Source organism: Ceratotherium simum, chromosome 12, assembly GCF_057802395.1.
Source record: "Ceratotherium simum simum isolate JZ-2026a chromosome 12, ASM5780239v1, whole genome shotgun sequence".
Taxonomy (NCBI): domain Eukaryota; kingdom Metazoa; phylum Chordata; class Mammalia; order Perissodactyla; family Rhinocerotidae; genus Ceratotherium; species Ceratotherium simum.
The window spans coordinates 3,579,956-3,713,104 of NC_141911.1; the positions used below are offsets into that span (position 1 = coordinate 3,579,956).

Below are 133,149 nucleotides of genomic sequence, written 5' to 3' on the forward strand. Positions count from 1 at the left end.
ACATAAACTGGATATTCTTACACTTAACTTTAAACATGGAGACAACAGTTTGTCATCTCAAGCAAGCTGAGGTTACTGGGCAGACAATGCAGTGCCTCTGTTACCATCTCAGGCAGGTTGAGGTTGCTTAGAGTGAGGAGATGTGAAACCAGGCACGGACTCTGGAGCTTCAGGTGCTGGGGTGATCCTACTGTAGCCAGGAAAGGTGCCCTGGGTTGTGATTTAGGGTCACTATGGCAGCAGAGGACTCTAGGTCCATCCCTTCAGATGGGACTGTGCAACCTCATGTCCCCTACATTCAACCCTTTCATAATCTTTCAATCATACGTCCTGTTTCAGGCAAAATTCTACGGCACACACCCAGCATGCTTCTCTAACTGATTGGATTCATCCAATTTATTTAATTCCTGCCTTCTGTGTCTGGCTACTGGCCACAGTCCCAAGACAGTTCTAATAACATTCTAAAGATGGAAACTCTTACTCTTGTGTTGTTCAGGAGCGTGGGCGTGGCAGTCAGGCTAGACCTGGATTTGACTAAGTTCCAGCTCTACACTTGGGAGCTGGTGCCCTTGGCTAAACCTCAGTTTATTCCCCTGCAATAAAGGCAGCAATCTCCATCTGAAGGGGCTGCTGCAAAGATTAATATGTGCAATTTAGATGGCAGCTTTATGTAAATAGTAGTTATTTTCTCTACTATTTTTTCTCTACTATTTTCTCTACTCTCATTTTCCCAAGCCTTGACTTCGTGTCACTCATTTGTTTTTGGCGTGTTGACTAGTTTTTGCTGCTTCTGTGATGAACATGATCACCTCTTTTAGGTCTTTCCCTGGCTCTCACAGTTCTCTTTCATCTCAATCTGTTGGTTTATCTGTTGCGGCATGAGAATCAGGTTTTCTTTGATTTCCTTGGGAATGTGAAGCAGTTATGAACTGAACTTTTGAAATATGAAAGAAGATTCTCTTCTTTTCTTAAGAGAATCTTCCAATATACTCTTATCCTCTATCTTTTTCCTGCTATGCTTTTTTTCTTATTTTTTCCTGTAGAAGTTCTGCATATCCTTTGTGCTGCTTTCCGTTCTATTTACGCACCTCTGAATGGGAACCATTCTATCCTCACTTGCTATTTGTTGCAAAATAGTGTGGGTAGATCTGCTTTGACACCCTTCCCCATTTATCTGGGCATCCCTTGATAACCTCCACCCATGGTGGATGCCTGAGTGCTGATACCTTTGCTTGTTCAGCCTCTGAGTTACCTGAAGAGGGTGTGGTAGAAACGAAACTGGGTTCATGGGCAGCCTTCCTCTGCAAGCTTTGTTTCTGAGTCTCTCTACCTTGGACCACCTCTAAAGAGGTGGGGCATGGATTGTTTCCTGGGTTTTTGGTTTATTCCTCCATTTTGGGAAGAGATGGCTACTTTGTGGAGAAAGGTGGGCCTTTGTTTTCTGAGTCAGCATGCATATTTCTCCCAGGTCATATCTGGTCCACAGCTGCTAAGTGGGGTTGCCTCCCAGCCTCACACCTCCCAGTCAAGGAAGCCTGGTCAGATAAAACAATGCCATTGTGTGGCCATCGGCATTCTCCCCAGGCCTGCTCCCACTTCAATCAAGCCAGTGTGGACTGTGGGTGGGGCTGGCAAAGTCAGAATCCAAATGGGTATCCCTTGTTCTCCCTGCTGCGCTCTCTCCCCCTGCCCCCCAGGGCCCTGATGCCCCTCCAGGCTGGAGGCTGGGGGCAGGGGACCTGTCAGACCCTTGGAATCTCCTCTCACAACTATGCCCCTAAAGGAGGCTCATGACTTGGCTGCCTGAGTTCTCTTTGCATTTGGTTTTGTCTTTATTCTAGGAGCTTTTTATTCTTGAAAAACTACCTGGAAAGATAGTTTTCGTAAATGTAATATAATACCACCATCTTTTTTAGAAATACTCTGGGAAAAATTGCAAGAGAGCAAAATGTATTTTAATTTTTCCCCATTTTTTTGTTCCCATGCCTCGTCTCCCAGCCAGCCTTTTGAGGTACATTCTCCCCCTGACCTCATCTAAATCCTACTGCAGGGCCCATTCAGACTGTCCCACCCCTGTACTAAAACTTGAGTCTTAAATGCTGTTAGCTCAGGGCCCTGCTTTGCTCTGGACTTCTGGATTCAGGATGATCAAGAGCTTACATTTCAGCACCTTGCAGGGAACAGGATTGAAGCCCTGGTCTTCTGGATTATACTAGCCCATCCGAAGGGCTGTCTGAGGGCAAGAATTTCAAGTCCTATTTAAGGTGGGTGCTGAGTTATTTCTGGATGTAGCAAAGTAGTGTAATTTGATGGCCTACAAATCGCCATGCTAGCGGCTACCCCGCCCTGTCCCCACAAGGCTAGTACCCCTTGGTGAGTGACCTCTTGGTGTGAGCTAGACCTTTTTGCAGGTTGCATCAAAGAGGGCCTATGACAGGCAGTGATGGGCAAAGGGTGAGGAAATACTTGGTGCCCCGAAACGTCCTTCTTCCTCATTCCTCTGTTACGTCCCTAGGGAAGGGAACAACGTACCGGAAAATATAGGAGCCGCTCGAAAGTGTTCGCTGAACTTAACTTATCGGGGAAGACTGTGCTCTTAGGACAAAAAAGTCAAGAGCATGCCCCTCCGCGTCTCTGCGATGCCTCCCCCGGGCCGCGCGGCGGCGCTGTGGCTCCGCCGATGCCCGGCTCGTTGTCGCGCGCAAGGGCGCGCAGGCCTCTGGGGACCCTCCGGGCGGCGGCGGTGGCGACGCGCGGGGCGGCCGCGGTGAGTGCGGAGGGCCTGGGGCGAGTTCCCCGCTGCGGCGGGCCTCGCGCCCTGCGGCCTCTGGCTCCCGGCTGGGGAGGGCCGACCGCGCCCGCCGAGCAGGCCCGAGGCGCCGAGCCCGGGGAGAGCGAGCGCGGAGGGGGGCTGGGCTCCCCGTGCCGGGAGCGCTCTAGCGGCCCAGGGGCCCCTTCCCTCGCCCGCCGCCGCCTCGCTGGGGCCCTGCGCACGTCCCTTGCCCGCCTCGGATCCTGGCTCCTCTCCCGGCAGAGAGGTCGGGCCCGGGGTCGGCTCTGAGCCCGGCCGTGGCGTCTGCTCCCCAGGCTCTCCCACTGTCACCCTGGCCCTGCTCTGCTTGGACGGCGTCTTCCTCTCCGCGGCCGAGAATGACTTTGTGCAGCGCATCCAGGAGGAGCTGGACCGCTTCCTGCTGCAGAAGCAGCTGTCAAAGTGAGCGGGGGTGAGGGAGGAGGAGGGGTGGCCGCCTGGGCCGCTCTGCTGCTGGGAGGGCAGGGTTCCCCCAAGCCGCCTGTGCCCCCTTCCCCGGGCGTTCGCGGCTGGTTGTGACCTTGGCCTTGAGGTTGAATAATCTGCTCTCTGGCCTCTCCCAGCTGCATCTTTCCCATGTAATTCTGAGCATCACCCCGAGACTGAAGGGACCCAGCGCAGGAGTAGGGATGGGACCAGTAGCTCCCTGTGATCACCTCTATGCTCAGCTCCTTTGCAGTTGGTCTGAGACCCAAGGGGGCAGAGGGAGCCTAGTGTTAAGCCACCTTTAAACTGGGAGTGGACATGGTGGGTGTCAGACCCCAGGGGCTGCACCTGGAGCCCCTGCTCAGCACTCCTTCCCGTCCCTTCCTAGGGTACTTCTTTTTCCCCCGCTCTCCAGTCGCCTCCGGTACCTGATCCATAGGACGGCAGAGAATTTTGATCTTTTGAGCAGCTTCTCTGTTGGGGAGGGCTGGAGGAGGAGAACGGTCATCTGTCACCTGGACATCAGGTGTGTATCCTACCGCCTTGGAGGGCCCTCAGCAGTTCCTTGTGGGTGGTGGGGTGAGCTTGTTGGGAACCAGGGCTGGGAGCCCCCAGGCTGCTGCCTCTATCCCCAGGTTCAGAGCTGCCTTTTGCTTCAGCAGTGGAGTAGATGTGCATTGTTCATGGAATTTGTTTAGCAAATTCAACTGTACACATTGGACCAAAAGAGAGAGAGAGAGAGACAGATTAAGCAGTGAGGATGTCAGCCCAACATTCCTCTCCATGAGCTCGTGCCCAGAGAGGCCATGGGCTGTGAGAAGCACATCTGAGCCTTCACGCCTCTGTTTCCATGTGCATCTCACAGGACCTTATCATAATGACTGTGATCCTAGTCTTTGAAGTTAGATACTTTTCTAATAACATAGTTACTTAATGCAAGTACTTACCGCACCTGGTACATAACCGAAGATTCACCTATCTCTAAGTCGGTTTATAGCACTGGAGGGAGAGCTGGCTGCTTTGGGCTTGTTCAGAGATGGTATTCTGAAGGCTAAGATGCCTTCCTAAGGTATTCTCAGGGGTCATTTGGGCTCTGGTTTTTGCCCGATGCTGACTTGAGAGTCACGTGCCTGAATGGCAGTAGCTCCAGGAAACCATTTCCTTGGGGCCCAAACACCGCTCTGATCACCTGCTCCTGCCCCAGGTCACCCAGTTCAGATGGACTCTCTGGCCCCTGCCGCCCTCCTGCCTCCCACCCTGGCAAGTACCGAGGTCCTCGGCCCACCTCAAACAAGGGAGCGGCTGCTGGTCCCCAAGGGTCGCGGGCCGGCCGGTGGCATCGTGGACGAAAGCCAGACCAGGCTTTGTATGTACCCCGGATACTGCGGAGGCAAGAAGAGTGGGCACCACCCCCGACCCCAGGGTTCAAGGCAGATGCTGCAGCTGGCGGGCTTCCGGAGGAGCCTGGAGATGTTGGTGTTGGGGACCCCAACTCTGATCAGGAACTCCCTGTGTTGATGACTCAGGCAACAGAGGACCTAAAGGGCCCAGGCCAACGTTGTGAGAATGAGCAGCTGCTGGACCCAGCTGGCACTGAGCCCCCAGGGCCTGAGAGCCACTCAGGGACAGGAGACAGGTTGGAGACGGCCACACAGCTCAGGTCCAGTCTGCAGCTGGACTTGGAAGAGGGGAATGGGAGTGAGCTGGAGAAGAGCCTGGCGGCAGAGGAGGAGGAGGAGGAGGAAGAGGAAGAGGAGGGGCCTGGCAGCTGCTCTGAGGACGATTGTAGTGATCTCCTGCAGGAGGTGATGAGGCTCTTAAGGACGGAAAAGGGAGGGCGGAAGTGAGGTGGGTGTAGTCCTGGGTGGATGGGGACCCAGGGTTACAGTGTCGAGGGGCGGGGGATGTGCTGGTGGAGCAGGGCTGGGTGTTGGGTGATAGAGATCCCTTAGGGGATGTGGTGGACGAGCACGGGGACCTTGCCCAAAGGAGTTAGGACCGACACAGTAGAGAGGAGGAGGCTCAGGACGTGGGGTCAGAGGTGCAGATCTCAGTCCCAGCTCAACCATGTAGGAGATGGTTGACTGTGGGCCAGTCATTTTTTGTTTTTTTTGGTGAGGAAGATCAGCCCTGGGCTAACATCTGCCAATCCTCCTCTTTTTGCTGAGGAAGACTGGCCCTGGGCTAACATCCATGCCTATCTTTCTCCACTTTATATGGGACGCCGCCACAGCATGGCTTGCCAAGCGGTGCGTTGGTGTGCACCCGGGATCCGAACCAGCGATCCCCGGGCTGCTGCAGTGGAGTGCATGCACTTAACCACTTGTGCCACCGGGCTGGCCCCCGTGGGCAAGTGATTTTGCTTTTCTAAGTCTCAGTTTCCTCATCTGAAAAGCAGATAATGATACATGCTTCACAAGGTAACACAGATGGGATGTGGAATTGCTTTGTAAGGGACTACAGATGTTGGTCATGAGAATTATTTTTCTGCCTGAAGCATTGTCTTACAAATCTCATTTCCTTGGAACTGTGGGCCTGCCCCTGAGACTGGCTGTGGTGTTCGGTTGGGAGGGCAGGCATCCTTTATTGCTATTTTATAGATGAAAGATGGAGACCAGAAAGACTTGCTTAATACCACATCATTAACAAGGGAAGGAGGGTCCTGAATTTGCCCAGCTCTGTCTCTTACTGACTGTGCAACTTTGGGCAGAATTACTTAACTCTGATTTACAGTGTCCCCATCTGTAAAGCAGGTATATGGAGTATAGTTTTCAGGATTCTATGAAACATAATGTGTGTAAGTGCCAGTCACCAATGAGGACTCCATAAAAGTAAGTTAGCTCTGCTACAACTCACGCTTCTCCATCTTCTAGCCCACCCTGCCATCATGCTGCCTCTCCCAGACTCCTGCCAGGTGCGGCTCTATGGGAGGCCACCTTTGGTGATCTTGCCCTGCTGACTGTGGAGGGAGCGGCTGCAGGCCTCTCAGTGTGGTTTTGAAAGCAGTTGTTTGGAGCCCTGTGTGTCAGAGTTCCCCTCGCTAAAGGTCTGATCCCTCCCAGATAATGGACAACCTGACCGAGAAGGAGATTCAGGTAGAGAAGATCCACGTGGACACGTCCTCCTTTGTAGGGGAGCTGCCTGGAGAGAAGGACTTTGCCCACGTGGTGGAGATCTACGACTTTGAGCCAGCACTCAAGACTGAGGACCTGCTGGCAGCATTTTCCGAGTTCCAGTGAGTGCCGGCGAGGCTTTAGTGGGCAGGGGTGGTGGGGTGCTGGCCTCTAGAGAGGAGCTAGGACATCCCTTTGTTGTTGGGGACGCTTGCCTGCCCGCCCCCAGTGCCCAGCGATCTAGAAAGAAAGGCAGAAAGCGGACGCGGTTGCTCTCGGCTCCCTACTCCTGGGCACTTCAGCCTGCTGGCCATGACTGTGCAAAACAGGAGGGCTGACTTTTTGGTTGTAGACACATTCCAGGGGCCTGAGACCTGGTCCTCCCGGGACATGGCAGCAGCCTCTGTCCTCCCCCTGCCCCCCTTCACACCCACATGCCTACCACCACCTGGTGGGGCCCTCCATCAGGATGCGGGATGCAGGCAGCCCACCGCTTCTCCTTGCCCCATGTCCCAGCCACCCAGGTAGTCAGTCAGCTGAGGGCCATCTCCATGTAGGAACTGTTTCTGGAGTAAACTGGGCGTTGAGCGCTCTGGGGCAGAGATGGGAGCCAACGGGATATATTGAGAGAAAAGACTTCTGTTTCTCCAAATTCCTTGGCTCCAACTCTAGTCTTTTCTCCTTTTTTCATTGTCTTTTTTTTTTAAATGTTCATTTTCCTTTTTCCAATCCCCCTTTTCTTTTCCTGGTTAGGCTTTTAAAAAATCCCTTCCTTTGTAGCTTGCTTTGCTGACTGCTTCCTACACAGCCTTCCTTTGCCCTCCCTGAGCCTGAGCTGGAGGGAAGCTGAAGGGACAGCTTGGTGGGGTATGAGGGGCTCTTCTGCTCTCAACCTCTTGGAAGTGTGGCCAAACTGGGGCCACTGATGCCTTCCTCAGCCAGCGTGGGCTGTGCGCGCAGAGGAGCTGTCCTCTCATGCACCCCAGACTCGGTGGTGCTTTCCTGAGCAGGAGGAAAAAAGTTGATCAGGAGCGGTGACACTTGACATTCTTATTTTAGCTCCTATCTCTCGTCCCCACCACATAAACCTTTTGTCTCCAGCCTCGGACCCATGCCCTTGGCCTGGCTGTGACAGTGCCTGGGAGGAGCCTTCTTCACCCTTGGCATTGTGATCTATGAGCTCCTTGAGTTGTGGCTTTGTCAGTTCTAGGAATCAGGGACCCACTTGATCAACAGGGGTCACATTTGCCTTTCTGAAGCTAACCCTGTGGTCTGCAGAGCAAGTGTGTGCAAACACTTGTCTCCTTCCCAGAGGAGATAGGAACTTGTCTGGGGCTCGCAGTGTTTGAGGATTGGAGGTGGGAGGGGACTTCCTTTTGCAGAAAGAGTTTAGCCCATTAGCTTTCATAATAACTGTCTCCTCTTCCGGCACAGAGAGAAGGGGTTCAGGATTCAGTGGGTGGATGACACGCATGCGCTCGGCGTCTTTCCCTGCCTGGCCTCAGGTAACGTGGCTTCACGGTGGGCTTGTCCCTTTCTCTGACTGTCTTTGAGAAGGGAAGGAGCCTTGGTCCCCCTGGGTGGGGGGTCACCCATGTCCAGGGTGCAGGCTAACCTGAGCAAGTGGACTGCGGCCGCTCCCAGCCCCGAATCCAGAAGTCCAGCAGGCAGAGCAGGCTCTGGGCTGGGAAGCTTACGGCCTTTCCTCCTCGTGTGAGTGCCTTCAGTTCAGAGGTTTCAGATTCAGGTAACACTGAGGACATGTCACAGGCCAAGCCCTAGGTACTTCCACATGTTAAATGAAAGCTTATGAAAGTGCTGTCTCTATGGGTCAAAGCATTTAAATACTGGCACTTTTGTATGGTTCAAGCAGATACATTCTTACTTAGTTTTCATTACAGCCTCAAGAAGTCAGTCAGGTTACTTCTGTTTTTACAGATGGGGAGACCGAAGTTCTCAGAATACCAGTGGTCTGTTCAAGGTTATGAAGCCTCTCAGTGTCAAAGCTGGGGACGCCAGCCAGCCTCCTGACTCTTAACTCTAGTGCTCCTTTTCTCGCTCGGCCACTTTCCCAAGCTGTCCCTGCCACACCACTGCTCACTTTGGGTGTATTTATAAAGAGTAACCCTCTCCTGGGCTGGGCTTCTCAGAACCAGAGGGTTCTGAATACTGGAGCTGGGAGAGCCCATAGGTGGTGGGGGCCCAGTCCTCAGGAGAGCCTGAGGATTCAGGGAAGTGGGTGTGTTTAGGGAACAGAGCTACCAGGGCACAGTGGGGGCTCCAACCCCAGAGGGAGCCAGCTGAAAAGGAGGCAGAAGGGAAGGCCAAGAGGCCACCTCTTGTGATGGAAAGAATGAGCACTGGGCTAGGCATGGCTGTAGCTGCCTTCTGAACTCTGCCAAGCTGTGTGGCCTGAGCAGGTCATGTTCCTAGCCTCAGTTTCCTCATCTATAAAACGGTGGCTTGGGCCTAAAGCCCCTCCCAGCTCTGACATGCTGCATCTCTAAGTAGCCCAAATACCCCATGGCCCAGTATAACTCGGGCAGCAAGGGCACGTGCTGCAGGAGGGTCTTGAGTGGGGGAAGGGTACAGTTTGTTTTAAGCTCCTGGGCTTTAGAAGGCAGGAGCCTGCCTCTCCTGATGTCAGAATCACAGCCTCACTGCTGCAGCTCCTGAGCAGCCCAAGGCGGAGCGTGGAAGCTGGCCTCTGCACAGCCTTTCCTTCTGAGAGCACAGGTGGCCCTGGTGCAGGTCTACGGGGCTCTGGGGACAAGGCGAGCAGATGGTTGGCATCTCTTGCCCAGCCAGAGGTGTCAGGGCAGCCCTGTCCCTGAGCTGTGAAGGGTGCATGAAGCGGCTGTGTCAGTTTTGGGTGCTGTATGTGTTCCTGGGCCCTGAGGGGGCCTTCCCAGGAGGAGGAGAGCATGGCTCCAGATCTGTTTTCTTTCTGTAGCTGCTGAAGCCCTGACCAAGGATTTCTCAGCGCTCAAGATCCGGCCCCTCACACAGGGAAGCAAGCAGTCAAAGCTGAAAGCCTTGCAGAGGCCAAGTAAGGGAGCCAGTTGTGGCTGGGGGGTGGGGAAGGCTGTGAGTGTGCAGGTGGATGGGGTGGGCTTCCCTCTGATTCATCCCTCTTCTCCAGCTCTCTGCTCTAGGACCCCTGGGCAACAGTGGCCAGTGGGGTGCTCCTCCTATGCCCTGGGGGCCTGGGGTGCCCAGGGAAGGAGGGCCCCGTCAGGGAGAGCTGTCTGGCAGCTGCTCTCTTCCAGGCTTGCCCTCCTGTTCACACCTCTGCTGGGTGTTGCACAGGGAAAAGCTTGGTCTTTTCTGTAGGGCTGTGGAAACCATATTTTGCAGTGGAGTAAAAAGAGCTTGGGTTGGGTTAGCCCTGGGTGTGAGCAAGTCACCTAATGTCTGTGAGTTGGTTTCTTTCTCTGTCACATAAGCGGCTCGTGCAGAGTAGACTGGAGGAGTGAGTAAAAAGCCTGGCAGACCTGCCTGGAGTGGCGAGGGGCACGCTGAAGCTGCCCATAAATGACGGCTCCCGCCTTTGCTCTTCTGCCGGAATGCGTGACGGGGGCTTTTAGAGGCCAGTTTTCTGTGGCTGCAAAGCAGTAGCTGGCAAAACTGGCCTGGAAGAGGCCTGCTGAGGCCATCCAGGCTCTTGTGGATCATGTGGCCTTGGTCCCAGACTTCTTGAGGACAATGGAAAGCTTGTCTGTGAGCACAAGAGCTCCAGGTGTTCCACCCTGACTTGATTTCCCTTTCAAAGGGCCCTACACAGCAGGAGGTGGACAGGATTAACCCCTGTTCCCACCCCCACAAAGGGAGAAACTAGGAGGGCGCAGAGAGATGGCAGGATTGGTTCAGGACCCCACAGGGGCCTGGGGCTCTAGGTAGGCCCCTTTACCCTAGCATCTGGCCACACTGGGCACAGAGGTTGGCTCAGACTGCCTCTCAGCCTGCTGTGTTGCTGGGAGGAGAGGTGGCCATAGCCTTGAATTCAAGTCCCCACCCCATGAGGCTTTCCTTTCAGAGCTCCTGCATCTGGCAAAGGAGAGACCACAGACAAACACAGCCGTGGCCCGGAGGCTGGTGGCCCGGGCCCTGGGGCTCCAACACAGAAAGAGAGAGAGGCCTGCAGTCGAGTCTTCTACCTCCTTGAGGCCCTGAGAGGCCCGCGAGCCTGATCGGCACCCTCAGGACTAAGCCGGTGCCCCAACACCACAAGCCTTTACAGACACCAGAACAGCCCTGTGCTGTTGTTGGAGCGTCACTGTGGGGCATGGTGGGCTTTAGTTTGGTCTAGTTCTAGAAGTCAAGAAAAAATAAAAACTTAAAAGTTGTTTTAATGTGATTGTTTCAAAGTGTGATCGTCTGCTGCCGGACACTAGGGGGTGCTGTTCGTCTCGCATGTTGGATCTGGGGCTGGGGAAGAAATTGGTCACTCTAGGAGGCTGGCCTGGAGGATCCTGGCTGGGCCTCGAGGGCATTTTTGCACAGAGCCTGCCCAGTTGGGGGGTAGGCTGCACCTGTTGTGTGCCACCTGCCCAGTCTGCCCTGGTCCCCGTGTTACCTGTCGGTGAGGGTACAGAAGAGCTCCTTGCAGAAGTGAACATGAACAAGCTGGGGGGGACTCTGAAATGGCTGCTAAGTCCGCCTCCCTCACAGGCTCGGGTGCAAGGGCGTCTCGGGCGACAAGGTCCCAGCGCACTCATTTTTCTGGTTTGTGTGCGGTCAGTGCCGAGGTGGTCCTACCTGGCACTTGGAGGACGTTGTGGACCTCTCTGATGTGCTGGGCCCTAGCATGCTCTTGACACAAGTAGGAGCCCCTGTGTCTCGTGAGAGCAGCTGGCTCGGCCGCCCACCCTCGCTGCGCTGGGACGGGCTCTGAGCTGATGCCCTTGCTCTTCATCGCCACCCTTCCCCTGGAGCCCAGCCTGGCACTGCCCTTTTGGGAAGCCCTGAGGGTTTAAATCTAGACATCCCATCCAGTCCTAACAAAACCACTGCACCCCTGACAAATTCAGTAAAAAACAAGAGTTCTAGAAAGGTTGTGACTTGTGTTTTTGTCAGTTGTGATCTCCTTAGGCTGCTGCTCTCAGGGCAGGAGTCGCTCGTTTGTGGAGTATACTGAAGGAAGCCGGAGCCCACCTCTGCAGGAGTGACCCTGTGAGCATGTAAAGCTCCCTGACTGCCAACTGAACGGGAACCTGCCACTCGCAGGTGTAGAGGCCCAAATGAAACACAGGTGCGTGTCATCAACATTTTATTCAAAGTTTCAAGTATGTGTAAGTGTCCATGATGACACGTGGCATTCGGTGAGGGTCCTCATCACAGGACCTGGGTTGCAGCACCTCTGAATCAGTATCCACAGAATTGGAACAAAGATGAGTCACTTACACAGGTGGGTTGGGTTTTCTTTTGAGTTATACTTTCAAGGGCCCAGATGCCCAATATTAAATGCTACTAAATTACTTTGTGTTTCAATGTCTGTGAAAATATAATAACGATATCTTAAAAATAAGAGGACGCGGGGGAGAAGCACCAACTCTGAGCTCACCACTCAGAAAGTACGAGGCAGCATTGTTTATGCATGTGAATGGAAGAGGCAGTTTGTTTAGTTGGAAGAGAGGTCTAGATACTCAGGTTGGCTGGAGATGACCTAAGGGAGGAGAAATGGGATTCCGCCTGGCCTTGGGTTATGCTCACATTGCGTAACTTGAGACGAAAATGGCCCGGTGTTGTCTGTGGTGAGCTGAGCGGGGAGGTGTCAGACTCGGGGTGGAGTGTGGTTTGGATGGGACAAGCTGATGGCAACCTGTGCGCCTGGGTCCCAGACAAGTTGGCTGTTGGCGCTGCTCAGGCCTCTGGATGAGCCCCACCTCAAAGGCCTTCCCAGGCTCCAACCTCTGGAACACCCATTCCTCCTGAGTTTGGACACGCTGCAGGGGTCGAGATGGGGCAGGGACTGGGCTGGGCGGGGGGGCGGGGGGTGGCCATAGGTCTACAGTTGTTGGGGAAGATGTGCTGTGGCCCGAAGGCACAAGGTGACCACGAACGCTGCTTTACCGCGAGGAGAGCTGGTTATTTATGAGTCCACTGAAGTGTTCAAACTTTTTTTCCGTCTCTTCACTGAAGGAACCACCTGAGGGGTTGGCATCAGGGAGATAGAGTTTGGCAAACCAAATGCTCCCCCCTCACCCAGGCTGGAGTGGTTGGCCTCAGGGACCCTGGAGCCCCCACCCTCCCCCAGGTGGCAGGCAGGGGCCACCTCTATGTGACGCCACCAGGGCAGCAACTAGGTGCTGGTTGTCTCTGGGGCCAGGCACATGCCGGCTGTTCTGTCCCGGCTGGGCGAGTAATACAGTGTGTTTAGTCTTTGCCTTCACCAAGAGTGAGGGCCACTGCTCTTCGTGCAGAAGACAGCGCTCTGCTTCCCCATGTCCCCAGGCTGTGCGATGCAGGGAGAAGTTTCTTGACTGGCGACCAGAAGCCAATCAAGCTTGCTTCTAGTTCTCGACAGAGGACAATGATACACAGAGCCCACAAATTGCTGATGCCCACGTTTTTGAGGTCACATGCATAATGAGGGGGTGGGTTCAGCTCCAGCTCTTAAATAGCTTTGGGGTCTACACTGGGCCGGCTGGTTCTGTACCGCCCCCTGTCTTTGGCCAGAGCTGGCTGTGAAAACCCTGTCTCCATCCAGGCGTCGTGTGTCTAGGGTGTCCTTCCTGCATGTGGAAATGTGGGGCTGGCCCCATTCCCTGAGCTCTTTACCCAAATGAGGAAGCTGCTCTGCTTCCTTGAGAAAGTAGGGCAGCTCTTGCCTGTCTCCTGCAGGGGGGACCTGGCAGGCCTGAGGCGCAGCCCTGAGGGTGCGGTGCTCCCCCAGGAGTGCCAGGGACCTTACCTATGTGGCAGTTGTACATCCAGATGCGGTGGCCGTCGTAGCGGGCCCTGCACTTCATGATGTTGTTGGTGAAGTCAGACTCCGCCACCTCGTAGTAGGGGTTAATGACAACCTGCAGGAGAGCAGGTCAGAGGGGGCTGCTGAGTCCCTCCCTGGCCACCCTCCACCCCAGGCCCCGGGCCTGCTGAGACCAGCCATGCCCCCAGAGCAGGTGACCTCACGTGCTGGGTGACCTCATGAAAGGGAGCATGGCAGGGGCTGTGCTCCAAGAGCAGCCGGGGCAGGACAGCCAGAGATAAGGTCAGGGAGGCAGAGAGGGGCAGGGCCCGGAGGAGTGAGATGCCCATGCACCTGTCTGTCTGTCTCAGTGTAATTTTCACACACAGACCCCTACCGAGAGCAGGCCTTCAAAAGGGGTTACCCTCTCCTGGCTGCCCTGGGAGGCTTGAGCTTGGCAGAGAGGCAGGAGTTGGGGCCTGGGGAGGCCACAGAGCAGGCTGATGACGGGAACTAGAAGGGAGCTGGGGAGTGGGACATGCTGAGTGGGGTGGGGACAAGGACCAGGTGGTGTGGGAAGTGGGAGGAGGGCTGCCTTGGACATTGGAGATGATGCTGCTCCCGGCAGTGTGACTAGACACATCCCTTCCGCTCTCCGGGTCTTGGCGTTGCTCTGGGCCAGCCCCAAGCCCTTCCTGCTGTGCCAGTCCAGGGCCGGGGCCTTGGGGGAGAGTGGGCCCCCCCCGCACCCCCTTCCTCTGCATCACCCCAGCTAAGGGGGCGTAGCCCAAGGGAGCAGGAATAGGAAGGACGGCCTGTGAGCCAGCGGACAGAAGAGGGCGATTTGCGGTGAGGAACCCAGAAGAAAAGAGAAAGGGCAGGGAGGGGGAGGAGGAGGAGACAAAAGCTGCACCTGGGGCTCTGGGCGAAGGTAAGGAGGAGGCAAGTGCAGCCCCTCCCTCAGGGCTCCCCCTGGGGGAGCTGCAGCCCTGTGGTTAGAGGGGGTGCAGAGCTGCCCCAGGGCAGTGGTGATGGGGGAGGGGCAGCTGCCAGGTAGGGGCCCTCAGGACCTCTCCCTCCAGAAGGGCCTGGACGTGACCCTTCAGCAGGCTGGCTGGGCCTCCCAAAGACACCTGGTAGGAGACAGGCCAGCACGAGCTTCAGCCCTGCATCCTGGCCCAGTGCGGGCAGTTCAGGCGCCCTAGACTCTGTCCCACTGTGACCCTGTCTCTTCAGCTAAGGTGGGTAAATGTCCCACTCTGGGGGGGAGGGTCTTACTTTTCTTTGATTTCTACCCAACAACCTTAGCTGTCCCCTCCCCCCACCCATGCTGCACAGTGTTCAAGCAAACCACACACTGAGGCCCACGCGGCTCCCTGTGCCCAGCCGGGTGTCCCTGTGGTGAGGGCAGCACGGGCTCTCAGAGCCAGCTGGGGGCAGGGGTGGGGGCTGAAATATATGGTCTCCACAGTCCCATCTCACTCAGATTCTACGGTTCTAAATCCCCTGAGGATCTGTGGGAAGTGGCTTTAGTTTCTTAGGAAAAAGATCTGCTGTGAATCCAGGAAACGGTGAGAAGGAGGATAAAGCAAGGTCACCAGGAACCTATAACCAGTGAGCCCTCCTCCAGACTGTGCGCACAGGCCCTTCTCCTCCTCCTCGCCCAGCTCCCTCCACCCTGGGCAGCATGACTGATGGCTGCACTTGGGTAACGGGGGAATGGAGAGGGCAGGGAATCCAGGCCAGGGCTCTCACACGTCTATCCCAAGGGAAATATTCTTTTCCATTAATCAGAGGTAGTAACATGCCCCTAATGAGTTAATTTGCTAATTGTATAGTTTAGGAGTCGAGAACACAGAACATAGAGTTGATGTGAGCTGGGTTTGCGTGGCCGTAAAATGAGGTAATGGTGTGCCCTTCACTGGGGGATTACATGAGACCACGCATTTAAATAGATGGCATTTGTCAGAATACATGATGATACACATTCATCCAGCAAAGTGATAGCAAATCTCAGACATAAACCATCCTGCACAGCATACATGCACAGAGACACAGATATTCACTTTTTAAAATAAAGAGCACTCTGCTCTGGTTGGGCCTCTCCAAGTCTGCGGCTCTGGGCTTGTGGGTGGAAAAGTGCTTGGCTGTCTGATTTCCAGCCTCTGGAATTGCCCAGGGACATTTTCAAAGGCCCCTCTGTGGTCAGTTCTCTGCAGGTGTTGGTTCTTCCCAGAACCGTCTACAGGGTGGGGACCACGGGCCAGGCCCTCAGCTGGCTGAAGGTCCCCTTGGGAAAGCTTTCAAGGCAGAATGACACATTTCTGGTCACCCACTTTGCACCCCATGGGGCAAGCTTGAAAGCAAGATGGGTGGAGATGTGGGAAAAATGAGAGGGCAAAACGAAGGCTGGGCAGGCAGGAGTGCACCTGTGCACCAGGAGGGGAAGCACTGGGAATGTGGTGCCCTGTCTCCTCCACCAGTCGGGGCCCTGCCTGGAGCCTGCAGCTGTTTGGAGGAAGTGTGAGAATTGTCCCCCTGCAGATCCTCTTTTATGAGGCAAATTTTTTTGGGAGAGGCAAGTCACAAACACCTGTGGCTCTTTATGAGATTGCTTTCAGCCTTGACAGCACAGACCAGGGCAGGGTGAGGGCCCTGGGGGAAATCGGGGTGGCGGTGAGAGCACGGCTCCAGAGGACACAACGGGGTCAGTTGCCTCTGTGGAACAAATCCCTGGCCTGAGGACAGGATCTGGCCTGCAGCTGCATTCTGATTTGTCAGCTCCAGTGTTACCTGAACTGCGTGTGCATGTCTCCGGAGGTCCGCAGTTCCCCGCAGGCCTGCAGGCCTCATAGACTCAGGTCACTGGACTGACCTCAAGGGCCTCTGGGTGTGGGACTCCCACACTTCAGACAGCCTGGCCTCCATGCATGAGTTTGTGTTGGGGCACCAACAGGAAGGAGGCTGCTCCCCTCTTGCAGGGGCCTGGAAGCCTCCCCACACTGCTCACCTGGAACAGGTAGTCTCCAGGAGGCACATCAGTGATGTCGACCCACTGGCAGTCAATGTCGTGGCGGTACACGTCCCAGCAGCCCATGGTGATGCCCTGCTCGCCGAAGTTGGCACACTCGTAACTCTTCTGGATGTCTGCAGGCAGGGGCAGAGGGAAGACCAGTCACCATGCATCCATGGCCCCATGGCCCGAAGCGCCTTCCTCTGCCCCCTCTACCACCTTCCCCTCAAAGGGCCCCGAGCAGACCCCACCCTCAGCGTCTCTCTTCCTTCCCCCGAGCCCCCCACCTCTGCTTCATCTGGGCCCGGCATCCCATCCCCACTGTGTGGACTTCTGATCCGCTCTTGTTTCAGTGGAATCCCTCACTCAATTCCCTACCCACATCCCATCCCTCTCTTCAGGCCCGGCCAGGGTCCCCCTCCTCCACGAAACCTTCCTTGACCACTCTGGCCCACCCTGGGCTTTCCGAGGAATCGTTAGCCTGGGAATGAAGCACGTGCATATCTGGGAAAGGTCCGGTGTCTATTGTTTAGCTTAATGTGGGGTCATCTTGTCTCCCTCTGGAGAATTAGTACTTGGCTGTGGGCTCGAGTCTGGTTTGTCTCTCTGACCCTTACTGGGTCAAAACCTATTTGCTGTGTGATTTTGTGGCATGTCAGTGGCAGGCCACGTCAGTGACTAACACACCTTTATTGTGAGGCTACCATGTCTAGGCACTACTCTAAGCCCAGGGTATACCGAGAAGAATCAACGGGTCTCCCCTTGAAGGGCCCCAGTCAGGTCAGGATGGCAGGGCGCCCACAGGTGATCACAGGGCAGATGTGGTGGCCTACCAGCGGTGGCAGCAGAGTGCTCTCTGCCTGGGGAAGTGGAGAGAGTCTGGGGACCTCCAAGGGGGTTGTTAGAGCCAGGACTGGAAGGGTCAGAGCCTGTGTGGCAGGGGCACTTGGCATTGGGACACAGGGAGAGAGGTTGTGGCAGCCAGAGTGGGAGGGGACTGTGTGTCAGGTCCAAGGTTTTGGGTCTTACCCAGGAGCCATGTGGACCCACCAGCGCCATAAGCATAACTCTGGGGGACCCAGGTGCCTCTATAGCCAGGCCTTGGCCACACCCTCAGCCCCAAGCTGTAGCCATGGGGGGCCCAGTAGAGAAAGGTCATGTAGAGAGTCAGCAGTGGCCGGGTGACAGAGTCCAGAGTCAGACCTGGGCTGTGGGCCGGGTGAGCACAGCCGTGGGAGCATTTGAGTTCCTCTGAAGCTCCCCACGTTACCTCCTTCACATTCCGTGTCCTCCAAGCAGAAGCTGGCTTTGTGGCCCTCTGCCACCTTGGTACCATTGAGGTTCAGCAGGTCATAGTGGGTGAACACTTCCATGCTGTGGTAGTGCCTGGAGTGGGAGAGAGGGCCTGGAAGTCAGGTTCTGGAGCAACCGCCGCCTGCAAGCAGCTGCCTGGCTGGCGACTTGCCTCTGGGAACACCATGAGCTGCGGGGTCCAAGGGGTGGCCCGCGGGAGAGGAATGGGCAACAGGGCAAAAGGAGAGGGAGGGTGGAAGCCGAAGCCGGTAACGGTGGTGCTTCCGCGAGTGGGCTCCGGAGCGGGGCTGCCCCTCAGGTCTCTCACCAGCCGCGTGGGACTAGTGATGAACGTAAGGCATGGGCTGTGGTGGGAGGTAGTGACATCAGTGGATGGGCACAAGGCCTGAATACAATAAACGCAATAAATTAAGATATTTTCCATAAGTGCTTTTAATAACCCTCCTGAGCCCTAAAGTGGCTCTCACAGCCCATTCCTATTGGGTGTACTTTCTGCAGACTAATGAAAGTCACTGTGTGATGTCTTTTGAAAACTTTTTAATACGGGAGGGAAGGAGGGAGAACTGAAAGGGGGAGGGTGTATGGAGAGGCGGGAAGAACAGGCACCAATGAGCCAGGCCTGTGTCCTGAGAGGACCCTGGTGCCCAGGGACGGACAGTAGGGAGGCGGGCCCAGGGCCCAAGGGCTTTGGCCCACCTCAGCAGCCTGGAGCCTTGAGCTGTGCTCCTTGCATTGAGCAAAGAAAAAAGGAGGGAGAAAGACAGCTCTGGAGCCCCCGTGGGAAGGAGGAGAGAGCGCTCTGGGAGAGGACAGCAGGCGCACCCCGGGGGCTCTGGAAGGGAGCAGATGAGGGAGAGCAGTGCTACAGGCTGCTCTTGCTCAGCTGTTTACATAACAGTGTCTCCTCTCTTCACTTGGGAGGAATTGAGAACAGATGCAGATTCTTGGAAAGTGATGTATTTGGTTCAGAATAAACCAGGAGGGACATGGTTGCCGTGTGTTGGCATGGGGCCTTCCTGCAGCCCTCGGCTGGCCTGGCCCATCCTAAGCTGCAACATGCGTCTCACAAGCGCCTGCAACTATTCAAACACGCTGGTCTGTCATGACAGGGACATCTGGAAAATGGGGACACGGAACAAGGCACCAAGGCGCGGGGAGCAGCATCACTTGTTTTGATTACCGGTGACCTGAGTCTCCTCCTCAGGAAAGAGGGAAAAACAACACGACCCACTCTCAGGGGAACTCAGGGACCGAATAGGAGAAGCTGCAGCAATACCTAACACGGGGCTGGTAACAGAGGAGTACTCGGTACCTGTCAGCTCTCTCATTATTACTATGACTCCCAGGAGTAACAGGAGTGGTATTTTGATTACTCCACCACCGCCACCGTTCCTACTGTCATTCGCGGCTGACAATAGCTTCCTCGCCTCCCAAGCCTCGTGCGGTTGGCCTCAGGCTCGTCCGCTGGAACATGGGCAGCAGAGGACAGATGGGAAGAGGAAATTACAAGGTAGGTTTTCTGAGAGGAAATTAGAGGCTCTTTTCCCCTTCCTCCTGTTTGCTTACACTAAAAATATTATCAGAAGTTCCTAAGTTGGGCTTTTCCCAGGTCACTCATGTTTCTGAGTAAAGCGATGTGGAGCCAGAGGCCCAATGAGAACATTCACAAGGACGCATTCTGTGGCAGATGAAGTGATGACTTTGAAAGAGTCTATTTTGGTTTCTTGAAGGAGCAAGATGAGACATGAGGTCTGACTCATTGCCTAAAACATGTCTGCATCTCTCAGAGAGGGACTTATGGTACCATGTTTACCGGCTGGAAAGACTGAAGAGAAATAGGTTTATGTTCTGTTGTCTAAACAAAATTCAGACAGATCCACAGATGGGCTGTTGTAAGGCTGACCTTCTCCCGCTCCCCCGCTTCCTGCAGACTTGACTTAAGAGTCTTCCCTGCTCTCCAGTTTTTCCCCTTAGAAGACGGGCAGGGAAACAGCTGGTTTGGAGCCTCCCAACTCTGGCTAGCCGCGGTCCTGCAGCCTCTCTGCTCTACCTCTCGGGCACATGTGGACGTCACTCCCGGGGCCATGTCTCTGTCCCAGCTGGCGGGCTGTGGAGCCCAGCGGCACCCCCTTCCACCACCCACACACGCAACCAAGGAAATATAGAATGGGGCCGCCGGGAAGGTGGAAGGGTGCACGTCCTGGCCATGAAGGTATCCTTCCTCTTTTCAGGCTGAGGTGTCCTGACCTTTGGAAGTCTAAGAGGGGGCCTGATCCATGAGGTAGAGATGGGAGAACTCCTACGTGAAAAGAAATTCCAGAATGCCAAGGGGAGAGAGAATAGCCTGACACTTGATGGAGGTCATTGCAACGAAGGAAGGACGCCTTCCCCCATAAGATGCCTGAGCTCAGCATTCTGAGACACGGTCCTCGTCGAGGAAGGAAGCACCAGACGCCTACTCGGATGACAAACACAGCCAGTCTGGAGAAAGACGAGAGGTTTGGGTACATTCTTTGTTATCCTAGGTTATTGGGGGCCCAAAAACAACTTCCAATCAGAGAATCAGTGCACATTGTAGAGATGTTTTCACTCCTCCTCCCTTCCGACACCAGCCACATGTCCCCCGGTGCCTCCAGAATGGACAGTCCTGGCCGGTGCTCAGCTGTGTTGGGACAATGCTCCTGTCCCCATTTCAGAGAACACAGAGGGTGTGTTACAGTCTCAGGAGGTGCTGCCACAATGGCAGGGGCCCTTCTGCTTGCTCCACCCTGCCTTCCCCATGCCTTCCCCACATGCTAGGCAGTCTCCCACCCAGAATAACGCCCCACAGATGTAATGAGGACTAAAGTTGACTCACAGAGGCTACATCATATCTGTGGGGCACTGACCCAACATGGGGGCTGCTCTGCACATGGGGGAGGTAGGACAGCATGAATGAAAGTCTCCCCTTGGTAGCAGTGCCATCCCTGACTCGGAGGGCTGGCACCTGTGCGGGATGGACATCCATGGAGACAGACAGCCAGCGCCTCTCCCTCTCCCAGAGCCTCTCCCGGGTCTTCCCTGAGGTGGGAGGGCCGGCCCCCGGGCCACAGCAGAGGCTGAGAACCAGCAGGGGCAGAGCTGCCTTGTGCCCTGGTGTGCCTCTGTGCCCAGCATTGTCGGGCCCGTGTCGAAGCTCCGACATAAGGGGCCAGTGAGGCAGGTATAGCCCCCCTCCCTGGGGCGTAAGAAGCAGGGGGCCTCATCCAGGTCAGCAACCAGGGCACAACGCATATGAGAGCGAACGACTCCGGCACTTTCCTCTGTCTGGTTGGTGAGGAAGCTCCTAAGGGGTCGAGCTTTGTGTTTCATCTTAGGGCTTTCCAAGAACACAGCTGTTCCTCAGTGTAGCATCAATCAAATTGGGAGTGATCATTTTCCCCATTCACATGACTTTGAGCCGGGGTTCCCAACTTTGGTTCCAGAGATGGGTTTTAGCGTGTCTGTAAATCTGTGAAATAGGATGTTAACTCTTCTAGAAATAATTTTTTTGAGTGGAGGAAGGGCCAGCTTTCATCAGACTCCCAAAGGAACCCAACAGAGGTTTGGGGCTAGGGGTCCTGTTGAAAGGTCCTCCCACAGAGCCTGGAGAAGTCCCCGGGGCTCTGGAGGCCAGAGGGCCCCTCTTATGTTCCCTGGGATGTTACAGTCATAGGTTCTCAGTTATGGACAAGGAGGGGGAGGCCTGAAGGGACCTATGCTTAGCGAGCACGTTCTTTTCCACCCATCCCTCCCAAACCATTCATCGGAGCATCTGTAAGCAAAGAAGTAAAATAGACCATAGGAAAAGCAGAGTCCCTGGGGCTCCAGATCAGAAGAAACACTTCCATGATGTCGCCATGTGTATTCTTATGGGAGGCCATTCCTTGGAGAGCAAAGGTATGTCACACGGGGACTCCCACCACGTGATGTCCCCCATATGCGGCCAGAGATGCGATTCCCTTCTACCTACAAAGTAAGCCCCAGCCCTGCAGCATCAGGGCTTCCACCCAGTGCTCGCTAAAGGAAACCAGGCACCAGTGTGGTCAGGACTTGAAGTTTACTCTTTGACTTTCACCCTGCAGAAGACTTAGATGCTTCTTTATAAAGACTAAAAATTCTTTGGCTAATTATGACTTTCAGAACATACCGATAATAATGATAAAGGAAAATCAGTGCCCCTAAATTCTATCATAGTCCTTTCTTTTGACACGGGTTGAACAACACTGTCCTAAAACTGATTTGAAGGTCTCTAGGCCATAGGTTGTGACATGAAGAAGCAGCCAAAGACAGATTTCTGAGGACGACTCGGTGAAGGTAACAGAAAGTGCACACTTTGGAGTTAGACAGGCCCCAGTCAGGACCCCTGTTCCACCACGTCTTGTGTTATCTTGGGCATATCACAGGAGCACCGAGCCTCTGTTTCCTTGCCTATGAAATGAGGTTCCACAAGCCTGGCACTTAGGGGCATCCAAACATGGTAGTTCTGGTGCCCCTAACAGTGATCACCACACTTTAGGGCTGGAAGGACGCCTAGAGATCCACCAGACTGGGGCTTTGCAGGCTTCGATGTGCACACAGTCACCTGGTGATCCTGTTAAAATGCAGACTCCCACTCGAAGGCCTGCCACGGCCTGGGATGCAGCACTGGTGGCAGATACTGCCAGCCCACAAGCCTCACTTTGAGAAGCAGGGACCTAGTGCAAAAGCTTTGTTGTGTAGATGGGGTTCTGAGCAGAGAGAAAGGCACTCACTGGGCCAGAGGCTGTGGACTCAGGAGAATTGCTGCTGTGTTGAACGGCAGGGGCCTCCCTCCCTTCCTTTTCACAAGTGTGTTCCCTCCGCCTGCCCGGCTCAGGTTGGAGCAGGAAAATGTGAACAAGCAAGGACAGCGGGTTCTGGATTAGAGTAAGAATTAAGGCAGGGCCGGCCCCGTGGCTTAGCCGTTAAGTGTGCGCACTCTGCTACTGGCGGCCCGGGTTCGGATCCTGGGCGCGCACCGACGCACCACTTCTCCGGCCATGCTGAGGCCGCATCCCACATACAGCAACTAGAAGGATGTGCAGCTATGACACACAACTATCTACTGGGAAAAAAAGGAGGAGGATTGGCAATAGATGTCAGCTCAGGGCCGGTCTTCCTCAGCAAAAAGAGGAGGATTAGCATGGATGTTAGCTCAGGGCCGACCTTCCTCACAAAAAAAAAAAAAAAAAAGAATTAAGGCAAAGGAAAAAAAGGAAAGGCTGAGAGAGGAACGGAATGGGTGCTGTTGGCTCCAGCTAGGGCTGGCTCTAGGGTTTCCTTCTGTTCTTGTCTGGGATTTATAGCACTGGGATCAGATCCATAGACTGAAGGCTGGAAGGGACATTTCAGGTCCTGGGTGATGTGGTCCAGCTGGCCCAACATCATGCTGCTTGTTAGAGGCACAGCTGGGTTGGAAGACCAGGTCTCATAACTCCTGGGCCTAGAACTCTTGTCTCCACACCCACTGTCTTCCTAGAGATATTTAAAATATATACCAGTGTTTAAATATATTTCTAAATGAACTCGGAGTCCAACAATTGCAGAACCCCTAAGCACCCTGCAGAACACAAACTTGCTGTGGACACACTTGAAAACCATTGACTAAAGGTGAATGGAGGGGCATTGGGTACTCAAAACAAAGTTTGTTTCCTAACCTTAGGGGTGTTGGAGACAAGAACAGGTGGAGACAAGGTGAGGTGGACCAGGGCAACCAGAGTGGAGAACAGCCTCAGTAAATGTGGAAGACCAGTGTGGCAGACCCAACTCCCTCCAACTCAGGAAAAGCCTGCACCCTGGACCGTGTGGCCTCTGGCTCTCTCTAGGCACCCTGTGATTCTGAATCCCATCTGGGCCCTGCAGGATGTCAGGCCAGGGCAGCTTTGTGGCGATGGAAGGGCAGGCTTACCTGTGGCAGTCATGCCAGATCCATGCATGGCGGCCGTTCTTGGGTCGGAAGTCGGACTGGCCGTTGTTGTGGATCTGGGAGGAGAAGCGCAGAAGCCGCCGGTAGCCCGTGGTGGGGTTGGTCTGGGCTGCCGAGGCCGAGAGGCAGTTCTCCTCCATGGCGCACTGGAGCATGAACATGGGCCGGTCCTCCAGGTAGGTGCTCTGCTGGACAATCTCCGCATTGAGGACCAGGTCAGGGGCAGCTGGGGAGGGCAGACACGGTGTTGGAACAAGACAAGAGACCCCCCACCCCTTCCCAAGTATTCTGATTCCTGAGGTGGGACACACCGCAGCCCTGCCTAGCACCACCTTCTGGAACTGGCTCATGGTCTCCCCCTCAAGGCCACCTTCCTTGAGGAATGCTACCCCAAATTCCTCTTTCCCCTCTCTGAGAGTCCTCCTGGACACTTCTGCAGTTATCAGTGCAGAGGGGCCAAAAGGTGGACACTTGTTCAATCCGGGTAACAGGTACCTGCGAGTTCGTGAAATTATTGTCTCTACCTTTGAGTGGCTTGAGATTTTCCATAAAAATAAAGCAAACAATAACAACGAAGTTGTGCTACCCAGAGAGAGAATGCTCTTAATACCTTGGTCTGATTCTTCTGGGAATGATACAAATATATTTTCCAACATGTGTAGTATTATATGTAGATTTATAGTCTGCTATTACTGTTTCCTTTAAAACATTCATTTCATGGCTACATAATATTTAGTTCATAACCCTATCCCACATTTTTAGATACATTGGTTGCTTGGAACATTTCACAGTTAAAGATAAAGCTGTGACAAACATCCTGTAGTAATTCTGTATGTATAATTTAATTATTTCTTTAGGCTGTATCTCTGTAAGTGAAATTGCTGGGGGGAAGGGTTGCACATTCCCAAGTCTCCCGTGCACACTGCCAAATAGCCTTCTTAACAGGTCCTTCCAGTTTTCACTCACACTGTTGACCTACATGAGAGTTTCCCTCCAGGTGCATCTTTTAAAACAAGCTTGATTTACTCAATTAGCCCACTGCACATAGCAGGTGTTTGGAAAAAATGACCAATGGCTACAATCTAGATTTACTAAACAATTGTGTCCAGAGATTTAGCTTCTTTTCAAAAGGATTAACTATAAGTTTACCTTTCAAAGTGAGATTCCATTGAATATTTCTAGTACACTGCAAATCACAAAAATGTATATGAATTATTTACAACAAGATCCATCCATCTTTTGTTTTCTGACAAGTTGCCTGTAAATTTCTGAAGTGAGTGTGCGTCTGTGAGCTTTGCTTCCCTCAAGTTCACAGGAGCCTGGAGCACTCCCTGCCTGTCTGCGGCCCCTCCCTGTGGACCCCAGGCTACACGTGGGGCACAGCAGGTTCTCAAGAAACACTTGCACATGATGGCGCCGCTGGGCAGGCAGCCTCTACAGAGCAAATCCACCCAGGGATTGGGTGTGGAACCAAGGGGTCGTGAAAGGGTGCGCAGATGGGAGGTGGGTTAGGGAGGGGAAGACGTACATCAGGAGGCTCCCATTTGCCTAGAACTATTTCCTCCTGGCGCACACGCTGCCCGCTGGGACGCCGCATTGCTCGTGCTGAGCGTTCTGGGTGCACTTTCATTGGAGAGTATTGAGAGTCTCTTATTCGTTGTCTGTACACTAGTCAGTACTCAACAGACAGCCCCTCTGCTTACCTCTGAGCTGAGCAGAGGGTCTCCATTGGGCCCTCCTCTTTCTGAGTTACCTCCAGCTCAGGAGTCTTAGTGTATGTAACATGGTCTGCACTTAGCTGGTGGCCTGGAAGCTACACTCAGCACCTGCCATGGACTGGAGCCTTGATCTCCCTAACATCCAAAACCTCCCCCAGAAGCTCATCTGAGGCATGCATTCATCCACACAGTACTATAATGGACACTGTGCTAGGCTGTGGACAGTGCTAAACAAAGCAGACCTTATATTCTAACAAGAGAGACAGACAGACTGCAATTGTGACCAGAGCTTGAAGGAGAAATACGGGGTACGTTGGGGTTTATAACAGGGGGACCCAGTCTGGGGGGGCGGTCAGGAGAGACTTCCTTGGAGGCAGTTACGTTTAGTTGTTCTCTGGAGGATGCGCAGAGATTAGACAGAATAACTCAGATGCTAGCTCCAAGAACCACGTGCCAGGCCCCTGTGACGGAGGCCAAGGCCTGCGTGGTCGGGACACTGAGGAGGGGCTGGGGTGGAAGGGGCCCTGAAATGAGGCTGGACAACGTGCGCCTGTGCACGCCCCTGCATTCACTGAAGGACAGCGAGAAAGCTTGAACAGGGTTTGAACAGAAGGGAGGCGCCGTGGGAGACCGGCAGTGACTGGCTTCAGGGAAGGGAAGCAACTGGAGGGGTATGTGTCGCCATGGGGATCCCGGTGCCGAGCCTCTGCTGTGACAGTGTGGAAGATGGTCATCTGGACGCAGGCAGTGACAGCTGGATGGAAGGGGGAGAGGGAGCCGAGAAAATACGGACAGGTAAAAATCAAGATGGACTGAATAGAGGGGGTGGGTGATGAGGAACAGAGAGAGAGATCAAGGAGGACTTGCTGATTTAGGGTAACTGATTGGATGAGAAAAAGTAATTACAAAGGGTTGCCTGAAGAATATAGTTTCTCTCTCTGAATACTCTAACACACATTAAGCTAGATCAGCCGAGAGCTGTGTTCTTGGCCCAAATGGCATTGCCTCCCTGCAGACACCCTCTGAGTGATGCCTTCAGCCAACCCTGAGGGGTTCTCTGAGCAACAGCCCCATGAAACTCATTTTTGGTCTACTATGATGATATCAAAGGCATTGTTTATCTATAACTCTCAGTCTTCCTAATGAGAAATTCCCTTTCATCTCAGTATCTAAAATAGTGGGCTTCTCTTGACTCATGGGTTTGTTTCTATTTCATGGATACTGTGAATTATATTAATGACCAGATTTCCCTCTTTCCTTTGGCTGCTAGGAAGCTCACTGTGCAATTTACAACCTCCCTGTAGTAAATGTTTGGAATCTGTAGTACATATATATTTTTTTAATGTAAAGCTTTGTTTTGTTTTGTTTTGTTTTTTTGCAGGGAAAGATTCACCCTGAACTAACATCTATTGCCAATCTTCCTTTTTTTCTTTTTTCCTCCCCAAAGCCCCAGCGCATGGTTGTATGTCTAGTTGTAAGTCTTTCTTTATGAGCCGCCACCATGGCATGGCAATTAACAGACGGGTGGTGGTGTTCTGCGACTGGGAAATGAACCCAGGCTGCCAAAGCGGTGACTAGTAGCCCATCAGGACTGGCTCTATAGTAAATATTTTTTATTAAACTCTCTCTTCGCTCCATTTTGAGCCACTACCTTTTTGCCAACACCTACTTTTCGTTCATCTGCTTTTATCTTATGCTGCCTTGAATTTTATTTCGGTTTATGTTATCTTAATTTCCTTTTGGAAAAGATGATATATTACAAATATAAATAAATTAATAAGCAAAGAAGAGGCTCCTGACTGCTTCTCTCTGCTTAGATGCTGTTCCCTTGGGGGGCTGGTAAGGGTGATTATCTCGTTCTCTCTTCTCACACAGGGTGCCATAGCTTGTGATGTGTGCCTGGAGAAGCTCGCACTGGGGACCAGAGTCCCACCTTACAAGGGTTAGGAAATGCTCAGTGAGGGGAGGCGGGGTTGATGGGAGAGTGGAACTGACCGAGCTTGGGTTTAACCTTCCCCCTAGCTCTCCATGATGGTAAATGACAGTGCATCACTGCGTCTTGAGCACTCGCATATATTCACTGTCACGTTCACTCTCCAGTTTCTAGGAACAACCACTGTACATCATAGCGGTTAACTCACTTTGCCAGGATCACCTAGTAAGTGGCCAGTGGGGTCTGGTCTCCAGCTCTCCAGCCAGATCCTGGGCCTCTCCCACCTCCCAGATGCACGAGGGAGATGGTTTAACAAGGCCAGGGGTGGGGAGCGCGGAGTCTGTGGGTCAGAGAGAAACATGCCCACAGGGCTGTCGGGCTGGTCCTCTCTTAGCACGGAAGGGAACCTTCACCAGCAGTCACTCTGAATCCCAGCGTGGGCTGCCCCTTTGATGTTCAGTCTCTCTAGGAATCCCAGGGTGTCACCAGGACGGTGAATGGCCTCCAGAGGTGAAAACAGGACACGATCTCGGGAGCTTGTGCTTCCTGTGCTTCACTCACCTCAGAGACATCCTCCGAGGAGGAGTTACCATCCTCACTAACTGGTAAGAGCAAGTCCGCAGTCACATAATTCGCCCAAGGTCACTTCAATGGTCCACAGGGCCCTGCGATGTGAACCCAAGGCTCCCAGACTCCCAAGCCCCTCCCCCCGCCTCCTCTCCACTCTGGGCTCCAGGCAGGGCTCCAGGGGTGCAGCTGCTGGGGCTCCTCTTGCCCTGACTCATCTCATGTAACAAAACTTACTTTCTGCTTTCCTCTTTCGCTCGGCTCACGACAGAGGCCCCAGAGCCTTGCAAGGCATAACCAGTGCGATTCTGGTCCCTCCTGGAGAGACTCTGGTCCCTCCTGGAGCCCCATGGGAGAAGGGGACAGGACCCCCAGCAACACTCACTTTCTGAGCAGGCGACTCCGGCCCCGTACTGCACCCCACCCTGGGGGCAGGCCACGTCCTCCCCGTCGTGGTGGCAGTGCGCCAGGGACAGCTCCGTTCCTGAGCACTTCACTCCGCTCAGGACCACTTTGTTGGCGTCGATATTTCCGTGCCAATACCAGGTCTCCTGAACGAATCAACAAAATAAATGGCCAGTGTGTCACCTTGAATCGTCACTTTCTTGTATTCTATCAACCTTCAGCCTCACAAAAATCCCAAGGCTTTATGATCCCATTTTTCAGATGGAGACACCTGAGGCACAAAGAGTCACTTACCTGCCTCATGCGGTTTGTTGGTAGCAGAGTGAGTGGGACCCTCGCACTTGGATTCTGCCACTCTCCCCCTTGGGAAAGCACAGCTAAGGTTTCAGTAAAACAACAGTTCAATGTTGTGTGTCACGAATGGCAGGCAGCTGCGACTCACGCTGCCCACTCCCTCATCCTGAGCCCAGCAAAGACATTACTAATCAATCACAGCACTCTCTCCTCTAAGCCTGAATGTGCTCTCAGAATCCTTCTCAACACAGTGCTCCAGGAAGACACTACCAATTGACCAGAACTGGCAGGAGAGAAGAAATCTATTCACATATGTCAATAGTTAGTTTGATATTCATACATCCTATTGGTTCTGTTTCTCTAGAGAACCTGACAATACACTCCCTCATCCTCTAGAAAGAAAATGGGGGCCTAGAGAAGGGACAGGTCTTGTAATTGGTGGCAGATTTGGGACTGACATCAGGTCCAGGCCCATTTCACAACCCCAGCTGAGGCCCAGGTATCTTAGGAATGAGCTGACAAAGAACAAAAATAGCTGGGCAACCGCTGTGCTAATCAGCACTGCTTTTCCCCTCTGCCTGGAGAACCAGAGTGCGCCCTGGCTTGTCGTAAGCAGTGTTAGCAGAAGCATTACGTAACACTGGGAAGCCAGGCTCCCAGAGGGCAGGGGAGCCATATCAGAGGCCTGTCCCTCCAGGATGCTGCAATGAGGAGCCACAGGGCAGCCTCTGCTCAGGACTCAGTGCCCACCCTGGACCCGGCCAGCCCGCGCCAGGCCGTCAGGCTCGGCAAGGCTCCCGGAGTTGTCCTGCGTCTCTCCCTAAGAACCCCTTCCCATGCAGGGCCGCTGGGGCACAGGAGCTGGAGGCAGCCTCAGCGAAGCCAAGACGCGGCTCCAGCCATTCCCTGTTCTGTAAGAAGCTTAAGGAAAGCGTTTAGAGCAAGGATACTGAGGACCTGGACAGGGAGCAAAACTGAGGCACAGAAGGCCAGCTGCCCTGCCCTGCATCGTCATGCAGTGGGCCAGTGGGGTACAGTTGGGAATAGACCCTGAGCTTCCTGTCTCCTGCTCCTCCTCCCAGCCTCTTTCCAACAATGTCCCCTACAGTATAGGGTCCAGAAGGCAATGACTTTTGAAGCCAAAGCACTTCTTGTCTTTCGTCTGCTGCCTTTTGATAGGAGCAGGAGCTTAGCTGCCCTCAGCTGAGTCACTCTCTCTAAGGAAGGGGCCGGTGGGAGGAGGGCACAGCTCCTGTGACCAGGCCTCCAGACAAGGCCTGGAGATTTTCAGCCAGTCAATGGGAGAATGCCTGAGTACGGACACCAGCTGGGAAGCATGCTCTGGCCAGAGGGGTCTCCACGGGAGTGAGCTAAGGTGTCTGGGTGTTGGGCCTTGGGCTGGGTGGTCTCCACTGCCCCATAGGACTGAGTTGCTTCCCTCTGCAAAAGGCACATCAGGACAACCCTGGATCAGCCCTCGGTCCGGGGAGAGTCCCAGCACACAGAGCTGAGTGGACCACGAAACCAGAGTTCAGTGGGGAAGCAGAGGCCAGAGGGGGGCGTGACCCACCCAGAGACTCAGGCCTGTGAAGGGCAGAGCTGAGGCCAGGAGGGGGTTCCTGCCTCCAGATCCATGGCACTTTGCTCTCCACTGGTAGCTGGGGAAGGTTCATGGAAGACAGGGGCTGACTGGAGATGGGCAGGATCAGATTGGAAGCGGGGGTCTGAGGCTGGGGCTTCTTACCTGGAAGGCATTGCTGGCAAACCCCAGGCCTAACTGCCGGCAGACCACCATGGCCTCCACAATGCCCCAGTTCTCGCCGCACACCTTCCCCCACACAAGGGACCCGTTTCTCTCCACCAGAACCTCCACCCGGCCCTCGTAGGGGTTTCGGCCTCCATTCAGGCGCAGCTGTGGACAGAAGGGAAGGCACGGTCACCAGGAGGGTATGGAGGTGAGCTGCCCCACCACATCAGTCCCAATTTCCCCAAAACAGTGGTCCTGCCTGGGACACAGTCAGATGCACCAGCACCACGGAGAGCCCACTGTGTGCCAGCCTTGTGCCCAGCACCTCGTGCCCAGTCTTACATATTAGCCCCCCGCCCTCCACAGGCATCCTGGGGTCCTAGAAGCCTATGCAGCAGGGAGGCCCACTGACCCCCCAGAGCACCACAGCAGAATCTGCCTACTCCCCCCCACACCCCGTGAGCCCACAAATGGGGGCTGCTCTTAGAATCAGACACTCTGAAGGATGCGTCAAGGGCACTTAAAATGTTAGAATTCCCCAAGACTCCTTCCTGGGCCCCTTTCTACTCACTACACCCTCTGCTCAGCTGCCTCCAGCTCTGATCTCGCCTCCTCCCATAGCGCCCCTCCTGTCTGCTCTCCACCAGAACTCTCTTCTCACCCATACAGCCAACTGCCTATTTGACAGTTCCACTGGTACCTTGGAGACCCCAAATCTGAACATGACATCTTTTCTCTCTCTACCTGAACCTGTGCCCTCTCTCCCCTTTGTTCTCTATTTCAGCTGAAAGCACCACCATTTATCCCACGGGCAGCAAACTTTCTACAAAGGCCCTGGTGGTAAATATTTTAGGCTTTGTGGGACATATGGTCACTGTTGTGAAAGCAGCCACAGACGATACAGCAATGACCAGGCAGGGCTGTATTCCAATAAAACTGTATTTACAAAAACAGGCAGAGGGATGAGTTTGACCCACAAGCTATAGTCTGCTGATCCCAAATCTATTCGGTCCTACAAGCCAGAAACCTAGAAGCCGTCCTGACATCGCCCTCTATCTTATCCCCCTCACCCTATCTTCCAAGTCTCTCTCCCATCCATTCATTTCCCTCCAGCTCCATCCCTAGCCCCGTCTGCAGGCACCATCACCTCTAGCTGCCTCTACTCTTGCCTTTATCAACCCTTTCTCTACTCAGAAGCCAGAGGCATCTTTGAAAAACACCTGATCGTGTCCCTCCCCTGCTTAGAACACGTCAGTGGCTTCCCATTGCTCCGCTGCTCTCCTCAGCCTTCTCGCGTGTCTCTCATCCTTGTTCTCTGACCTCCAGGCACGTGGGCCATCTTTCAGTTTCCGTGGCTTCCTAATGTTCCTGACCACGTCACCCAGTAAGTCGCACATTTCACATTGAAGGCCACTACATACAGGGGAGGCCCTTTTGCCCAGCTGATCCCTGTTCATCTTTCGGATTCCATACCCGACACTTCCCTCCTCTTGGGGTCAGTGCCCACTTACGCGTTCTATCGCCCCTCTCCTTCTCCTTCTTAGCATTTATGACCATTATAATGACGCTAACTCACAATGTGTTTACCGTCTGCCTTCTCTGCTGGAACATGAGCTCCAGAGGGCAGAACTGCGTTTGGGTGGTTTCCTGTGTGGTCAATGTCCAAGACCACATCTCACAAATGTTAGGCACGCCACCACTGTCTTTGGAATGAATGAATAAATGATCGGTCTTACGGAATGAAAGCAAGGACCACCTTACATGAGCTCAAGCAGGGAGATCTGGAGTTTGGAGAAGGGTTCTGAAAATGCGGCCTTTAATCCAAATGCCTCATCCTGCTTCCCTTTATGCTTCTAGCAGTTCATTCCTCGGGATAAGGCACGATACCTCCAGGAATCCTCAGCACGTCAGGCTGTTTGCTCATCAGTCCTTAGCAACAGCACGACCCCTAGGGTACAGGTCTTAATTCTTACTGTGGACTTAGGGGCTCAAGGGTCACTGAGGTCAGCGGCAAACAGACAAGCCAAGGGCAGCCATGATGCTGGATCTACCTCCCAGCGTTGCTGAGTGGATGAATTAAAGGAGATAGTTCACGTAAAGTGCTCAGTAGGAGCCTGGCCACAGCAAGTGCTCGAGAAAATATTAGACATCATCCTAGCAATGATCATGATTAGGGTGGGAGTCCCATCAGAAATCAAAACTCTCCTCAGAGGAGACAGAAGGGGTCAGAGCAGGTGAGAAGAGGGCTAGCCTTTGGGAGGCCAAAGTGTGTCTTCTTGTGTGCCTCTGGGCCGAGAGCCCGGGTGCAGGTGGGCACCACATACTGTCTTGGATATGGATTGTACATCACCCATGACTAACGTATATTTGGACGTGTGTAAAAACACAAATAAGACGTGCAGAGCCATCGAGACAGTCCAAGAATGGCCTGAGCCTCAGTAGGAGGCAGGAGGCAGGCTATGGGGCTCCAACATCCCAGGAAAGGCCAGAACCCTGGGGCAGCAGCGTGTGCGTGCGTGCATTTAAACCCATCAGGGGTGTCTCTAAGCAAACGCAGGTCATTCCCTCTGCTGATCTGAGGCCCCTGATTTTCACCGTATGCTTCCTTTACATGCTTACTGAACTCTGCTGGTGATGCCAGCACCTCCCCAGAGAGGAAATGAACTGCGCAGATTTCACCGGATCCACTTTCACCCAGCATTTACTGAGCCTTTACCACGTGACAGGGGCTGCACTCAGAGCTGGGAAATTCACAGGCAGACTTTGGAGTACGTCCCGTGTCCCTGGCCCTGTGCCAGTCCTTTAAGGACATTAGCTCATTCAGTCCTCACCACAACCCTATGTGGCAGTAGTGCTACGTCATCCCCATTTTACAGATGAGAAAGTGGAGTCTCAGATAGGGTAAGTGTCTCAACTACCAGAGTAGACCATCCCCAAGCCATCCTTGTTAAGCCCCTTTCTCCAGGGATGCTTTTGTCCCACAGCAGGGACCACTGGACCAGAACTGAGGACCAAGTTGGGGCTCCCCAGTCAGGATGGAGGACGGAGCACTCCCACTGGGAGGTCGGGTCCTGGATCCTGGGCCTAGGCGTTCTGAGGCATCAACTGTCTAACTCCTGAGGCTTAGAATACTCACTCAGGCACCTAATGCTTTCTCTTGTGAAAACCATCTCAGGTCACCTCTGGGCAGCTGCTGCCTTGGCAAAGCAGTATGCCAGCCCTTCACGCACGTCCCCTCTCCCCACACCCCCGTCCCCGGACTCTCCAACCTCCTAGGCCAGCAGTGGGCCCAAGAACACTGTGTCCAGGACAGACAGACAGTGGACACTGTGACAAAGGCTGCAGGCCTCACAGCTTAGCCTTGCAATGAGCCTTCTAACAGCGTGAGAGCTGCTATCGGAGCCCGAAGTAAGCTTCCCTTCTTTCGGGGAGGTCCGTCCAGATCCTGGCCCTTCCCCTCAGTCTCCTGGCTCCCAACACCAAGCCTGGTGGAGCTGAAGACCCACACAGGGGGTGCACCCTGGGGAGGTGCACGCCATGGGTGTGGACCCTTCCAGTGGACCACACAGCACTGAAGTTCAGACAGCCAGCAGGCGGTGATGAGATAAAGCAGAATGACTTTCAATCAGGTTTATTACTGTTCTTGAATTCCCTATGGACTGTGCCCTGCCTTACTGGCTGCACTGGGGGCAGACGGCTCCCTCCACTGCCCCCCTCATAGGCCACTGCCTCCCAAAAACTGACTTCATTTGGTTGCCTTGAGGTCAATGAAAGACGAGGATGGAGGAGCCTGAAGAAGCCCCTATTCACACTTTTTCCTGCTACCAGAGGGCGGTGGGGCTCCCACGTTTACGTCTCAGTGCGAAGCCTCCTGCCTCTAGGGCTCTCTTTGGGAGGGTACCAGAGGACCCTCTACCCTGTCCACCACTGCCTGTGCAGCCCTCCCTAAAGGTGCTGGCTATGTGGCAGCGTCCCTGTCCTGTGTTCTAAAGCCAAGAGAAGTCTCAGAGGCTCTGGCTGGAGACCGTGGCCGCATACTGACTCTAGGGCAAGGAAAACGTGTGGTCATCAGTGTGAGCTGGGGCTTCTCCTCGAAGCACTTCCCAAGGCTCCACACTGCCGCTATGCTCTACAAGGTTGAGTGGGCCTGGAGCAGCCTCTGTGACAAGGGAGCAGGGTTCCATTGCTCTAGAAGGAATCCAGATGCATTGGGGGCCTTTTCTTGTTTTCTAGACATGATTGGAGGGCACAAGAGAGGCTAGCTATGAAGTTCTAACACGGCTCAGGACACAGCTCTCTATTCCCGGGGCCCCACTCCCAGGTGCCAGCATTCTGGAAATTGCCTAGCACACTAGCTAAAGGTGCTCTGACATTACCAGCACCAATGGAACCCCGAGAGGCCTCAGGGTCAGCGAGGAGCCTCCGGCCCTCACCCTCTCCACCTCATCATCCAGTGAGGATGCCAGGGAAGGTCAATCCTTCTCAAAGTTTCTTAAAACAAACAAGGCTTTTCCCTTTTCCGATTCCTTTGGTTCTCGATGGCAGCAGTATGGGGTCTGCAAGAAGGGAGTGAAGTGCAGGCAGCTGAATTTTTCTGAGCATGAATAGAGAAAACAAAACACCTCCAGCCAGCAGAGGATGGCAAGGCTGTGTCGTGTTTTGATAAGGTTGTGGTTAGCCAGTCCCACACCTATTTTTGGAGGTAGGGGGTAGAAGGCAAAGTAACACGACCCAGATGTTAACATGAAAGGAAGCACGGGCACTTTCCAACTCACATTCCTCACATGGGCTTGGTCCTGCCACCAGGCCAGGTCAGACCCAGTTCAGAGGTGAACCAGAGGCCAGCAAGGGTGTCGGCACCCCTGGGTGGATTAGGTCACCTGGTAAACCCACCCGCCATTCCCTGAGCCTCCTGTCTTGGCTCCTCTCTCCCTGCAAGGAAAGAAATGAGGTTTGCTGTGGCTGGATGGACAAAACCACCCAGTTCCAAGTCTGGCTTTATGAGCCATTCAATAGAAAAGTCAATAGACTTTTCTAGGAATCATCTCTTTTACCTCCTTATTTTCAGAGGAGGAAACTGAAGCCTCAAAGAGATTAAGGAATCAGCTAGTGAGTGATTGTTATGAACTGAATTGTGTTCCCCCAAAATTCATATGCTGAAGGCCTAACCCCCAGTCTGACTACGTTTGGAGCGAGGGCTTTAAAGGAGGTAATTAAGGTTAAAAGAGGTCATATGGGTGGGCCCTAATCCAGTAGGACTGCTGTCCTTACAAGAAGAGGAAGAGGCACCAGGGATGCATGCAGAGGGACTGCCGTGTGAGGACACAGTGAGGAGGCGGCGTCTGCACGCCGAGGAGAGAGGCCTCTGGAGAGGCCAGCCCAGCCAGCACCTGGGTCTTGGTCTTCCAGCCTCCAGAATGCGAGGAAATAGATTTTTATTGTTTAGGCCTCCAGTCTGTGGTATTTTGTTTCGGCAGCCCCAGTGGACTAACACAGTGAGAAAGTCCGGAGTCTCGATTGCTCTGCCCAGTGTTGTTGCCAATGCCCTTGGGAGCCCCGAGCCAAGTCATGCAGAAGCCTGACCCACAGGCTGTGGGTGAGAACTGGTGCAGCCCACAGGAATTCCCTTCATGGGTGACTTTCCCCATTTCCTTCCCGGGGGGTAGAAACGGCAGATCCAGGTGTAAAACTCTCCTACGCCCTGTGCTGAGTGCACGGATCACCACCTTGAGCCTGGAGGGCCCGTGAAAGGGTGATGGCTATTTGTGCTGGGTGTGTGGTGCCTCCGCAGGCGTGACAGGCACACGGCCTGGCTCAGCTCTACCGGCCATAACGCAGTTCTGGAAAACTTTACTTTCTTTGGCTTAGGTCTTTCCTTTGGGTTGAAAACCCCATTCTACCCAATTCCAGTCTGTCTGAAGTGAATAGTGCCCCAGCACACTGGGCCTCACAGCACGTCAGTTTTTCTAGCTCTATTACGGCTATCTTGGAATGCTGCTAGGCAATTACAGATGGCAAGCCTTCCCCGCAGCTATGGGGTTGTGGCCCACACTCCTGCTCACCCACAAGCAAATGCATGGCTTGGCTGAGTGCTTTTGGATTGACAATTTTGGCCCCATTGGGCAGTGAATTGCATGAGGCCTATTGTGGCTGACCAGTTTAGTCCCTTTGGCATGCTGGTGCCAAGGTCACCATCAGAGCAGGAACCTGACTCGGGAACCATCCTACACTCTGATGTGTCTGCTCTGCTCTTTTTTTGTGTGTGTGTGAGGAAGATTGGCCCTGAGCTAACACCTGTTGCCAAGCCTCCTCTTTTTGGCACAGGGCCAATCTTCCTCTATTTTGTATGTAGGTCACCACCACAGCATGGCTTGATGAGTGGTGTAGGTCTGCGGCCCGGGTCTGAACCTGTGAACCCAGGGCCGCCTAAGCATAGCGTGTGAAATTAACCACTACACCACTAGGCTAGCAGCTGCCATGCTCATTTTTAAAATAAGCATTCAAGCTCTTCCAACACGCCAGCCTTGTACCAGCTGATGCCGGACCCAACCAAATTGACGGTATTGTGAAGAGTAATAAATAGGATTTACTGGGCCTTTCTATATGAGTAGATAGACCTCTTGGCAAAGAGGAATTCATCTTGTTGGCTACCCCTTGGGAAAGGTCACCCAAGCTAACAGACACAATGTGGGGTTTCAGAGACCTTGTCTCAGGAAGGGAGGGGTGTGTCTCTGGTATAATGCTGTTAAGGTCCCCTTCTCTTTCCCTCTGGTTACCAAAATACAGTCTTCTACCCCAAGATACTCTCTGTACTGTGCCTACGTGATTTGCAGATGTAGACCTGCTGTGGATATGGTTCCTCTGGGTCCTCGGAAAGGGCGTGTGCCAAAGGTGTGACAGGTGCAGAGACCCTCAGTCCCTTCCAGAAAGGACTGAGTTGCGATCACACCCTGTGTCCTCCCAGTGCAAGGTGTGGCACACTGTGGATACCCAACGTCTGCCCCTAAGGATGGGGGTGCTTCTATGTACGTTCTCTCATTCGGCACATCTAACGAATGCTAGGTGACAATGTCATTAACAATGACAGCGGCAGTGCCTGAGTCCTCTCTGAGTTCATCATCAGAGCACCCTAACACCACCTGTGAGAAAGCTTTGGCATGAGGCCACCTAGTCTATACTTTCTCGGGACTCAGGGACCAGAACAGAGCACAGTCCCCCCTGGGTGTCCAGGCTCCTCACCTTTTTGTGGAAGCCCATGGCGGGGACATTACACCTCACGCCAGCATCCTCCTCGTGGTTGCAGCCCTGAGACTCGACGTTGAATTTGCAGTCTATGATGGACTTCTCAGTGCCATTGCACTCAATCTCATTGAGGTGGATGGGTCCTATCCCTGGGGAAGGAAAATAAACATGTGCTACAAAAGCTTCTGAAGGAAAGTTGCTAGAATGGGCAAGAAACGTCCAGACAATAAGAACATGCCTCTCCCATCATCAAAACTCTCCCAATTGCCTCTCATAATCAGCTCGGTGACCCAGGCCTCCTCTCCCTGGAGACAATTGCTCCTTGTCTTGGACCCACTTCTCCCATAAGAGCCAACAGAGGTTGCTACTAACTTATGTGACCTTGGCCAGCTCACTCAGCCTCTCTGAACATTGGTTTTCTTACTTAACTAAAGGATTTGGACTAGAAGACATCTAAATTTCCTTTCCAACTTTAATATTCCACGCATTTATGAATCTGAAAGGGGTGACCATCGCTGTATAGTCTGGGTCCCTGCAGAAAACAGATGACACATTAGATGCTAGGCTTCCTCAAATTGGATGATTTGAAGAGAGTTAGAAAAAGAGATCTTTAAAAATAAAGGTAGGGACAGAGTGTAGGGAAGTCACAAAATCACAAAGGACAGCCCAGTCCTCAGGGCCTAATGACACTGGGGCACAGACACCACCTCTAGGCCTGTAGAAGTGAGGGGAAGATGCCAAAATCTGACCCAGAAGAGCACAGGAGCTGTGCGGAGAGGCCACCTGATAAGAGCTGTCATCTTTGGTGGAGGGACACAGCTGCCCACAGGGAGCCTGCAGGGAGAATAAATACCTGGTGTCTCTCCTCTCCCCACCTCCAGTCTCTTGTCGGTGCTCCTCATTGGGCACACCCAAGCATGCCTCCTGGGCCACTGGACAACATGAACAAGGCGGGGAGTGGAGCTGGAGGGCAGATGGAAGACATCCAGCAAGTGACCCGTGGCGAGCACATGGGGAAGCTTCTCTTACAAGCACCGAGATATCAAGAGAGAGCCTCCCACCGCTGAGGAGAGAGGATTCCCAGCCCGATCAGCGGCAGCTCACAAAATGATCTCTCTTCTGTCTAGCCCAACAAGATAGATCAAAGTCCAGTTCTTTCCAGGAACTCTGGGCTGCATCGACTCCCATGTTGGACCCTGCCCTGCCTGCGATCTCCTCTCTCTCCTGATCTTCACCATCCTCCTCTCCTTCGGGTCCTGCTCCTCAGCACCCAAATGTGCGCCAAAATCTCCCATCTTTACAAGGACCCTCCTCTGACCCCACACCTCCCTCCAGCTTGTCACTTTCCTCCCCCCTTCAGGGAGAACTTCTTGGAAGAGTTGTCTAGTTTTGTTCTCTCCACTTCCACAGCCAGGAGTTGAATCTTCCCCAATCTGTTTCTCCGCCAGCCCTCCCCATCGCAGGACACAGCACCTCCATTCACTGGTTGTCTCCCCAGAACCAAGAAGTCATCTCTGGTACCGCCGCCTCCTCCTTCATCGTGCGATGACAAGCAACCCACCACCACATTCTGTTCACTCCCCCAAAATCTGAGAGCTTTTCATTTCTGCCACCATGACACTAGTCCATCTCCGTCATCTCCCATTTGGATGAATGCAACAGCCTCTAGGCTCCCTCCCACTTGCTTATTCCAAAATATTTACCATACGGCAGCCCGAGAGATTTCTTAATGCATATTGAATCATGTCACTCCCTGTCTTAAATCCCTGTAATGGCTTCTCACTGCCCGTAAGGGTAAACTCCACAGTCCCCAAATGGCCTACAAGGCCCCACGTGACCTGGCCCCCCACTTAGTGTTCCAGCTCTGCCTGTTCCTCCCCACTCAGCCATACCCCTCTCCTTTGGCTGCTCCACGGAGCTGAGCGCTTCCCTCTGCCTGCACTGCCTCCCTCCCTCTCCTCACCAGCTAGCTCCTGCTCATCTTTCAGGGCTAGCCTTCCACACCACTTCCTGAGAGAAGTCTTTCTGACCCCCATCTAAGCTGGTCCCCTCATGTAGCCTCCCACTGAGCACTCTGCTTCACATTTCACTCAGATGGCTATGTGTTCAACATCTGTCCGCTTCCCCACTGGGCTGGAGGCCCCATGAGGTTAGGCACCATGTCTGTGTTCCTTTTGCATTTCCAACCAGCGCCCGGCAAATAGGAAGTGCTACAAATAGCGCCTGAGTGGATGTTGTTGACTTCACTGAGTGCCTGTTGCACGTCAGCCTCTGTCCTGGGTGTTGGGGATTCACAGATGGACAAGGCAGGCCCCTGCTGTGAAGAGCTCACAGATAGTTTGTGGGGAGCAGACACTTACACAAAGACTTGTAATACGATGTGGTAAATGCCAAAGAGGGAGGTGACTGCCTGTGCTTTGGAGCCCACAGTTGCAGCCCGGGGCCCTTTGCCCAAAGGAAATCTCAGGAGGTTTCTGGAGACACCTGGTATCTAGGCTCACCGAGGCCAAAAACTAACTTTCAGGAGGAACCCATGGTAGTAGGTAAGAGCCAAGTTTCCATTTCCTTGGAAATTCATAAATGGTGAGGCTTCCAATTTCTGAGAATTTTATGAAATTTATAAAAACACATCAGTGACTATAGCTGTAAGCATCCAACGACTCAGAGTAGAAAGGCTGTGACAAAATATAGATCCTCAATAGAACCCCTGAAGCAAGCAGGGCCACAGCTCATGGATTAAGATGGGCACAGAGACGGGCAGCAACCTTGGGCTTGAGTATCCATTAGATTAGGGGCTTGTTTGCTGAAGGTGATGATGATGATGATGATGGTGGTGATGATGATGATGGTGGTGATGATGATGAGGATGGTGATTATGAGGGTGGTGATGATGATAACAGTGGTGATGATGATGATAGTGGTGGTGGTGAGGGTGATGATGGTATCTAATATTTATTGAGCACTTACCATGTGCTGGATTCCATCCTAACCACATTGCTTATATTAACTCATTTAATCATGACAACAACCCAATAAAATGAGGAAACTGGGGACCAAAGTTTAAGTAACTGGCCTAATGGAGGAACCAGGATTCAAACCAGGCTGTCTGATCCCAGAGCATAATCTTTCTAAGTTTCTGAAGCTCATTGAGGAGAGACAGGAGGGAAACCCCTATGCTGGAAAAGAGCAGAAGGTTGCTCTGGGAAAGAGCTGAGTGTTCAGAAGCGCCTATGTTCTGCTTCATCTAGGGATGCTCCGTCTGCCTCCTGCCTCCGGGAACACCTTCTCCTGTCTGCCTTCTAAGTAGTAGCCTGTCTTCAAGGAACACTTCTAATCCCTCCTCCTCCATGGCTCAGCTTGAAATGACCTCACCCACGTCTAAAGATCTGCAGCACTGACTTTTACACCTGTCGGTCACGAGGCAATGCGCTGCGCAGTCAGCCTGGTGTTGGATTCAGCCTGCATCTCCTGGGGAAGTGATGGAACTTTCTGAGCTCCATTTCCTCATCTGCAAAAGGCAATAAAAATCTCTCTCTTGCAGGGTCGGGCTTTTGAGGAATGAATGAGTTACAGTCTGTCAGGTTACTGGGGACTCGGTAAATAGCAGGTATGATTACCAATCTTCTTTCTTACATATCATCACCTATTTGCTACTGTAAGTCTTCCTTGATTGGGGTTATTTCTTACTCCCCCCACATGACATGAGCTCCTGGAGAGCAGAAACCATTACTATAAATGTTTGTGGCATAAATAAATTCTCCATTCCAGAATGGAGCCCAAACAGCACTCAGTGAGTGCTTGTGGATCGCTGGACCACAGGACTGGACGGAGAGGAAAAGTTAATGCCAGAGCCTGACATGCTTTAGACTCCAACTAACAACTGGCTTAGTCTCCTTCTGGCCAAACTTATGCAAACTTATGTGGCTCTCTCAGACACGTGCAGACAAGGCCCCGGAGGGCAGGGACCACTTTCCTGAAGCACGCACACTCACGGCACCCAAGAGGCAGAGCACAGAGATGGACCCAGCGTTTCTCACCCTCTTCCCAATGCCACTCAGTGCTGTGGTGGGCCAGGGAGGTTGGGAGGTGTCGCCAAAGCACAGTGGCCTTGGCATCCAGCTGAGCACGCCCAGTGGGTCTGTGGGCCCCTAGCTCCTTTTGTTGACCCAGGTTTGACCTTCTACATCCTGACCCCCAGCTTTCCCCTACTCCTGGGTTCTGGACCATCCCTGAACTGTTCCTCCTCACGACGCCTTCCTCACCTCCTGCCCCACCTTGGCCCTGCTTTCCCCCATGTACAAACCCTGGCCCGGTGACCACAGGGGCGAGAGCAGGGTGCTGGGGAAAAGCTACACCCAACTGCTTGGAGCAATGTTATGGACTCCAGACCGAAAATCAACTCTGCAGGGCACAATCAGACTTTAAGAGCACAGTAGAATAGAATAGCACACAGCATAGTGTTTTGCATGTTGTCATGGTAGGCATTGTTTCAGCTTTACTGTCACCTGTATTTCTCAGTGCGGATTGCAGGCAAAAGGGTTTTAAAGCCACTACTCTAGGGCCGCCTTGTCCAATACAGTAGCCACTGGCCACCCTGAGCACTGGGAACTTGGCCAGCCTAGACTGAGATGTGCTGTAGGCGTAAAACCCCCTGAACTTCAGCGAGTTAGTACACAAAATGTGAGCTATCTCATTAATAGCACTGGCATCGATCACATGTTGAAATCATAACATTTCAGATGTACTGGGTAAAGAAAACATATTATTAAATTTAATTTCACCAGTTTCTTTTTACTTGTTTGGTTTTTTTATGTGGCTACTAGAAACTTTAAATTACATATGTGGCTCACGTGATATTTCCATTGGACAGCGCAGCTCTAGAGCGTCGAAACCTCTTACCATTGTTCATTCAGCTGACCCTTCTCACGCAACTGGAACTCCATTCACCCATTCATTCATTCTTCATAAAATGAATATCCCCAGGGCACTACAAGCTGGGCACAGACTCAGCACTGAGGACACAGAGATAAAAGACAAAGGCCTCCCCTCACGCAGCACCTGGTCTTAGGGGGAGGGGGATGCATAAACAGACAGCTGGCATCCACATGGGCAGGGGGTCCCGGGACACACTGCAGCACCTGCCTCTGATCTGACACCCATCCTGGTGAGAAGAGCAGACACTCACCGAGGCTGGAGCAGACAGAGCCTCAGACACCACGGATGCAGTGACGAATCTGAGGCCCAGAAGATTGCTCAAGGTCACTGAGCAAGCAGGTGGCAGGGCTGGGACCAGGACTCATAGTGCCCCCCCAACTCTCAGTCCTTGCCTCTTCACCACCCTCGCTGTGGCTATGGTCACTCGGTTCACCAGCCAGAGCCAGGAGTGACGACTGGCCCTGTCTGCTCTGTGACTTGACATTAAATGTGGACTTTTCCCTTTCTGCCTACTGGAATTGACCCACCCAGCATGGCAGAAGATAATAAGTCATCCAATGGTTCTTTGCAGGACAGCACTGAAAATGCCAAATGTCTCTTTCTCCCAGAGTTCTGCAGGCCCTTGGAAACCTTCGGCTGCTCTGGACAGTGAAATAATTAGGTCAAATAGCACACACTCACGATAAATGGAATGTTTATGTCACCCAGTGCTTGTTTATTCCTCAGAATGAGTGGTCTTTGTCCTGCAGGCCTTGGGAGAACACAAACCAACCCTTCAGCCAATCAGTGAAATGGACTGTGGGATACTCGAGATCCAGGGGAACCCCAAAGAGCTCACCATGACCGGGGACGAGGAGGATTGTCACGTGGTGTAATTGAGGCTGCCAGATGGCACAATGTGACGTTAAAGTCCACTCTAGACCCTCAAACTTCAGTGCACGCCCAGGAAGCTTGCAAGGATTGGAGAACAGAGGTAAAGAGATGTTCTAAATGTGAACAGGACTGGGCCAAGGTGGGTATAAAGGGAGAAGCCCAAATCTGGGAGTTAGAAGATGGGTTTCAGTCTTTCTCTACCACTAACTATCGGGGTGACCTCGGGCTTGTTCTCCTGAGCCTCAAATTCCTCATCTGTTGGACGAGATGACCTGATTTCTCTCCAGCAGTGCTGTCCATGATTCCAGGACTCTCTCTCCCGTCCACTGGGCTATCCCAGGCTGTGAGCGATGAGCTCACCAAATTCCTTTCTATGGGGTGACGGCCCTATGTCTGACAGTATAGAAACATCCTCTCCCCACAGGATAGGACACCCTCCTTGTCCACAGCACACTATCCTTCCTCCCCACCCACTCCCAGCTGTGGCAGCTCCAGTCCACTGTGGCCTCTCTGCCGGTCAGCGCTGGCAAGACTCCAGGAGATGACTCATTTCCCTTGCTCAACCCCCAGCTCTCCAGGAGATGGCTGGGCACCCACTGGGCTGCAAAGTCTGCTGGGGTGAAGACTCCTCCTTCTGAAGGACCAGCACTTGCACGAACCCGTGGTCTTCATGGGGCTGGCGGAGGGGCGGGGAGATATCTGTTATGTTGTCAGTCATGTTTACAACATTGCTCTCAAGAGAGTGACTCACTTGAAAGCCTCCTATACTTTTTTTCTTTGCTCAAATGAAAGATTTGTTCAGGACACTTAATAAAAACCAGACCTCTTCTTGTTAGCGTCTCATGGTATCCAGAGAGGGACATCCGTTCCCAATCTCTGGTGGCAGGGAGAGAAGGGCTGCAGTGCTGCACAGAGCGGAAAATTAAGATGGCAGCTGGGATTCCTTTGTGCCCGGGGTGGTCTGCAGCCTGATGAATTCTAAGGTCCTCTCCTGGAGGAAGAGCCTGAGAATTCCAGCTTTCTCAGTGGGGCGGAGGGGAGCACTGGGTTAGGAGTTGGGAGACCTCCATTAAAGTATTCGTTGGCTGCTAATATGTTGTCCCATCTTGGTCATTACTCCTTTCTCTGGGTCCCAGCTTCCAAATCCATAGAATGGGGACTCAATGTTCCCTAGGGCCTTTCCAGCTCTGACTGACTGGAGAGAGGCTTGGGATTCTCTGAGACAGCAGCAGCTGCCGGAGGGAGGAGACAAAGCAAGAAGAGCCTGAAAAGCACCAGGCCAGCCAGGCCGGGCTGGGCTCCCCGTGCCGTGCCCTCCATGAAGAGAGGCCACGGAACGTCCTCCCCTTTCCTTACCTTGCCCCAGCCGGGAGCCAATGATGGCCTCTTTGGCACTCCCAAAGCCCAGCTCTCTGCAGACCACGCTGGCAGACACCAGGTCCCACTTGTCGTCGCAGATGGTACCCCACTCTCCGTTCTTGAGCACCTCCACACGGCCCTCCCCGATGTTGGCACCACCTCTCAATCGCACCAGGGGTTGCTGAAGAAACACATGGTCCTGCTGAGTGCAGAAGCTGATCACGTTCATTCGGCAGGCAGTCACTGCCCGTTCTCCTCCCTTCCCGACTGCCCCCTCTCCAAACCCAGGTGCCCAGGCTAAGAGCTGAAACTGTGCTCCATTGGGGGGTGGGGTGGGGCGCATGCTCACTCTGCATGGTCTGTTCTGTTGCAACCTCCCTTTGCAGCCCCCTGGGGAGCTTTTATCTTAGACCACTGGGGAACCCACTGGGACCCTCATTAACTCATTCCCTAACCCATATTTGACTCAAGGACCCTATCACCAGCACTTTCCTCCACCCCCTCACTCCAGAACCTCAAGCCTTAGAGCTACAGAAAGAAGCTCCTCCCTCCCAAGTCTTCAGATTCCAGTTGGATGGGAACTCTACCTTGCTCATGACAGAGCGCTACAGTCTAGCCCCGGGGGAGACTCTAGGGCACTAACACAGACCACACTGAAAGGATCCTGCTCTGCCAACGAGAGGCAGAAGTGGGAAGACAGGGAGCTAGAGAGAGGGGCCTAACCGAGAAGGCCATGACTGAGAGAATGGATGCTGCAAAGGCTGGCGAGCCTCACACCTGTCCTGGAGCTGGGCTCATGCCTGGCCACCACTCCTGCTCCCGGGACCCCTGATTCTACTCCAAGTCCAAATCGGCCCAACTCTTCAGAAGATGCAGCCGCACCAGATATGCAGAGAGGGCAGGCGGTTACAGTTTAAACACCCCTAATTGCTCGCTGACAGCCTGGAAGCCTTCATCACCTTATGGGGTTCATTTAATTGCACAGGAATAAGATTCACTCTCCACCAGCATCTTGACCCCACTGGATCACACCTTACAAGCTGGGAGCCCGGTCACTTGACTCCATCTGCCACATACCCTGGTTTGCATCAATTTCTGTGCCTGCAAGTGTGTGCGCATATGTGTGTGCATGTGCACACATGTGCAGAGGCAGGAGGGGGAAGACAGGGGGCCAGAGAGTGGGAGAGAGTATGTGTGCATACGTGTGTGTGTACACATGTGTGTGTGGGTTGGGGTAGAGGACTCTGAGTTATTGCTGACACTCCCTGGATTCAACACAGAGGGCATAAGGGGTGGCTGTGTGGCTGTTCTACATGTGTTGGATCAGACCAGAGTCGTGGTTCTACTCTGGCCCATGCAGTCCTCATCACAGGACTCCCCGCATCCCCCCAGCCCCCACCAATGGCCCGGCCAAGGAAGGCCTGGTTGGAGGTGGTGTTTTTCAAGCATTCATGTACACCAGCCACCTGGAGGCAAAGGCATCAAATGAGATGTGTCTCCATCCTCCAGCTGAGGTTCCCACTCGGCCACATCTCTCTCCCCCACTGACTGTGCCCTGTGGCTGCCATGGCAGGGTGGAGTGCTGTGACAGCACCCACTTTTACAGACCTCAGGGACTGTTCTGACCCTGGCACTAGGGGGAGAAGAAAAGAGGGACCAAGATGGATGTAAAACACCCATTGGCTTCAGGAACCTTTATCCTAGCTTTAGAAACCGCAACAGTAGAACTGCTGACTACAGCCTTGTTTGCTATAGACTGTGACCTCTCCCTTCCCCCAACTCCCTTCCCAAGCTGTCTAGCTGGCTGCCAGGGCCCCCTTCCCATAGAGTGGACCATCCCTGACCCCAGCTCAGTGGAGGCAGAGTGCCAAATAACCTTGTCACAGCCTGGCAATGGCCCTGGAGTCAGCTGGCCCTGGAGGAAAGAAAGAAACCCAGGGAAAATGTGATGTAAGGCTCTCTTGCTCCTTTTTTTTTTTAAATTGGTTTGGTATGAACTTGATTCCTTTGCTTTAAAACCACACAGTAAGAGGAATTCCAAAACAGTAGGACCTGCTATTCTGGATGACACATAAGGAAAGCTTAGAGGCTCAGGCTGAGGCTGCAGAAAGGATGTGGCTGTCCAACCACATGACAGGGGGCAAGTGAGGGTGTGGTGGGGGTGGGAGGGGCTGGCACTGTCCAGGTGTGCCTGTGTCACCTGGCTGCACACATGCAGCATGTGGTCAGGCCTATGCACTTTGGAGGCCCCTGTGCAGACAGGGGCAGGGCGGGCTGCCTGCGGGAAGTCTGGGAAGGCACTCCAAATAGCCCCCTCTGGCTGATGGCTGGGCTCCCAGCCTTATTCTCACTCTTTTCTTTTAAGGCTGTTCCTTTTGTCCAAATACACCCAGTGTGGCTTTCCTGGCTCCTGCTCTGCTTTCCCTTTTCTGTTGGATAAGAGTTATCATCCCCTTCCAAGAGCCGGTCAGTAGGGGAGACCGGAGAGGGCAGAGGGGAAAGAAGACAGACAGGAAGAGGTGAGAGGAGACACAGAATGAGGCTGCCTCGGCTGGGGGAGGGCTGCTCCTCCCACCCCCACCTGGACCCGGCAGACACACCATCAGCCCCATCACGGCCTTTCTCCCTCCTCTTAGCCCTGACGTGGTCAGAGCTGACTTGGATTCACCCCTGCCCAGGTGACTGATTACCGAGTACCACAGTTGTATCCGGCATAGGGAGTCACTCCCTAATAGATGATCAACTATCTTTCCTACCCTCCCTCTCCTCTTCCCCTGTGCTGTTCCCACCGACTGGCCCCATATTAGCAGTTTCCAGAACATGCAAATCACAGAGACCCTTTGGTGGATATATTTTTGGGGCCTGCTCTCCTCACTCTCTTCTGGGGGTCCTTGTCTGCTCCTTTAACCACCAACCCCCCCACCCAAGATGCCAAGTAGCCAGACCTCCTGCCCCATCCTCACCTCTGGCTTGTAGGCTTTCCGGAACCTTGAGGGTCCATCGGGGCTGAAGATCTGGCCAGGCACACAACTCACCACGGCTGGCAGCCCATTCTCACAGGTGACGTTCTTCACGGGGTCCAGCGACACCTGAGTGCCCAGCTTGCAGCTGGAGATGTGGGCCTCCGTGCCCGTGCAGTCCATGGAGAAGGGCCAGTACTGCTGCTTCTTCCGGGCGGCAAACATTCTGCAGAGGGCGGGAGGGGGCAGGTGACCAGGGCTTCATGGTGCCCACCCCTCATTCCTTCCACAACTAGGCCCAGGGCCTGCTGCTATGCTGGCTGCTGGGTATCTGGTGGTGAAACCAGACAGACGCGGTCCCTGCTCCTGGAGCTCAGACCTGCTTCACAGGTGGGGCTCTGCACAGCGCATCTGCCAGCACTCACTGAGCCCCTCGGTTATGCTGGGCACCACATGGGGCACTGGGGGGCAGGACCTGGAAGGGTGGACTGGCCTTCTGCCCCCAGGCAGCTTGCATTCTAAGACAGAAGGGACTAACTCAGCATAGTGAGATGATGCTAAAGCCTACAAAGACAAAATCCAAAAATGGAGCTAAGTGACGCGAGACCCCTGGTCCCAGGAAATCCTCAGTCCCAAGCAAACTGGAATGGCTGGTCCCCGAACTCTTTGGATAATTTCAACATGATTTGTTGTCATTTCTGCCTTTCTTTCCGTTTGTCAGTGAGCAGTACAGGTGGAAGGTTAACCTCTCTCCCAATGATATATAAGATTAAAGGTGTAATTCCAATGAGAAGCAGTGAGAACAGTCTTAAATTATCCCATCTGCTGAATCAAAGTACAATTTGCTTCATAATGGAAATTATAGTGGTGATGAAACTCAGCCACAGACCTTATCAAATCTTTGCTCAGGAGTCAATGAGGCTGAGGTTGTCTTCATACCATCTTCCAGGGAAGCTCTCAGCCTGTATTACCTATCCATGCAAAGTGTTCCTTTTTATATTTTTTTGGAAGGCAGCACATGGATCAAGGTGAGTCAAAGTTTTTTCTAAAACAACAACCAACCAATAAGTAATGAATTTGTTAACAGAAAGGTCACTGTGCCTCAGTTTCCCCATCTCCAAATTAGAAATAGCAATAGGATCGAATTCATAAGATTGTTAGGAAAGTTAAATGAGTTTATACTTGTAAAGCATGTGCCACAGTGCCCAGCACGTAGGAAGGGCTAATAGGTGTTTGTAAAATAAATAAATAAAAACTCTACTGGTTAAAGGAAAAAGAGAGAAGAGGTAAGAGCAGGGAGGGATACCCCTGGTTGCAGTGATGAGGGCCTACTTCAGCAGGGTTTGAACTGGGCCTTGACTGATGGCCAGATTTGTAAAGGAGGAGGGCAGGGAGGACACCTGTCCTCTTATGCTGTCCCAACTCTTTGGGGTCTGGGTGCTTGTCCTTGCTTGGAGAAACCCAGTGAGATGCCAGAGACAGCCCGCATCGCTGCCAGCTACCCAGTGGAGGGGCCTCCCCGGGGTAGGCTGGCCCCTGGAGGGGGCAGAATCCGGGTCCTATCCCTGCTGGTCTAGCAGGCCTGGAAGTTTCTGCTGTGTCTCGGAGTGAATGGGATGTGAACATAGAAGAAAAAACCCTATAGATGCCACCAATATCTTTCCTTAACCAAAAATTGTGACTAGTAATAATTCTAGTGTACCTGTGGGCACAATGGCACAGAACCTCTGAAAAAAGGACTATCCTGGAAAATTCAGGATGTGTGCTCACTGTAGCCTCAGCCTAGAGCAAAGAACTACACAGGAGGACTGTTAATAATTCCCCAAACCACTGCCCCTCTCTACTTTTTGTAAGGCCCCTGCACTTGGAAATGCAGCCTCCAGCTTGTTCCCCATGCACCCCCACGTCAGGCGAGAGAACACACTCAGGGGAGAGCAGCTGCACAGGACTGATCAGATCTCCTTTTGCTTCCAGCTTTCAATGAGCACCCCCTCTTCTGGGAACAGATGCCCTGTCTCTTACTACAGAGCCAAGTGCTCACAGCGAACACGGAACTGCTCCTGCCTTCCCGGGCAGCCCTGCCTCCCTCTTACATCAGCTCCCAGGAATGCCTGTGGCCCTCCACAGGCCTCCATCAAGCAGCAGCCCACCTCCTCCCCCACAGTTCACTCCAGACAGGCCCAGGCGGCACAGATAGGAGGTGCTGGTGAGGACGGTGGACAGCTCACTCCAGGCCTGGTGACTGGAGAGGGACTGCAGTTGGCTGAGTGGGAAGAGGGGTCTCGGCCTATGGCTGGGAGCAGGAAGAACAGTGAGCTGGACTGATTCAGCTGAAAATGAGAAGTCCCACTGACACTCTGCCAGCCAAGGGGGAAGCCCAATTTTGTAGGGATTATGCCAGGTGCTGAGTATGTCTGTTCCAATTAAGCATTCCAGAACTAGGGAAATAACCACAGGATGGGTTTGGGGACCCACTGGGCCCACTATGAGGTGGACCTGAGCTAAAACTCCATTGATCACCTGACCTCCACAACCTCTACTCCAACTGGTAGACCACAGTGATGTTTGGGCCTCCTGAAATCAGTGTCAGTTCAGAGCCAGTGTCCAGTAGTGTCTGAAAGTTCTGATTATTTCCTTTTCCTCAATGCACAGTTAGCCTGGTAAGAGATCCTAGGTCCCTTTAGGGAAGGCTGGGAGAAATATTAACGGGGTAAACTTTTGGCAGGGTACTGGGGTTCTTCCTCAAGGGGACCAGCCTCCCCTTCATTTCAGGGGTTCTGGGTCTGTAAACTGGCTCAAGTCTGGGAATTGACTGAGGGGCCATGACTCTGTTTTTACGATTCAGGTTAGACTTTTGTTCACTTGACCTAGAACTTTTCTGCTTATACAGATAAAGTCAGAATTTAGTAGGCTTCCTACTTATTTCAGTTCTAGGAACCTCATGATCAACCAGCCAGCGCCACAGGTCTCTGTGAGTCAGACTATTCTGACCGCTGCTTTGACTCTGCTGCCCACTCAGTAACCACACGCACCTTGGCTTTGGCAGTTGAGTGCCGCCACTGGGCCACTGCCACCTCAGGATCCAATGACCCCCATGGCATTTAGGTTTCCCAACCTGCAGTAAGTGCATTTCCCACTGAAAGGTCAGGCCTACAGAGCAGAGCCATCATAGAGCTCTTCAAGGACTCCGAGACTCCCGCACAGATTCATTTCTCACAGTCGTAGCAGAAGTGCGTCTTCTGGAGTCTCCCAGGGTGGATGAGCAGGTCTTATGTGACAAATGCTCCTGGCCCCGGGGAGGGGGCCCTGAAGCTTCAGCTCCATTAGCCTCCAGTCCAGTACAGAAGTCAGCTCAGGGTAAAGCAGCCCTCGGCGGGGAGCGGCTGACTCCACTCGGGTGAGCCTGTGGGTGCAGAGGCCTCTGGGGGACATGCAGGTAACCTCCCAGACTCCTCTGACTTGGGGGCGGGGGGATGGGCAGGGCTAGCAGAGGCTCTGAGGAAGAGCTGCAGGCCCAGCCTCGGGGGTAACTCTGAGGCCTCTGAGCAGCCACCAGACTTGTAGGGTAGCGGATGGAGCCAGGTGGAGGGGCCTCAGGGGCTGCCTGTGGATTTCCAAGGCTGCAAAGCCCCATAAGGGCCTCAGTGGACGCAGGGAGATTGCTAAGCTCACCCCAGACAGAATTACTTTGAAAACAATCTCCTTCCTAGAGTGAAGGGCCACCTTGGGAGGCCACTGCCCCTGCCTCAGGGAAGTGCTGTCAGCAACTGCAGGTACAGGACTGGGAAGCGTGAAACAGAGATGGGGAAAGACGCTCCTGAAGACCACGGATTCAGGGACCATGCAGGGTGTGGCCTCACTCCAGCTCCCAGGCCTCCGTTGTCCTCAACCTCTGAGCACGGCTCACAGGTACGCCCTCCCCAGGCCAGTCCTGCCCCAGCTCTCAGACTTAACAGCTAGCCCCGTGCTGAGGCCTGTGCCGTGTGGCCAGGCCCTGCATCCAGGGCGGAGCAGAGCTGGAGCAGGGTCTGAAGGTGGAGGTGGCAGAGCAGAGAGCTCTCCCCAGAGGAGACCCAGGCTCCCTGCAGACTCTGCCAGGAGCGGGCTCTGTGATCCCCAAGTCCACCGTCCTTCAGGCCTGGGGCTTGTCAAAACTCACTATAGTGGAGCCATTTTAAAATGCAGTTGGAGCTCCCTTTCCAGAGAAACTGCCTTGCTGTCTTGAACCTTGGACTGGGCCAAAACGGCTATTGTTTTACAAGCAATTGTTTGAGAAGTCAGCAGGAGGACGACATCCTGATCACAAAGACCGAGGACTATGGACTTTCTGAAGATAGAATCAATAGCCAGTCAATGTTTAGCCAGGACTAGCTCTCTGCCTCCAACTCCACTTAAAATTCTTTGTGATACAACCTCCCTTCTTTGCCTTGAAAAGCCCCTGACTTTTACTCCCTAGCGGGACACTATACGGATTTCTACCTGAATCTCTGCTCCCAAATTGCAATTCTCTGATCCCAAATAAACGCTTTGCCTCTTAAACTGGTTTCTGTTTTTGCAGGTTGACAGTCTCCTCCTGTACAGATTGAGGGCTTGGACTCAGTGACCCCTGAAACCGCCCCATGACCTGGGAGCCCTTGCTCTTTGCTAACAGCTTCCTCCAGCCGGCTGCCATCTCAGCCCCTAACAGCACCACGGAGGCAAAGAAACTCTTCCCAGCGCACCTTTCTCTTCTGGGGCCCAACAGTCAGCTAAGTCCCAGAGACTAACATCAAATGTCAGAGACAAGCCAAGAAGGTTTTGTGCCCACCCTCCTGCCCTCCACATCACCCCAGCCAGAGGTCAAGAGGAGGAGCTGGTTTCCAGCAGCATCTGTCAATCATCTCCCATCTCAGCTGAGAACACCACCCACCACCGCCTTGGAGGCCTCCCAGCCTTCGAAGCATTTTCCTGCCACTATTCGAAAGAGCAAAGCCACAGATGTGGGGGTAGGAGAATCAGGGAGCGGGGTTTCAAACAAGACAGATCTGAGATCCTCCTCAAAAGCTGGAAAAGGACACCAGTCCACCATGTGCTACACTGAAGGCAGCCTTCCCGCTCCCAGGACTGGGCTCAGACGGGCTGCCAGGGGACTCCGGTAGGGCCAGTTATGTAGGAAGCCCGTCAGGAGAGGGTTTTGCTTTTCTTGGCTCCAATTGGTAGGAAAATCTGAGAAGGTGTCTCCAGGGAAGGGGCTGGTCAGCTGGCAGGAGTTCTCCAAAGTACTCAGAGGACAAGACCACCACCGTCCCCTACCCCATGCAAACAGGAAGGTCTGGCCCATGTCTGGGTGCTGCTGGGGTGGGAATCACCACTATGACCACTCCCAGGGGTGTTGTGAGCACCCCTAGCTGGGCAGCTCTGCCGCCAGCACTCACCCTCGTGGTGGGCTGGGGTCTCAGACCAAAGGCGGCCAGGCCAAGCCCGGGGAGCGAGGCAGCCTGCCCTGACCCCAGGGATCTGGAGGGCCAGCTGGGGCTGGAACCCATGTCTCCTGACTTGGAAGCCACCTCTCCCCTTGGCTTGAAAGGAAAGAGGTAGTGTTGTGGTAGACCCTGTAGCTGGAGACCTGTGTTTGAATCCTAGATTTGCCACTTCCTAGTTCTATCAGCTGTTTCTGACTTCACTTCCTCAACTCTGAAACAGACTCTACTTCCTAGCGTTGTGAGGATCAAACGACTAAGAACAGAGCCTGGCACATAGTAAGCACTCAGTAAACAGATTATTATTACCACTATTAAGAGGAGATAGGAAGACCCAACTACCAACCAATATACCCCTGCCACCAGCTTGTCATGGGGCCGAAATCCCTTCATTGGACATCCCTCAGGGCAAATCACTCTTAAGTCTCCTGATCATCTACATTTTCCCCCTGGGAGACCACACCAGCACGGTAAGATTTAATTGGGATTGCTCTAACTGAATCAAATTGATCAGTTTCTCAATTTCCTAACAGTTGCTGTAAGTTCCAGATTTCTCAGAACAATCATTTGCTGAGGAAAAGCAAACATTTCTCCTTAGGTTGATGCTGTCCCTGTCCAGCCCATGCGGTCACTGCGCAGGCCGTCAGCACCGAGAGGTGGGACTTTTCTCGCCCTTCACCTCTGCCACAGCCCTTCCCTCACCCACCTTTGTCGTTCATGTGGGGTCGGCCTCCCGCAGGAGAGTGAGCTCCTCACAGGAGGGGACTGCACGCTGGCCCGCGGCGGCCGGAGGACTCCCCTCCGCCCAGGGCCCACTGAAGAGCTTACTCTAAGGAGGCTGGGCCGGAGCCCGGGGAGCTGCCGCCTTGTGCAGGCCTCTTACTTGTACACCTTGGCGTTGTACGTCTTCTCCCCAGGGAAGCCGAACATGCCGCAGACAACTCGGGAATTGCCGGCCGTCCAGTGCTTGTCACAGATCTGCTTCCAGGTCTTGCCCTCCTTCACCTCCACGTAGCCCTCCGTCACGGGCTTGCGCTTGCGGTAGGTGGAGAGGATGGCCCGGATCCGGATGTCCTCCACCTGGGTGTTCAGGTTCTGGGAAGGAGGGGGCACGGAAGGAGAGGGGTTACTTCCCTGGTCCGGCCGTCCAGGGGTGCCTACAGGCTGGGCCATCTGCTAGCCTGGCCTACCCTCAGGCCATGCAGAGCATGGGGAGCAGGAGTGGCCTGGAGCAATCAGAAGACTTGGGGGAAGACCCCAGCAGCCTCTCCTGCATCCTACAGAAAGCCCGGGGAGCAGAGGGCAGCAGCCTCCTCCTGCAGGGGTCTCAAAATAAAAGCAGAAAAGAGAATGTGTTCTTTGAATTCTCATGTTCTATATTAAAAAGAATTTGGATTTCGCATTTTACTCCAAAGCGTGTGTGTGTGTCTCCCCACTTTCGGTAAAACTGAAGTTTCAGGCAGCTGAGCCTCAGATATCCTGAGACTAGTGGTGTCATCTTGTACACGAACTCGACCTCCACCTGACCTCGTACCCGAGGGTCGGCAGGGTCGGCATTCCTCAGTGTGAAAACCCCAGGAGAGAAGGGGGAGGAGAAGATGGGAGGGGAAGTTATATGCGGGGACCCGGGCCTGCTTAGCAGGGAGGGGCGTCCTGGTGGGGGATGGATACAATCATTGGGCTGTGGCAAGGAAAGGGAAGATTCCAAAGGCCTTGAGGCCCTTGTTAAGCCCCCTCCTCACCCCTTGCCCGCCCCCACACCATCCATCTTCCTGTGGCAGAGAAAGAGGCAGGACCCGACAGGAGGAAGTAGAAGAGGCTGGAGGTGGGGAGCGTGGGCTCCCCGCCCCACACCCCTGACACTGAGCAGCAACGTCTCTGCCCCACGCCTACCCCTGAGTCCCAGGGATTCGGTAGAAGGACAGGGGGCCTCGAGAGCCAGGCTGGGTGAGAGGAACGGGGGGCTTCCCCGGAGTTACAGTGGTACCTTTATGCTTTTCCAAGGCTCACCCAATCTGCCCCCAAACACTGGGCAAGCTCCCTCCTGAATCTCTCAAGTCCAGCCCCTCTTTCTGCCCCTGACCAGTGGGGCCCCCCACCAGCTCTTGCAGGCTCCCTGAGTCTCTCCTCTATCATCTGCCACCAGGAAGACATCAGAGAGCTCTTTCTAACACAGCTCATCTTGTCCCTTGACCTACTATTCTGCCTACGTAGTAATGCCCAGATTACTTATTGAGGTGCCCATGGCCCATCATGACTGATTCCACCTACACCACCAGCCCCCTCACTGTCCCCAGCCCCAAATCTATACTCAGATATGATGAATTACAATATAATAAGTGCTTTATGTGCATTCTCTTACTTGATCCTCAAACAATAGAATGAGGTGGTTTATAACTACCATCATCCCCATTTATCATCGGCAATTATGTCCCCAGGACCACCTAGAGGCAGGGAGCACCTGAGCCGCAATGTGAGAAGTTCTCTGAGCTGGTCCAGGGAGGGAGAGGTAGGGCTGGGCAGGGGTGCTGGCAGGGGGGAACCTGGCGACCTGAGTGCCCGAGCCCCCGTCCAGCCAGGATGCAAATGAACCTCGAGGTTGAACAGGACCATTATCTGGGTGCCCAGGGATTCATGTCTCCTCGCCACTGGCTTCAGGGTCCAAAGCCAGGCCTTGCTTCACCGGTCCTGCAAGGCAGTGGAAAGTATGTGGGCGGGAGTGATGGCATTCGGCCCCACGTCCTTTCCATGCAGAGCGGAAGGAAAGCCGCCAGTGGCAGGATTATGTTTGCCAGCTTGGACTCTGGATCTTTTACAGCCCCCGTCAGGGCACAGGACTTGTGCCACCAAGACACGTGGACAGAGGCAAGCCAAGAAAGGGCCTGAGGTCTAAACCGGCCCATGGGCCAGTCCCCTCCTGCTTCCCACCTCGGGAGGCCAGGCTGGAATTCCAGTGCGTAATGCGTAATGCCCAATGCCCAGAAGGAAAGTTACCGCTGTGGCATCAGCCCTACGGATTCACGGGGCAGGCAGGCTGGGCCGATTTATTAACCTCACAGATCCTACCCCGCACTCCATTTCCCCACCACCACCCGCCTAAGGAGAGCTGTGAAATGGGAACCTCAACACCCCGGCTACGACAGGAGGAGGAAGGCCCAGCGAGGGGAGCTCAGCAGACCCCTAGACTCTTGTCCTGATGTGGGACAGCATCCCCTCAGCAGAACTATGGCTGGTGGGGAAAGCCAGGTGGGCTCCAGGATGCAGAAATGAGGCCTGGAGAAGAGAAAGCACTAGAACTAGGTGTCATTGTCCTTGTTCTCCCACCAACTCACTGCATGTGTGTGTGTGATGGTGTGTGTCTCTGTGTGTGTCTGAGTGTCATGAGTGTACTTCTCAGTGTGTGTCTGTGTATCTGTACATGTGTTTCTGGGAGTGCATCTGTTTGGTGTGTCTGCATGCATGACAATGTGTATGCAACAGGGTTGTGTGTCCGTGCGTTGTGTGGGTCTCTGCACGTGTGGAGTGTGTGTCTGTGGGAGGGTGTGTCTGCCTGTGCACCTATGTGGTAAAGGAAAGGTCCAGTGAGACTTGTTCCCTCCAAAGTCTTAGGTCAGGGTTGGCTTTACAGCTGTTGTTACTTCATAATGGAATGTCTCCTCTCTCACTTCATTCATTCACTCATTCGACAAAATACGATCTCTCCGCCCCATGGACCCTGCCAGGTTTCCTCCCTGTGCCCCAACTACAGAGTCCTGTCTCTTCTCTGAATAATAACGACTGTGATGGCCCTCATCTATCAAATACCAACCAATTTATTACACGTCAGGCTCTGTGCTCAGAACCTTATGTCCATTCTCTTACTCGATTCCCATGACAACTTATGAGAAGGCTGACACATACCCATGTTACTGGTGAAAAATGAGAAAGCTTGGCAAGGTTTTCCAACTTCTCCAAGTTCACACAGCCAATAAGCAGGCAAACAAGGGTGAAAACGGAGTTCTTACTCCAAGCCCGTCCTCCACGCTCACGACCCCTTGTCCCTGGGTGGTCCCGCCCATCCTGTCCACTGCCCAGTGTTGAGTTGACCCACACGAGGCAGGGCCTGGAGCTCAGCCTCCCGGTGGACCTTTGGGGCCTGCACATCTGAAGCCCACATTCGAAATCCACCCTGCGCCCTGCCGGGAGAAGCCGTGAGTCAGACCAGAGTGCGTGAGGGACAGCTGCCTCCCAGCTGCTCCTGGACTCTGGCCAGGGGGTGGCAGGGAAGCCTCGTGGTCACATTCAGCGCTCACTGCTAGCTCCGAGCTCATGTGGGCCACTCAGAGACCTCTGTAGGAAAACACACACGTACACACATAACTCCCCTCCTGACTTCACTGCTGTGGAATCCCTCCCACAACCACAAGTGTTAGGAATTTTTTTCCCAGAAATTCAGCCCCAAAAGAGAAGAGAAGATTTGAAACACTAAAACACAAACATATTTTTCTTTTCTTACAGAGGGCTCTCTAGACTTGCTAGTGTTACATTAAGCCCAATAGCCCAGAAGCTGGTAATGTGTCTGGCACGTTTTAAAACTTAAATTGAAGTCTGAATGGTGTCCCTCTCACCAAAGACAACAGTTCAATAGTTCACCCAGATCTCCAAAAGGCTTCCCTCCAAGGGAACTCACAGGACCTTCTGGACTTGTCCTACTCAGAGCTCATCACATCCCCAGGGAGGGCCTAAGCCCTGGGAGTGATTGTCATCCACTTGCAAAAGGGAGAGTCGGGTGCGGCGAGGCCAGGACCTGTGCTACCTCAGCCAGTGTTGGTGGAAAGACAGGCTGGTGGAGAAGCAGCAGGGCTGGGACTCCCAGTCTTGCACTGAATGACATTTTACCTCTGCAGCATCTGTGAATGACTTGCAAATTCTAGAATGTGACAGTCCGGGGCTGTCGCCAATGAGGAAAAATTGCCAGTTTTGAAAGTCTAGTTGGAGATTGCATCAGGGAGAGATACAAGGGAGACAAGGCAAGAAAGCACACAAGCCTACAAGAATCCACTTCACAATTTGTCTGAAAGCTCGCCCCTAGGCGCATAGCCTCCCGGGGAGGCACATTTGCAAGGGCCAGGTCTTAGCCCAACTACCCTCCTTTCCTCCGCTCTAGAGGTCATAATTTAGCATCAGCCCAGGCTTTCCCGCTTGAGTAGTCATCCTTGGAGTGGTTGGGGTGGGAGGACCATGATGGGGAGACAGACCAGTTATGCCATCATCCCAACTCGAATGCACGACTGGTTAGTTCTACACAACTTCTGCTCACTTAGCAAGCCCCTTCCCTCTACTGCTAACAGGTTCCTGCATCTTGCCCTCAGCCTTCTTTATTCAGCTATCTTAAAAAATGGCCTTCCATGTAGCGGCTAAGTGCGTGCACTCCACTTCGGCGGCCCGGGGTTCACAGGTTCAGATCCTAGGCACGCACAGACTCGCTGCATGTCAAGCCATGCTGTGGCAGTGTCCCACATAAGGTAGAGGAAGTTGGGCACAGATGTTAGCCCAGGGCTGGTCTTCTTCGGCAAAAAAAAAAAAAGAGGATTGGCATGGATGTTAGCTCAGGGCTAATCTTCCTCACACACACGCAAAAAACGGCCTTCCAGATAGAGATCCATTTTCCCAACTGCCAGCTTGGCACCTTCCTCAGCACCTCAAGCCAAAAACATGCAAGATGCCCTTGATCTTTCCTCCTCTCACTGAGTGGGACTCCCACCCTTCCAGCATGCAGACTACGAGCCTCGCACACCTTCTACACCCTCCTCCTCACTCTCATAGCCCAGTCTGCCCAGCAAGGCCTCTTCCCTCCTTCCATCAACTTTCCATTCTCACTTCTGTTTTTCAGTCAGCTGGGCAATGAGAACCGTGGAAGAAAAAGAAAGGCATTACAATCCCGTCACTTCACGTGGGTCCTGCGCATCTCCTCAGTCCGCGTGAATCGCGGGCCCAGTCCACCACGCACACCACCGGCACATAAGTCCTTGACCACTGTGCATGCATTTGTCTTGCTCAAGGCCTCCCCGTGGCTCCCCGGGAGCCAGGTCTCCCAGTCAGGAGCCTCCCTCATCTGACCCATCTCATTCCCTCCCTTCCCTTTTCCCAGCCAGCGAGCTTCTCTCACCACCACGCCGACATCACTCTTTTAACCCGAGCATAGAGCCACTCCCTGCAATTCTCTCTTCCCTTCTCTCTACCCATCAGAACCCTACTGACCATCACGGACAATTTCATTCATGCATTCAAAAAATATTTGTTGAGTGGTACCGTGTCCCAGGCACTGTGTGAGGCCCTGGGACGCACAGGTCAGCCAGACAGGTAAGTCCCTTGCAGTCACTCATGACAGAGGAGGAGAGACAGTACCACCTCCTCCACAAAGCCCCCTCCCCAGATATCTCATCCACATCATTAGATTTCTTCCTCATTCCTCTAGCACTTGCTTTCTGAGTCATGCATTTAGTCCTTGGTTTATACTACCTCGTAGTACTATTTATCTTGCCACGTGTTTTTGCCGCCTCCTCGGACTGTGAGTCCCTCAAGGGCAGAACTGTGCCTTACTCATTTTTGTATTACCCATGGCTCCTAGTGACAGACACAACACATAGTGGGTGCTCAAATATTTTTGGAATGAACCAATAATAATTTTTAAAAATCCAATTACAGGAATTCAGCTTAGCTAGAAACTTTGGGCTCCCAAGCCAAAAACTTAATAAAGGCTCCCTTTATTCTTCGTTTAATTCAAAATAAACAACGAGGCAGCACTTGCCTCTCTTCACAGCATAAGCGCTACTGTGTGACTTGTGGACGGACAGGGAGAATGTCTCTCTTTATCCCTGCATTCTCTTGTCGTCTGAGCTATTTGACAGCTCCCTCTTCCCCTCAAAATCTAATGCTAATAGTTATTGAACTGACTTAAAAACTGATCTGCCTCTCAGCACATGTTTACACGGTTTAGCTAATGGGTATTATCTGTCAAGAGTATGAGGCATGTTGTCTGGCTACACTGTAATTATCCCCTTTTGATGATCAAATCAGGAATTCACAGCGTAAGAAGCTGCCAGCAACATTCTCTAGCCACTGTCTTCCGCAGGGTCAGATGGGGGAAAGGGAAGAGGGCAGGCATTGCAAGATTTCTGCTCCTCAGCTCTGTGTGATGGAGACCAGTCTGGGCGGAGGGGGTCGGGGCGGGGTGGCGTGGACAGCTGAGGTCATGTTGAACCACCAGAGGAAAAAGCCGGCAGTCTGTCTGGGCCCTCCTCCTATAAATCAAGAGCTTTGCAATGCTGCTGGAAAATTATATGCTCTGAGTTTCATTTTCCAACCTGCAAGCACTTGGGTAGGTAACAGAGGCTGCCTCTGGAGAACAGGCATGCCCTGCTGTCTGCAGGAAGCTGGCAGGACACCTGCTCCAGCAACCGGTCCCTCCGACCCAGCAGGGGTGCTGAGGCCACAGACCAGGCAAGTCCTGGGCCAGGTCGAACCATCTACCACACTCCCAGGTGGGGTACCTGATGCTTCTCTTCACGGCAATCTCCACTACGAGACAGGAAGCCCCAGACAGGACTTTCATCAGTCCCGCTATTCCCAGTGCTCAGCGTAGGGCCTGCTGCTCAATTAAAATGTATTGAGTGAATGAATGAACAGACGCAGCATCCAGCTGCCTTACCAGCAGCCTCCTGGGATGGGGTGGGCTAATTCCTTGGCACTGACCCTTCCAGCATGGCTGAGGTGACTCAAATGAACTACTTGAGCCCACTGTGGAGCCAGACTGGACACCACCAGCCCGCACTAGTCACATCAGCAGGCCACCCTCCAGAACAGACCTACCTAACCAGGGCAGAGAGAGGCTCTCTCCAGCCCCCTCCAGCCCCAACTTCTTCCATTCAGCGCCCCTCCCACTGATCTCTCCCCATTAATCTCTCCCTTTCCAGACTGCCACACATTTACCATCCAGTCCCCACTGTTCAAAGTTTGAGTGCATACTGTCCCTTCATTTATTTTATCTAAAACAAATTATAATGCTACTTATTCATTTATTTCATCTAACGATTAAGTATAGTGTCACTTATTCATTTATTTCACTTCACAAACAATTATAACAGTATCCATACTTTTCAAAGGGTTGCCTGTAAAACACTCTGACCACAAATCAGGTTACCAGATTTTCCAGGATTTGCACAATTTCAAATATTTTGTTGTGTTAGCTGCATAAATGCCCTTTTGCTTTTCAGAGGCTGTGACCTATTTTTAGTTGGGAAAAAAGGTCACCTTAGAACGACTTCTCCTGTGTCCCTTGTGGCACTTGGCAAGCCCTCACCACGTAGAGGCTCTCGATAAATAGAATCAAGGGATGTTAGCACCAGGCAGGATCTTAAACATCCTCTTGCCCCAGCTCCCTATGAGCTGGGAGAGACAAAACCCAGGACAGCCACATCTGACAGCCCAGCCTGACAGTTCGGCAAGACTGGGGATTCAGAGGCTGTAGGCTTCCACCATAGCTCTTTACTCCCTTGCTGAAGAGTCTGACACAAACTGCCCACTTGCTACCGTTTCTGCCCTGGAGGGAAGCCGCCCAGCTCTCCTGCGGGTCTATATTTAGGCTTGGAGGGACCACCACCTTCTAAACCGCACAGAGATGAACAGAGACGCCCTTTCTTTCCCACTCAGCGCAACCTGCTGCACCTACCCTCTGTGGGGGACAAAACTCCTGGCCGAGAAGTGCCCAGATCTTTCTAGAGTTAATTACTCCCTTTCGGGTTCCAGGCCTCCACCCCCAGGAGCCCCCAGATGCTGGTGAGATAAAGCTGCTGCTCAGAGGAAAACCTTGAAGCATTTGGCTGCCGACTGTGACTAATAAAAACCTGGACTCCTGGAATTTAAAAAATTCACAACAGCCTCAGTCCCTGTGGCTAAGAGGAGAAAGAGCTTTTTCAGGTCTCAGGGCCCTTCCAGAAGGATGTGAGAGAGTGGGGGGCAGGGGTACCAGATTCTCCCCGCTGTTTCTTCATCATCCCTCTGTTGGCCCCTCAAGATCTCCTGAGCTGCCTGCTGTCACAAAGGAGAAACTGAGGCTCGGGGTCATGCAGGGGACAGGCAACATGTAAATCTCACAGCCTGGGAATCCGTAATCAGTTCTGGCAACCTAACTGCTTTTGCAAAAGAGCCTTTAGAAAATAAGGAGGGAAGAAGGTGGGGTGGGGAGGTGAAGAAAGGGAAAGACCTGTGTGTTCCCTGGTCTAAGGACACATGGCCCCAGCCCCGGGCTTTCTATGAGCACATGACCTAGCAATGTGCAAAACAGTCCATGGAGAGGTCTGCTCAGAAGGGCATCTGGATTTGTAATCTCTCCTTATCTAATGCTTTTTCCAACTTGTCTACGGCCACAGACAGGAAATAAAGCCTCTCAGTTTAAGAGCCTCTGAAATCCTAGGAGGTTTGGTTGGGGCTCTGTTTTCTAGGTTTAAAAATGACCTATTCACTTGAAACCAACAGTATTTTACATTTTATTATTTGCTTCTGCTTACCTCTTTTTAAGAAGGTTTTGAGGATTGGCCTAAGACTCATTTTCCTTAGGAAAATGCTGTTTTACAGTGAAGTATCCAGAGACCCAAGAAGTGTCAGCCACTCTGGACGTACAGCTGCCAAGTCCCAAGCTCCACGGGACTGGGACTCAGGTCCTTCAGCTCTGGGGTCTAAAGCTCAGACTACACAGAAAGATGTGACAGCACAGCCTATGCCAGAAAAGGGGAGAACCGAGACCCTGCTTGGGTCATTTTCTGGATGAAATGAACCCAGGACAAGGAATCAGAGGTAGAGCCGACCTACTGCAGCTCTGTGTAGTCTGCAAAGCACTGTCATGGAAATCATCTGATTTGTTTTTTTCCCCTACAGAATATTTAAAACTACCTTGTAAATGATGAGTGCATGCTGTGTCATTCTGATGGAGAAACCACTTCCACTCTGGATTACAGACTGTCATAGGTGGGAGGGATTGAATTCAACCCACTCATCTTAAAGAAGAGAATGGACTTGCCCCATATTCCAGCTGCCGGCCAACAGGTAGCTCAGGGGCCAGCCCTGTGAACTCTCCTTTGGTGGGGTCATTCATATGAAGAAGATGCGCTTTTTCCTTCCTCTAGAGGGGAGTTTATGAAGTGTCAAGGAGCCCCCAAGGGATGCCCCAAGCAGATATAGGAGTGCACTGAAGCACAGTGAGCTCATCGAGTGCAATTCCATCAGCCAGGCCCCAGGGCTCAGTGACTCACGCCTCTGGCATCCGGAGTGGCATGAACGTGGTCTAGACTGATGTGCAGTTTTCTTCCACTCTCTGCTTGGGGAATTCAAGTGTGCTCCAGAGAAGGCACAAGCCTGTGAGGGTCATCTCTAATGGTCTAATCTGTCCTCATTCTCCAGGAGTCAATGAGGTGGATGTGACAGAGCCCGGCCACAGCCCTGCAGAGGAAGGATGGGGAGAGACGGGGTGTCCTCCTCACAGTCATTGGTCCAGTCATTTCCTGGGGTCACAGACACAGAGAAGCATTAACAGACACTTCACTTGGACCACACTTCACTCGTGGCCACTTGTGAATTTAGGGGCCCCAAACTAGGGGAAGTGGAGGGAGGACTTGAGGTCTCACACTTTGATGTGAAAGATTGAGGGTAAAAAGTCTATTCCGGCTTTCAAGGCCACAGTGGTGAGGGGCCAGAGAAGAGGCAGGGAGAGGCCGGAGCACACGGCACACACGCTACCCGGCATCCCTTCCCCGAGTGTGTGTGTGTGTGTGTGTGTGTGTGTGTGTGTGTGTGTACGCAAGCCCGTGTGAGTGTGTGTCATGGGTAACCAGATTCACCCAATGGTGGATACTGCCAATAGTCAGCTAGTGGTCGCCCTCTGCATGTGCCGGCTGCATTTTCATAGATGCAGAGTAACAAGGGATCTTAGAACCTGGCAATCACCTTGTCCTGCTTCCTTCCCCATGTAGGAATCTGGCTGCAATACTCCCGGCAGGAGGTCATTGTGTTCCTGCTTGAACTGTCCCAGTGACAAGGCGCTCACCACTAAGAGGGCAACCCCATCTGCTGTGGGGCAGCCTCCTGTTACGGAGTCTTTGCACTGAGCTGAAATCTATGCCCATTGCCTCCCACTCATCTCAGTTCTGGGAGTTAGAATACATCATAAACATCGTTCTCCATGGTAGCACTTCAAATATTTGAAGAGAACTGAGATGCCTCCCCTCCTATCTCCTTTCTCGGCACAGTATCTTCATTTCCTCTTATGGGATGGTTTCTAGACCAGTCTCCATCCTGCTCGTCCCTCCTCTGGGTGACCTAGTTATGAGATGGCCCCAGAAGTGAACCCTGTACTCAGTTCTTGGTCCAAAAAGCAGAGCTGAGGGAAATAATTCTTCACTCAGTGTAGCTGTTTGCATCCGCTTTTATAGGAGCCATATCACACACTTGGCTCTCACTGAGCTTTTCAGTCAACCAACCCCCTTCAGGGATTTTTTAAATATAATCAATTCTTTTTAGTCACTCTCTCTAGCTCTCACTCTATGGCTGATTTTTCTTTTCCCATGAACCTTGATATAGGACCTTATATTCATCCCTAATATGTTACAGCTTGGGCCTTTTATTTCAACCTACTGAGGTTTTCTGAATCTCTTTCCATGATGTTATAGTCCAGCAATCCCTCCTAGTTTTGTGGGTCCTATAAATTTTACCAGCACACATTTTAATCTCCATGCAAAGTTCTGACACATGATGGAGAGGCAGGATGGAGCCCTGGGGTACACCATTAGAGACCATCCACCATGTTCACGTTAATCAATCAGCACTTCTCCTGGGTGTCAGTAGTCAGTACACTGTGACTCCATCTAACTGCACGTCCACCAAATGTCCATCTCTTCGTTTGGTCCACAAACATTTAATACGGGACATTTCTTTAGCCAAGAGGAATGATTCCATGACTTCAGCTACTGACACAGGCTATTACATGAGGTATTTCAGGGAAATTTCTCAGCATCCCACAAATATTCCCTGTAGGTGGTCTAGGCAGCTCCCTACCCGTCAGGCCAGCTCTGCCAATAAGCATAAGTTTTAGCCATGAAGTCCTGGATGGAAGAATCTTCTGGCAACTCTCAAAGGTTCTCCTCAGACATCCTGACATCTGGGCCCTTTCATGACCTGCTTTCAGCCAGTACCAAAGGGAAGAGGTTACAGGGGATTGCTCATCAATTGAAGGTTCCCTCCATGTCTGTGGCTGGACAAAAAGCTCCCAGCCTGTCCCATGGTAACCATTCTGATTTGTACGACAGCAAGAGGGAGGCACTCTAGGAAAATGTTGTGGAAGTCATCTGGCCCTTCAAACCAGATATCACCCCAGGTAGCCCCTTAGGGATACTGTAAATTCATTGAGGACCCAGGGTCCCTGCCTTGGAATGATCTTCCAGCTTTCCCCAAGGCATGCATCTTGTCCTCTCAGGTTACAAGGGGTGGAGGACCAGCGCTGTGTTTTCTTTCCCTAACGGCATCCTGGACCATGATGAGGGTGGAACAGGCACCCGACAAGTGTCCAGAATAAAGACAGGTGCCGAGCTTTCCTATCATGGACTCTCAGCCCTTCCAGAATAAGAAAGTACCCTCCAACATATTTCTTTCAGTCATTTCTCTGCCTATTCCACCCAATTAAGGCTCTGCTTTTGATATGACCCATCTTATTTCCCCTTCGAATGCTAAGCATTAAAACTGGCCCAGAGGCACTCAGTAAACACTTCTCTGTTGGAGTGCCACTCACAGTCCTTTCTCCAGAATCATTTTTCCTAGCAGCAGATGAGTCTTCTCATTTTCCCAACCCCAAATCCGCTGACATTTTGGCCCATCTTCTTTTTATTCAAGCTGTCAATGACTTTCTCATGCCCAGAAGCCTGGATCTTCACTTGACAATCCAAGTGGATTATCCTGAGGTTCTAGGCTGAATAGAGGCCCATTAAAGATGTTATAAGTAAACTCATTGTCCTATTCGGCAGAGCAATGCTATGAAGGGATGATTTGCTTCTATGCACTTCTCATCCCAGTTTAGTTTAATATTTTATTTTAGGAGATCCTTCACCTACGGGCATAATGATTTTTGGTTTGCATTCCTGGGAAGAAGAAAATGTGGGAGTTGGAGCTATTGTTGCCAGTAGGTCCCTAGCATTATTTCTATTGGATACACTGGTGAATAAGATATAGCTCTTGCCTTCCAGGAGCTTCCAATCTCATTGGAAAGATGAGATACAGATAAGTGGGTGCTAATTATTCTGTATGATGTTATAAAGAGTGGAGGTGGAAAGGGTGAAACTGAGTTGGACAAGCCCACCCTCCAAATCATAAACTCCACAGTAAAGCAAAGCTGTCATCAGTAACGAGAACACCTAAGATCATCAAGTATATCAGCTCTGTAACAATCTCTTCTGGTTATCTCAAATAAAACTGCAGCGTTTGAAGGGTGTCGACTAGAGGCAGTCTCACCCTGCTGGTTGAGAGGAGACTGGAAACCCTTCTTTGTGCTGTAACGCAGGCTTCAACAAGTTCCCAAGCGCACTCAGCACGCTCTAGGAACATATGAGAAAAGAGCAGGATGGTATGAGTCATGAGAGGAAAATGTAAAGACCACAGCCTGGGTAGAACTTCCTCTGGAGCCCAAATAAGGCAATTTCAAGAGTCATTTTCCTTCAGCGTCAATCCTGGGGTCAGCTGGAGGCTAACGCACAGTGAAGCTCCTCGGCTGGACTCATGGCAGACCCCACAGCCCTTTGGGGGCGACATCCAACATGTTCCCTGAGGAAGGAGTCTTGGCTGCCTACTCCTCTTGCCCTGAGCTCCACATACCTTGCACATGAGAGTAGTGCAATAACTCTTTGTTAATTTCGTTATTTGGGTGAAGAACTCGTTGAAAAGCTAAATCTGAAATTTAGCCATAAATGTAGAAAAAGAGTCACAAGCTCTTTTGCCATTCCCAAATGCTGCCCTGGATCAGGCTGGCAACACCACAGAGCTTAAAAAAAAATAGTCTAGTCCTTTAGTGGGAGGTTCTGATTCAGCAGGTGAGGTCCGAGTAACTGCACTTTTAAAGTGATTCTGATCCTTTGGGAACAACTGTCCTCAGGTAGCCAGTCTCTGAGATGGCCCCCAATGATCTCACTTCTGTATTCATGCTCTTTGGTAATCTCCTCCCACACTGTGTATGGTTGGTCTGTGTGACCAATAGAATACCAGAAATGATGGTATACCACTTCTGAGATTCGGTTATGAAAGACTGTGGCTTCCATGTTTTGCTCCCTCCCTCTCTTTCTCTTTTGAATTGCTCACTCTGGAGAAAGAGAGCTGCCACGTCTTAAGGATACTCAGGCAGCCTCTAGAGAGGCTGCGTGGGAAGGAATGGAGGGCTCCTGCTGACAGCCAGAAAGAAACTACAGCCTGCCAACAACCACATGAGTCAGTGTGGGAGAGGGTCCCCCAGCAGCAGCTGACAACATGACTACAACATCATGACAGACTCTGAGCACAATCAACTAGCTAAGCCACTCCTGATTCCTGACCCTCAGAAACAACATGAGATAATCAATGTTTGTTGCTGGAATCTGCAAAATCTGGGTGGTAACTTGTTACACAGCAATGGAGAACTAATACACCTTCCCAGCCCAAAGGGCAAGCTCCTGCACATAGCACAGAAGGCCCTTCATGCTCACCTTTCTAGCTTCATTTCACACCACTCCCAGATTCACATTTCAGTCTTGAGCAATACTGATCTCCTTATCCCCAGTTCACACTTCTGCGCCTCTGTGCCTTTGCACAAGCCATTCTCTGTGTCTGGAATGCCCTTTCTCCACTGATGTTATCGCCTTTTCCAGAAATCCTCCCCTCACCTGTCCCCACACCAAATCAAGTTGGCTTACATCCACGTCCTTAGGGCTCACACACACTTCTTGGAATGAGTAGGCAAGACGTGAGTTACATGGAAGAAGGAAAGAATTCACATCAAGAGTGCATGACTTGCCTCTACATGGTTGATCAATGAATTGTCAAATTTGAACCCAGGAATCCTTTTTTCACTGCACACCACACCCACATCTTCTGTGTGCTTGCAGTCCGTGACGCCCCAGCCATTGGAGGAGCAGGCTGCGAGGGTCGTCTCTTGGCCAGTGCAGTAGATATTGTCCAACCAGATGGGCCCTGAAGGAAGCAGAGAAGGAAAAAACCAAGTACTACGTCAAAGCAGGTTTGAGTCGTTGGGGGCACCGATGTCATAAGATAATTTTTCTCTAATTTTGGCAGCTGGTATGGTCATCAATTGATTTTTAGTATGTTAAGATATTGCATATAGTTCTAGACCATCTGGATTCCTTTGCCAGAGTGGGCAGCTGATGTGGTTTGGGGATGTGGTGGATTGAAGATGATGAGGACAGGAATCAGAGCTGAGCCCGGAAGTCACATCGTGGAGTGGAAAGAGCAGGGACTTCGGATGCTAAGCTGGGTTTGAATTCTGGCTCAGCCACTTAGCTATATGGCCTTGATCAAAGCCCTTTTTTCTCATCAGTAAAGTGGGGATAATAATGACACCTGAACTGCAGGGGTGTGTGCAGATTAGAGATGATACATGACACATGTCTCATTTATCACTGGCCCACAGCTGCTTAAAATGGTAATGAGGAGGAGGATTTTAGTTACACTGACTGTGGGACAAGTCAAACTCACCTTCCATCTGCAGCAGAGGCTGAACTCTGACCCCTCGAGGAAAACCTAAGCTATCCTGCAACCGAGGGTTTCGAGTTTTTAAGGTGTTTTCACATGTATTGCCTCCCCTGACTTTCCCATACCTCAGGGAAGAGGAGGAGGTGGCACTGCTACTCCCACTTCACAGATGCAGAGCCTGGTTCAGAGAGGGCAGCTCATTGTGCAAGGCTCCCCCGCCCCCCGAGCCCAGAACCTGGTCCTTGACTCCCCGTTCAGTGCTCTTCTCACTTCCTCGTGTTTCCCCTCTGATTCAGAGATGGAGCAGCCAGACTAACCCACAGAGCTGCCTCCTCAGGCTTCAGAACTCAGGTGAAGGCAGGGCCGGGTTGCAGCCGGGCAATCTGCCTGGGATGCCCCACAGAACACTGCTCACCTCCTGTGCCCTCACCTGATTTCCACTAAGTTGAGAATTCAGGGTGCAAAGTGCTAGAGGGTCAACCACAATGAGATACCACTTGACATTCATTAAGATGGTTACTATCAATAAAACAGGAAACAACAAGTGTTGGCGAGGATGTGGAGAAATTAGAACCCTTGTGCACCGTTAGTGGAAATGTAAAATGGTGCAGCCACTAAGGAAAACAGTATGGAGTTTCCTCAAAAAATTAAAAATAGAACTACCATATGATCCAGCAATCCCACTTCTGGGTATATAACCAACAGAATTGAAAGCAGAGTCTCGAAAAGATATTTGCACACCCATTATTATAGCATTATTCACAATAACCAAAAAGTGGAAACAACCCAAGTGTCCATCAACAACTTGTGGTATATACCTACACTGAAATATTATTCAGCCTTAAAAAGGAAGGAAATTCTGACACATGCTACAACAAGGATGAACCTTGAGTTCATTATGCTAAGTTAAATAAGCCAGTCACAAAAAGATAAAGACTGCCTGATTCCACTTAAATGAGGCATCTACAGAAGTCAAATTCACAGAAACAGAAAGTAGACTGGTAGTTGCCAGGGGTGGGGGGGAGGGCAAATGGGGACTGGTTGTTAATGGGTATAAAGTTTAGCTTTCAAGATGAAAAGTGTTCTGGAGATCGGTTGCACAAGAATGTGAATTTACTTAACACTACTGAGCTGTACACTGAAAAATGGTTAAGATGGCACATTTTATGTTATGTGTATTTTACCACAATTAAAAATTTTTAAAAATGTGCTAGAGTGTTTCCAAATAGTGATTTTTATAAGAGCCACAACAAAATGAAAGGAAACAAAATCAAACCTCTCATTTTTCTCATGACTCCATTTAGGACTCCATGGTATAGTGGAGCCAGATAACCTGGATTCAAACTCCCCCTGCCTCAGGCTTGGGCACTACATGACTGGGTCAACTACTTAATCAAGCCTGCTTCTCATTTGTAAAGTGAAAACAATGATACCCAACAAACAGGTCGCCATGGAGATTCAATGAGATACCGTATGTGTATAGCACATGTTCAACTTCACTTTCCCCTTCCTCCTTCCAGTAAGTCAGAAAAAGAATGGATGCTGTTGTCTCCATGATGCAAGGAAAAAGCAGATAAAAACACTCCCATTGTAGAGATGAGAAAACTAAGGAGAAGCTGAGGCTCTTCAAGGTCAGAGAGGACACGAGGCCAGTCTTCTGACTTCGAGGCCCCGCTGAAACGTGTCTGCTGTGATGAATGGCTGGTCAGGGCTGAAACGAGAGCGCCTCAGATGCATTGTGGGGAGCAAAGAGCTTACTAAAAACATCTGGGCTGAGGTTTTCCAACTGGTTTGTCAATTTGGCCTTGTTTCCAAGCCGCCAAGCTCCACTGAAACATATGCTCCCTAATCGATTGCTGTTTCAACAACAAACCAATGTTTGTCTTGCTAAGTACTAGCAACGGAAGATACCCTCCGCCCTATTCCATCTGCAGGGAGAGAAACTACCCTGAGGGGCAAGGGGATGGGAAGCCCAGAGAGCTGCAAACGGATACCACAGGACCTGCTCAACTTTTTGATAAGGAACATTTGAATTTAGCACCCTGGAGTGCTCAGGGGAACTAACTTAACTGAAGAAGCTGCTTTCTGAAGTAGCTTCAATTCACCTCCAATAATCCTACTTTGTAGGTATTCTCACCAGTTATTTTTTCTTAGATGGTGGAAATGTGAATTTCTGCTTAGCCTGAGTTAGCATCAACATGCACGGTATACTAATTTGGCCTGATTTCATGACACTTTTTTTTTCTGAACGCTTAATGCCTCTCACTAGACTGTCCTGATTCCAAAGCAATCAGCTCTGGTCCTGCCTGCTGGAACGCAGACTGGTTCAGACACAGTTCAGAAGATGCCATCTCAGAGCTGCTGGGAAAGTGGCACTGGGGACACATATAGGGCTCAAACTTTGGACACAAAAGGCTGGTCAATCATAAGCAAAACTTCATTTTACTCTTTCCACTCACTTAACTCTAAGAAATACTTCTCCTGATGTAAGGAGAAGAGATGTACAAACAAGTTAATAGACCATTTGGAAGATAAAAATCATAAGTGAATTTCCACTTGAATGCCAGAGTGCTCCCCTGGGCTGTCAGGGCAAGGGATATTGTTCAAGTTAGCATCTTCGGGGCCCCACTGTGGTCATCTGCTGGCTCTGTCACCATGATCCGAAGAGTGGGAGGTGCACGGGGATCAAATCTGATCTCAGATCTGAAGACAGGCAAGGGAGAGCAACCACCTGAGGTTTGGGTTGCTGTGAGGCCCATCCAGAGGGTGGAAATGGGGCAGCTGCCCCCTCTAGAAACTTCTAAAAGGTCCCACGATTTCCGTGAGCTCAGGGACGCTTTCGGTGAAGAGACCCGTCGACAGGCCAGTCTGGAAACCAGGGAGGTCTGTGGGTGCTCTCCCTGGCTTCATTCCTCAGCCTGAACTTCAGAGGAGGGGGGACAGTGAGCACTCCTGCAGGGGCACCTCTTACAGGCTCAGCTGAAGTGTTCCCAGTTCACCCCAGAGCCAACTTGCAGGCTCAGCCCCAGCGGAGCACACCCCAGGGCACTGCTCACCTTCTCTGGTCACTATGCCAAGTACTGCTTGCCAACTGTTTTTAATATTCTCCCAAACCAAAATGAATCAATCAGCTAATATTTACTGAGTGGCCACCATGTACCCAGTGTTAAAAATCCTAAACTGATGCTGATGAAATTCAAATATATTTATATTTAAAAGGTCTCTCATGATGTAAACCAAGCATCACGTTATGTAGACTGCATAATCCTTAAAGTCCTGGACACATGACGGTTTAAAATTGTTTTAGCGTCTGTCTCTCCCTTCCTCTCTTTGATATTTCTCCTTTCCTAAGTCCTGATGGTTTCAATATCCACACAGGTGACCCTTCCAGGACTCTCGGCCTCTTGGTTACTTTACTTCTTCTCTCCAATGACATTCCTCCACCCTACGTCAGCTACTCCCCATGGTCATAGCTTAGATATTGTCATTACCAATACTCGCACTCCTTCCCCAATCTCCATTTCAACTCTTCTGCTGTGCATCCACCTCACCCCACCCCATCTTTCTGGCATACTCCTTCTAGTATTGGAATCTCAACAGAGACCCACAACGGATCCAGCCAAGCGGCTTTCCACAGCCCTTTAACTCCTCCATGTAGTACCTTCCATGGACCATGATTTTTTCTTTTTTTTTTGCTGAGGAAGATTCACCCCAAACTAACATCTGTTGCCACTCTTCCTCCTTTTTTCACTTGAGGAAGATTCACCTTGAGCTAACACCTGTGCCAATCTTCCTCTATTTTGTATATGCGTCACTGCCACACCATGGCTGAAGAGTGGGGTAGGTCTATGCCCGGGATCCGAACTCATGAACCCAGGCTGCCAAAGCAGAGGGTGCTGAACTCTAACCACTATGCCATGGGGCCGGACCCCCACAGATCATGATTTTAATCCCTCCCTTGCATATTCCCTCTACTCCTTTGAACTTTTCTCCCTTCATCATCATTGGATGGCAAAGTCTGAGCCAGGTTAACCCACCTCTCCAGGCACCCTATTCTCACCCCTGGGCAGGTGAATGTAGGAGGAGGAAAAACCACACCCAGCTTGTCTAATGACAGATAAATGTTAAGTTTGGGTAGAAATAAAGTAAAGTTGTCACTGGAAAAGCCCCATAGTCATTGGAAAGCACTTGTTATAAAATAATTAGGCTTAGAGAGCCTGCAATAGAAAACATAAATCTGATGTTACCCCTGGATGGCTCAGCTAGCAGAGTGAACGGAGATGTGGAAGTGTGGGGCAGTGTTTTTGTAAAGAAGATGAGAAACGGGTTCTAAAAGCCCAGCCTGGGGCCGGCCCGTGGCTTAGCAGTTGGGTGCGCTCTGCTGCTGGCGGCCAGGGGTTCGGATCCCGGGCGCACACTGACGCACCGCTTCTCCGGCCATGCTGAGGCCGTGTCCCACATACAGCAACTAGAAGGATGTGGAGCTATGACATACAACTATCTACTGGGGCTTTGGGGGGAAAAATAAATAAATGAAATCTTTAAAAATCAAATCTAAATAAATAAATAAGTAAAAGCCCGGCCGCTTTCACTCTCGCCACCACAGGGAGCCATGCTCAGCCTCAGAGAGCACTGTGCGCCAAGCGCCGTCTCTCGACCTGTCACCCCAACAGCACACATGCACCTGCACAGGGTGAGACATGCATGAGGTGGGACTTCCCTGCTCCCATGATGTCTAGAATGACAGGAAGCAGGGGTTGGAAGGGACCGTAACAATGACTCATTTCAATGACTCCCAAACCGGGCTACGTTTACAATCACTTGGGAGGTTCCCAAAAGTTACAGAGTCCTAGACTCCAGCCCAGACCTCAGCCCAGAATATCATGGGTTAGTCCCCCGGGGGATTCTCACGCCGTCAGCATGGCAGCAATCCGTTAGTCCAGGACGTGCATTTGGGCACCTCCGCTCTAGTCCCACAGCCAGACCCTGCTGAGACCGGTGCCGCAGCTCGGCCAGGGTGAGGGGCTGCTTTAGCTTTCCCAACCCCGGGAGGAGGAACACTTAGCTCCTGGATTTTTCTTTTTTTTTTTTTTTTAAATAATGCCACAGCCTTTTCTACTTTCCTACTTAGGATCACAGACTACGAGAGTTTCAGGAGTTCTTCGACAGCCTAACTTCCAGATGGGGAAACTGAGGCCAAAGAGGATACGTGTCTTCCTATAAAGCACCTAGTTAGTTAGGTCAGCACAGGACTGAGCTCAAGGTTCTGGGCTCCAACACCTGCCCCCTCTCAAAGCTCTTACCAAAACAATTTTTTTAAAATATATTGATTGAACTTAACAAAGGAGGAAAGAATAGGCCAATCAAGTGAAAAACCCAAAGCAACTCTTCCTGTCATGGCCAAGCCCAGAACAGCACGGGCTAACGCGTGAAAAGTGTGAACCCTGCAAGGCAGGAGGTGGGGAGAGGCAGGGAACGCCAGCCTGTGGGTGGCCTTGTGAGAAAGAGCAAAAGGCACTCCTCCAAGGGGCGACTGGGAGCAAGGCACACCTGCCCCGGCTGATGCAGCCCAGGTGGGCACCTGGCTGGAGAGAGGAGCACAGACTGACTTCAGCCCCTACCTAGGGCCACCCACCCACCCACCTGGGTTGCCCAGGACGAGCTGTTTCCCAGGATGCCAGACTCTGCCTGCTAAAACCAGGAAACCCCCAGGCAAAGCAAGACGGGAGATCACTGTGCCCCTCCCCAGCAGCCCTCCACTGCCCACTCCTGCACCAACACAGGAGGTCGCCCAGATGGTGTATTATCAGGAATTCATGCTTGACAGTAGCTGCAGCTCCCTTTACCAGGTTAACCACAGGTAAGCCTGTTCCCGGGGTTTCCAGGTGACACTAGGACTCGGTCCCAGAGCACAGAGTGTTTTACCTTCCCCTTTGCCATAGGAGGAGCTGGCGGTCCAGGACTTGGCCTCCACGTATCCCAGCTCCCGGCAGACAACATGGGCAGCATGGATGGAGAAGTCGTCGTCGCACACAGTCCCCCACTTGCCATCATAGTACACCTCCACCCGCCCCTCGTTGTGCTTCCTCTTCTGCCCTGCCAGGCGCAGCTGGATCTTGACATCTGAGGTTGCCTGAGGCTGGTGGTACTCGGGAGCCGGCTGCTGGAAGTACTCGGGGTAGTGGGGCCAGCCCTCGTACTGTGCCAGGCTCAGGGAGGGAAGAAGGCAAAGCACAGCCAAGCAACTGCCGAAGCAGGAGCCTCCGCGCCTCTCCATCCCTGCCCTCTGGCTGGAGGCTCTGACGGAGGCGGGCACCGGGCAGTCAGGAGCAACAGGCAGGGGTTTCCTGGAAGAGAGGAGAGAGGAAGGTTGCAGATACCTACAAAACGTCCAGGGATTTCATACTACTCTGCTTCATATGTAAAGCTCTTCACATTCTAGTGATTCTCCAACCTCCTCTTTTCTCCCACCTCATGTTTCAGCCAGACAGGTCTGCGAATTCCCACCTCTTTTGCCCACTCACCTGCCCACATCTCTAAAACGGTGTTTTTCAGGAGGGTTCCTGGCAGGAAACAGCACACACAGACTTAATTTGAGGAGAGTTTTTAAAAAGACTATCTTACAGAGGTGTGGGCAGAGTTCAGGGAAGGGAACAAAGGAGAGGGTGATTCCCCAGCTGGCAATAGAGGAAAGCTGTTACCACCTCCAGGCTTGAAGGGCCGGGGTGGGAGTGGTTACCAGAACCAGAGAGAGTGGCTTGATGGAGAGGGCCGCCTGTTCGGGGCTGTGGCTTCAGTGACCGTCTCAGAGCCAGCCCACAGCAACAGGGACAGGCGGAACAAATGCCTGACCTCACCCTCCTCTGGTCTTCTGGTCTCTTTCTAGTGCCTCCTATTGGGCAAACCCACCCTGAGTCTATACCGGTTGGCCTCCCGGGGCACAGAGGATGATGGAGTGAGAGGGCAGCAGGTCCAAAGGGCAAGCAGAGGGTATGCAGCACACTCTTCCTCTTTCTCCTCCCCCATCTCTACATCTTCTCGTTCTCCAGGGCCAGCTCAAGTCCCACCTCCTCCATGGAACATTCCTGCTGAAGCAGCCTCCAGGGTTCTCACTTCCAGGGCGGGCTTATTATCTAGACATTCTTCTCACTCTTCCCATACACTTTCATATCCCTAAGTAGCGTACAAACTTCTCAAGAGCAGGACTTGTATCCCATTCTTCTTTGGCTCCTCCAGAGTAACTATTATAGGACCACGGACACATTTACTGAACGAGGAGGTGATTTAGTTCCAGGGACTGAGCCCCTGGTGAAGCGCGGAGCCTGAGATGCTGCATTGAGGAGGTTCTACGGGAGTTCTCCAGGTACTCCCACTGGACGTCACTGACCTGGATGGAAATGGCCTCTTCCAGGCGCTGAGAAGAACACGAGGAGGCTCTGAGTCTCCGTCTTTCCTCGCTCACGGGCTGCTGTTCTCTCTGCACACACATCTGAACCCTCCTGTGGCTCTGCTTTCAGGCTGCAGGTCTTCAGACACACCAGCACGCTGCCCACACACAGCCCTGACCTCATTACGCCTTATACTCTGGACCGCAAGGCGGCGAGGCCGCTGAATGAGGAGGTCAGAGGCAAAGCCCCCTCGAACAGCTCTTAGCCCTGTCCGTAGCTGAACTGCCATTTCTGCAAACAGCAGTTCTGAGAGCAGCCCTGAGGACAGCTCTCACCCCGGGGAAGCCAAGGACGCCCTGCTGACAATTCCATCCCCTTTCACAGTTTCTGTCCCTGAGGGGTACAAGAGGCTGAGACCAGCCTGATCTTTGCACAGTGGGGAGGCACAAAGCTCTTTGTGACAAACAGCAGAGGGGCCGAGTGGTCTGCCATTGGGCAAGGAAGGGTTGGACAGCGGAGTAGAAAGAGCACAGACTCTGGAGCCAGACGGTCTGGGTTTAAATCCTCATTCTGATACTTACTAGCTGTGCAAACTTGGGCAAAATATCTAACTCCTCTGCGTTTCCTGTCTATAAAATGGGGATCATAATCATATCTAGCTCACAGCATTGATATGAAGATTGAATGAATGGCACATAATAAGCACTACAGGAGCATTTGCTAAAAAAAGTTAAATTCTCAAGACTGTGGTCACTATACCCAGGTGGAGCCTACCTCTAAGAATTCCAGAGTGAGGTCACAGAGCAAAACATAAATACTTAGCCCATGTGCCTTGGTCCTTCCATAATTTAGAGAGAGGGGAAGACTACCTTAAAAGCACTGCAGGAGTCTTTCATGGAAGAGGAAGTAGATTTGGGATGTGAGGCCCCAAAAGCAAAACCAGGACCAGTAGGAGGAAGCTAGAGGGGGGCATAATACATTCCATTTTAACCAGGTACAGAGGCTCGTGGCACTTCACCATAAGGAAGGACCAGATAACTGCCCAGAGCTGCCCAGGAGGGATGATCAAACTTGCAGAGAAGCAGTTCCACGTCTGTCGGAATGGCCAGGCAGTGCCCAGTCCCCTGTGGGGGGTGCCAGGGCAGAGATGCCAGTGCTCAGGGGACAGTCAGGACCAAGGACTTCGGAAGGCCCTCTGGTTTCATAGGAGATCCAGCCATACTCATTCTGCAACTCACAAACAAGGCCAGAAAGTTGTGGGGGTTCCTGCAATAGCCCCCTTCAGACCACAGCCTGACAAACTAGTAATGTTGCCTCCTCTGTCCTGGACACACTTCATTCCTTCAAGGCACGTTTGCTTTCACGAGCTTGTCTCTGCCTCACTGGAACCTTGAGGCATGGGTGGAGGAGGCAGGGACTGTAATTCTTATTCTATGAGGGACAAAATGAAGAACAGAGAGGATTAAGGACTTGACTGGAGTTGCACAGTTAGTGCAGGCAAAGCCAGAACTAGCCACTCTCAAGCTACCAAAACGTCAACGATCCACTACCACACATAAAAAAAAGTCCCAATTCTGCCTAGGACATAGAAGCCTTTACAATCTGGCACATACCTACATTCCTAGCTTCAGTTCCAGCAACACTTCTCCCCCTGCCCTTATTCCAGCCCTTCACATGTCACCTATCCAATCATACCAGCTTATCTTGATCTAAGTTTTTCCACATAGATCAACGTGCCCCCATCCCCACTCCCTCTTCTTCCCTCCCAATAGCATATGTCACAATCCTTCCCATTCTTCAAGGAAACCTTCCTAGATGCTCTATCAGAATGAATGTCTTCTCTGATTCCCTTTAAAATGGCATTTTGCTTTTGCTCTACACTATTGTCATGTCAGGCTCTACCAGACCCTCGCCCCAGGTAGCAGCCATCTCTTTGTCATTTCTGGCCATGGCGCAGACTAACTTGTATTAGACAAACCTTCCTGCCAAGAATAGCCGGGAAAGGCAGATGAAATACCAAAAGCATATATTTGAAGACAATGGAAAGCTATCGAGTTAGCAAGGACTCAGGGAGCCAAGAACCCAGAGAGAAGGGAAGTGCAGCAAGGTGAGGCTGACATTGTGTCTGCTTTTCCCCTTCAGACATCGGCAATTCCAAGGCAGTGGCCAATGGGCTGAGAAGCTAAGCAAAGCTTTAGGCAGCCTCCAAGGACTGGGGAGACAAAAATCTGGGTTCAGAGCCTGCCAGGGAGGAAGGGCCCTGTTAAACAGCTCCAGGCTTTCAGACGGGGGGGTCCCTGAAGGACTAAACTCTAGAAGCTGGGGCACAGAGTTATGTTCTACGTGTTACAAAGCTCTAACATCCACATAATTGGAATTCCAAAGGAGAAGAGAGAAAGAATGTGTGGAAGAAATATTCAAGAGGTAATGGCCAAGAATTATACAAAGTTAATGAAAGATATCAAGCCCACACCTATAGTTTACAAAGAAAACCACACCTGGGCACATCAAAATCCAAGAGTGGAAAATCCAAGACAAAGAGAAAATCTTAAGAGCAGCCAGAGTACAAAAGGAGCGTTACCTTCAAAGGAGCAACAATAAGACGAACAGCTGGATTCTCAACAAAAAACAAGGAAACAGAGAAGATAATCATATGACATTTTCAAAGGGATGAAAAAAATAAGTCAGCTTAGAATTCTGTACCCACTGGAGAGAATGGAGGTGAAATAAGGACATTTCAGACAGACAGAAGTGGAGAGAATTTGTCATCAGAGGATCCACAAGATGGAAATACTGAAGGAAGTTCTTCAGGCCAAAGGAAAAATAATCCTAGATGTTAGCAAGGAGGAGCAGGAAGGTATGAAGGGTATGGAGAGAGAGCTGCGTAGATAAATCTAAATGAAGATCAACTGTGTAAAGCAATAACAATGTCTTGTGTGGTTTAAAATCATTAAGACACACGGCAACAATGGCACAAAAGGCAGCAGGGGTTTAAATGGAAAGTGTTTCAAGGTTCTTGCACTATCCGGGAAGTGGTAAGAGTACTATGTTCTATTAGACTGTAGCAAGTCTTAACAGTCTTAGCCAGGTGTATGTTGTAATATTTATGGTAATCACCACAAGAAGAGCAAAAAAAAAAAAAAAAAAAAAAAAGAGAATGAACAGGTTAATAAAGGAGGGAAATGATGGAATTATAAAAAATACTTGATTAATCCAAAATTAAAGAAATAAAGCAGAGAAAAAGTAATACAGAACAGTTATCACAAATAGAAAAAAAACCATAAGATGTTGGATTTAAACCCATATTATATCAGTAATTACATTAGATGAATACTCCAATAAAAAGACAAATATTGTCAGAATGGATTTAACAAAACAATACTACTTAAATTTTTTACAGGAGACAGAGAGGTTTAAAGTTAAAGGATGGAAGAAGATACACCATGCACATATTAACCAAAAAAAAAGCTGGTACAAAGTCAGGGAAAGTTGACTTTAAGACAAGAAACACTACTGGTCCAACAAGGGACAGTTTATGATGATGAAAGTCAATCCAACAGGAAGATATAACTCTTCTCAATTTGTATACATAGACTCAATATGTATTAAATAAATACTGACAGAACAGGAAAAAACTGACAAATCTGTAATCACAGTGGGAGAGTTTACACACCTTTTGTCAAAAGAAGCAGACAAAAAAAATCCTTGCACTGAAGATGTGAATGACATGATCAACAAAAGTGACCTAATTGACAAGTTTCTACCCAGCACACTCAACAACTACAGAAAACAGATTCGCTTCAAGTGCACATGCAAGATTTACCCAAATGGTCTCTAAGTTGGGTTATAAAGCAAATCTCACCACATTCAATAAAATCACACAGAATGTGTTGCCTAACAGAATGTGTTGACTACAGTAGAATTAAGCTATAAACCAATAATAAAACAATAACTAGAAAATCCCCAAATATTTGGAAGTGATATAACAGGAAATAAATGTATTACTATTAATCTAATTACTATTAGATTACTCTTAGGAATCTAATCACTATTAATCTCCATCCAGATCACATTATCAAATTGATTTACTCATTCAGCAGACATTCACTAAGATCCTCTACACATTGGGCCTCCCGTGAGTAAAGCAGGTGTGTTCTCTCCGTGGTGCTGATAGGTACTGACACGGCATTGACGGTCACGCTGTGGTCTGCCTACAGGAAATCAGTGAATGTTCATGGATTGAACTACCTGAGCCTAGGTGGCCTGACTTTGAATTCAGGAAGATTTCTCCTCTACTACACTGCTTCTATATCCTCCTCTCACAGAAGTTTAAGACAGAAAGCATATGACTTGCCAAAGGTCACACAGAATGACAGAGCTAGCACCGGTATGCTAACATTATGAAGTGTTTCCTACATGCAGACACTGTGTATTAATTATGCCTTTTTGTTTTCTGTATTTCTGCTGTTTTGACATCTGGGGTCTTGCTGACCCTGGAGAGAGACTACTCTTCCCAGGACTAGTTAATTCCTAGAGATGATAAAAGACTCACCTACAAGTGCACTTTTCATATGCAAACCAACCAATCCAGAGCCACACCCTCCCAACCACCCCCTTTATCAAGCTTTCATACTCTGGGCCACTATCCCCCTTCCCTGATCACCTGAGGGCCATAGAGGCAGTCCCTATGCCCCAGAGCAAGCTGAAATTATTCAACCAGCCAATCCTAAATCTGGTTAAACCTGCTTGCCCTGCCTCACCCCTTCCCTCCTGTGCAAGTCACAATAAAGGCTCTTGCCCACGTTTTCCCCTCTACCTCTGCCCCCTGACTGACCCTGGTGCATCCCCGTGTGGCCCTGCATGGGCTGCCATGTCTCCAGTTTCTAGGGACCTGTGAGTATAAACTTGTTCCTCATGACAGTCATTTCTGTGTCTGCGTGTCTTACAGCACTTGATTCAAACAAATCCTTGGTACATTTTAAAACACTCTATTCTCAACCTTCTACTGTATTAATTCACTTAACAAGGTAAACACCATTATTATCCTCAGGAGGTAAATGAGGCACAGAGAGGTTCAGCAAGTTGCCTAAGGTTGCACTGGCGGTAAGCGGCAGGCCAGGGTGTGAAAGGGGGCAGCAGACTGACCTGGGCTGTGTCCTTCACCGCAACACTCTGCTGCCGCTCAGCAGCTTCACCCCAGTTCAGCCCTTGCCCACCACGCCCCCAACCTCTCCCTCACACGAGAGCTGCAGAGGCCTCCAGACCATCTCTGCACACCTCAGAAAGAAATGAAAAAAATATGTGGCCCTGCAATGTTTTAAAAGAACTCTTAATCTCTGGATTTGCATATCTGTAAACTGCTCCACTCATCTTCTTGGACTCTCCAGTCTGAGGGAATGGCCAGTGTTCAACTCCTAAATCTTTCCTGGAAAAGTGCTCCTGAATTTTCTGCCCCTTTTGTGGGGCTTTCTCCTACTCCCTACTCTGGGGAATTGTAAAATATTAGACCCACATGTTTTTCTCTTCTTTTAAAAATAGCTTTTATGGAGTTTTTTGGTGGTGTTGTTCCTTACTGCAGAAGTTATACAAGCTGGTGATAAAAATCTGGAGAATGCAAACAAGTAAAAGGAAGAAAATAATTTGCAATACCACTGTTGGAGGTAACTGCTATCAGCATTGTGGGTACACCCCTTCCAGCCTTTTTTCTATACATACATATTTCCTGTTAAAAATTGGAATCATTTTCTACATACTGCTATGTAAACTGCTTTTCACATTTAACAGTATATTGCAAACATTATGTCTCATTGAGTATTCTTTTACAAGATTTTTATTACACAGTATTCAATCCTATGGATTCACCATAAGATTAAATAAGCTTATCATTAAATTTTTTACTGCTATGAACATCGTTGAAATGAATATGCTTGTAGCTAACACTTTCAACAACCTTAGGATAAATTCCTGAAAGTAAAATTGCTGGGTCAAAGGGCAGGTAAAAAATCAACACTTTTGAAAAACTATATTAACTGTCCTCCAGAAAGACTGTGTCAATTCACACGCCAGACAGCAGTTATGGAGGTTTCCCCACAATCTAAAAAATCCTAGCTATGACCACGTTTTCAAACCTTTCTCCATCTGATAAGCAGCAAAGGGTATTTTGCTTTAACTAGCATTTCTTTTGTTACTAATGAGGTTAAACTTTTTTCCCCCCATGCTTAATGGCCCCCTGTATTTCCTTTTTTTGGAAATTATCTCTTCATGTTCTTTATCGTCTGTTCAACTGAATGTTCGTCTTTCCCTATCGCTTCGTAAAATTCATTTTTCTCCCTGGCATCCATCCAATCCTCGGGAGGGAAAAACCGTCAGGTGGACGCTTTGGTGGATGGAGAGCTAATGGCCGCGCCCCGTCGCCCGCCAGCCCTCCCCGCGGCACAGGGCTTCCTCCTGCCGCCCCCGGACCGGAGGCCTTGCCCGCGCCCCCCACGCGCCGGTTTCGGTCCTGCCCTGGAGCTCGCGTTCAGCCCCTCCTCGGCGGAGACCCCAGCCGCTGGGGGCGGGGCGGCCTGCAGGGACTCCGTCCAGGGTGGTCGCACTGTTCGTGGCAACGGCTGCTACTCGTCCTGTGGCCCTTTCTCAAGGACAGCCTGGGCCTCCCCGCGACCCCGATGATCCGGTTTAGGACCGCGCCCCACCGGGGCTGGGTGGCGGAAGGTTCACAGCCAGCCGCGGAGAGCCGGCGGGCTCGGGCTCGGCCCCGGCCTGGCAGCCCCTTGCGGAGCCGCCGCGCTCTGCGCCCCTGCGCCGGGGGCGGCCTGGGAACCCGGCGGGCAGGGCCCCGGGGTCCGGGAAGTCCTCCGGCTGCGGGGGCTGGGCGGCACACGTGAGCCCGCGGGGGCGCAGGGCGCGCGGGCGGTCCGGTGACCGGGGTCCCCGAGCGGGCACCGCGCGCTGACTCGGCGGCTTCGGCTTCCCGGCCCCCTGCCTCTGCGGGTCTCCCCGCGAGCCAGGCCGGGTCAGGCTCCGTGGGAGCGGATGTCCCCTTTCCCTGCTCACACGGCTCACGCGGGGCGGGGGTAGGCTCCCCCGGGGCTAGCACAGGCGAGGCGCTCATTAAAAAGGGGCTGGATAAGAACAGGGTACGGATAGCTCAAAGTAGACCCGTCCTCATTCCGAGGGGAGGGGCGGCGGGGACCAGGCAAACTGCGGCCCTGCTTGGGGGATGAGAGTCACAATTTTATTTATAAACAACAGAGAGCTCACAAAGGAGCGGGAACAGAGCACCAGGCAGAAGGTCTGGGATTGTGGTTAGGTTGGCACAACGGGTGGGCTCTATCACCCCTGGAAAAGCATTTCCCTTTTCTTCAGCTATTTTCTCTGCAAAATAGACACATGGATTCTGACCTGTGATAAAATATATTCAGCTCATGAACAGTCGCAGGGCAGAAGAGAAACTTGATGACGTCATCCTCACTTTTCTGGGTAGGCGGGAGCCCCGTCTTGACCCAAGCTGCCCTGGGCAATCCCAGCTTTATCCTATGAACGGATCACTTTGATCTGCCTCAGGTGCTTGTGTGAATCCTCAGTCGTGAGAACTCAGAGAAGAGGAGGGGTGATGGACTGTACCCAAACCTCACCCAAGAAAGACTCCCTCTGCCTCTTACCATTGCTGTAAATAATGTCTTGTTTTACACACGTTTCTTCCATAAGGAATCATTAAAGCAGGTGAAAATGTCATTTTTTCACTGAACAATTTGCAGGGTTGTTAACTGAATTTTGGTAGCCTCTACAATAAAAGCTCCCTCTGTGGATTTATCCTCCCAGAGAAGGTGATAAATAAGAGTTAGGGTACAGAAAAACATGGCCTCCTTTCTTTTCCTGCGAGAATGGAGGGGCAGTCTGTATGACCCCTTAGTTCCTGTGATCCATCTCTGTATTCTGTTCCTTTCAGTTCATAGAATGATTACAAATTGTGCTATGTAACTAAAAAGTATTATCATTACACTTAATGATTACACTTAACTGAGCACCTATTATGGAACCAGTGTGGAGGCAGCTGCAGTGGGAGAGACACCAGAAATGGGAAGTGCTCACATTCTTGCTGGGTTGGTTCTTTTTCCCTATCTAGAATGTAAAGTCTGTCCTCATTATTCTCCCTCTTGTCTCCTGACTGGGTCCACTCTCTATCTGGAATAGGAGAATTATAAGGAGAGAATTTACTCAAGTATTAAATAGTTGGGCCCAGACTGAGGAAGTGTTAGGAGTTATGGGTACAAGAGGTCCATGAGACCTGGAGTCAAATGAGAGGTCAGAGCCGGAGAGGGCCGTGCAGGGCCATTTGAAGGGGGAGGGCCATGTCCAGGGTCACATGGCTAAGGGAGGAACAGCAGGGAATATAATTTATATCTCTTGGTTCCCGAATCCAGGATTCCTCCCACTTCAGCACAAAGGTCAGGAGAGGCTATGAGAGGAGAATAGCCTTGAGCAGGGCTGGGAAGGAGCATTAGGAAAAGAAAAAGTGGAGCAGTCTGGCCTGGAGCAAACCATGTGATTGGAGCAACAGATGTGGAAATAAGCACTCAGTGCAGGGACAGAAAAGAGACAGTGTTTGGAACACAGTGTTTGGAAGGTGCTGGAAAAGGATGGATGGGCAGACCTTCAGAGCAGGAGGGGAATTCAGAGTCAGCAAGTCCATCTCACTTCACTTTACAGATAAAAGAAATGGGGACTAAGAGTTTAATGGATTGGCCAATGGTCAGTGGTTAGTACTTGGCAGAGCCTCATCTTGACCTTGAGTATCCTGGCTTCCAATTCTATCTCCTATACTAGGCTGCCTCTGTCTGTCCTTGTCTGTCCTCATTTTGTCTCTCAGCCAGGCTCTAAGTAAGTTCCTGGCTGAGGTGAACTTGCAGAGGACCAGGAAGCATCATGGTGGGTCCCAAGATGCAGCCAGGGACTATGACAAGAGCTCAGGCTCATAGTCTCTTCTGTAGTCTTAACTAGTCCCTGCCACTCCAGCCTCCAGTTCCTCATCTGTGTCATGAGGAGAGTGGGCTAGGACAGGAAAGGCAAGCAGATGTTGACTTGCATGTCAGAGTCAGCCAGCCGGTGATGGCTATCTAGGGTGCTGAGTGGCATCAAGACTCGAGGGGCAAGCATGCTGGCATGGATTCATGATGACTGCCATAAAGCGGCAGCACACCTGCTGGGCATTTGCCATCCTAAGCACTGGATGAACCATCTTAAGAACCTTTCTGGTGCTAAGAGTTTATGACTCCATTGAAGTCCTAAAAGTCCTAGGTGAGAAGACTGTTGTTATGAGTCAAATTGTGTTCCCTGCTTTGCCCTGGTCAGTCTTTGTAGGGGCTGGTCCCTCCCTCTTTGAACCCTGGTCCTGAATCTGCTAGATCTCAGTAATGCTTCCTCCCTGGATCTCTCACTACAATACTGCCAGTGAATACTCTGCTGCTGAGACCATCCCAAACCTCTGTGTGTGTACTCTGCTCCAGGGCTGCTCCACTTACATCCGGCTGATCTGCTCTGAGGGTCATCGGATACTTGATAGGCCTCTCCATGGTGGTTTTGAAACAAGCTCTGCTCTATGATTGTAGGTCAAGGGCTATTAAAGTGAAGTGGATGGAGGGGGCCTTTGGCTGCCTCATCTTCCATTGTGTGGGTCCTCTGGCCCCTTGGCAACCCTTCCTCCTGGTAACTATTGGCACCATTGGTTCCCTGGAGAGGCGATGTTGGGCATCTTGGAGTCAGAACACAACAGTCTAAATCCTGCCTTCACCACTTCCAAGCTCTATGGATTTGGGGGCAATTTACTTTTAGAGCCTGGATTTCCTCTCCTGATTATGGAAATAACCTTCCTTACAGGTATATGTGTGTGTGTGTGTGTGTGTGTGTGTGTGTGTGTGATGTGATGATTAAATGAGATAACATGTGAAAATCCCCAGCATACAGCATAGACTCATTCACATTCATTTTCTTCTTTCCTTCCTGCCAACTCAGAACCCCTGATAGTGGGGCCCTGTGCCTTGTACTCAGTAGGGTATTCAGCAAACAGCAAATGAATACATACAAATGCCTAATCAAATCTTCACACCTTATCAAAACTGCCTTTTTCTTCTGACTTGCATTGGAAAGAAAGTTGATAAATTCATTCCTTTATGAATTTATCATATTAAGGAATTTAATACATTAAGGAATAAATTAATAACTTTTCTAAGGACAGAGCACTTTTATGTTTTAACAAAGAATGCCTAGATATGAATTCTAAGAGTTGAATTTTACATATTGTGCAATGTTGGAAGTAAGGGAATATAGTTTTTAGTGAGAAGGTGGACCATCCCCATGTCCTTCAAATCAGCTGACCTAAGTGCCTGCTTACATCTGAAATTCACTCTGGGTAGTAAAGGTGGTAGGCAGATGTTGGGGTAATTTATGGGAAATGAAGATCCCCTGGGATCCATAAAATCTCTTCTGGACATTGACGCCCTAAGGCCCCTCAAGGCCTGAGGCAGTGAGCGCCTCTGCCTCTCGGCAGCGAGGCCCCAGCACCTGCAGTTGTGTCTGTAGGGCCCAGGGAGCAGACTCACAAGGTACCAAGACTCCCCAAGTTCCACTTCCTCTGGGAAGCCTGCCCCGCTACTTCTACCCTCTCGGCCTACCTCCAACAGTGCCTGTAGCTGTGCTCAGGAGGCCACAGGGGGTGGGCATCATCTCTTGTTTCTAGTGTGCCAAGCAGCCCAAGCATACTCCACTGCCTCTGGAAATGAGGCCATTTCCAAATAAATGCCAGCCTCAGGAAGGCAGAAGGAAGGCTCAGGGGCAGCTCAAGAGGCTCCATCTTTCAACATAATGGTATATTAGGAGGTGCTGGGAGGTCAATGTGCTTTACTTTGGGACTCTGGTAAATTTATCATGCGAGGATTGTGGTGAGCAATTCCACAGCAGTCCCCCCCACCTACTGACTATACACTTGCTTGTTCTCTGCCTAATTTATGCATTCATTTACCCACCTTCCCCCTGTTCTAAAAGGATGACTTCTACCTTTAATACAGCAACCTGGACACCACATGGGCTGGCACTGAAGGTGGGATTCTGTTAAAGAGAAAGTTAGAATAAAAAAACAAACAAACCGGGGCAGGCCCCATGGCCTAGTGGTTAAATTCAGGGCATTCCACTTGGGCGGCCCAGGTTCAGTTCCCGGGTGCAGACCTACACCACTGGTTGGTGGCCATGCTGTGGCGATGACCCACATACAAAGCAGAGGAAGATTGGCACAGATGTTAGCTCAGGGCGAATCTTCCTCAGCAAAAAAAAAAACCCTATATTTATTGATGACTATTCTGTATCCATTACTGTGTGAAAAGTGCTTCACACATGTGAACTCATTTACTCTGGTCTAAACTAGCTCTTCCCAATAGAAACATAATGTGAGCAACAGGTTAATTTAAATTCTTCTGGTAGCCACATTAAAAAAGTAAAATGAAATTAATGTTAATGATATATTTTATTTAACCCAGTATGTCCCAAATATTATCAATTCAATATGAAATCAATATAAAAATTATTAATGAAATACTTTGCATTCTTTACTTGTATTAAGTCTTTGAAATTTGCTGTGTACTTTATACCCACAGTGCATCTCAATTGGGACTAGCATATTTCAGGTGCCCAGTGGTCCCATATGGTGGTGGCTGCCATATTGGAGGGCACAGCTCCAGGCAACCCTCTGAGAGAGGTACTATCAGCATCCCTGTTTCCCTGAGGAAAAACTGAGGGACAGAAAGGCTACATGATTTTCTTACAGTCACAGAGCTCGAAAGTGATCAATCTGGGACTGGCACCCAGCCAGACAGACACCAGAGCTGGTACTTTATTCACCAGTCGTTCTTATCCTTGTCTCAGAGACACGTGCACTCTCGTGTATCTGGCGCTGCCCAGGGACCAAGGGGCTTGAGAAGACTGCTTTGGGTTAAAGGATTTGAGCTTCACTAAGAAATGTAGTAGGATCCAAATGACTAAAAACAAAAGCAAAAAAAACCTTGGATTTTAATTTGAATAAAACAAAAGAAGGAAAACCAAACAGACGTGCACTGTCTCTTGCCTTTTCTACTGCCTAATCATGAACAAACATGGTAAATTCTCCTCTTAACCTTCTGGACATTTGATGACATTTGGATTGATGAAGACACATTTCTCCTCTTCATGCCTGCTCTCTCAGTCCTCGGTCAGAGGTTTTTATTTCACTAAAGAAATCAAAACGCCTGGTGGAGACTTCTGTCTGATACCACAGTTGGGAGAGCTTTTAGATAACAGGAAGATCTATTCTCAGCATTCATCTTTGAAGATCTCCAAGGTCATCGACAGCCCAAGAAGAGTCTATGCCAACGAGGTTGATCACCACCCATCATGGAAATTCCAGGAGCATCCTCTACCCTGACACAAGCCCAGTGGGTCAGCAGAACATTTCTGCAGCACGTTCACACACACCAAATCAAGCTCAGGGTTCACCAACGAGGCATGCAGAGGAAAGTTCCACAAGAGGAAGGCCCACCTTGGAGAGTATTCTGTGAAAACCTCATCTGAGTGAAGGAACTATCGCAGCAGATGGTTAATTATTCACACAGTCTGGCTCTGGAGTGGGTCATCATCAGAGAGGTCAAGCCAAGATGCCAAGGACAGCAGTATTTGAGCAACACGAATAAGAGCTGGTACGTGCCAGAAGATAGCTGGCGGTGACTGCAGCTTATCGGAAAGTGGTAAATTATCTCTCCCAGTATTTTGTCACTGGGCTCTTGGCTAAGTAGTTGAGGACATTCTTACATTCAATTCAATCCATTCGAGGATACAGCGTTGATACAGTTGATTCTAGTGTAAGCTTTGCCGGCAAGAGACCCTGTGCCCCCAGGGGGTGTCTGCGAGAGATGGGGAAAGAATTCCTTCACATCACTGGGACTTGAGGTCCCAGGCATTGCTGACAAACACCAGCCAGAATCAGCTCACGTTCCCCAAGGGCCTTGAGCACCCACTGCATACAAGGACCATTCAGACAGTCTGCACCTTCTTCCTCCACGGAGAACAGGCTGGACCGGCTGCCACCTCTTTACTGCCAGGAAGCAGCATGAACCTGTGGTTCAGAGTCACACAGAACTGGGCTCATATCCCATTTCTTCCACTTATTAGCTCTGTGAACTCAGGCACACTTAGATTTTCTAAGTCTCAGTATTTCATTTAGAAAATGGAAAATGATACGCCCTTAAAAGAAACTTTTTTAAGGGAAAACAAGAAATATCTACCTTTCAGGACTGTTATAAAGTCAAAGATCACTGTTCTTAAGCTCCCGACCCATAGTAGGTAGTCCAAAAATATCAGGTAAAATATTTTGGTTGAAGCAGGTTCTGCCTGCTAGATTTAGGTCAGGCTGTTCAAGTGCCAGTGACAGTTTTGGCTGTGCTAAGCTACATAATGCAATTGGTTGTATTTAATTTTGATCTTCAGATTTCCCCAAGTGTTATTTGGGAAATGGGAACTCTCAAGGATGAGCTTAGGGAGTTCCTCCTGGATCCAGCTCTTTCAACAACTTACTTGAAAACTAGAAATATACATTTACTCCAAAGAATACACAATATTGAAGAAAAGCTTAATTACCTAAATAAAGAGGTGTCTTCACATGTGCTGTATAAACTAGGTAGGTGCTAAATTGTGCTGAGTTCATGGGAGGGTGGGCTTCACGGAGTCTGCAGTATCTGCAAATAAGACGTTTAAGCAGGCTTAAGTTAACCACTGCTCCCTGGTCCTGCTGGGAGTTGGGGCTCAGGGTGTGGTCAGAGGGGGAGAAAGAGGTTCTACACCTGGAGCTTGCTCAGGTTTCTCAGTTGATCAGGAGCAGTGCTACTTTGATTGTCTGATGAGCATCACTCATTCGAGGATATCTTTAGCTCCGGAGCGTATGTCGCCCCAGGTACTTGCCAGTACATTCTAGAACACCGATTTCTATGATTCCAGGAGTGGCACTGTATTGACAATGGATGAATATTTGAAAATGCTTTACTTAACTGTGACCCAACAGGGCTCCAAAAGGAAAAGGAGAAAATATAAAACTGGAATTTCCAGGGTCCTTTTCTGAGGCTCGAATTTTGACAGCTGAATCTCTGCCTGGGAAGGAAGGTAAAAGGCCTACTTCAAAAAAACCTCTGAGTCTCAAGATTTCCTTGAAGCTACTCAAATGTTTTCTTCCCCCCAAAGCAATCCTGTCTGAATCACTTCATCATCTACCTGAAAAAGGCATTCTGTGTTGTAGAACTTGCTGCCTAACGATGTTTTCTGAAAAGCCAAGTGCTTATTGACTTCCCTGGCATCTTCTCAAACAATATGACAAATGTGGCCTCTTACAATTGACACCTCCCTTTGTGACACCCAGTCAAAAAATGCCCCAAATGACCAACTGGTTCCTAGTCAATAACAAAGGCACACGCAGATATGGGGGGAACACACTGTAAAAATTATACACTATTCCTGCAAAGTGCACTTAGCAAAAAGCACTGCTCTTACACAAGCTGATCCACATAACTGTTCCCCCTCCCCCCGCCCAGCAAGCTGACTGTCTGGGGCAAAGGACCCTCCTAAAGCGGGCCGCATGGGCTCCCGCTTTGCGTGACTAGCCTCACGGCTCTGAGGCCCCGGTAGGTAGGGAGATGATTCACTCCTCCCGGCACCGGTTCCACGTCTTGTGCTCTGGAGCTCCAGTAATGGGCCTGCCTGCCCCAAATGGGAAGCATCACATAAACAACCCCGCCACTCCCCAGCCAGGAGCAGTGGCCCACGATGCCAAGGGCACTCGCTTAGCGTCATTGAACAGTGGAGTGCAGAGCTCAGCTGAATTCTTTCATCCAGACAGACACACTCTGCTTAACGTCTCTGCCAGATGTCAGCATTCAGCTTTGGGGTTAGGGGTTGGGGTGGGGGCCACCTCCTCCATCCGACCCTCCCCTGCTGCCAGGGACTCCTGCTAGACCAGCGGGAGTGATGAATGGCCCTCATTCACGGCCCAGAGCACACCGCAGAGGCTGCCCCAGCTGTGGTCTGGGTGCTGCTTCTGGCCCCACAGGGAACACATTCCTTTGTGGAGAAAGGCTGTCTTGGGTGAATGGAGTGTGCTCAGCAAATGAGGGAAGCAGATGCGGGGCGAGGGGGCCCTTCTGAACCACCTCAGATGACAATGCAGACTTTGACACCAGGCTTGGCCAGGCCTGGTCCATCTGGCCCCTGGCCAAAGATTCCACCTCAGTCCCATCTATTTCTGGCCACAGAGTGGGAATGTTCAGGCACAGCGAAACGGTGAGAAGGTAGGCATACAACACTGAAATTTTTTCAGCCTCCAGAAAGAGGCCTTTGTCAAGCACAGTTTGTTGTGACCAATCGGGGTTCCCCACAGTCCACCTCCAGCTCTGGGTGGAACCTCATTTTGACTAATGTGTTTCCTGGGGGGCTGAAGGTACAATTTCATACACTTTAAAGTGTGCCTGCTGGAGATGCTCGGATTGAATCAGAAAGTGAAAGCCAAAGATATAGTGTCTGTAAGAGACACATCTTATGGGCACATAGCCCATAAAGAAGCCCATAAAGAAGGCGCAGGGAAAATCCAAAATCAGTGCTGTGCTTGAAGGCAATAGTATTATAGTGGCAGAGGAAACAGACTGAGGCAAGGATGCCCACTGGGTTCAAGTTAGCCAACCCCAACCCCTAAAAAAAATGGAGACATGGTTTGACTACAGGGAAACATATAATAATTGAAAGAACATGGTGTTGGTATCAGAGAGTGGTCCCAGGTTCAAATCTGGCTTCTGCAAATGGAGAAGGGTCGTAGGGTCTTAGTAAGTATCAAGTGCCCAGTACAGTGACCGGCTCATAGTGATGCTCTATGAGTGGTAACTATTATAATTATAAAATTGGCAACGACCTGGAAAAATTCCAAGAGGAGTGTCACTTTGCACATCGACTCCTCTTAACACACCACTTGGGTAACAGACTTTAACCATCCTCCCACCTGCCCCCCCAACACACACACTCTCAGACACACTGTTTCCCAGGGCTACAATCAGTAGCCAAATTGGTCTGAATTTCCCTGCCACTTTGAAGGAGATGTTGAAGTCCATAAAAGGCAGGCAGGGGGAGGAGAACAGAAGCCAGGGCCGGAAGAGTAAGCCAACTGGGTAAGCAATCCAGTCACTGCAAACAAGTTCAGTGTTTCCAGGGGAGGAGGTGTAGTTAAGGATGGGGCCCACTACAGGCAAACTCCTGGAGGGGTAGTACCAAGGGTTGGCCCAGGCATAGACACTGAGGTAGGCAGGGGCTGGAACAGTGGGGATAACAGGGGTACACTGGGTGGGAGATGGAGGGAGTCCTATGCTGGAGGGAGGTTGCAAACCAGTTTTTCTAAGAGATGGCCTCTCAAAAGTGGCCAAGGAGGCACCTCCTGAGCTCAGTTCCTAAGTGACACCCTCCTCAAGCCCTCTCTGTGTAGCTTCCTTCGTGCCTCAGGTAGGGCTAGTCTAGTACGACTCGCCCTTGGCTTTGTACACCTTTTATGTCTCCAGAAGCTTCCAGACCAAGCTCTCATCCAAGCAATGCACCCTGGGCCAACAGTCAATTCTTCAGGCCTGAGCTCCTCAGATGAGAGCTAGAGCCAGAGGGCCCAGGAAAAGAAGGAGCCGCTGGTACAGACACCACAGCGACATCTTTGGCTTGACTGGAAATGCCTGGCTACATGTGGGAGGAGGGTAGGAATGCCATTCTAAAGTTTGTTAAGAGCCTGTTAGCTGGGATTCTGCTGTCCATAGAAGCACTGGCTCCCTTCCAGAAGCCCAGTGAGTAACAGCAGCAGGCACCAACTGCCACATCACCAAAGCTGGCCAGGCCCGGCTGCACAATGCCAGCTGGTACTGTGTCACTGGTCATCCTTCCTCAAGATAATAGCGTCCACAGAGGAGTAGCATATACACAGAGACCTACAGGTTCTTGCTCTTACTGAGGGGGGCAGACTTGCTCAGCTACCTTTGGAGCAGATCAATATCTTTGGTGCTGATCATAAGTCTTTTCTGCGCCTCCTTCTAAGAATGATTCTACTATTCTTACTGTATTTCCAAGCATGGTATGGCTCCCACTGGGGACTAAGGGATGCCTCCACTCTCATTAACATGACATGCACTAGCTTCAACCTGCAACCCTGAGCGCCAGCCACACTGACCTGAGTGCACATGATTCTGCTTCTACACCGCCCTGCTTTGGACTTGCTGTTCCCTCTTCTAGGACACCACACGTCCACCTCCTGAACATCTACTCTTTGTTTAAGAATCTACTCACATTGTGAATAAAAACTCCTAAGGAATCTACTAAAAGACTATTAGAACTGATAAAAGAGTTCAGCAAGGTTACAGGATACAAGATCAATATACAAAAATTAACTGTTTCTATACACTTTCAAAGAACAATCCAAAAGTGAAATTAAGAAAATAATTCCATTTACAGTAGCATCAAAAAAAAATACTTAGGAATAAATTTAACAAAATACATACAAAATTTATGCTCAGAAAACTACAAAACTGTTGTTGAAAGAAATTAAAGAAGATCTAAATAAATAGAAAAACATCCCATATTCATGGATTGGAAGACTCAATATTGTTAAGATGAGAATAGAAGTTGATCTACAGATTCATCACAATCCCAACTGACTTTTTCATGGAAATTGACAAGCTGATTCTACAAATCATGTGGAACTGTAAGGGACCCAGAATAGATAGCCAAGACAACTCTGAGAAAGGAGAACAAAGTGGGAGGACTTGCACTTCCCAATTTCAAAAGCTACTACAAAGCAACAGTAATCAAGACAGTGTGGCACTGGCACAAGAACAGACATATAGATCAATGGAATAGAATTGAGAGTCCAGTAATAAACTCATACATCTATGACCAATTGATTTGGACAAGGGTACTAAGACCAATCAATGCGGAAAGAATAGTCTTTTCAAAAAATGATGCTGGAGTAACTGGATAGCCACATGTAAAAGAACGAAGTTGGACCCTTACCTCACACATTTACAAAAATTAATTCAAATTCAAAATGGATCAAAGACCTAAATATAAAGGATAAAACTATAAAACTCTTAGAAGAAAACACAGGGGTAAATCTTCATGACTTTGAATTTGGCAATAGTTTCTTAGATATGATACCAAAAGCACAGGCAACAAAATGAAAAATATGTATGTTGGACTTCATTAAAATTAAAAACTTGTGTGCATCAAAAGACACTATCAACATGCTTCATGAAGCAGGGCAGCAGTAGTGGGGGAAGGAAAAAGAGTGTATTGTATTTATTGTACTGTTTGCATGTTTGTCTCCCTCCTAAGACTATGAACCCCTTGGAGGCACATACATCTCTGGATCTCCTGTGCCCAGCACAGGATAAATGTTGAGTAAGTGTGATGTGAACTGAGAAAAAAAAGACACTATCAAGAAAGTGAAAAGACAACCCACAGAACGGGAGACAATATTTGTAAATCATATATCTGATATGGGTCTAGTATCCAGAATATATAAAAATTCTTACAATTCAATAACAAAAAGACAAGCAACCCATTTAAAAATGGGCACAGGACTTGAATAGACATTTCCCCAAAGAAGACATACAAATGGCCAACAAGCACATGAAAAGATGCCCAGCATCATTAATCATTAGGGAAATGCAAATCAAACCCACAACAAGATACCGCTTCACACCCACTAGGATGGCTATAATTTTTTTTAAAAGTGGGAAAAGGTAGGTGTTGGTGAAGACGTGGAAAAATTGGAACCCTCATACATTGCTGGATGGAATGTAAAATGGTGCAGCCATTATGGAAAACAGTTTGCTGTTCTTCAAAAAGTTAGACATAGAATTACCATATGACCCAGAAATTCCATTCGTACTTATATTCCCAAGAGAATTGAAAACAGATGTCCAAACAAAAACTTGTACACGAATATTCACAGCAGCACTGTTCATAATAGCCAAACAGCGGAAACAACCCAGATGTCCATCACCAATGAATGGACAAACAAAATGTGGTGTGTCCATACAATGGAACATTATTGCGCTATAAAAAGGAATGAAGTATGGACACATGCCACAACGTGGATGAAGCTGGAAAATATTATGCGAAGTGAAAGAAGCCAAACAAAAAGACCATAATTATATGATTCCATTTATATGAAATATCCAAAATTGGCAATATAGAGACAGAAAGTAGATTAGTGGCTGTTTACAGGTGGGGGGAGAGATGGCTAAAGGGTACAGGATTCTCTTTGTGGTGATGAAATGATCTAAAATTGACTGTGGTGAGGGTTACACATATCTGTGAATATACCAAAATCCATTGAACTGAACACTTCAAATGGGTGAATTTATTGGTATGTGAATTACATCTCAATTAAGCTGTTAAAAAAAGAATCTACTTAAATGACACTACAGGTTAGTAGTACATATTTATTAAGCATCTGTTACATGACAAGCACTGTATCAGGCACTGGGAATTCAAAGATAAATCTGACGTAGGTTCTGCCCTCAGGAGTTCACAGTAGATTTAGAGAAGCAATAAGAGTACAGAAACAGGTACAGAAACAGAAGGGGGAGGGCACGGATACAATTAGGGATGAGGAACAGAGAAAGCTTTAGATAGTGACACCTGAGCAGGTTTTGAAGGAAAGGAGGAGTTTGACAGGTGGGGGGGCGGGGGACGTGGAGGGAGACCATCCCAGGTAGGTCTGAGATAACACAGGGTGTCCTGGGAGTGTGTGTGGTTCAGAATTGCAAGATGCAAAGTGGAAGTGCTGGGGGTGTGGTGAGGAGAAGTGGGAGAGGCGAGTTGGAGAAGCATGCAGCCCGCAGTGAGGAAACCTGAGAGTCCTGGTAAGGAATGTTGAGTTTTCTTTTTGGGGATGAGGAGCCAATGAAAGGCAGGCAGGTAGGTGATGGAGGCAGATTTGTGATCTAGAGCAGGAGTCAGCAAACTAGAGCCCATAGGCCAAATCCATAAATAAGGTATTTGGAAATAAAGATTTACTGGAACACAGCCATGTTCATTTCTTTACTCGTTATCTATGGCTGCTTTCCCACTAAAACAGCAGACTTGACCAGTTGTGACAAAGATCGTACTGGACCCGTAAAGTCTAAAATATTTATCTGGCCCTTAGAGAAAAAGTTTACCAAGTCCTGCTCTAGAAAGTTCACTGTGGCTATAGCATAAAGGATGGTTTCACACCGGTTAAGACCAAGGGAAAGGAACCCAGTTAGGAGACAAGCAACTCTCCAGGCAACAGATGACGTTGGGGTAACGTCCTGACGCAACGTAATGACGTTGGGGTAACAGATGACGTAGGGCATTGGTATTGGGGTGGAGAGGTGGGAATGGCTTTGAGAGGTGTGGGGAAGAAAAAAACACTTGGGGAATATCAGTTTAAGAAAATCAAGAATGTCAGTGAAAAGGATTAGAGATATCACAGGGTTTCACTGATGTCTAAATTTTAGTTTTTCTTTCTTAATCATTAAAATCGTCTCTAAATATCATGTTTAGCAGAGAGAGTGCTCTCAGACAGAGCATCTGAATTCAAGGCAGCTTAAAAGAATTTTAAAAAATTATTCTTACAAGTTGGTTCTGGGCATGCTAGAGCAATTCCAGATAACTTGGTGGACAGTCTTCGTCTCTTCATGTGTTGCAACAAGCCTAAACTCCCCAAATTCTTTGGCTGTGCTCTAAGGCTGCTGTTGGCACTGGGTGGGCAACAGGCGGTTGGTTGCAGGCATCAGAATATTATTCTTGACTGATGATTTGTTTTTAAATACACATGTCAAATATCATGTCTTACTCATTTTTGTGTCTCCTACAGTGGCTGGCAGAGTGTCTGGCACATAGAAAGTCACTAATCAATCATTTTTGTTAAGAAGAGAGGACCAGGTGGGGCGGGAAGGAGGAGGGAAAGAAAGGAAGGCAGGAAGGCAGGACACGGCCACAGAATTTTTCACTCAGCTTAAAATTCATGCCCCAGCCGAAGCTGACAAAAGAGCAGAAGTTCTCCTGGTGGATGCAAACCCCCTTGGCCCAGGCAGAGCCTGGAAGAATGGTACATAGTGATGATGTCCTCATGCAGCTGCGTCTGCAAATTCCAAATATGTCGCACTATCTTCCTGAGACGTTTTAGAGAAAGAAAGTGCTTAAATCTCACAACTGAGCTTGTGGCCTTCCAGATTATAAACTGTGTTTTTCAAACATCTCTTCCAAACTGCCTCACGGTAGAGAAAATAAACATCCAATTCCAAGACCCTGAGGTGGCAGTGAAGCAGCCACATGCAGCATGACATGTATGTGAAATCTGCTTTACCTTTAAATCCATGCACTCTGGGTGATGTTCTATTCTTGATCTCGGTGGCAGTCCAAGGGTACGTTCATTTTTTTTTTTTTAATTTTTATTTATTTATTTTTCCCCCAAAGCCCCAGTAGATAGCTGTATGTCACAGTTGCACATCCTTCTAGCTGCTGCATGTGGGACACGGCCTCAGCATGGCCGGAGAAGTGGTGCGTTGTTGCGCGCCCAAGATCCGAACCCGGGCCGCCAGCAGCGGAGTGCGCGCACTTAACCGCTAAGCCATGGGGCCGGCCCCGGTACGTTCATTTTGTAAAAGTTCATCCAGAACAGGTATTTGTACACCTATGTTCATGGCAGCATTATTCCCAATAACCAAAAGGTGGAAGCAACCCAAGTGTCCATTGATGGATGAATGGATAAACAAAATGTGGTATATCCATACAACCACAATGGAATGGAAATTCTGACACATGCTACAACATGGATGAGCCTGGAGGACATCATGCTGAGTGAAATAAGCCAGTCACAAAAGGGCAAACACTGCACGATTCCACTTACATGAGGTACTTAGAGTAGTCAAATTCATAGAGACAGAAAGTAGAATGATGGCTTCCAGGTGATGGGAGAATGGGGGGTTAGTGTTTAATGGGTACAGAGTTTCATCTTTGGGAAGATGAAAAAGTTCTGGACATGGATGGTGTTATGGTTGCACAACAATGTGAATGGACTTACTGCCACTGAACTGTACACTTAACAATGGTTAAAGTAGAGAGTTGTATGTTATGTATATTTTACCACAATAAAAACAAAAACAGAAGTTCTTCCAGGCGTTTGCTAGGGCTTGGTGCCATTTTACCTAGGTATGGGATTCTTGGCGGGGGGGCAGTTTACTTTAGCAATGTACTTTCCACAAATTTATATTGGCGTCTTAGAAAAGTTTTAGAAAAATATCTTTCTTACTAAATCTTTGAGTCATGCAGACACTCTGGAAAGCTGTGCTCTGTTCATCCCAGGACGTCAGTGGCACCCCAGGCCAAGGCTGGGGCAGGAGAAGGTCATGGATCGTAGCTCAAGAAGGGCAGTATAAAGAAACCATCCGAGCAAATTCAGCTGTTCACAAGGGATTGACATACCTTCCGGTACAGCACGTGCTTTACAGGTAAGCAGCGTTATTTTCCCAGAAGATACTCTTAACATTATGTTGGCGACACAGCAAGGAGGACATATGGGAGCTGTTGCCTCTCTGACAGAGATTCTGACAATGGAAAAACTGAAAAGAAAATACACCACCTTTCGTATATAGTATTATAATATAATATTAAAGCTATTCCAAGTGCAGGGGTCAAGAAGCCCTGGGCAAGAAGAACTTACTGACTGTGACTGTACCCACATCCTCAGTATCCGCTGAGTCAGTCCTCTCTCTACACCTGTATTTGCCACCCACAACTTGCCCGGGTGTATTGTTTCTGCCAAAGGAAGTGTAAAAGATTTTTTAAAAGTCTGGACAGAAATCTTATCTAGACTGTCACCATCATGCTTTATCACTCTCGAATGAGTGGCTATTCTGAAAGGGTGGTCTTGGTACCAAAAGACTTCTCTGGCATAGGTGGCAGGGGAAGACCAGGCAGCACACCTGGCCGAGTCATGTGCCCTGCCAGGCATGCGCCACACTCGACAGCAAAGGACAGCTGGAATTACTAGGATGAGATGGTCAGAAGACTCGCTTCAAACCTAGACACGGCTAGAGACTTAGAAGAAAAGCAGAGCATGGCTGCGGGTGCCTCTGTGAACATCTGCTTGGCTCTCCCTTTTCTGGCCCACAATTGCTAGTCCTTCTGGTTCTGTGGCCTGAAGCAGGCAGGCTCCGGCCACTCCATCTGAGGCTTCCAGGCCCACCCAGGGTCCAGAGTGCAGGAGGGTCTGCATGACACCGCCATGCAGACTGACCACAGGCCTTTCTCCAGAGGGAAATGGACAATGGTAATTACAAGCTGTTCTTCAGAACACAGGCAGCCCTGGGAGTGAGGAACTGTACCACCTAACGCTCCCAAAACGGGAAAAGGAAGGAAGCAACCGCAGCTGCTGATGTGGAATCACCTAAAAATTCCACCCCCATGGAGACGGCCTACTAGCTGAGGGAGAAGAGAACCAACGGCTACCAGAAGACAGCGTGGCTTCAGTTTAATGCTTTGACCATTCTGAGTTCCTGCAGTTGAATGATGGGACTGGAGCAATCAGCATCTCTGTCCCCAGCCAGCTGTTTTATGGAAGGTCCGTTCATTCCATGTCTGTTTCAGGGCCATGAACTTAAGAGCAGAAAATCTAGGAGTCAAGAAACAAGACATTCTATTTTCCCACACAGTCAGTCAAGGAAGGAGAATTCTGACTCATGAGTCTCATTAATAAGATGTAAAAATGATTTATCACTCTATTTCAGTGCAGATAAACACAAGCAATGAAAACACTAAAAGTAAAAAGCTCTGGTCTTCTATTTCCTCATCAGACAAAGGCAGAATAAACAAAACTGTCCATAAATGAAGGACTTCAGAGGGAGGCCTCTCCTGTGTCATAGGATTTAGGAGCCTCTGACCTAAGATGCCAGCTGCCAATATACTTGGGCGATGATCAATGTTCTCAGTGAGGTTTCTTTCTGGGGTCTGTGTCTCTTCTAGGAATTCCCACTACAGTCCTTTCACTCATCCTACTTTCAGACCTCGGAGCCAGAGAACGAGGAAGGATGATGCTTCACGGTCCGGAGAGGGACCCCTGAGTCCTCGAGAGGTAAGTTGCTTTCGCACAGCTCTACAGTGAGCTGGGAAATAAACCCAAGCTTCCTGGCTGTCACTGATTTATCTCAAGCGCCAAACGGCCAATGACTAAACATTTACACAGGTGTTTCTGAGAGCAGGTGTATAGGAAGCGATAAGTTCAGGATGGAGACAGAGCCAGCATGAACGCTTCAGAGAACAGCTGATGTTCCACTAGCAACACCGGGAAACAACCACCACCGCCCAGGAATGAGGAGGCCGGGCCAGGCCTTGCCCCGCCGGTCCCCGCTGTGCCGTCTGGACAGCTTATTGTTCGCCAGCCCCCTCAGCCGCAAAAGGAATCCAATGGAACCCACCTCACTCTTTAGTGGGACGTTGTAACAGTCAGATAACATAGTGAATAGAAAAGTGGTTGAAAGGAATAACATACAATGTGAACATAAATTATAAAAATCAACAGAACTCAGATCAACTGTAAAAAGACATTTTGGGGAAAATTGGGAAAATTTTAATATGGACTGAGTATTAGATGATACCAAAGAATTATTACTAATTTTCTTAGGTATAATAATGGCATGGTGGTTATTTAATATTTTAAGATCCCACTGAAATATTCAGGGATGAAAATGACTTGATGTCTGGGATTTGCTTTAAATTACTTCAAAGAAAAAAGGAAGAGAAAAGGGACAAATGAAGCAGTTGTGGCTGCTTCACTGACCAACAGTGAAATGTTGGTCACTGTTGAAGCCGGGTGAGAAGGATACAGGGCCTTCTCTTGACTATTGTGTACATTTAAAATGTTTCAGAATAAAAAATAATGTTCAAGTAAACCATGCAAAATTGGGGGGGACATTAGAAAGTTCCTCTGATGGTCATCAGAAGGATGACAAACAGAAGGAAAATCTGTTTCCTTCACAAGGCGTTTCCACTCTGGTCATCCTGCAGTCAGAAGATGAGGCCAGGAGAGGCAGACAAGGAGCCCAGCTGTAAAGGAGATAGACGGAAGCATCTTCCCAGAATCTCCTGCCTGCCACGCATCGAAATGTCAGCCAACCTGTAATGTCAAGCGCGTGCTTTGTCTTCAGACCTACATTTCATATTCAGCTTTGTAACTTAATGGCTAAGTGGCCTTAGACCAAGTCACTTTTCTTTTCTTTTTTTTTTGTTGAGGTAGATTCACTCTGAGCTAACATCTGTGCCAATCTTCCTCTATTTCATATCTGAGTCGCTGCCACAGCATGGCTGCTGAGTGGTGTAGGTCCGCACCCAGGATCGGAACCAGCAAACCCCAGCCGCCAAGCGAAGCATGTCGAACTTAACCACTACACCACAGGGTGGGCCCCAAGTCACTTTTTAACACAAAGTCACAGAGAGACAAACAGATGCATGTGCGCATGCATGCACACACATACACACACAACCACTGAGACTCAATCCCCTTGGGCCCTAAGAGCCACCAGGGGCCCATGGGGTGCATGAACTGTGCCATGGGTTTGATGGTCATTCCAGGGACAGATACTAGCGATCAGAAAGGGCAACAGGACAAAGGGGGCTGGGAAACGAAAAATTCAGCTAAGGCAGGGTCCAGTGAGGCAGTCACTTATCTGGCAACTGATCAGGGAAACAAACACTTCGTCTTCCCTAAGCCCCATCCTGACCATCAAGTACAAAGACACCATAAATAACTAAATAATTCCACCAAGGGCGACAAATGGGTCCCCACACTAACTAACCCAGTGGCCTTGAGCTTCACCACTCTTCCTCTTCCGCAAAAGGAAACGATTGGACTGATTTTAAGATCTCCGCAGTTCCAAGATTTTAGAGGATGAAATTAATTTGGGACAAGTTTCTGACTTTCATGCATCTCTCTCCTCTCATCAGGACTCGAGGTTTCCCAGCCAGATTGAGCAGTTCGGTCCCCTCCCCGCGCCGCGTTCCGCCGCGTCCCCTCACCCCACCCCCGCTGTTTTTTGGTGGTCTTGGCCGGGGCGGGGCTGGGAAGGGGGTGATGGAGAGAGAGGAATCTCGCTTATTTCTTCCAATCATTTCTATACCGGCGCTGACTTAACAGCGACACCTCCGGCAGGCAGCTACACCAGAGGGCTTCCAGATTTTGGGGGGGTGGGGGTGGGGGTGGGGGCGAAGCGCAGAGGCCAAAGCGCCTGCGTAAAAATCGCAGGCACTGAGGACCGCAGGGGTATCCGCACCAGACGAGGATTAGCTCTACGCGGGGCGATCCTGCACGCATGATCCGTGGGTTCGCTTGTGCCGGTTCTTTCCCACTCCGGGCCTCTCTATGATAATGGCGGGAGAGGTTCCCTGGTCCCCGGAGAGCCAGGACGACTTGGGAGTGAATAGCTGGTGTGCGGACCGCGCCTCTCCTCCCACAGGACTCAGGGCGCTCCTGCGCTCTGCTGAGCCCTTCTGGCAGGCTGAGGAGAAAACCCAATTCCAGGCAGTGGGAGCTGGAGCTCCCAGGAGCAGCTCCAGGGGCCCCCACCCCGCCCCAGCCCCGTGCGCTCCACATCCCCAAAGCCACAGCTCCGGGGACACCCCAGGGCGCAGCCCGTTCCTCGAGCGTTCCACATCCTCAAAAGCCAGAATTCTGGACACAAGCACCGCCCCCACTGTCTCTGGCCCCACGCTGCACCCTCCTAGGCACCTAGCGCGCACCGAGCCTCGACTGGCTCCGTCCTGCCTGGTCGCAGGCGCCCCTGGCGAGCAAGGAGCCGAGCGTCCTGCTCCCCGGAACGCGCCAGCTGCATCGCCTCGCCCAGCTCCGGCGAGGTGGGGCTGGGTGGGTCTGCCCGAGTAGGGAGAGGACCCGTTAGCCTGCACGTCCTCGCATCTCCCCGAGCAACAAGCCTCCGGTCTGCGTTCCCGCTGCTCAGATCCTAGGAACCCCAAGCACGGCTGAGAGGCGGCCTCGCGGGGAGTGGAGCCTGGAGACCCCACCGGGACGCTCCCGCATTCCCGCGACCGCAGTGGGGAGGGGAGGCGCGGGGAGCGCTCTTACTTCGCAGCAGGAGTCCGCACTGGCTTGGCTGGGCTCCGGCTTTCCCCGGTGGCCCCTCTCCGCGCCCGTCGCCGTTGAGCCCCTTTCCGGAGCAGAGCGGGTGAGACGGCTTCTCCGGCCGCCGGAGAAAGCGGGCTTCAAGTTTAGGACACCGCGGGCCAGAGTCGCTCCTTTACTCTTTTCCCGGTACTTTTAAAGGGAGACGGACGGCAAACCCCTCCCCGGACCCACCTCCTTCCCTGAAGGCGGCCACCGCAGCAGCCTGGCCTCCAGCCCCTTTTGTTGTAATTCGAGAGCGGCCACTCGCGGGGCCAGAGGGGGCTCTGCGGGGGAGGCCGCGCCGGCGGGGAGCCCTTCTCAGGCTCTTCACGCCTTGGTTTCCGGACCCTGAGAAGCTAGGGAGGGGGCCTTTCCTCTGGGAGATTCCTCTATCCTCCACCCCCGCATAACTCTCGGAATTTAACCCTTCGATGTCCTTATCCACGAGCATTTAGAGTGTCCTTCCCTAATCCATTTCCGGATCCAGAGAGCCCAGCCAGGCCGGGCACACCGTAGACGCTCAGTAAAAACTGATGAATTAAGAGTTCAGAAACTTTCATCCTTCTCGTCTGGCTCTCTTCTGCTTGTGAAACAAACAGCCCCTTTTCTTCCAACAGATCACGGAGCCTCTGTCTCCTCTGAGGATCAGTTTTCTTCTTTGTAAATTAAAGACTTTGGATTCTAGGACCTCGAAGGTCCTTCCTGGCATGGCAGGACCGGAATTAACAAGCCCCGTGCTCAGGGGACTGAACAGGACACAGCTAAGGGGTGCATATTGTGCAGAAGGACATACCACGCCTGGCTCTGAGGCTCACGCTGGGGGCAAAGTGAGGTGGTCATACCGGTTGGGGGAGCCCTCTGTGAAGACTCCCAGGGCTCCTTAAGCAAGAGCAAGGCTTGGCCAGGCGGGAGGCAGCCAGCTGTAAAACAAGGCAGCAGTCTGTGGGCCTCTGTGCGGGCAGAACCCGGACCGGGGCTGTGCACAGACACTGTGCTGCATTGAGGGGGGCGATCCTCCCATCCTCCTCCTGCTGGCTCCTTCCTCAGTCCTGTCCTCTCACTCGGCTCCCTCCCTAGCACACACAGCATCAGCACAATCTCAGCCTCCAGCTCAGACTTCTCATCTCACCAGTAGGTTTGTAAATCATTGGCTTCCAGGTCATTCCCCCTTGGCCCCCTGGACATTCTCATGGCCACAGCTAACCTAGGAGCCGCAGACTTGGCACCATAACTCACAGCTCACTCCAACCCCTGTGAGCTCTGCCAGGCAGAAATGGGGTCCTCTCCTTAACCTCCACACCCAATCATCCCTCCTCTGGTCCACAGTAGAGGAAGGGGCAGGAGGGAAGCAGGCGTGGTTATGAAAGGGTGACAGGAGTTCTTGGGGTGTGGGAACTGTTCAGTATCTTGACTGTGATGCTGGATACAAGAACCTACCCAGGTAATAAAATTGTGTAGACCTTAATACACACCTGCACACACACAAGTACAGGTAACACTGGAAAATCTGAATAAGATCAATAGATGGTATCAACATCAATATCCTGGTTGTGATCTCCTCCTATAGCTTTGCGAAATGTCACCATTGGGGGAAACTGAGCAGTGTATGAGGCATCTCTGTATTATTTCATACAACTGCATGTGAATCTACAATGATCTCAATAAAATTTCAACTGAGGAAATAAAACCAACCCCACAGCAGCCCCAGGGCCCTCGGGTTACAATCTGCCCCCTTCCATACAGCTGACAGGGCACTTCCAGCCTGCCCATATCTCCCAGTTACCCTCTCCCCCAAAGGCCCTACTTGCTGTTTGCTATTCTCTATGCCTGCTGTTTCATACCCCAAGGTGTTTGAACACACCATTGCCTTGCCTTGTCTGCCCAGCAATGCATAGTTCTTTGAGCTGTCCCTCAGCTGTCACAGTCCACCCTATATAGAGCCTGCACGTGGAAGACAATAAAAGCCAGTGGAACTGGGCTCTCCCCTCACCCTTTTCTCCAATCCCTCCACTTCTAGTCCTACCCTTCCTGCTAAAGCATGGACCAACAAGGTATAAAATGAAAGGAAACTAACTTTGTAAACGATGTTTTTTTCTGATTGTGAAAAAAACCAAACTCCTTGTGGAATGTTCAGAAAATATGAAAAAGCACAATGAAGAAACTGGTCACCCCGGTGTCCATTCACCCATAGATAAACACTGAACATTTTGAAGTATTTCCTTCAGAATATTTTATTTATTTATTTATTTATTTATTTATTTATTTATTTGTGAGGAAAACCAGCCCTGAGCTAACATCTGCCAATCCTCCTCTTTTTTTTTTTTTTTTTTTTTGCTGAGGAAGACTGGCCCTGAGCTAACATCTGTGCCCATCTTCCTCCACTTTATATGGGACGCCGCCACAGCATGGCTTGCCAAGCAGTGCGTCAGTGCGCACCAGGGATCCGAACCGGCAAACCCCGGGCCACCGCAGCTGAGTGCGTGCACTTAACCACTTGCACCACCGGGCCGGCCCCACCTTCAGGATATTTTAAAAACCAAATTGTAGATATAGTTTTTGCATCCAGCTTTTTTTTTTTTTACTATATTATTTTCTGTGCATTTTTAGGCAGTGTTCTTTTTAATGGTTTTAAACGATTCTAGGGTCTAAAACTACCATGTTCTATGGCATCATTTCTCTACTATGAGACATCAAGTTGTTTACAACTTTTTACTAGTATAAACCACACCATGACAATTATGCTTGGGAAAGTAGTATTTATTGAGCAGCTACTGTGTGTTCCTGCTAATTGTTATAGATGAGAAAACCGAGGCCCAGAGAGGCTAGGTAATTTCCCCAGAGTCACAGAGCTAATAAGTGGTCAAGCCGGGGTAACTAAAGTGTACCTGACCCCTCCTGCAAGTACTTAATGACTGCATACTGGAGGCCTCAGTCTATCTGGGCGTCACGGTGCCCCCACTCCCAAGAGAAAATGAGTATTGGAAGCTTGCACAGAGTAATACATTGATGCACCTTTGTTGAATTGAACCAAAGACCTGGGAGACCATTTCAGGAAGACAGTAGACCACTATTCTACATGAAACAAAATGATGACCGTATACTTTAGGTCTGTAAGTTGTGTGTGCCACCCCGCATCTCCCAGGTCCTGTGTTGCTGCAGAGGCAGTGCCACAGAATGGATTTGGAGCATGCTTCTGCTGTCAGAGGACCTGGGTTCAAATCCCGAGTCCACCACTCACTGCCCTGGACAAGTGACTCTCTTTGCCTCATCTGTAACAAGCACTTCACTTTGCTCCTGGGGGGAGTCCAAGGGCTGAAGGCACAGCAGGGCGTAGAGTGGTCCCTGCCACGTGGTGTTGCACAGAAAGATGCTGTTTGGCCTCTGCTCCTGCAGTGCTGCAAGGATGCAGGGAGGGGGCACAGCACTGCTGCCGGCTCCCTGTGTGAGCGGAGCTGCAGAGCCCATGCAGCAAGAGGGAAGGCAGCGCCCTCCGGCCTCCTGCGGGGGCCGTGGGAAATACTTCCTTAGGACACATTCCCAGGATGTGAGTATGGAGTCCAAGGGGTGTGGACTGTTCTCTCTCTTTTTTCTTGGCTCTCGAGCTCTCTCGCCAAATTACCTTGCTAAGCACAACCCGAGACTCAGGGGAGGCCCAGCTACTGTTCTGGTCTTTGCTTTCATGGAGCTTACACAGCAGTGTGGGGAGACTGACCAGACACAGACCGACACAGAGAAACAGGAAGTATGGGGGTCAGGTGGGGGCAAGTGCTACGGGGGGAAACTACAGTGAGTAAGGAGGGGAGAAGGTGAGGGAAGCACGGGGTGCTATTTCATCCAGGGTAGCCCAGGAAGGCCACATCCGACAAGGTGGCACAGGCAGAGGCTTGGAGGAGGGCATGGGGCCGTGTGGACGTCTGGGGTAGAAGATCCCACTGTCCTCCGGGCTCCAGGGGACTTAACTGTATCACTCATGAGCTGTGTATCACTTTCTACTTGTGTTATGGTTGTTTACACATTTGATTTGTCTCTCGTACAGGACTGTTATAAGTTTCCTGTGCACAGAAACCTTGAGTCCATGTCATGTCGTCCTCTGTAGCCAGCAGCACGCCTTGCACATATCATGGGCCATCAGTGTTTGCTGAAGTGAATCAGACTGAATCAGAAACACTTGAAAGCCTATAGGCGTGATTAAAATAGAAATAGTTTTAGTCGGAATTATTAATGAGTACCCATACTAACAAGAATGGTGAAACTAGTAGTTTAAATCTATAGAACTGCAGAAGAGGCTCCAACGTGCCAACTTGTTAAATTAGAAGGGAACCAACCAAACAAGCAAATGAACGAACATTGGTTCAACAGTTTGGAAAGGGATTTGGAAATCCTTGTCACAGGGCCAGGGTGTTAGTTTGGATCGGGCCCTGGGGGAAGGGATTGTGGTTAAAGGAGTCAGGTTGGCCAAATATTTCACATATTCCAGTGGTCCTAGGTGGCCAGACACCTGTCAGGCCCTCCTGTCTGGCTTTCTCAGATTCAGAAATCCGTAGTCCACCACGTTGAATGAGCGTGGACGCTTTATAGGAGAAGGGCGGGGGCGACTCCTGCTTCCTCCTGGGAGGCAGCGCCCCCTGGTGGTCCACGTGTCGCACAGCACTGGGCTTTGCTCGCTTCCGAGCCGGGTTGCCACGCCAGCGGATTTAGAGAACGTCGGGTACTCCGTAACAAACAGGGAAGCAGGAACCCAGAGCGCTGGCAACGGGATCACGGTCCCTCGGCGGGGCAGCAGCAGCGCCGAAACCAGATTCAGATGGAGATCTTCCACCTCCTGGTAGAATCACAAACCTGCTCAGAAAGCACCATTGTAAACTGCACGTGGTTAAGACGGGAGTGGGTAGGATGCCTCGCCCTCTTCTCCAGAAAGCACATGTTTCTATATTTAAGTAGAATTTAAGTAGAATTTCATTCATATCATCTATTTTTTAGGATGTATAATCATTCTTTGTCTTGCACTGTGGGCTAAACTTCCCTCCTCTCTTTCCTTTTCCTTTTATTATTTATTATTGAGGTAGAAAACGATTTATTTGGGGAGCTCAAAGCTTCTCAGAGCCTTCCCTAGTGAAGAAAGCAGGGCACGGCCATCCTTCACATCCTGCAAAGAACATTGAGTCTAGAAAGGGGATGTCCATTTTGCATGACTAACCTACCATTTCTGTCCCAAGCCTGGGCTGCAGCCACTCAGGCCCTCAGAAAACTTTGGGTGCTTGCAGCCTGGGGGGGCCCAGTTCAGCTGGGTGTCCCGGGTCCCTCCTTGCCTTGAGCCTCACCTGGGTAGGTAGAGTTTGAGGAGCCCACGTGAAAGCTTGCTTTCCTCTCCTGGGGGTGCGGTGTCTGAAGTCCTGCCATTAGAAATTAGTCCCTTATGGATAAACTACTGGTACACACAACAGTATGGTGGAATCTCAAAAATATCATGCTAAGCCAAAAAAAAAGAAAAAGCCAGCCACAAAAGAGTAACATACCGCATGATTCCATTCATATGATGCTCTAGGAAAGTCAAAACTAAACTATAGTGACTGAAAGCAGGGCAGTGGTGGCCTGACGCTGGAGCTGGGCATGGGGTTTGCCTGGGAAGGAGCCTGAGAGAACTTTCTGGGGTGATGGAAATGTTCTATTTCTTGACTGTGGTGGTGTTTACATTGGTATATGCATTTTTCCAAAATTCAGGGAGCTGAACACTTAAAATGGGTGAATTTCATTTTATGTAAATTATTCTAGTAAAGTTGATTTAAAAGAGAGTCTTTTTGGCCCCCCCCCCCCGGTTTCGTCTTTTAAAATGAAGGCAGCTGGGGAAGAGCAGCCCTGGGTGACGTGTGGTTAAGAGCGCAATAGCCGGAGTCACGCCGCCTGGGTGGAATCCCAGCTCCACCACTTACTAGCTGTGTGAACTGAGGGAGGCGTTAACTTCTTCGGCCCTCAGGTTCCTCCCTGTAAGAGGTGGAGCCACCTCACAGAACTCTTGTGAGGCTGACATGAGTGCATACAGGTGAGGTGCTCAGAGCACAGTGCTTGGCATTCGGCCAGTGCCGGCTCGTTTTAAACCAGTTTACACGGAGGTGACTTGTTAGACAGACTCACTTCAAGCTTTTTTTTCTAGTTCCTTTTTTTTTTTTAGAGCAATTTTAGGTTTACAGAAAAATTGAGCAGAAAATACAGAAAGCTCCCCTATACCCCCTTCACACAGTGAATTTCCCCTATTATTAACATCTTGCATTTGACTGGTACATTTGTTACAATTGATGAAACAATATTGAAACTATTATTAACTAAAGTTCATAGTTTACTAAGGTTCATTATGTTGTACATTCTATGGATTTTGACAAATGTGTAAGGACATGTGTCCACCATTACAAGTATCATACAGAATAATTTCACTGCCCTGAAAATCCTTTGTGCTCCACGTATTCATCTCTCCTTCCCTCTAACCCCTGACAACCACTGATCTTTCACTGTCTCCATAGTGTTGCCTTTTCCAGCATGTCATAAGTTGGAATCATATAGTATGTGTAGCCTTTACAGATTGGCTTCTTTCACTAGGAAATATGCACTTAAGTTTCCTTCATGTCTTTTTGTGCCTTGACAGTTCATTTCTTTTTAGCTCTGAGTGATATTCCATTGTCTGGATGTACCACAGTTTATTTATCCATTCACCCATTGAAAGACATCTCGGTTGCTTCCAAGTTTTGGCAATTATGAATAAAGCTGCTATAAACATCCGTGTGCAGGTTTTTGTGTGGAGATAAGTTCTCAACTCATTTGGGTAAATACCAAGAAGCACAATTGCTGGATATACATGTATGGTAACAGTATGTTTAGTTTAAACACTATATACTTATGATGGAATATTATTCAGTCTAAAAAGGAAGGAAATTCTGACACGTTATAACATGGATGAACTTTGAGGACATTATGCAAAGTGAAATAAGCCAGTCACAGAAGGACAAATACTGTATGATTCCACTTATATGAGGTACTTAGAGTAGTAAAAATCACAGAGACAGAAAGGATGTTGGTTGCCAGGGCCTTGTGGGGAGAAAGGAATTGTTTAATGGGTATAGAGTTTCAGTTTTACAAGATGAAGGAGATGGAGTTACAAGATAGTGAAGGGAATTACAGAGATGGATGGTGGTGACGGTTGCACAACGTTATGAATATATTTAATACCACTGAACTGTACACTTAAAAATGAGTAAGATGGTAAATTTTATATTATGTGTATTTTACCACAATTTTAAAAATTGGAAAAAAGTCACAGAAAACAGGGTAATTGTGACAAAAAAAAGAATATGTTTAGTTTTGTAAGAAACTACCAAACATTTTAAATTGGGTTGTTTGTTTTCTTATTGTTGAGTTTTGAGTTCTTTATATATTTTAGACACAAGTCCTTTATCAGATAATATGTTTGGCAAAGATTTTCTCCTGGTGTGTGGCTTGTCTTCTCATTGTCTGAACAGTTTTCACGAAGCACCTGGAGTACCATCATGTCTTCCTATCTCCGTGTGTGTGTGTGTGTGTGTGTGTGTGTGTGTGTGTGTGAATGGCAGGATTTGGAAGGGAGTCACGAAACTTGATGCAGTCCTCAAGGGACTCACATTGTGATTTGGGAGAGAAGATCATATAGACAAAGCTGGATGAGATTCAGTGCAAACACCTGGCGCGGTGCAGTGAGGGAGCATCCCCGGGTAGCACAGAGTTGGGGGCATGTGCACGGGTGGGGGATTGGGGTGAGAGGAGGGTGAGGACTAGCCAGGAGGGAAGAAGAGGCAGGCGTTCCAGGCCGAGATGGGTGAAAGGCACAGATCTGGGAAACCAGCTTAATCCTCGCTCAAGGAGGAGCCCCTGGACATCTGGACACAGGCGGGATGCGGCTGGGCACAGCGTGGACCCTGGAAATTCGGCAAAGGCACAGAACGCGAGACGCCAGGTTCTGAACACGAGCTTCACTCACACTATAATTTTGTACTTCCCTCACTTTTCACCTGCCCTTCCACCAGGAAAGTCTCCTACGAAGAGGGAGACTTTCACATAGCACAGTCATTTACAGGAAAAAAGCAGAAGAAAAACTGATCCAAATCTCCTTCTCAGACACCTGGCTTCTGCCAGCTCCGACCACCTTATCGCAAAGATGCAGCTGAAACGGTGGTGGGGGTGGGGGGCGTGGGGGGACTGCCAGACAAAAATGGAAGTTTTTCTGTAGCTCGATGGGCTGGCATCCAGTAGGGCCCTCCCTCCAGGCCGCAGCCCAGCAGAGCCTCACCGTCTGCCAGACAGCCTTGGAGCAGCCTGCTCGGGTTGCTCAAGGTTGGCTGAGGACACAGCCTGACTTTGTTCCATTCCAGCCACTGGCATTTACGAGGCTCCTGCATGCTCAGACCCAGTTCAGCACCCCAGGGGCGGGAGAGGAGGTGCAAATCCTGCTCTGCCCACCGGTCCCCACTCCTGGGGAGAAGACCCAGGACAAGCCTACAGGGCAGTTGCCTTATTTTAAATATCTGGAGAGGATGGGAGGTTCAGAGGAAGCTGTGGTTCAGAAAGAAGCCCCCAAACCCCAAAACAGTTAATCACCAAAATGGCAGGAACACTGTTGCAGACTGAACTGTGCCCCCCCAAATTCATGTGTTGAAGCCCTGTCCCCCCATGGGATGATATTTGGATGTGGGCTTTGGGAGGTGATCAGGGTTAGATGAGGTCATGAGAGTGGGCCCCCATGTTGGGATTCAAGGCTTTGTAAGAAGAGGACGAGAGACTGAAGTCCTCTCTCTCTGCCCCGTGAGGACACAGCAAGAAGGTAGCCGTCTGCAAGCCGGGAGGTGGGTCCTCATCAGGAACCCAATCTGCCAGCACCTTGATCTTGGACCTCCAGCATCCAGAACTCTGGGGAATAAGTGTCTGTTGTTTCAACTGCCCCATCTGTGGTAATTTGTTTCAGCAGCCCGAGCTGACTGAGACAAACACACAACTGGTGCTTCCTTCAGGGCCTCCCGGCCGCACATGACCACTGGCAACATTTTGAGCCTGGGGTTGTGCCCCTCTGTCCTCTCCCTCCAGGTACACTCGCTCCTCACACACGCTCGCTCACTGAGCCCCCACTGCCTTCCCACCAAAGGGTCTGCCTCGTGAATTAAGGCTCCCCACGAGACGTGTGAGCAATGTCGTGTCTCCCCAACACCCCCTTCCTTCAGCATCTGCCCCAACTCTCCTCCAGGTGGCCGCCCGTCCCCACTTGGCCCTTAAAGCTCTAGGGGAGCAGTGCTTCTCACAGTGTGGTCTGGGGACCACGCGGGGTTACGAAGTCCCTTCCAGGGGGTCCATGAGGTCAAACTATTTTTCATAATAAAACTAAGATCTTATTTTCCTTTTTGTTTTCGTTCTCTGGAGCTGGCGATGTGTCAGGAGCTGCCGGCGCCGCTTCGTGGAGAGCTCCGGGCACCGTAGGCAGCGTGGACTCCAGTCCCAGGTTTTCCTCTCAGAAAACGAGAGCTTCAATTAGATAACAAAGGCCCCTCCTAGCTACAAAAATTGCATTGCTCTATTTTCTCTGAATCTTGGTGTTCTTTCTTGGAGACTGAGAAATAATTATATCTTCCCCACTTACCTCACAGAGCTGTTGAGAAAGTGAAAGAAATTAACTGTGCACGTGCTCTAAGGAGGGAAAGTTGCTCACCTTCGTTATTAGGTGTGACTATGAAGAAAGAAACAAACCAAGGAAAATCAGCAGTGGGCCAAGTGTTGTCAGCCTTCTTGGTTTCTAGGAGACCATAGCAGGAATGCTCAAGCCAATGCAGCATCAGTCTTTGAACAGCCTTGCTCTCTCCACACAGCTTCTACTTAGAAATTGGAATCATTTTCCCTTAAAGGAACCATGGAGCTCCTGACCTGTAGTAAAACAAAAATGCAGCTCCCTGTGGCTCAACATAAATAATTTCTAGCCATTCAGTCTCATTCTCCTGGTTTTCCCTTATTAGTCTGATATCTATCCATCTATCTATCATCTCAAAACTTTTTAAATTATGAAATATAACCCACATATACAAAAGTACATATAATATAAATGTGAGCATAATGAGCTAATATAAAGCAAACACCCATATAATTACCACCAGCTAAAGAACTAGAGTATAACTGACATCCCAGAAACATCCCTACAAGCCACATGCTCCTTCCCAAAACTGCCTCCCTGCCCTGAAGATAAACACTCTCTCCCTCTTTTTTTATGGTAATGACTTCCCTGCCTGTTTTTCCCTGACCTCTTGATGTCAGAGGGCTCCAGTGCTCAGCCCCAGGGACCCCATCAGGCCCCCCGCTGTGACTGTTCGACAAGTCCCAGCTGTGTGTCTCCAGCCTGGCCATCTCCACAAGTCACCAGACTCCTGGGCCAGCTCCATGCCTCACCTCACCCCTGGGTATCTAAGTCACACCTCTCTGTGTTATGTCCCAAACCACACTCCTGATCCTCTCTCCAGATCTGCCCACGTCAGAGAGGGCAAGGCCATCCTTCCTGCTGTCTGACTCTTGTCGATGCAAATAACCAATAACCAACCTATAAATAGGACTGATGAGGTGAGCTTTACTCGAGCCACGCTGAGGACTATAAGCTGGGAAGGCAGTCTCCACAAAGGAAGAAAGCTCTCCAGAGAAGCATGGTTTCAGTACAGTTTTATACCTCTTTAGGACAAAAAACATACATCAAACATGCCCAGGACATGCATTTCTCAAAGTTTCAAAGAGATACTCAGTTGCAGATTGGCAGGTCAACACGACCTGATGTAGGGAAAGGGAACTTATCTTCGGGAGTACTGATGCAGCTGTTATCCATACTGGCATCCTAGGAAAGGAAGGATGCATCCTTATCTTCAAAGTGTGCATTCTTTTGAGACAATGCATCCTTATCTTTAATGGTTAAAGCAGATGTACCACATATGTTTGATAGACTATAAGTCAGGCTTCTTAGTTCGGGCCAAATCAGGGTTAAAACAGAATAGCTACCCCAAATACCTCAATATGTGAAAATTTCTTATCACTCTTTTACTTTTGACCTCAAGATTCACTCCAAATTCTGTTGGATCTGCCTTCACGGGATCTCCAGAATCCACCCATCCTCCCCTCCTGTACTTGTCACCTCTCATTTAGATGATTGAAAGAGCCCAGCTGATGGCTTTGCTTCCACCTTTGCCCCAACAGTGGATTTTCAACCCCCCAGGCCAGGCCAATGCTTTTAAATAATCAGTCGGATTCTGTCACTCCTCTGACCAGCACCTTGTGGTGGCTCCCCATCACACTGAGAGTTTAAGCCCAAGTTCCTATAACAGCCCATGAATTTCTACACCCTCTGTCCCCCAATCTCACACCTCTCTGACCTGGTCTCTTCTTTGATCTGTCTACTCCAGTCCCACTGCTCTCTCTGCTGTTCCTCAAATTCCATAGGCCTGTTCCTGCCCCAGGGCCTTTGCATGGCTTTCCTCATGATGGAATTCGCTTTACTTGGATCTCCTTGGGCTTCCTCTCTTGACTTTGCTCCAATGCCGTCTTCTCTGGAAGAACTTTCTTGATGGTAATATTTTCACTTCCAACCTCCACCCCTCTGGCATTTCCTATTCACCTCATCTGCTTTATATTTCTCCATTTAGCTCTTAAACCTTCTAGCATACTATATACATGATTCATTTATTTTCTTCTCCACTGGAATGTAAGCTCCATAGGGGCAGAGCTTGCTTTTTTTTTTTCCTCTTAATTTGTTTGTTTTTTCTTCACTGCTATTTTGAGTACCTAAAACAGTGCTTGGCTTAAACAATATGTGTGGAATTGTCATCCAGAGAAGTCCCTAAGACATTTTCCATGACAAATGCTTTATTTTTAAGTTGTGCTTGCTTATAGGAACCAAGGCGGAACATTGCTAGATGGCCAAACCACAGATCTGGTCCAAACCAGAAAGGTCCAAGATGGCGGCAGGGTGCCATGTGCTAAAGGAAACATGTGCAAAAGATGCCATGCACAGGAAGAGAAGATCTGCACATGCCCCAAATTCCCCACCCCTAGCGATAACACAGAGATCCCTCCCCCTTCACATCCCATAAGAACCCCACTCACCTTCCCTCCAGGGAGAAGGTGTTTTAGAGCAGAGCTCTGCCTCTCCCATTCATTGATCAACAAGTAAAGTCTCTGTTCTGCTATTCCAAACCCCATCTCATTCTATTGGTGCCATGGGCTCTGGACAAAAGGACCCACTTGCAGGTCACTGGTCGTTTAAGGCTCAGTAACAGAATGAGCGGGTGGATTTTTTTGAGGCCAGGGGAGTCCTGAGGAGCAGATACCAAACTGGTCATGACGCCCTGCATGGCTCCTCATCTCCATGCCCTCACTCATAGTCAGCTCCTGATTTCTCTCTTTTTGGAAAATCAGGAGTTCACACCTCTCTAGGTTTTCATGGTATTTTTACAGACACGTTCACTTATTCGCTACAAAGTCAGGGAAAGTTCTGACCATTTGGTTGCAGGGAAACTGAGGTGCAGAGAGAGTAAGTATGCTATTCAGAGATGGGCTGCATTGCAGTAACCACAGATTTTTTTCAGAGTGTCTGTGCATGTGTGTGTGTGTGTGTGGTGTGTTGTATAATAAAGAATTTGTCTGGTCTTTGTCCTTGGTTCCAGGGAGTGAGCCTCTAACTGTAACCATGGGTCCTCCAAGACCAGTTCAACTAACTCCATCTCTCATCAACAGAGTGATTAAGAATTGTCTTTCAGAAAATCCACAAAGTCACACAGCCTGAGCACGTGCAAAAGAAGAAATCTTGACCTGAAATGACCGTGGAACCAAAGATCCTCCTTCCCATGGAACCCAAGGACCTGGACACGACCAGAACCTGAAAATCAGACTCTTATCAGAAGTGAGGGGTCCCTCATTTAGGAAAATCTGGTGTTAAATTTCCTTCCCCACCTCATCAAAAATGTTTAGAACCTCATCACAAATGTTTAGAACCCTGTCATGAATGTTTAAAACCTTACCATAAAGGCTTGAAGCCCACCAATCAAAACCTGCCCAGCCAGTGTTTCCACGTGCAGCCGGTTCTCCCTAACCTCTTAATTTTCGCCCCAAATCCTGAATCGGGGAGACAGATCTGAGGGCACATGCCCCCTGGTCTCCCTGCAGATCAGTTTCACGGAATAAAGTTGATCCCTTTTCCCAAAGGCTGATGCCGTAATTAATTGGCTGTTTATGTGCATCAAGCAAGAGAACCCCAATTTTGTGCGGTAACATAACCCCTTGAATTTCCCCAGTGATAGAAGTGTCTTTGTTATTCATGGCGGACCTCTCAGACAACACCTGAGTTTATGTTAAGGAGATGACTCGTGGTGGCCCCTAGATAGTTTCAGGATGGGGGCTGGCCATGCCAGAAAGACCAACTATGTGATTAGAGGGGTGAGGTTTTGGGCTACACGATATTAGTTCGACCTCCCAACCTCTAGAAAGGGGGACTGAAGATTGAGTCCAATCACGTGGTCAATGATTCAACCAATTATGCTTGTATAATGAAACCCCAGTAAGAGCTCTGGACACCACAGCTTGGTGGTGCTTCCTGGCTGGTGATGCACATTGAGGTGCCTGGAGGGTGATGTGTTCTGAGGACAGGAAAACTTCATGTTTGGGACCCACCCAGACCTTGTCCTCTGAGTCTTTTCCTTGAGCTGGCCCTGATTTGTATCCTTTATAATAAAACTGGTAAAAAAACAAAATTCAGGGGCCAGGCCAGTGGCATAGTGGTTAAGTTCATGCACTCCACTTTGGCGGCCTGGGGTCGGCAGGTTTGGATCCTGGTGTGGACCTACACACTGCTCATCAAGCCATGCTGTGGCGGTGTCCCACAAACAAAATAGAGGAAGATTGGCACAGATGTTAGCTCAGGGATAATCTTCCTCACACACACACACACAGACAAAAAACAAACCAAAATTCAACCAAGTAAATTTGAAGACCCAATTGGCTTTATTAAATGATTCATGAATGAGGCAGCATCCCATCTAGCAAATAGAAGGGTGCTCCCAAGAGTTGTACAAATGGAAGGTTTTTATAGGTGGAAGGGGGGGGGCAAGAAGATATTAGCAGAAGAAAAGAAAGATTTTTTCAGGCCAGGAAGTCTTTTTTTGGGGGACAGACCAGCAGGATTTTATCACGTACATTTCCTCACTAGTACCCGTCAGGACATTCCAGCCTGGCAGAGTAAGGTCACATTCCCGAGGAAGGTGGAAACTGCAGTGAGGTCAGGTGTTCAGTCTAGGTTTGGTGTCACGGGCTTCAGCACAAGCGACACCATTTGGGGCCTGCAGTTTTTCTCTTTAACTAACTGATAGTCAGCATTGTGCTTTCCTGAGTTCTGTGAGTCATTCTGGAGAATTATTGAACCTGAGGGGGTCATGGAAAACACTGAATTTGTAGCCAGCTGGTCAGAATGCGGGTCGCCTGGGGACCCTAGAGCTTGCAGCTGGCATCTGAAGTGAGGACAGGCTTGTCAGGGAGCTCTACACCCTCAACCTGTAAGTGTGGCCTGTCTCCAGGGAGTCAGTGTCAGAACTGCATTGCAGGGGGAACCTCTATATTCAAGTGGAAACTGCAAGCTCACCGACTTGAACTATCTTAGGCGCAAAAGGAAGCATTATGGCTCACGAAATGGAGGAGTCCAAGGGTGGATTGACTTGAAGCATGGATGGACCGAGGGACTCAGGTGATGTGGTCGGGCAGGGCTGCCCCCTGCACAGCTGGGGGAGCACAGCTCACAGAAGACAGTTGTTCTGTTTTCAGAGACTGCTCTCTTTCCTCTCTATCAGCCTTGCTTCCCCTGTGTTGGTTTCATCTCTCCTATAGCAAAACACTTGTTTGTGTGTCTAGGAAAGATACTAAATTTTTCATTTCAGCTATTGTACTTTTCAGCTCCAGAATTTGTTTTTTTAGTTTTTCTCTCTATTAGTATTTCCATTTTGTTCATACATCACTTTTTTTTACTTTCTCTACATTTTCTTTTAGTTCTTCGAGTATCGTTAAGACAATTGTTTTAAAGTCTTTGTCTATTGATCGCCATCATGTCTTTTTCAGGAACAGTTTCTGTCGATTTATTTTTTTCCTTTGAATGGGCCATACTTTCTTGATTCTTTGTATGCGTTGTGATTTTTTTTGTTAAAAGCTGAACATTTCACTCCAATAATGTGGTAACTCTGGAAATCAGATGTCCACCTTTCCCTAGGGTTTGCTGGGTTTTGCTGTTGTTATTGTTGTTGTTGTTTGATTGTTGTAGGCTGCCTCTGTGCCAAGGATCCTCCTAAGCTGTACACTTAAGGTCTTCTTAGGTCCTTTCTGAGTCTGCACCTCTCCCTGGGCATGTGTGGTCACTTTCTAATTCTCCTCTGGGATACACTGTATTTTATTTTTTAAAAAATTGGCAGCTGTTAATGGTGTGCCACTAAAGACACCAACTCACCCAGATCTTGACTGGAAAAGAAGGAATCTCAGATCTACTCTCGCTTCTTCTTGGGGACACCCAGCCAGTTAAATCCTCCTACATCAGGGCTTTTCTCCTTCCTGAGGTCCATCAGATCATCATCAGCCTTGGGGTATGTAGAGCAAGTATCATTGTTCCCATTTTACAAACAAAATGTAATAAGATGGAGAATTTTTTATTCACCAAAATTTCAGGCGGTAGGAGGGTGTGGTTTGAAAATACCAAACTGCCTGCTGGGCTCCTCCACGTCAGAGAAGCAGGGGGCAGGAGGTGCTGGTTACAGCTCCCGGGGGGCTGCCTGAGGCCAGGAGGTCACACCTCCAGCACAGGCTTTGGAAGATGTGGAGGGTGACGGTGGTTCTGGGTAGACGGCACGGAGCTGTTGGCTCTCTCCCTAGGGATACCCCAACACCTTCAGAAAAGTACTGACCCATGAAAATGATAGGGAACCCTGGATTTTTTGACAAAACTTTGAAGGTCCTGGCTTTGAGTCTGGGTGTGGTGTGGAAAGACTCAGAAGCAGTACTGAAGATTGTAGGAAGGCCTCCAGAAAGGAGCAGTGTGAGAGATGCCACCACCTCCTGGCAGGACAGGGGGAGCCCTAGTGGACCCTGTGCAGCATTTTATAGGCACGTCGAGCTCATTATAATCACTTGAACTTTATTGCGGTAGATAAAGACAGAAAGTGGTGCTCTTTTTCTAAAGGCGCTCCCTGAAGTAAGCAGTGTAAAGTGTGCATCCCTCCCTGTGTGCTTTAATGTGCTCCCCAGTGCCCAGAGTTGAGCTCTGCGTGAGCCCTGGTGCATGATACACTCTCATCCTTGGCCCCTCATGCTTGGCCAGGTTTATCTTGTCGTGTTTCATTATTTATCAATAAAAGGAACACTCATGAATATAACACCCAGCCAAAGATCTGGAACATTATCAATAAATTATATTTACTCACATACTTTTCCCTATTCTTATGCTCTATATCTCCACAGAGGCAACCACTATCCTGACGTCTGTTTTTGTCAGTTTATAATTTTTGTTTTACTTGTTAAATATATATATATACAATTTTATACAATGTTTTGCTTGTTAAATATACATATATATACACATATATATATATACACACACATTGTATTACTTAGTTTTGCTTATGTTTCTCAATAGGGTATCCTACTGTACACAATCTTCTGGGAATTTCTTTTTTCATTCAATATTATGTTACTGAAATTTATCTTCTTGAGTGCAGTTGAAGTACATTTATTTTCACTGTAGTGTAATATTGAATTATGTGACTATCCCACAATCTATCTTTCTAGTCTCTCAGTGGGGATCTGGATTGTTCCTAGTTTAATACAGTTAAGAAACAGCGCTGTGAGGAACATTCTTGTGCCTATCTCATGGTCCACAAGACCAAGAGCTTCTATAGGCTGTGTGTACACCTACATTGCAATTTCTGGGTCCTAGAACATGTAAATATCAACTTGACACGATAGTATCAGGATGTTTACCAAAGTAGCTGTTCCACTTTCCCTCCCACCAGCAAGTTAGAAACGACTCACTTCTTCACCCAAATCCATCAGACATCTTAAATTTTGCCATTTGAATGAGTGTAGAATGGTGTCCTTTTGTGATCTTGATTTTCATTTCCCTGATTGCTAAGGAAGTTGAGTATTTCTTCATGTTTGTTGCCACATGGTTTTCTCTTCATTTTTCCTTTGGGGCTGGTTATCAATGTTTTCTCTGGGCTGTTTGTTCTTTTTGAGACATGCTATGTTCATGGATTAAGAAGACTGAATCTCATAAAGACTCTAATTCTCCCCAAGTTGATTTATAGGTTTATTTCAACTTTGGTAAAAATCCTAGCAGAAATTTTATAAGGTGACATGGAAAAGCAACGGATGAAGAATAATAGTCCAGGTACTTCTAAAGAAAAAGAATGAAGTGGGAAGAATTGACTCACCAGAATAAAAGATGTATTATAATATAACATTATATTAATTAAAGAAGTATGGTATTGGCATAGGGATAGACAAATTGACAATGAAACAGAACAACCTGCAAACAGTCACACTCATTTATGAATCTTTGATATGTGACAAGTGTCAAGGCATATTACTGGGAAAAAGGACTATTCAATAAACAGGGCTGGAATTTTAGTGTTCTATATGGAAAAGTGAAATTGGATTCGTAGCTATCACTATACTCAAAAATCAGTCCCAGGGGTATTAATAACTTGTGTCAAAGTCAAAATTTTAAGACTTTTAGAAGACAATATAGGGAATTACCCTTCTAACCTTGGGGTGAGGAATAATTTCTTCAACTAAATACCAAAGGCATTAACTCCAAAAAAATTGATAAATTTTATTGCATTAAAATTAAGAAATTCTGTCCACCAAAATACAGCTTAAAGAAAGTGAGAATACAAGCTGCAAACTAGAAGAAGATATTTGTAACAAATATAGCCCAGAAGGATTAATATTAATAACTCCATTATTTGATCTATTATACAAATATATCAAAATGGATCATGTAAAGATTTTTTTAAATGCTTTAGTAATGTACAAATTACACTGAAACTTGCTCATCTGTTTAAAAATGTATCAGAGACAGCTTTCCAAGGTCTAAATGTATTATTTAGACCTAACTCACTCCTTTTAGTGACTGTAACATTTTGTGGCATGGAAATTTCCTAATTTATTCAGCCATTCATTCCACTGTGGATGTGCACTCAGATTGTTCCATTCTTGCGATTACAATCAATTCTATGTTTAAGACTGTTTGCTGTGGAGATAGATTGCCGAGGTTGAAATCCTAGTTTCACCCTAGCTATGTGCTTTACCAAATTGCTTTACTTCAGTTTTAGCTCCTCATGTGAAATATGAGGATAGTAATCATTCTTGCTTCCTGGGATTGTGGTAGAGATTAAATGAGGTCATACATGTAAAGAGGAGCATAGAACCATGCCCGGCTACATCAGGAAAGTTCACACAGGTCAGCTATATATCTTGCAATATACACACTTGTGTTCTCATTCCTATGGGATAGATTTCTAGGAGTGGGATGATCTAGCCACAAGGGGTAAGTATTCTAAATTTTAATCAGTACTACCAGATTACTTGCCAAAGATTATAGCAGTTCATACTCCCAGGAGCAAGCAGCGAAGACGAGAGCACCCGCCTGTGCCATACCCTCACCAGAAATGGATGGCACCAGTTCTTAATGTTTGCCAATCTGACGAGAAAAATGAATCACCTAGCATTAATTAGTGGAATGTTTGTCTTAATTTGCCCATCCTGCCAGATGTATTCAAATGTAGGCATATTAACCAGCAGCATTTCAGATACAGTTATCACCTTAGAGCAACACTGAACCAGGAGACATCTCCCCCCTGACCGCTGAGTGGTCACAGCAAAAGCCAGAACTGGACGGAGCACAGAACCACCCACACTGTATTAAAGATGAGAACAACATGACATGTGATGACACGTTACGACACGTTCGCTGTATAACAGAGAGCCTCACTTTTTGTGTTTTTAAAGGGTGCTTTGGCTATTCTTGACCATTTGCTCCTCCATATAGATTTTAGAATCAGCTTTTCTATTAAAAACCTTCTCAGAATTTTGATTAGAATTGCATTGAATCTATAGATCAATTTGGGGAGAACTGATGTCTTATAATTGCTATCTTAAGCATCTCTGCCAATGAATATGGTATATTTTTCCATTTTTAGTCTTCCTAATTGTTTCTCATGAAAACTGCATAATTTTCTGCATAAAGGTCTTGCCTGTCTTTTTTTTAATTTAAGTTAGTGTTTTATTATTTATTTATTTTTTTGGTGAGGAAGATTGTCCCTGAGCTAACATCTGTGCCAGTCTTCCTCTATTTTGTTTGTGGGACGCCAGCACAGCATGGCTTGATGAGCGGCGTGTAGGTCTGCGCCTGGGATCCAAACCCGAGAACCCTGGGCTGCCGAAGTGGAGCTTGAGAACTTAACCACTATGCCACCAGGCCAGCCCCTTGCCTATCTTTTGTTAGATTTACTCTAAGCACTTTGTATTATTTATTGCTATTATAAATGGTATTTTTCAAATTACATTTTCTAATTCTGTTGCCAATGTATAGAAATGCAATTGCTTTTTGGATGTTAAAATATCTAGCAACTTTTTTTTCTCCAATTAATTCTAATAAAATCAGACTTTCTTTTATTAGAATCCATGTAGACAAGCATATCTGTGAAAAATGACAATTTTATTTCTTCCTTTCCAATTCTTACAATTTTGTTTGTTTTCCCTGGTCTTGTGCACAGGCCTGGTCATTCAAGGAGAGACTGACTAGAGGGCGTGCTAGTGGGAACCCCGGCTTTGTTTCTGCCCTTACAGAGAATGACTGCAGCACTTCCCCCCTGGTCAGGCTTGCTGACGCTGTGCTAGACGACCTTTAACAGGGTCAGGGCATTCCCTTCTGCTCCTTGTTGTAAGTCGATTTTTATCATTACAAGCATGTTGAATTTTATCACTTACATTTCCTATATCTATTGATGTGATCATATGGTCTTTTTCCTTTATTATTAAGGTACTGAGTTACCTAAAGACATTTCTTAGTTTTTCCTTTTCCCACTGTCTTTTTCTAGTTTTAGCATTAGGTCAGGCTAGCCTCACAGAAGAGTTGGGGAATGTTCCCTCTATTTTATATTATCTGCAAAATTTGTATAAGACTGGAACGATCTGTTCCTTGAATAGTGGTAGAATTTTCCTATAGAACTACTTGGGCCCAGTGAGAAGATTTTAAATCACTCATTCATTCTTTTATGAATGCAGGACTATGCAAGTTCCTTATTTCTTCTTGAATCAGTTGGTTAATAGGATTTTGTTCATTTCATTTAAGTTTTCAAACTTAGTGGCATTAATACATTCATAATTTTCTCTTATCTTTTTAATATCTGCTTTATTTGTAGTTATGCCTCTCTTTCATTCGTAAAATTGTTTATTTGTGCCTTCTCTTTTTTCTTGAACAATTTTGCCAAAGTTTTGTCCATTTTATCAGTCTTTTCTAAGAACCAACTTTTGGCTTTGCTGATCTTCTGTTTCTATTCTTATTATTTGCTTTATTTGTTTTTTTTTTTTCTTGCGTTGTTGCCCTTTTTCTGCTTAGTTCATTAAATTTTATCTTTTATGCTTTTCTAATATATGCATTTTAGGACCATAAATGTTCTTCTAAGCACAACATTAACTGCATCCAGCAAGTTTTCAGATGTAGTATTTCATTAATGATCAATTTTAATTATTTTCTAATTCTTAATATGATTTCTTCTTTGGCACATGAGTTGTGTAGAAATGTGTTATAAATTTCCCTGAGCTAACATCTGTTGCTAATCTTCCTCTTTTTTTGCTTGAGGAAGATCAGTCCTGAGCTAACATCCATGCCAGTCTCCCTCTATTTTGTATGCGGGACACTGCCACAGCATGGCTGATGAGTCGTGTATGTCCACGCCCAGGATTCAAACCTGTGAACCCTGGTTGCTGAAGAGGAGCATGCCAAAGTTAACCACTAGGCCATGGGGCCAGCCCCCTTAAGTGGTTTTTAAAAATTATCTTTTGTTGTTAATTTCTAACATAATGATATTGTGGGCAGAAAACGTGGTCTGTGTGAAATTAATTGCTCAAAATTTATTAAGCTCAAATTTTGTGAATGTTCTACATGTGCTTGAAAAGTATGTGTTCTATAAATGTCCATATGTTAAGTTTGCTTGGCACATTATTCAAGTGTAGTAAACTGATTTTTGCTGCTTGATGTAATAATAACTGGGAAAAGTGTTTTAAAATCTGTGACAATAGTGAATTCGAAGCCTCATACTGGCTTCCCTACATTTCTGAGGAGTCGAGTTAACTAATTCATTACAAGAACTATTTCATCCTAGAAGGTGCTTAATAAATGATCACCTGCTGTTGTGGTTTGAACTACATCCCCCAAAAGAGATGTTGAAGTCTTAATCCCCAGTACTTGTGAATGTGACCTTGTTTGGAAATCAGATCTTTGCAGATGTAATCAACTTAAAATGAGATTGTATGGGAGGGCCCTAAATCCAATGACCGGTGTCCTTATAAGGAGAGAGAGATTTGAAGACACAGAAGAGACACACAGAGAAGGCAATGTGAAGATGGAGGCAGAGAGTGGAGTGGAGGACGACACTTAAGGATTGCCCAGTAACCCCCAGAAGCTAGGAAGAGGCTGGGAAGGACTCTTCTCTAGAGCGTTAGTGGAGAGCGTGGCCCTACCGACAGCTTTGGGCTTCTAGCCTCCAGAACTAGGAGACAATAAATTTCTATTGTTTCAAACCACCCAAATTTGTGGTAATTTGTTATGGGAGCCACAGGAAACTAATATACCTGCTATTCCAATGTGCTGATTTGAAGTGAATGTCTTGCTAGCCTGCCAGTCACACCTCACCAGCACAGGTTAGGACTCATCTGTGAGAGTGAGCGATGAGTCTGCCTGCTAAACCTCAGCTCTGCAGGTCCTGGGCCCACCTCAGCTCTGATGAGTCAGCAGTGAACACGCCCAGAGGAGGGGCCTGGGAAAGACGAAGGCTTATCATCCAGAGCAGCTAACTGGTCACGTTGTCACATCTCTTCAGTTCCTCACTAACAGTGGAGTTGAAGCAAGAGCCTGTGAAAACCCTCACATTTACTATCTCTATCACTTTGTACAATTCATGCAACATTTCTGGACTTCCACCCATAAAATGACTACTTTTAGCTTCTGACTACATTGCAAAAGATGCACTGCTTCTTCAGAAATGTGGCCCAGGTTCTCAGAGAGAGAAGCACAGAGTTAGAGCAGCCACTAGGGGGCAACATCTCTTTCTGTAGCTGGACAGCAGCCATTCATCCCCTGAAGAGGGGAGGCCCCAGACCTGCCACTCAGGCCCTTCCCTGGTCAGGCTTTGAGGGGAAACCATCCAGATAGGATGATGGAGGCTGCACCTTATATCCAAGAAAAATGGCGGGTCTGATTCTTGATTGGTGACTGATTAGATGGAGAGACGGGGTGATAAGAAAGTCATCTAGAGTGAGTTCCAGGTGTCTAGTCTGAGCCACCAGGTGCATAGAGAGAGGAGGTGTGGGGGAGGAAGGGCTCACATTTGGACGTGTTTCAGGATCCTATGGGACATCTGAGTAACCTCTAGTAGGAAACAGAAACAAGTGTCTGTAACTCTCAGGGGAGGGTCTGGAAGGAAATGAGAGGCAGTGGTATCTCGGAGGCAGGAGGTCCTTCCTGGTGTTAGGTGCAGCACAGGGGAGCGGCCTTGAGTAGGGGTGGCAAACTACTGCCCACGGGTGGAACTGGCCCAGCACTTGCTTTTTGTAAAGAAAAAAAAGAGTTTTCTTGGAACAAAGGCACACCTCTTCACTTATGCACTGTCTACGGCCATCTCACACGACGAAGCAGCATGAAGTGCGTTTCAGACAGAAGTCATGGTCTGCGAAGCTGAAGAGTTGACTCTCTGGCCCTTTGGAGAAAAATTTTGCCGACTCCTGGTCTGGAGCAGCACTTTCAACCTTCAGTGTGCGTCATGAACAAGCTGAGAGCTTGTAAAAGGGAGAACCTGGTTCAGGAGGTCTGAGGCAGCTGAGACTCAGCACTGTGATCAGGCCGTGGTGACACTGGTGCTGCTGGTCCAAGGGCCAAGAGCAGCGTGTCTAACAGAAATACAATGTGGACACACACAGCTAATTCAAATTTCCAGTGGCCACATTAAAAAAGTAAAAAGAAACAGGTGACATTAATCTAATAACATTTAATTTAACTCAATAGCCAAAATGGTATCATGTCTTATGTAACCAATGTAAACAAAGTGAAATCTTTTACTCATTACTTTTTGGACGAAGTCTTTGAAATCTGGCGTATATTTGGCACTTACAGCCATCTGTCAGGACTGACCACCTTAGTGGCCGCTGGCTGCCGTACTGGACAGTGCAGCCCCAGAGCACAGACTGGAGCCAAGCTGCCAGGTTCAAAATCGCAGCCCCACCACCTGGTAGCTGGGCAGCTGTGGGCAGGGTGCACAACCTCCCCACGTCTGTTCCTCCACCTGAAAATGAGAATAAACGCACGTCCTCCTGTGTTGTCCTCAGGAGTGTGTGAGGTGAGGTAATGAGGTGCTGAGAACAGCCCACCTGGCCCAGCACAGGCTATTGTTATGCTATTAGGATGATTCTGCATGGGAAGCACTGCCCCTCCAATGAAGCAAGGAGTTTGAGCCCTGCTTCCTGCCCCACATCCTAGGGGCAGACGATGGGGTTAAGCATACTCCTTGGTTCTCAGCCCATTGTTACCCTTTCCTGCAGGGATCTTTTCTTTCATTCCACAAGTTTTTTTTTTTTTTTTTTTTTGGTGAGGAAGATTAGCCCTGAGCTAACATCTGTCACCAATCCTTCTCTTTTTGCTGAGGAAGACTGGCCCTGGGCTAACATCCGTGCCCATCTTCCTCTACTTTATATGGGACACCGCCACAGCATGGCTTGACAAGCAGTGCGTCGGTCTGTGCCCAGGATCCGAACCCGTGAACCCCAGGCTGCAGAGGCAGAGCTTGCGAACTTAACCACTACGCCACCGGGCCGGCCCCTCTTTCATTCCACAAGTATTTACTGAGCCTTTACTGTGTCTCAGACCCTGTGCTGGACAGGGCTGGGGAGGGGTAGAAGCATCAGTTTTAAGTAGGTGGCCAGGTGGGCCTCCAGGGAGAGCACGTTGCTGAAGGTCCTGAGGCCAGTAGGGCTGAAGCAGAAAGAGGCCAGGGGAGAAATCAGACGTAGTCAGGGAGGTGTGGAGCGGGGGAGGCATGCTGTGTGTGCCTTACAGACCATTACAAAAACTGGTTCTTCTGAGTGAAACGGAGAGCCAACTGGATGGGTTTTGCTGAACAAGTGTCATGATCTGAACTAGGTTTTTCAAGGCTGCCATGTTGAAGAGACACGGTGGGGGTGGGTAACCAACCATCCCCGCTGGCCCTGAAGCGAGGGCTTTGCTGGGATGTGAGGATCTCAGTACTGAAACCAGGAAAGACTCGAGCAAATGGGTGTGGTTGGTCAGTCTAAAACAAGACCAGTTTTATCTTTTGTCCTCCTTTTGTACCCAATCCGTGTCCCCCATAACATCCATTTTAATGTGCGATAGTCCTCATGATGTATCGTGTTGTGTGCCTTATGTTTACATAAATGGCACTGCGCTACAAGTCTCATTTCTTTCTTTGTTAAGTATTCAACACTATTTTTAAGATGCTCTCTTTCGCTGTACTTACCTCCAGGTCATCGTTTCCACCGGCTGCACAGTGTGCAGCAGTATGCACCTGCCACCTTTTACTTATCCAAGACCTTGCTTGCCTCCAACAGCACAGTGAGTCCGACCACACTGCTGAGAGCATCCTGCTGCAGCCCCCGCAGATCAGGTGACACTGCTCTGGGGACACTGGCTCTTGGACATGTGCACAGATACACTTGCAAGTGCCGCCAGCTTGCTTTCCAGAGTGCCTGTGGTGGGCTACCCCACCAGCAATACCTAAGTTACTGGGCCCACACCACTGCCAACACTTGAACTTTGGTCATTCTGAGGGGCAAAGGCAGTGGCTCTTTATTTTCATTTGCACTTCTGGTAAATAAATGAAAAGCAATAGGATATATTGGAGTATATGAGGAAGCCATTTGGTTTAAAACTAATTCAGCCTGACTTTCTTTTTCCACAAGTTACCTGATGCGGCCTGTTGAGCATGCATTGTACCCCTGCTTTAAATATTTCCTATGTCTCAAAGACAAGAATGATGCCCCTAAAGACAGGGATGTGACCTTCCCCATATTGGCATTTCCTTCAGGATAAGCATCCCTCCCTAAACTAAGGATTCATTACTGACCTGCTGTGACCACTCACCTTGTGACCACCGACCTGCTGACCAGCGATATGCTGTGCCAGCTAAGCATCTCGTGACAACTGTAAAAGGGACATTCCAATCATATGTGATATATGCTCTTTGTTCCAACACGGTATATAACCACTCTGTGCACCCCACTTCTTTGGTGCCCTTCCTTCCTTGGAGAAGGAGGTCCCCACGCTAGGCCTCAGACCTGGCTCATAGTAAACTCATCCCAATTTTGATTTATAGACTGACTGTGGATTATTTGCATCACTTCTCTGGATCCCTGTTTCTCTTCTTGTTCACCATTCAGGCTTGCCCTGCTGTGAATCACCTATTAATACCCGTAGCCCACTTGCCTTTTGATTTCCCTTTTCCTATTGATTTGCAAGAAACCTTGTACAATATATATTAATCCCTTTTCAATTTTAGTCACTGCAAACACCTTCTCATCTGCCATCTATTAGCTTTAACTGTGATGGCTGTTCAACAGAAATCCTTACTTTCGATGTAGCTAAATCAATCCTTTTCCCCCTTAAATTTGGTGCTTTTGGGGGGGGATTTAAAAGGTGACTAACTTTTAAGGACAATTTAGAGTGAAAAGAAATCTGAAGTTGTGCTTAGTACAAAATCAGTATACAGAAACTATTTTCTCTAAGCTGAGCTTCGGGAAACATCCATCTTACCTTGTCTCTACTCATCACTACCCAATTTTGGGCCTTCTTTTTCCTTTGTTTCAGGACTGAACGGGTTAAGGAAAAAGGAAACTACTTGCAGTAGATTCGGTTCCCCTAAGCTTTCTACACACAGCTTTAAAATGCAGCAGCCCCTTAGCAACTCTATCGTGGGAGGGACGAAGTGGACAGATGACTGAGGGGCCTGGATTCCATTTCACCCTTCGCATCACATTTGACAAGAGATTTTCACATATTCAAGTGTATGAGGTAACTATTCGGGTTCAAAACTGATTCAGCTTGAATTAAAGAAGTCTGATGTATGGCCTGTCAAACATACATTGTACATCTGCTTAACCATTAAAGAATGCACTCTCTTAAGATGAGAATGCATACTCCCCCTCCTACACCTTATTGGTAACCACCTGGATTAGTCCCTTTTCTGAAATCTGGGTCATCGTGACCTGCTAATTTGCAACTGAATACGTCTTTGAAACTATGATGAATATGTATCCTGGACGTATTTAATGTATGTCCTTTGTTCTCAAAAGGTATAAGACTGTACTGAAAACCATGCTTCTCCGGAATGCTTTCTAAGACCTTCCCAGGTTATAATCCTCACTCCGGTTCAAGTAAAACTCACCTTATTTCTCTTATCTATATATTGGTCACTGGTTACTTTGCATTGACACATTGTGTGTGGTTTTAATACTGCACAAAATTCTGCAATCTGGAAAGAAGAAAGTAGATTGAGAATAAAAGATTTGTAGAATATTTGTTTCACAAACCCTAGAAATCTGAAGAGGTGATTTGACAAAGAAACCAGATTTTGATTACTACAAATATTTATGAAGCACTATGTGCTACAAAGTGTTCTTTTATGGGATTAGTTACAAATACAGAAATAAAGAAAGTAAACACATCAAGATCCATGTTCCAGGAGGTTCAGGGATGGAACAGATACACTGATGGACAACAGGGCCACAGAAGGTTGAAGAGAATTTTAAAATGTGATTTGAACATTATGGAGAATGACCAGGAACTTCCAGAAAATTCTCTTGTGCTGCTGCAAGGGAGGAAGACATGTCCTCTACTCACTCTGGGTCCTTCTGGCTGGGGTACGAATTAAATTGACATGAGACAGAATAACAGGAGAAAATCAAACAAAGCTTTATAACATGTATACATGGGAGACACCCAGGAAAAACTGGGTAACTCAACAAAATGGCAGAGGCTCTCATCTTAAATACCATCTTCAGCTAAAGACGAAGATATTGGGGGTAGTGGTTTGGAACTTCAAAGAGGAGGAAGGCAATTCACATGGAAATGGAAAAGCAAATGTTTGGTAAACAGAACTTTGATAAGAATGGGCTTAGCAAGGACCCTCCTAGCCTATCAATACCCAGAGTTATCTATGGTGATGGCCTGTCCTGGAGACAGGACTTCTATCTTAAATTTCTTTTAGGCAATTAGTTGGGGGGAGGTCAAAGTTTCTTTCAGAATCTTGTGTTCCTGAAAATAATCAAGATAAAGAGACATATTTTGAGGTGGCCAATTCTGATCCCCCACACTGCTATGACCAAAATAAAGGACTTTATGAGGCTGAGTAGAGCCCATTAAATGATTAAGTGCCTCAATCTTTTTGAACCTGAAGTCGAGGTATAAATAAAGCTTGTGTCAGGTGGAGAAGATGGAATCTTAGGAGAAAGTGCTGAGCCTGGTCCATGGAGTTTAAGTCATGTGTAATCACAGGCAGGAAGAGGATGATTAATCTTTCCAAAGTCGCCCACTTCAAACTCCGATTATCATGAAGGCCAAAAGGGGTGAAAGGCAGCATCAAACTACCAATGATACACCTGGGAGAACAGTGACCAGAGCCAGCCTGGGTACTTCCAGGAAATATAAAAGAAAGAGGAAGTCCCGTCACTGGTGCATTCCCTACACAGCTCAAAGGAGCTAAAGGTGCTTAACACTCCCTCAATGTTGTTTTTCAGAGCTACCTCCAGAAGAGATACCAGCATCAACCTTCAGACTGAGCCCCACTGGAAGAGCAGTGCCTGCATAGATGGGTCTGGAGATGATCTGAAGTCACCCCCTTTCTCATTTTAATACTATAATCTCCGCCTCAGGAGGAGCCTAGGCCTTATTAGCACAACACGCAATGTATGTGAGCACATATTTTCAGACTGCACTGCGCCAGCTAATACCTGCCTCCACATGTGATGACAAAACTTCTACATATTCATTCCCCACTCGAAATAAAAGAACCTGCTTCCCTTGGTTCAGGGACGCCACGATTTTAGCAATGATTCCACGTGGTCTCCTATTTGCTGCAAATATACTGTGTGTGACAACTACTTCTGGTGGAGTCTGATTTTAACTTGCCAGGAAGCGAACTCATTCTGGTTCAGTAGCAGTCCCACACTGGGAATTTTTTGTCTTCTACGACCTGGCCACAGACAACTTCTCCCTCTTCTCCTTTTTTCAGGAAGAAAAAAACCCTCTCCTCTCCCTCCATTTAGTCAAGTTTCTGTATTTAAACAAGAGGCCTGTCTTCTGTGCCTATCACCACTATGTTCTGTGAAGAGCTTTCAGAATTTTTCTCAGGGCAGAAACCCTTCTTAGGGCCGGGTCTTCTTGTTTGAACTTCTTATCTGGGTCTCTTACAAACAACGGGCTGTTGACAGAAACGTTTAAGTGGCTGTGCAGTCTGGAGCCCAGATGTAATTCACCTGCCAGACAGGACGGAGGGCAAAGGGCAAAGAGAGAGGCCAGAGCACCCGCCTCCCCTGCGGCAGGTCCTCATCAACCTTAATGACGTATTAATTCAAAGGGGAACTAACCTGGCTCAACACAAAAGAACACGCCTCAACAGATAAACCCTTCTTTTGTTCAGAGGAGCAGATCACTGGCTGAGGAAGTCAGGCTCTCAGACAAGGTGGGGCTGAGAGGACCCGTCAAGGCATTGCATTTCATCCTGACACTGATGCTCCAGGCAAATCGCCTTATCTGCCAAACTGGGCTTCGGGATTAAAGGCCACTCCTTTGTCTTTTGATGACCTTTCCATAAGACAGTCCCATACTGATAGAGATGACGTTCAGGTCTCTGCTCCCAGAACAGTGTGAGTGTCATATACCCCTCTGTGCAAACCATTAGGATTTCAGGATCTCAAAAAAAAGATCCACTTGTGCATTCCAGATTCACGGGACACATGGAAACACATGCAAAACAAACAAAACCTCAAAACCACTGCCTTTCAAATCTGTTAACATGGGGTAGCTGTTGGAAATTGGCACTTAACTTCTCTTCTATCAAGTGGAATAAAATTTAGACATCTTTAGACACCTTAGATATTTTAATGTATTACCCTCAGGCACAAAGACCTATATTTATTTCATGGTCTCAAGAATTACTTAAGTAAGTCCTTTTAACATTATTATGCCATTCTTCCTGCTCTCACTGGCTTGAGCACCGTGCTTCTGTGCTCCCTCTCCACTCCCAGTTTGCTCTGCCTTATCCTCACTGTAAGGGAAGAAGATAATTCCTCTACCCACTCTAGGTCCTTCTGGCTGGGCCATGAATTAAATTGACATGAGACACAACAACACGAG

General features: G+C 49.6%; 2 protein-coding genes across 4 annotated transcripts; one reads left to right on the forward strand and one right to left on the reverse strand.

Annotated features, from left to right (window-relative positions):
* The first annotated feature begins 3,087 nt into the window (after nucleotides 1–3,087).
* Nucleotides 3,088–10,708, forward strand: R3HCC1 (R3H domain and coiled-coil containing 1). Its single transcript, XM_014789865.2, has 7 exons — nucleotides 3,088–3,214; nucleotides 3,627–3,764; nucleotides 4,443–5,043; nucleotides 6,301–6,473; nucleotides 7,786–7,856; nucleotides 9,305–9,400; nucleotides 10,388–10,708. Exons 3-7 carry the CDS (start codon nucleotides 4,756–4,758, stop codon nucleotides 10,522–10,524), a joined length of 765 nt encoding a protein of 254 aa, XP_014645351.2. The 5' UTR covers nucleotides 3,088–3,214; nucleotides 3,627–3,764; nucleotides 4,443–4,755; the 3' UTR covers nucleotides 10,525–10,708.
* An 899-nt stretch (nucleotides 10,709–11,607) lies between these two features.
* Nucleotides 11,608–103,557, reverse strand: LOXL2 (lysyl oxidase like 2). Of its 3 annotated transcripts, none has more exons than XM_087437321.1 (14): nucleotides 103,383–103,557; nucleotides 74,727–75,148; nucleotides 68,107–68,282; nucleotides 53,929–54,140; nucleotides 47,590–47,812; nucleotides 44,624–44,825; nucleotides 37,457–37,608; nucleotides 30,215–30,382; nucleotides 28,157–28,322; nucleotides 23,536–23,779; nucleotides 17,545–17,660; nucleotides 16,272–16,408; nucleotides 13,265–13,376; nucleotides 11,608–12,499 (listed from the first exon to the last, which is right to left on the reverse strand). In XM_087437321.1, exons 2-14 carry the CDS (start codon nucleotides 75,076–75,078, stop codon nucleotides 12,420–12,422), a joined length of 2,340 nt encoding a protein of 779 aa, XP_087293447.1. In that variant the 5' UTR covers nucleotides 75,079–75,148; nucleotides 103,383–103,557; the 3' UTR covers nucleotides 11,608–12,419. The 3 variants fall into 3 exon arrangements, with proteins under 3 accessions (XP_087293447.1, XP_087293446.1, XP_014645331.2); XM_087437320.1 differs by having other exon boundaries at nucleotides 44,624–44,828; XM_014789845.2 differs by having other exon boundaries at nucleotides 44,624–44,807; nucleotides 103,383–103,556.
* Nucleotides 103,558–133,149: the final 29,592 nt, after the last annotated feature.

What these genes read in the sequence shown, in the direction of transcription:
- R3HCC1 (XM_014789865.2), top strand. Translation starts at nt 4,756, where the DNA reads ATGACTCAGGCAACAGAGGACCTAAAGGGCCCAGGCCAACGTTGTGAG. An exon ending in GTAGTGATCTCCTGCAGGAG is followed by an intron (nt 5,044 to 6,300) that starts GTGATGAGGCTC and finishes GATCCCTCCCAG; the next exon opens with ATAATGGACAACCTGACCGA. An exon ending in CTTTCCCTGCCTGGCCTCAG is followed by an intron (nt 7,857 to 9,304) that starts GTAACGTGGCTT and finishes TTCTTTCTGTAG; the next exon opens with CTGCTGAAGCCCTGACCAAG.
- LOXL2 (XM_087437320.1), bottom strand. Translation starts at nt 75,078, where the DNA reads ATGGAGAGGCGCGGAGGCTCCTGCTTCGGCAGTTGCTTGGCTGTGCTT. An exon ending in TTGCCAGCAATGCCTTCCAG is followed by an intron (nt 28,323 to 30,214) that starts GTAAGAAGCCCC and finishes TGATTCGTTCAG; the next exon opens with GAGACCTGGTATTGGCACGG. An exon ending in CTGGAGACTACCTGTTCCAG is followed by an intron (nt 13,377 to 16,271) that starts GTGAGCAGTGTG and finishes GCTCTCCTGCAG; the next exon opens with GTTGTCATTAACCCCTACTA.